General features: G+C 41.8%; 7 protein-coding genes across 19 annotated transcripts in view; 3 read left to right on the top strand and 4 right to left on the bottom strand.

Annotated features, from left to right (window-relative positions):
- Positions 1-3,285: 3,285 nt before the first annotated feature.
- Positions 3,286-5,421, bottom strand: LOC112144206 (tripartite motif-containing protein 16-like). Its single transcript, XM_024268570.2, has one exon. The coding sequence runs from the start codon at positions 5,396-5,398 to the stop codon at positions 3,737-3,739; it is 1,662 nt and encodes a 553-aa protein (XP_024124338.1). The 5' UTR covers positions 5,399-5,421; the 3' UTR covers positions 3,286-3,736.
- A 700-nt stretch (positions 5,422-6,121) lies between these two features.
- lamc2 (laminin, gamma 2) lies at positions 6,122-21,190 on the bottom strand. The gene is made up of 21 exons (XM_024268569.1): positions 21,112-21,190; positions 16,523-16,642; positions 15,637-15,754; positions 14,818-14,933; positions 14,606-14,737; positions 14,343-14,532; positions 14,067-14,179; positions 13,551-13,922; positions 12,437-12,514; positions 11,994-12,130; positions 11,711-11,867; positions 10,582-10,787; positions 10,177-10,256; positions 9,972-10,109; positions 9,758-9,902; positions 9,516-9,665; positions 7,648-7,762; positions 7,342-7,538; positions 7,112-7,270; positions 6,942-7,041; positions 6,122-6,834 (listed from the first exon to the last, which is right to left on the bottom strand). The coding sequence occupies exons 1-21, from the start codon at positions 21,188-21,190 to the stop codon at positions 6,584-6,586; spliced, it is 3,153 nt and encodes a 1,050-aa protein (XP_024124337.1). The 3' UTR covers positions 6,122-6,583.
- A 3,419-nt stretch (positions 21,191-24,609) lies between these two features.
- Positions 24,610-37,003, bottom strand: nmnat2 (nicotinamide nucleotide adenylyltransferase 2). The gene is made up of 11 exons (XM_024268873.2): positions 36,787-37,003; positions 32,855-32,943; positions 32,333-32,400; positions 31,993-32,071; positions 30,705-30,831; positions 29,354-29,434; positions 29,157-29,201; positions 28,919-28,995; positions 28,633-28,734; positions 26,335-26,402; positions 24,610-26,167 (listed from the first exon to the last, which is right to left on the bottom strand). The coding sequence occupies exons 1-11, from the start codon at positions 36,869-36,871 to the stop codon at positions 26,065-26,067; spliced, it is 924 nt and encodes a 307-aa protein (XP_024124641.1). The 5' UTR covers positions 36,872-37,003; the 3' UTR covers positions 24,610-26,064.
- A 1,925-nt stretch (positions 37,004-38,928) lies between these two features.
- Positions 38,929-51,442, bottom strand: LOC112144355 (CYFIP-related Rac1 interactor B). Of its 3 annotated transcripts, none has more exons than XM_024268859.2 (11): positions 51,368-51,442; positions 43,013-43,086; positions 42,025-42,146; positions 41,811-41,916; positions 41,457-41,593; positions 41,299-41,376; positions 41,093-41,209; positions 40,220-40,299; positions 39,996-40,122; positions 39,853-39,923; positions 38,929-39,779 (listed from the first exon to the last, which is right to left on the bottom strand). In XM_024268859.2, the coding sequence occupies exons 1-11, from the start codon at positions 51,409-51,411 to the stop codon at positions 39,716-39,718; spliced, it is 1,020 nt and encodes a 339-aa protein (XP_024124627.1). In that variant the 5' UTR covers positions 51,412-51,442; the 3' UTR covers positions 38,929-39,715. The 3 variants fall into 3 exon arrangements, with proteins under 3 accessions (XP_024124627.1, XP_036072210.1, XP_024124628.1); XM_036216317.1 differs by lacking the exon at positions 51,368-51,442 and adding an exon at positions 47,525-47,827 and having other exon boundaries at positions 38,930-39,779; XM_024268860.2 differs by lacking the exon at positions 51,368-51,442 and adding an exon at positions 47,855-48,046 and having other exon boundaries at positions 38,931-39,779.
- LOC112144368 (prohibitin-2) lies at positions 51,342-64,483 on the top strand. The gene is made up of 10 exons (XM_024268882.1): positions 51,342-51,430; positions 52,962-53,091; positions 59,609-59,693; positions 60,333-60,412; positions 60,708-60,892; positions 61,195-61,324; positions 61,460-61,563; positions 62,331-62,408; positions 63,551-63,627; positions 63,710-64,483. The coding sequence occupies exons 1-10, from the start codon at positions 51,410-51,412 to the stop codon at positions 63,720-63,722; spliced, it is 903 nt and encodes a 300-aa protein (XP_024124650.1). The 5' UTR covers positions 51,342-51,409; the 3' UTR covers positions 63,723-64,483.
- Positions 64,484-87,529: 23,046 nt separating this feature from the next.
- Positions 87,530-90,196, top strand: ptmab (prothymosin alpha b). The gene is made up of 5 exons (XM_024268921.2): positions 87,530-87,687; positions 89,087-89,152; positions 89,231-89,315; positions 89,380-89,465; positions 89,540-90,196. The coding sequence occupies exons 1-5, from the start codon at positions 87,643-87,645 to the stop codon at positions 89,582-89,584; spliced, it is 327 nt and encodes a 108-aa protein (XP_024124689.1). The 5' UTR covers positions 87,530-87,642; the 3' UTR covers positions 89,585-90,196.
- Positions 90,197-104,874: 14,678 nt separating this feature from the next.
- dlg1l (discs, large (Drosophila) homolog 1, like) overlaps positions 104,875-124,423 on the top strand; it is a 58,874-nt gene continuing 39,325 nt past the window's right edge. For 3 of the 11 annotated variants that reach the window (XM_024268671.2, XM_024268666.2, XM_024268665.2), the window contains exons 1-4: positions 104,875-105,562; positions 112,189-112,320; positions 116,539-116,702; positions 120,100-120,168. In XM_024268671.2, coding sequence (XP_024124439.1) covers positions 105,544-105,562; positions 112,189-112,320; positions 116,539-116,702; positions 120,100-120,168 — 384 coding nt within the window. In that variant the 5' untranslated portion in view covers positions 104,875-105,543. The remainder of the gene's footprint in view (positions 105,563-112,188; positions 112,321-116,538; positions 116,703-120,099; positions 120,169-124,423) is intronic. The other 8 variants (XM_024268676.2, XM_024268673.2, XM_024268667.2 and 5 more) reach the window with 4 other exon arrangements.

The raw sequence follows: 124,423 nt of genomic DNA, 5'->3' as shown, positions 1-124,423 counted from the left end.
CCCCCCCCACGTCCGGCTGCCAGACGGACAACGAGGTTTGTCGTTGTGTTCCCGATGGAAACGGGCGATGAGGTCCCAGTCGAGAATGTGACGGTCCGGAACCCATTGACGATCTGCTGGACCATAACCCTCCCAGTCCACGAGGTACTGCACACCCTGGCCCACCCACCTGGAAGCAAGCAGTTCCTTCACAGTGTAGACGGGTCCTCGATCCACGGGACGAGGAGCTGGAGGGACCGAGGGAGCAGGTTGTAAATGAGAGTCCCCGTTAGGTTTCAACTTGCGGACGTGAAACAGAGGGTGGATCCGTAGTGTGCGTGGAAGGTCCAGTTTAACAGCCACAGGGTTGATTATTTGAACAATAGGGTAGGGGCCGATATAGCGGGGCAGCAGCTTCCTAGGTCTGCCCTTAAATTGAACATCAGTCGTTGAGAGCCACACCTTGTTTCCCACCTTGTATTCAGGGGCAGGTGACCTCCGACGATTTGCCACAACACTCAGCCTCTCTTGGTTCTGCAGCAGCTGGAGCCGGTACTTACTCCAGGTGCGCCGACAGCGTCTCACGAAGGCAGCAGGACCAGAGGAAGAGGCTAATCGTTCCTGATGGGGAAACAGAAGAGGTTGATAGCCATAGGTTGATTGGAAAGGAGAGTATTCAGAAGAATTCAGTAGAGTGTTGTGAGAGTACTCAGCCCAGGGTAGCTAAGTCAACCAGGTCTTTGGGTTCTTCAAGCACAGGGCCCACAACGTAGTCTCTAGGTCTTTATTATACCGCTCTACCTGACCGTTTGTCTGGGGATGAAAACCAGAGCTCAGACTGACCTTGATCACTAGGAGTTTACAAAACTCCTTCCAGAATGCAGCCACAAACTTAGGACCACAATCTGAAGTGATGTTTTGGGGAAGTCCATGCAGCCGAAACAGATGCTGGCACACGAGCACAGCCAATTCCTTGGCTGATGGAAGTTTCTGTAGAGGAACTGCATGCACCAGTTTGGAGAATCTGTCAATCATGGTGAGTATGACGGTTTTACCTCTGGATTGAGGGAGCCCAGTAATGAAGTCCATTGCGACATGGGACCAAGGTCTAGACGGAACAGGTAGAGGGTGCAACAACCCAGCAGGAGGAGTCCGAGGTGTCTTGACACTGGCACACACGGAACATGCAGCCACAAAACCCGTATGTCCGAAGACATAGTGGGCCACCAAAAACGTTGAGCTACGAGAAACCCAGTCCTGGTCACTCTGGGATGACAAGCCAGACGGGAGGAGTGACCCCACTTCAGAACCAAGGGTCGGAAGGAGACTGGAACAAACAAACAGCCGGTTGGGCATCCAGTGGGAACAGAAGCTGGATCAGGAACCGCGGCCTTCACTCTGCGTTCCAGCGACCAGCGGGTGGCCCCCAACACCAGGCGAGGAGGGACAATAGTGGTATTAGCAGCCGGGGCCACCAACTCCTCCTCCTGCTGGAACTGGCAAGACAAGGCGGACGGCTTGAGGTTCTTGCTTCCCGGACGGAAGAACAGGGAAAAGTTGAAACTGTCAAAGAAGAAGGCCCACCTCGCTTGGCGAGGGTTGAGACGTTTTGCAGTCCGTATGTATTCGGGATTTTTGTGGTCAGTCCAGACCAGGGACGGCTTCTCAGCCCCCTCCAACCAATGCCACCATTCTTCCAGGGCCAACTTTACCGCCAGGAGTTCTCTGTTTCCTATGTCGTAGTTTCTCTCTGCAGGAGTGAGCTTGCAGAAGAAATACGCGCAGGGATTGATTTTGTTATTAGACGCCCTCTGAGACAAAACAGCCCCAACTCCAGATTCAGACGCATCTACCTCCACAATGAATTGTTTGGAGGTGTCAGGCTGAGCCAGAATAGGGGCTGCAGAGAAACGTCTCTTGAGCTCGGAAAATGCCTTAGCGGCCTCCTCACTCCAGGTAAAACGTACCTTGATAGATCTTAGTCTATGGAGTGGTGCAGCCACACCATTGAAGCCTCTGATAAAGTGCCTGTAAAAATTGGCAAATCCAAGGAAGCATTGCAGTTGCTTATGGTCTGAGGGAACAGGCCACTCCAGGACAGCCTTGACCTTGGTTTTATCCATCTGTACTGGTCCAGGCGAAACCACATGTCCCCAAAACCGTGTCTGTGAGGTGTGGAATTCACATATTTCGGCTTTGCAGTACAGCTGGTTCTCAAGGAGGAGTTGTAGGGCAGCTCTGACGTGCTGCACATGGATTTCTAGGTTTGGGGAAAAGATCAAAATGTCATCCAGGTACACAAAAACAAACCTGTTAATCATGTCCTTGAGAACATCATTGATCAAACACTGGAAGACAGCAGGGGCGTTGGTGAGGCCGAAAGGCATAACCAGGTACTCAAAATGGCAGCTGGGGGTGTTAATCTCCCTCTCTGATTCGAACCACATCGTGTGTTCAGTATGGTTACCAGATACAACTACTCTGATGTTAACAGCTCATGCAGTAACTCTATGTGTGACTGAACCATTCAATGCATGAATAAGTAAGGCAGGAGTCTGGGGTTCTACAGGAATATACAGTTTATCCACCACAGATTGTGAAATTAAATCTCCATCAGAACCAGAGTCAATTAAACAGTCAAACTCCTCCTGGAACCCTGGGTGTGCCACCAAGACTTTGATGGATGGTCGAGAGGGAGGTGTAAAGGAAGTGACACGGCTCACCAGCTCTCTCACTGCTGGGTGGAAAGCACTCGAAACGAGTGGCACAGCTCGGCTCCACGGTCCCACTCCGCCAAGCCCCATCGCTTGGCAAGGCCAGTCAGGAAATCTGTCATCTGTGTGAGTCCATGAGACAAGGCTATGTTCACACATTTAGACCTGTCTTCTGTTTGGGCTATGGTTTCATTCCCAGCTCAGGCGAATTCTCAAACAGCTGCAGCTCCCGAAGAGATCATTGTATTTAGTCTTAACAGTGTGTTTCACAAAGGGAAGGCACAGTAAAACATGGTGTTATAAATTATATCTGTTTTAAGGGCTTTTGTCAAATTTACTATCTCAAGTATTTTTTTTAGCATTTACTTGATTACAAGATGTGTTTTCAGACTGACAGATACAAGTTTCTGCTCTAAACATGTACTCTGTCATTTCTGGAGTTCCAGGAAAACTGCCTCAGTTCTTCCTCAGATTATTCCCACTTTTCTTCATCAGATTTCACACAAACTCTGGAATGAAGACAAAAAATTCAGGATGTTTTTATTGTCAAATGATCAGAAACAACAAAGACATGAAACACAAATCTTCAATCCAAAGTTTTCAAATGAAGCAAAAAGACAGGAAACAAAATTGTAAATGTTCTCCTTTCTACAAACACAGTCTTCCCCTCTCTCTTGTCGTTTCTTTGTAGAACAAACACAGAGAAAGTCTTTGATTGTGACGTCTCTGATTCCATTTGTGTTGCAGATTCCTTCAGTTCACATGACAACACAAAAACATGAACACAACATTTGTGTGATATTTCAACTCAAACAGTCAAATCTCAAAGTTCAAAGAAACGACAAGAAAACAGATTTTACTCCAAAAAGTTTGAGATTCATCTTCAAAAATGTCTCAAATCCACATTCTAGAGATTTTTCATTTCTCTCTTTATTTCTGACTACAAACACGACTCCAGAGAATATTAACAGTTAAAATGTTTAGTTCAAAGTGACATAAATCAGAGAAATCACTAAAAACAAACATTTCACTTCTTTCAGGAACTATTTGAGTTTACAGAACTCTGCTGAGTCTCCAGGATAACCCAACAACAGTCCAGCATGGAGGTTCTGAGTGAATGTGGTCTGGACTCTGTGGAGGAGAGTCATGCTTTCAGAGACGCTGTAGAAGGACAGAACACCTGCTCTGTGATCCAGGTACACTCCTACTCTGGAGGAACCAGGAGCTGAGATGGAAGTTTTTATGCTGTTGTGGTGAAATGAGAATCCGTCTGAATGAAAAACTAATGCCCAAGATTTGTCATTAAAACCAAATCCACTTTCTGTTCCAGATCTACTGATGTTCTTGTATGAGACTGCTACACAAACATATTTTCCTCTCCACTCCACCTCCCAGTAACAACGTCCAGTCAGACTCTCTCTACTCAGAACCTGAACACAATCAGTAAATCTGTCTGGATGATCAGAATCAAACTGAGGTTTTTCCATACGTGTCACCTTTCTGTTCTCCTCTGACAGTAACAGTTGTCTGTGTGCTGTGTTTGGATCTAGTGTGATTTGACATGAATATCTGAAGAAGTCAGCTCTGCTCTTTGGTTCTGGTTCTGGTTCTGACAGTAAAACATCCACATGAGTGAGTGTCAGTGAGATGTTTGTCCATTCCTCTCTCAGAATGTCCTGCAGTTTGTCTCTGAGCTCTGACACAGCTGCTGTCACATCCTCAAAGTATCTGAGAGGACGGACATTGATGCTGGATGAGTGTGTGGACTCACTGAGTGGTGGCAGTGAGACGTAGTTGAGCAGAAACTGGCTGTGATCCTCTGTGAGTGAGAGCTGCTTCAGCTCAGCGTCTCTCCTCTTCAGCTCAGTGATCTCCTGCTCCAGCTCCTGCTGAAGATCTTTGACTCCACTCACTTCAGTTTGCTGCTGGGATCTGATCTGCTGCTTCACATCACAGCTTGTCTTCTGGATGAGATGGATCATCTGAGTGAAGATCTTCTCACTGTCCTTCACTGTTTGATCAGCAGAGTGATTGATGGCCTCCACCTCCTGTTGAAGCAGCTTCACCTCTTTCTCTCTGTCCTGGATTCTCTGCTGGATTTGTTGTTGACTCTCCTCCAGATCTCCCTGCCTCTCAGTCCTTTCTGCTGCAGCTAAGACTGTGTCGTGTCCTCTATGTTCATCCACAGAGCAGAGATAACAGATACACTTCTGATCAGTACGACAGAACATCTTCATCACCTCATCATGAATGGAGCAGATGTTCTCCTGCAGGTTCTTGGAGGGTTCCACCAGCTTGTGTTTCTTGAATGCAGCTTCATCCAAATGAGGCTGAAGGTGTTTCTCACAGTAAGAGGCCAGACAGAACAAACAGGACTTGATGGCTTTCAGTTTTCTTCCAGAGCAGAAATCACAGGACACATCTTCAGGTCCAGCGTAGCAGTGATCAGCAGGAGCAGCTTGGAGTCCAGTTTTCTTCAGCTGATCCACTAAAGCTGCAAACGTAAAGTTTTTCACCAGAACAGGCCTCGTTGTGAAGATCTTCCTGCACTGAGGACAGCTGTGGATTTTCTCCTCTTCATCCCAGAATCCTTGAATACACTTCATGCAGTAGCTGTGTCCACAGGGAATAGTCGCCGGATCCTTCAGCAGATCCAGACAGATGGAACAGCTGAAGGTTTCTTCATCCAGATAATTCGTGGCCATTTTGCTTCAGAATTCCAGTTAAAGAAGCTGCAGTTCTTTCTGCAGCGAAGGTTTCCTCAGTTTGTTTCTGTTCAAGACTTTGAACTTTCAAATCTTTCATCATCAGGAGGAGGGATTTCAGGATCAGATTCCAGGATAATCTGAGAATTTTACTGTAACTTATAAACATTTAATGGTTTTACTGTCAATCACAGATCATGAAAGTGACAAAGTACAAAGTTCTTCATATCAACAAATGTTGTGTTTTGACAACAACAGTCAGAAGTTGTATAAATGTATTTAATGTACGAACTAAACTGATTTTTATAATCAGAGTTCACTTAAGGAGAGAAGGAAATAGCTGCAATGTAATCTGCATCGTACGCTTATTTAACCTTGTAACTTTGAAGAATGACAGATTCAACATAGGATTCAATGCTCCACTGAAAATGTCATGTTTGTTCATTCATTTCTTTTCTCATCTGAAAAGTGTGACTTTCATCCAGTCCTGATCACACCAATAATAAATACAAAATAAATTTGTATGTTTTTGCTGCTCCTTTGTTTGTGGGTGTAGACAAAAAAAAACCTTCTGTTCTCAGGTGAACAGCACCTGTAAAGGCTCAGGCAGGTGGGAGGAGTCATCTTCATGTCTTTAGAAAGCTGCAGGTGTCAGAGCCACTGACACCAGCGAGCTTCTCAGAGAGTCTTTAGTTTCCAGATTCAAACACTGATCCAACCAACTCAACAGAAAAAACATTTATTTGTTTGGCTCGGAAACAACACAAATCAGGAAAATTACAGGAACATTACGACATAGAAAAGAAGCAGAAAAGAAAAATAACTGCTTCAGGTAAAAAATAAAAATTAAAAATCAGAAATCCAGACATTCATTCCCTTCAGAGAAGCATCTTTTCCATCATTCCAACTTCAAGTCTTCCATGAATAAATCTCTTTCTCTAAAATATAATAGTCTTTTCAAAAATCTTCTTTGAAGATTTGAATAAATAACAAAAGCGTCTGGTGTAGTAAAAACAGGTGTCAGTACCAGAGAACAGCAAAGCAGATCCCTTTGAAGCTGATATTTCCATGAGACCATGAAGGCAACTCTGGTTGTAGCAGCTTAATCTTTTTGTCTAAATTATTGAAGACTTTTATCTTCATCTCAAACAGGATCTGGATTGAGGAACCTGAAGGGGGCGCCATTCAGGCCTCCTCGATGGGGTCGGTGTTGTAGCATCCACTGGGAACCGCATTCAGGATGTCCTCCAGGTTAGTCACGTCAACCAGGAGCCGGTCCAAGTCCAGGCTGATCCTCGACAGGTGGCGGCGCTGAGCGCCCTCTTGCTCCCACATGTCCTGCAGCCGGGACGTGAGACGGCCGTGCACCTCCTCCTGAACTCTGGACAGGGAGTCCTCCAGCTGCTTCAGCTGATCTTCATCCACAGCAGAGTGCTCTGAGGAGAGGAGGAGAACATGAGCTCACAGAGGTGCTCCCAGAGGCTGAGGGAGCTCTGTATACCGCCCCCTGCTGGCCAAACATAACACCCTGTTAGTGACTCACCCATGTCAGCCAGCAGCTTGTTGATGTCCTGCAGGGTTCGAGCCACCGCCTCTCTGCCACGCTTGGCTCCGTCTGAAGCTGCAGCCGCTCCCACAGCCGCCTGCAGAGGAAGCATGTCTTTTGATGAAACTCCACCAGGGAGGGGTGGAGGGTGCATGTAGAAACATTACCTCCTCAGCGTCATCCTTTAACGCTCTGGCCTCATTCAGATCCTCCTCCAGGTCTCTAGCTGTCTGCTCTGCCTCCGTCTTCAGGTCTTTTGCCTCAGTGTTGAGTGTGGCGGCTCCCCCCTCCAACCCGGAGTGATCCGGCAGATTTCCAACGCCCTCCTGAAGCATCATCACAAAGCTGTTTGCTTGTCCACATGTTGCTAGCTTCAGGTGACACAAGCTCCTCCTACCTTCAGCCCGCTGAGCTGGTCCTTCAGCGCGTTAATGGCTGCTAGAGCTTCACTGTGGTCTGCAGACACGTTTGCCAGCACAGACTGGGTCCTGGCGTTGTTTCCAGCTGCCCTCTGGATGGTGCCGTTTATTCCTGGGAGACGGCTGATGGCATCATCAGCCAGAGTCTTGCTGCCATCCACCTGCTGCTCAAAGTCTGCACAGAAGTAAGACACACCTGAGTGATTTTCTGACCACTACACGACACAGGAACGTCTCCAAATCAGCTGAAAGACACGTGTCAGTTTCATAGTGAGCACATCTACCTCTCAGGCCACTGAGGGCGTCGTCAAGCTTATTGTTGTTAATGGTGATGCGTTTAAGAGCCTCCTCCGTCACAGCCTTGGCACCATTGACTCTGTCCAGCAGTCTGTTGAACTCCTGCACATCAGGTTTACATCAGGAATGGGAAGAAAGTGATAAAAATGCCTTCTTGAACACACATTTAGACCATGGTGTTTGGACGAGGCTCGATATAAAATATCACAGCTCACAGCTCTATTCCGATATACGAAAGACTCTGTGTCATATAATTCTGGCTGGACACAAACCACAACTATTAGTTTCTCCTCCATGATCAATATGAAAATGTTTGGTACTTCTGTGTATTAATAGGGACGCCCCCCATACATCACTTCCAAATGCAAGTCCTTGATTGATCAAAGTTCAACTGGATTAATTTTCAATGTGCGTTCAATGACCGCACGTTTTTATACATAGACCCTGAAAACAGTCTATTGGTTGGCAGCATGGACAGTCTTTCTCAGTAAAAAGAAGCACAGAGTCAATCTTTTTCTGTTAAAATGCATTTGTAGGTCGTTGTCTGCGTAAAGATAAAGCAATAGGAACAGTTGGGGTGAATCCGAATTCTTCCCCTACAGCTTCCCCCTACCTATTACATTTAGCCATCCAGAGAGATTTGGAAAAAGAGTGTCCTCAAATTTCAATGTTACTACTCTTGATGACGTCATCAGAAGTCAGCGGTGATCTATGTGAGTGGATTGTAGGAGTGGGCAATACTGGAAGTTTGGGCATCAATCCATTACCAAGTAATTACAGGGCCAGTATCTGCAATATTGATTCCAAAATTCTTTTTCTTGAAATGTTGTATTAAAGAATAATTTCAGAAATATGTGATTTTTGGTTAAGTAAGTGTTTAGTAACACCCAAAAACAAAGACTTTCGGTTAACAAAAATGTTTGTTAGCTAATTACAACAATCTGAACTGAACATACATCAAATATCTAACATAAAGAACTGAATATTATTGGTATGAGAGAATAAAAGTAAGAAGAAAACGGTAATTTGCGCCAAACTAAATTAAAAATGTAAAAATATAAGTATAACAATTCCTGAAACATTTTTAAATGAAGGCAGTAATAAAATATCAAAACACACAAACATATATATATATATATATATATACACACTGCAGTCAGATAGATGATGCCCTCGCATGAAATCTGTGGGTAAATTTAAGCTCTTTGCTGTACGTAGAAAAACTGCGTCAAAAGTATTGAATGTATTGATCTCGTGATGCTAGTGTCAATACTTCTCCTTGGTATCGATACTAGTGATACTCAGATTGATATGCCCACCCCCAGCGTGTAGCTTGCAGTGCTCGGAAAATACAACATCGATTTTAGAACTTTAAAAAGGTCAGGGCAAGACAAGGTCATGACTTACATTTATGCAGCACTAAGTAAGTTAGTAACTTTTATTCATCAAGTTCTTCAGCCTTCCTCCTAAACAACTATTTCGGCCCCGTACAGCTTCTCCCCACCCCTCCAGTTGTAGGGACTTTTGGACCTCAGACAAGTCCCTACAACTTTAGGGGTGGGGAGAAGCTGTAGGGGAAGAATTCAGATTCGGAATATCTCACCAACGAGCGCCTCCTGTTGAAATTCTGCTGAGCTTCATGACAATGAAATGTCATGATCCATTCATGATATACACTTCAGTGAAGTATTTATCCAGAATAAACTTTGGGAAAAAAGCTGTTCATAATAAGAATAAATTTAATATCCAGTCATTGATAGGAGCTTAACATCCGATTTCTGTTGGGTCATCAGTCATGTGATCAGATTGGGACATTCCTACTTTCAACCATCCATCAGTGATGGTGGTTTCCTACCTGGAGGCCAGCTCTGCCTTCATCCAGCAGGTCTCTGGCTGCAGCCTGTTCTTGTTGGACCACAGTCTGAAGATCCTCCAGGTCTGAGATGTTCTTATTCACAGCCTCCTTTGTCTCGTCCAGCCTGGCAGCCATGGCGTCGATCTGCTCCTGAGCATCATGAAGGTTTATGGAGTTAAAGACACAACAAAGGATCATCCTCAACACTAAAAAAGAGAGGAATGAGTGAAAGCAGCCGTTACCGTTCCTGATCCCGGGATCTTCCCTTCCATGATGGCGATGTCCTTCAACATGTCGTCGGCCATTTTGCTCTCCTCTGTGGCTTCGTCGCTGAGGCGGCTCGCCTCCTTCTCCAGAATCTTGACCTCAGACAAATTCTGCTCGTTCCTGTAAACAGGTATTTTCTTCAATCTAAAATTTTTCTCTGAAGGGTTTTGCCTCCAGCCAACAACTCACAGTGCTTTCAGATCCCCGATCAGCTCCTTGACTTTGTTCTCTCGGTTAGTCAGAGTCCTCAGCAGAGCCAGACTCTTCTCCGAGTCGCTTAGCGCCTCATTGGCTGTTCGCTCCACAGCGTTTGCCTTTTTCTGGTGTCTATTGGACAATGAGTGATTAGGGTGGCAAAGACATTAAACACTAATCTGTTTTTATCACTACTCACTGGTCAGCCAGGCTGGAGGCTTTCGGCACCAGGGAAGTCAGGTTGTTTGGACTTAGTGGAGCATCGCTAACTGGAACCTCCTACCGGAGAACATTGGACATGACTTTAGTCCTTATGCTCCAGGCAAGACTTCAGGAGTCTGTTCATGAATGTCTTTGGACAGAAACTGAAAATCTTGAACACTCCTTGAACAACATTTAGCACAAATGCAATGCACCATTTCATCCAGAACCCCACTTAATTTAGCATCACATTGAATGGAAAAAATACTGAAGAATATTTTTGTATATATTTGGAAATAAAGTCAGGCATGAAGGGGTTAACACATTTTTTGCATTTTCAGCTTTAAGATGTTTACATCTTCACTTGAGTTTAGCTCTGATGTGCATTAGTGTGAATCCTTACGACTGATCGGATTTTGGCCTTTCCCTCCTCCATCTTCTGTTCCATCACCTCCAGCAGGGCCTGCACCTCCTTCACCTTTGTCTCGTAAGTCTGTCGTTGTTTTACGATGCTGTCGACCTCACGAGCGATGTCCTGGATGTCCTGCCGCTCGGTCAGCTGAGTCCGTCTGACAGACGACAGTCGACCCTGCAGTCCTTTCTCTATTTCTATTGGATTGAAGAATAGAAGAGTTTGAATTGGGACTGAAAGTGCTCAGCTGCAGTTCCTCTAAAGTCCACTAGAGGCGGCAAAAGTTACAACTAGAACATCTGTGGAGGGAACATTTGAAACATCTCAGTATTAGAACTTGTTATTGTTTTACAAAAATATAAAATCAAAAATAGTACAAACCAACAATCTACTAAAGTATCACTAACAAAGAAATAAAAAACAATGAATAATGCTACCTTAGTGGCTAAATATAAACGAAGCACATGTTTGTGCACAACATGTTTAAAATGGAAACACAGAGCATTAATAAATCGTGTGCTGATATAAAATATATAATAATATTATGTTACACGTAAACATGAAAATGATCCAAAATAAAAAACTCACACTTGACATGAAGCAGGTAAACACACAGCAAGGGCAAAGCAGATCATAAAACTGAAGATAAAATGCTAAAGTAGACAAAGACTTTGTGATCTATGATAAAAATTGAAAAATCCCAAACATGGTAAATGGTTGATGCAGAGTTTATCACATTGATGTCATTATTTTAAATGATATCTTTTATATTGTAAACATTAAAAATAACACAACGCTTGTATTCTGTTTGTGTCTTTCTTTATGTATTTGCTTGTCTCTGTGTTGGTCATTTTCTGTTTGTATGTTTTTTGGAGTATTTGTGTGGCCATCCATCCATTCATTCTTCTGTCTTTCCATCCATCCATAAGCTTAGCAACCATTGGGCAAAGATAAGGTATATTTTTGGACTGTATGAAGAAGTAGGACTGCCAGGAGAAAACATATGCGTGCAAAAAGAGAAAAAGAGAAAACTCCTATTTGTTTATGTGTTGTTAGTGTGTGACTGCTTGTGTATCTGTCTGTGTGTCTTTTTGTGCATCTGTTGTGTGTGTATACCAACCTTTCAGCTCCTCTGTGGTCTCCTGCAGATAATTCAGCAGCTCCTCTGTGACCTTTAGTGCGGCCTCCATCTTGGAGGAGTCACCTGGCCTTGGACCAGAGTCCTGGTCTGGTAACAGCCTCTCCAGCTCTTTTACTTTGGCGGCGTTCTCCTCCACCTGAAACACAGTCGAACAGCTTCTGTTTCAACACCCTAGCAATAGGCCACACCCTCTGAGAAACCAAGGCACTCATCAGAAAAAAAAAAATTGTCAAAAATGTTTGTCTTCAGGAGATGGACTCACTTTTCTTTGGACAGGGCTGAAACAGGCGGGACAACTAGCCCTGCGGCATGTTGGACCCTCAAAGCCCGGCTTACAGCGACAGCGGCCAAATGTGTCACACTGTACCGATTCGGATCCTTGAGCGTCACAGTTACAGGCTGGCCAAAAAAAAAATGAATAATACAACACATCAGCACAGGTAAAACTCGTAAGCACAACCTCAATGAAATGATCTGGAATCATCAATGATTTAGAATAACCATTAAAACTTTAAACGAAGGTTTCTAATGTTACTGAGTCAAACTCTGTCTTATCGGCATGTCAAAAAATAAACTTCCAAGTCACAGGTATTTATCTGGACTTAAGAATCCTCCATGCAGCACCACATAAGCTGCAGCCATGCATGTTTTCATTAAGATCTGTGTTCTTTACATTCATGACGGTACAGACAACTGTGTTCTCACGTTTGCAGGGTCGCAGTTGGCCTGTGGAACCGGCCGGGTCACCATAAAATCCTTCCAGACAGGTGTCACATCCAGGACCTGGAGACACAAAACCCCAGCATGAGCACATTGCTCTTACAAGGTAACTTTTGCTAATATTTGGCTACGTCCAGATAAGAAATCCAACAAGTCAATGATGGTGTTTCACAAAGTTCTGCTCCAGTTTGATTCATTTGTTCCCACAGAAACACTCTATTCTATGCGGATGACTCCCCCTTTTACATGTCTAAACATTTTTTTTCCTGCAAATTAGCTAACTTTTTACTTCTGTCTTTAAAGCTGTTGTTTTTCTTACTGGAGTCAGGGAAAAACATCTGACTGTTTTGCTATTGTCATGTTTGGAGACTGTCACACTTCTTCAGTCAGAACAGACTAATCCTCCACTGGAAACAGGCTCGTGGATTAATGGTATCAGAGTGAAGATCTGCATCAGTTAGGCCTCAACCGTCCCTCAGGTCAACTGACTTTATTCTGAACCAGGATACTTGACTTCTGATAGGCCAAACAAACCTGCTCTAAATACCTTACAGGGAACTGGGGAGAGTCAACTGGAAAACAAGCAAGCAAGTAGATTTTGGGGGTTGGGGGAGAGTTGATCAATCTATTTCTACAGAGGAACTGGGGTCTCCCAGAGCTTTTTTTTTTTAGCAGCAAATGACATATACAGCTCAAAGCCCTTCACAGTAAAGCTACAGTGTCAGCTTGCTGAAAATCTAGTATCAGCTACGTGACACTAGATTGACATTGTCCAGGTAACCCCGTCCTGAAAAGATCAAATCAAGAAGGTGCATTCTTGAACACATGTCACCCATACACATACTCACTAACTGATGGTGGTTCTGCTACCTAACAGTGGTGCCAACCTCAACTGTAACAAGCAATGTGGGGTTCAGTGTCTTGCCCAAGGACACATGGGAAGGTTGACCACTCTACCTCTGCACCATGAGAGGTAGCTTTTCCACATTTGTAACAAAAGGCATTTCTGTTTTGATCGTGTCTGTTCTTTCTGTTGTATAAAAACTCTTTAGGTGAAACTTTCAGCTTTGTTCTAGCAGGCCTGGAGGTCTGGACTCACCGCTGGTTCCTGTTGGGCAGCGGTCACAGCGAGGTTCAACAAATCCAGGAGGCAGTGAGCAGGACTCTCCCTCTGCGCAGGGACACCGCACACATGCGCCCCCCTGCCTTGGCTCTTTGTAAAACCCTGACTGGCAGCGCTGAACAGTGGGTGTCTCATCTGCAGAGAAACGGTCTGGGTTCTCTGGGTCTCCAGGCTTGCAGGGACTGAATGCTCCATCCGCAGGGATGCTGCGCCTGAACCCGGCTGAGCAGCGCTCACACGAGTCGCCCTCGTGTCCCGGAGGACAGATACAGGTCTGCACCCACTGGGCCGGGACACCACTTCCACGCCGAGCTGACACTAGATTGACATTGTCCAGGTAACCACGTCCTGAAAAGATCAAATCAAGAATTTTGTAAGTGCACACACATCCTCTCCTTCACGAGTCAGAGAATGAAAGTAGCGGTGTGTGAGCAGGAAAAGAAGCATTTGAACAAAGACAGCCAGACCAGAAGTAGAAATAAAAGAGCTCACCGGCTTCTCCAAACGTGGTCCGGATCCTGATGGCTGTGAGGTTCTGGAGAAGCTTCTGGAACTCAAAGGGGGACAGTGGAGGCCTCCATCCGCTGCCCGGCTGCTGGTCCAGCCTGTTCAGCAGACGTTTAAGAACATTATAAGAGCCAGTGTGGACATGAAATTCTAGTCTAATGATCATCTAATCATCTCCATGAACAGATGTCCATCAGAATTATCATGAAGATGAATTCTCCTCTCTCCGATTCAACTCTTATGGTGGACCTTCAGACTGACCTGAAGCTATAGCCAATCTTCTGACCACAAGGCACAATGGAGCTCAGGTCCCCCAGAGAGGCCGACACCCTCAAACCAGCTCCCTCCAGAATCACGTCAGCAGCTGATGGGCGACGTACTCCACGGTCCAGTCGCAACCCAAAGGAGAAGTTCTGAGTGTAGCTCAGCAGCTGGTTTCCCAGGTAAGAGTCTAGAGAACAAAGGATCCATCAGGATGACACGAGGGAGATGAACAGACACGGAGGAGGCGGAGCTAGTCTCACCAGGCGCGCTCAAGTAAATGGGCAGACTTTCTTTGGATATCACCTCTAAGTCCTGGTATTTGGGTGACCAGCGGAAGAGAACGTCACGGGGGGTGTCACCTTTTGCTGTGGTCACCCTCCAACCCTCAGAACCTGAAACACATCCAACAGTTCTGGTGCTTTTCTAGTGAACGGACATGCAGCCAGGAAAAGCTCAGAAGGTCCAAAGTTACCAGAGGTGAAGGTGGAGCTGATGTTGTGGACGGAGAAGCCAGATTGTGAAAAACACCGACTACTGTGTCCATAGCAGAAACATGGTAAATTCCCAGAATCCTCTCTGGGCTGACGTCTGGAAGACACAAAAAATAAGAGTCGACAACTTCAAAAGCTCCCTGGTTCCCCGTTTCCTTTAAAAATAAACTGGTGGATCAGTTCTCGACTGGTTCCACTCTTTTCTTTCACAGAAGTAGTTCAGTGTTAACAAGTTTGTATGCTGAAGAAAGAAACTCAGGTAGAATCCAGAAATGCAGAGCTGTTCGTGTGTTCCCTTGTTCTTCTAACATGTTCTTCATCACCTGATGGTGTTAAACAGAGAGAATGTCTGGCACTAATATGTTTGGAGTTTCAGAGGATGATCAGAATCACTGAATCTTGGTTGCCTCTTTAGACTAAAAATAGTTTATATGAAGTATTTTCTTCTCTGGATTTAAGGTTCAATATTCTAAGATTCCTCTCCAACTTATTCACCTGACCAACCCAAAGAGGCTCTTCCTTTGCTCTGGTCACTTAGAGTCTGTTTAGGAGCAGGCTAGAGAGCCAGCAATTGAAGCTAAGGCTAAATCAGGGCTTGAACTGGAAGCTCGATTTAAAAAAAAAAAACAAAAAAGACCAGTGTTTTCTGCTGTTATGGTCTTCCCTCAGACTTTCAAAGAAACCAGACCTTGCCCAGAACCAATTTTTCCTTTTTAGTAGAAGGAAATCTGTTCTGACCAGGTTTTAGTATCAGCTGGAGGTCTTGATGGAACTTTGGTGATGAGCTTCTCTTTCCTCACCTTGGTGAACATCCATTTGGACCCATTATTCCATTGGAGCAGCGGTCGCATTTTTCTCCACTGACGCCATCTTTACAGCTGCACCGCCCCCTGCTGTCACAGGTGGCGCTGATGGCCCCTGTAGGAGAAGCATAACAGTTAGGCTGTGACCTAGCCATCATGAAGCAAGGACAGGTATAATCTCACCAATCCCAGATTTGAAGCAAACTAGGAAGTTTTAATGTTGCAGATTCTCAAAGACCACTAGGGACTGGTTTCAGGAGGAAACATTGACCTCTATATTATAAATGTATCCATTTTCTTATCCCAAGGTATCCCTTTGCAGTCACAGGGTGTATTTAAAGCCGTATGTGTAAAACCTTTTGGCTTTATTTTCTATTATTTCATTTTTAATCAACTTTAGCTTAAAGCAAATATCTGAAGTGAAACTCTTGGGTTCTATGACTCAATTTTAGCTCCTCCAGAACCTTTTATGTCCCTTTAATCATTGCTGCACATCAGTAATGTTTCCATCAGCCTGATAAAGAAGTACCAACCTGATATCGCCCAGAATATGGTAGCATCATAGATTGGGTAAACGTTCACAATGTAAATAAGAACCATAGCTTTGCAAATCAGATAAGAGATTCCTACAGATTTAATGAGATTACACTGACAGTCAGTGTCCATTTTCCTGTTTATTTATTTATTTTTGCTAAGCAAAGGAATTTTGACGTTCATTACTGCTTGTATAACTATAGCTTTTTGCTTATAAAGAGGGTGCTTCACTTAGACTTACGTGAAAACCGCCATCATACTCATCCCACTTCAGGCTTCATTTTGTTCAGATTCCTCTGAGTGATGTCAGAGTTTATCATTCCAGTTAAAATGTGTCTGTGTGTCTCACCTGTGGGGTGACAATTGCAGGGAGTGCAGATCAATCCTGGCCTCTGCAGGTAGAAGCCGTCTTTGCATTGTTTGCAGCGCAGCCCCCACCCATCCCACTGACAGTACTGGGAGTGGTGCCCTGTGGAGGCAGACGCAGAAAACGGTTTTATCGTCTTTGAAACTCTTTCAGCGTCTGAACTCGTCTGCTCAGAGTTTGACTTTGAGTGAAAGATTTTCAAATGAGTAAAGATTCATCAAACTTGAAAAATAACCATTTAATCCAGTGTTTGTTGTACGTCTGACCTTTGGGTTCTAAAAAGTGTATCTTTTTCTCCATAGATTGTATCTCTATTTCCACACATTTGAATCTGAAGAAGATCGTTCTTAAACCAGGTGATCATTTTTTTGACAACATATCAACAGAAGCCTACAAAGATAAAGATATCCTCTTATGGACATTGTCCTATAATAGTTCTAACTTTGAGCATGTCAAAGGTATGTGAGGGTGTTTGGTGGTTTAAGGTCTAGACCTAAAGCGAGGAACACACCAGACATGTGACACACACTCAAGAACATGCTGAGCACCCCTTTAGCCAATGGTGTTCACACTGGACAAGCAGGGAGGGGCTTCTTTTGCTTTTAATGCATGTCTACAACCTATAGTTAGAGGGGATTTGGTAAAAAAAATGCCAAAAAGGTGCGAATCTCATGAATGTTACTTCAGGTTTTTCTTTTCCAATGTTTGACAGATTTCCGGTCAGACAAACCCACAATTGTTCATTTCTCTCCCATGATCAATTTACAAATTTTCGGGACTTCCGTGAAATAAAGGAAATGCCATTCATACGTTACTATAAAATCAGAGTTCCTGATTGGTCAAAGTTTGACCTGGTTTAGGTCTATGTAGAGTCCAAAACTAGTCGTAGGACCGTAGCAGCTACACAAGAACGAGTTTTGAACCTCGAAATGCTCATTTACTTATTATTACCTGTCTTATGAGTTTTATCATCTATTTTACATTTCTAATGTTTTTAATGTGCTTCCCTCAATATATTGACCCTTGGCTGTGAGGCCATTGCCCCCCCACTCAAAAAGGGGGAGTTTGTGTCACCCAGTCCAAATCTAAATTTGCTGGATGTCCAATTCAAGAGTTTATTAACATTAAATCATTAGAATTTACAAGCATTTCCTTCCAAATAAAAAAAAGGTTATTTTATTTTAACATTGCCATTTATGCCTTTGATTAATTTGAGAATCTTTGTAATATTTCCTCAGACTTTTACCTTAATTTTGGGAAAGTTTGTTATGTCTTCACATTAGATTTTAGATATTACAATGTCTTTAAGTTTATACCATGTCTTTGTTTGGTGTTTTAGGCCTTTATGTTCAGTTTGAGATCAGAAAGACTAAACATAGTTATGAATCATGATTGACTTGACACGAGCAGTGAACTGTGAGTTTGACATCCTGAAAGACAATAACATGAAGAAATGTAGCAATCCAGGCAGCAAATGTAGTCTCTTCCTCTGTATTTTTGTGGCAAAAATGTAACATTGATCTTGTTCAGCAAGTTGTCATAAAAATAAAATAAATTGAACAGTCTTCCAGATCTTGACTCATTAGACACCTCCTGTCTGTCTGTCTGTCTGTCTGACTGCAGTTCCTCAGCAGGCAGCAGCTTGTTTCTCTGCTGTTTGAACATCTCCTGCCGCATGTCTCAGATCAGCAGCCGGTGAGCAGAGCAGCGGCTATGACTCACCTGTGAGGAATCAAAGCCTTGGAGCTGCAGAAAGTCTGACAGAAGCAAATTCACGTGAGGATTTCAGAAAAATCCTTTATTCTTTGTCATTTTTTCCTCATTCTGATATCAGGAAGCTCCGGTTATGACCTATTTTTTTGTCTCAATGAACAGTATCTTTGCTCTTGGTGTTAATAAAACACCAACGAAGAAGACATCAACTCAGGTTCAAAACTCCGATCCACGGCCCTTTATTAAATGCTAAATTAACATTTACAGTCTCTTACTGGAACTTTTGGAAAAAGTCTGTTTCAATTAATGTCTTTATATTTTGATTTTTTCCTACTTAAAAATGTTTAGATAAAGCTGAGATTAGCATTCAAAGCTCATTGTAGTTCCTTTTTTTTTCTTTTGGTGAATTTTAGCCTTTAGCTAAACTTTTAGCAAATTAACCTTTAAAGTTTGAAATCTTCCATAAGGTTTAATGCTCTGTCACACATTTTTGTCTTCTTTTGAACAAAAATTGGTGTTTAGCAATTTAATGTCATAATTATTGTGTTTATTCTACCTTTAACTTTTAAAAAATCTTTCATTTTACCCAAATAAAAACATTTCCCAATTCTAGCTTTATAAATGTTTTTTCAGTTTCTCTTCAGATGCATTTAATGCTCAGAAACAATTTGTAATTTTTTCTTTTTTTGCTTTCATTATGACTTTTCAGCTTCTTTTAACTTTTTGCTTTTCTTTATGTATTTTTTAGGGCCATAAATGTTGAGGCATTACCTCACACGATTAATAAAACATAATTAATTAGTTACTGAGGTCTCCGCTATGAGAACTCCAAAGAAGAAACCAACCATTATTTTATTTTTGGTTGGGAACAGACATAAATTTTCCACAAAATTGTTTAAAAATTGAGGAAACTCCGCAGTTCTCTGCGAAGGTTTCAGAGAACGGTTCAGAGAAGACAGACACGCCCCCACCTGTGAGCGGCCGACCTGAAATCCAGCTGGATCAAACTTCTCCCAAGCAAGATTTTTTCATTATTTTTAATAAGCATAATGAAGTAAGTGTATGAGGAAAAAATGAAAAATCTGGTAAAATAGAACAACAGAATAATAAGGAAAAATGTAAAATAAACAGCAGTGCTCTTAGGAGAAAAATCACATTTTTCCAGAGAATTTTCTGTTTTTGCATGATTTTATGACTATTGTGTGAATACAACATGAAAAAAATACTAAATAAAGGTAGTGTCACATAGGAGAAGTTCTGCTGATTAAAATGATACCAAATAAACAATCAGGTAGTCTTTCAAATTGAAAATACCGAAGTAAATTCAAAAGTTGACAAAAACTGAGTTTTAGACTCTAGATTCCAAAAGAATAAAAACAAAAGTTCTAAATGTACAAATTTGTTTGTGATTTCATACTATGATTATTTTCATAAAAGTGACAGGCAAATACTGTAACAAAAAAAAAAAATAATAATGTTGTTTAATCACGATTAATTTTGTCCATATCAGCAATTGATTAGCTCATTTTTTCAAATCGATTCCCGGCACTAGTATTTTTCTTTAAACATTGGTGTTTGACAAAAACTTTAGCAGATCTAAACTTTAAATTAGCCAAATATCATCAGTTTTAACATTTCTTTGTTTTTTTTCTTTGGATACAATTCCGTACTTAGGAACAATTGTAGGAAAAAAAAATATTTAAAGTAATCTTCTTCATCTTTTTCAGCCAATTTTAGCCCCACGTCTAATCAATTAATTTATTTATTACCATTTTTAACCTTCAAAACGCTCATTCCCAGCAGTTATCAGCTGTATTGTTTGTGTTTTATTTCCTTTTGTGTCAATTTAGCCTTTTTCCTTAACAAGTAAGCATTGTTTATCATTAGTTTTCTGTTGAATTATACATTTCTAGGTTTGTTTATCTTTAATATTTAGTTACAAGCACTAAATTAAGCATTTTCCATCTAATACGCTCAATATCATTATAGTTTTCAAGTGCACATTATTATTAAGTAACATTATTTATACTTTAGTAATCCCTGTGGGGTGATTCTACATTTTAAGGTACAGACAGTGTCTTAAAAATGTACAAGACAAAGGGAAATTGAGAAAAAGACACATATTTTTTCACTTTTCATTCTAAAAATGTATGTTTATGAACATTTCTAACTTTCTAACATAATTATTTAGCCTTTTTAACATTGTGTAAACTAATTCTGTTTTAATATACATTGCTTTTATTTTCTTTACTTAGATATAATTCATTGTTAAGCATCTATTTCCTTATTTCTAAACAACTGTTTAGTTTTTAGATGTATTACATTTTAAGTGTTTTCTCTTTAGGGATATTTTAATGTTTAGCAAAAACTTAAATGTGTTTACACCTAAAATTCTCAGTATTGTCAGTTTTCAGCTCTCCTGTATAATATTTCACTTCAGAAAAAACAGTTTTAAACAACTTTCAGCATCTTTAATTCAAAATGCTCATTTTATCAACAATTTTTATAGCTGCCTTTCACATTTTCTTTATTGTTCTTTTTACATTAAATATTTCATCTAGTCAAAGAAATCAAAACATTTAAACGTGATTATAATCTATTTTTGGTCGCTCTATAAATTATTATTTTAAATATCTGAATGTTTATCAACAATTTAAGCCTTAATTTCTCATGAACAGAGGTTCAAAAATGTTCCCTTCTGTGCATCTGATCCAGAGAGAGAAGCTGCTCCTGGTTCTGAGTCAGAAAAAGAGTATCAGAGTAATCCTACGTTACTCTGGTACTCAGTCGGACGCAGCAGCGTTGAGAAAACAGAAAAAAACAAACGTTATTTTACTTAGAAAAGTTTAAAGACTTACGGGAGTGTCCGTGCGCGTGCGCCACGCAGAGCGCGGCTGCTAGAGCGCAGAGAAGAACCAGACCGCCGCGCCTCTTCATGCTGGAATCAGCGCGCAGCCGCAGAGCACCGCTTTTATTGCCTCTGCGGCGGCGCGCGCGCACCGACCTGCCTTGAGTTACTCACCTGTGACTCAAGAAACAGAGGGTGTGACGGGCGCTGCATGCGCGTGCATGCGGCCGCTCCTTCACCCCAGCACACTTGGCTGTCAGTCACTGAATGTCCGCGCGCATCTCAGCTGACGGAGCAGAAAGGGAGAATCAGCAGGAGAAAGGAGAAGACGATGGAGAACATGGGAGGTGCCCGGTGGTGGAGTGGTTAGCACTCAGCAGGGTTTAAATCCCAGCTGAGACCTTTTTTGTGGAGTTTTTTCTTTCACTGCCCAGTCTTCTTCCCACCGTTCAAACTCACGCTTCATGGGTTGATTGGCGTCTCCAATTGTCCTGCATAGTTCACGGACTTTAGCTGGCCCTGAGTTGGACCATCTGTTCAGGTTGCACCCTAATTCACTTTCCCCCCTCAATGGGATGGCTGATAGATGGATATACATTTTTTAAACTTGAACTTCCTTTCCCAATCTTGAACTGTCCCAGATTTCATATTAATGCTTTAAGAACTCTGCAAAAACACAAAATGTCACATTTTTTAGGGGTCAAATTTCTAGTTTTCGTATATTTTAATATTATATAAGACAACCTAACTTGTAACTTTTTAATACGATGGAACAACTTGTTTTAAGACAGTAAATCTAGAATATTTTGAGTAGTTTACCCTTAAAACATTTTATTTTAAGTAATATCTATAAAGACGCAACACTCATAATTTGTGACTTTTGTCAATTTCATCTTAAAAATTAGTAATTCTAGTCTGATTTTGTCTAGAAATAAGGACGTCAGGCTGTTGGGGGAAAAGTATAAGTATGTATGTTTAGGGCTGTAGGAAAAAAAGTGATTTGGCGATACTCGTATCAATTTAAAATGCAGACATGTGTATTTAATTACTTATTTATTCGTGTCCTTCAGCATCTTTTTTTTTCTATGCTGAAAAATATTTTATTGTGGAAATCAATCAATGCTGTTCCCTTTAAGAACAAACACATGTTAATTAACCAAAAGAAACACACTGAATTTGTTTGGGTGAAAGCAGTTTGTATATGAGATACAGTTGCAGTTCTTAATGTTGTGATCTTTAAATAAAATTAATTTTACAATTTAATTACAAGAGTTTTTTTCTAAGTCTTACTCTTCAAAAAAATAGTAAAATATTGTAAGATACAGTCTTGGGATATATTACTATATCATGTCATGAGACGGGCATCGCAATACATTTATCACCAAATTCTTAACAAAACACACCCCTAATAAAAATACATTAACTTAAAGATATGAAGTTTTATAAAAAACAATACACATTAATTTTTGACATAGTTTTTCCAATTACCAGAGCACTATACCTAAATATGACTGTTTATCGCTAATTTCAAGATTTAATTGTGTCCTAAAACAACATCAAATCAGGACTTCTTTTACGAAATTTTTCCAGACGAATCATATTTGTTCCATTGGCAGATTTTTTTACTTGTAACAAAAGAAAAAAACATCTTGTATTATGTATTTTTGGTGGGTTTTTTTAGGATATTTTTTCCAGTGAAGGTTTTAAACCAAGAGGACAATGGATCGGACCAGGACCTGTGATGTGGAGTCCCACAGGGCTCAGTTTGAGGACCACTTCAGTTTTTGATGTATTTCAGCATCCAACCCCTTTTTTCACACATGCACACACACTCATGTTCATACACATTTTCTGAGAATTAAAAAGCAATGGAGGGTTTACACTGAGGGGGGGTTCAAATCTGGGTGTGTGCTCACAAACGTGCGCAGACACACCCTGCCCCCCAGATGTGTTTGTCCTCCTTTAGCTCCAGACTTGACTCACAAAGAAAAAAAATAATTCTCCACCTCAGGGAATGTTTTCTTCTCCCTGCTCCTTTTTTGCTAAACCTGACCTGCAGGCACATGACACACCCTCACACACACATTAACAAGACACTCTTACACACACAGAGACGCATGATGATCTATCAGACACGCCCTGACAGTCACTGTAAACATGCAGCGCCACGCTCACTTCGTTCCTGTTGCCGTGCCAACTTCACACCTGAAGACACGTTCCCCTCGTTACTGTGTTTCACAACCTGAGAGTCAGAGGAACTTCTCTTCTGCAGCTGCTTGGTTGGTTCAGACAAAACAGGAAGTAAAGCTAAAGAACTTCAACATTGAAGCCAGACACAGTTCAAAGCTCAGAGGCTGCAGGAATACAGTTTCAGTTTAAAGTTTCATGTTGAAGCTTCTTCACGCTCCCCTCTAATGCTCTGAAACCAAACAGCCTCAAACATTCCAAATGAAGTTCCACATGGATCTGGACTGGGCCTCATTTCTTCTTCTGGTTTTACAAATGACTCCTTTGGAGTTTGAACCAGAAGCAGCTTCTTGGGTTCATGGTTACCAGAGAAGATGCAGCTGCCCTGCTGTAGACGTACACTAGTGGATGGGACATTGGAGTGAGGCAGCACCTTAACTAACATATGCTCCGCCCACCTGAACAACATTCAGAAATAGTCATTGGGAGGGACAAAATAAAGATTGAATGTGCCGAAACCTCTGGAAAAACCAACACATTTGCCCTTGAAGCATCCTTCTTCCTTTCCTTTTGAGCGCTCACCTGAAACCGTTCCTTCAATGTAAAGTTTCACATGAGGGTGTGGCCTCTGGGTCAGGGAACTCCATGTTGACCCTAGTTTTCCTCATTTATGTGCTTAGTGCCAACAGACAAAAAAGAAAAATGGTTTTGTCTTGTTGGTTGTGTGGCCCAAACATGCAATTTCCCAGTAGTGTTTTAAATATGATTAAGTTTGTAACCAAAATCCCACAATCTAAATATCTTGAAAAGCCATTTTTAATGTGAATCTGAAGCCTCTGTTTCCGAAATCTCCTCTGAGGAGTCTACTGAGTCTTTCAGAGATTTTCCAGCATTCTCAGTCCTGCTGCCGTAAGTTTTGTATGAAACTCACACAAAATCCAGTGACGGCCGATTTGACCACAGAAATGCGAATAGCGGCTCATTTGACTGCAGTCAATGATAAGATACCATCTTCTCTTCTCCAGAACGTGAACTAGACACGCTAGGAACAGATGAGGGTTTAGTGCAGCAGAGCTGTAGTGACATAAAGAAGATCATTAATTCAAACAGAGCCTGTCTGTGACAGTTTGATTGAAAGCAATTTTAAAAGGAGAAATACTCAGAAAAACAAAATGATTTCTCCTTTTTCATAAGAAAAATGCCACAAAAACACGTTAAAAACTCAAAAAACATGATTTTCATCAGAGGGGGGCTTCAAAGGGTTAAATCTGGTAAACCTCACAGTTTATTGTGAGGACACTTTCAAGACAAGACCAATCTGTTAGAATTAAAATACTTTATTCTGCCAGCAGAGGGCATCATGTCACAACAATTTGAAAAGCACGTAAACTTATGACACACCTTGAGAACAGCATAATTAAGTTGTTTTCATGCATACGCTGCTAGGTTCTCGGTCGATCAGAATTCGTCACATTTTAGTTTAAACTCACAGCCTCAGAAAGACGGTTGGCTAGAACCCAAATAGTAGTCGGACCGTTAGCCGAAATCGCTGCAACGAAACTCAAAAAGACCTGGAGATGAGGAGCCACCTCGCCCCCTGCCATCCACAGCTGTGTTTTTTTTTCTTTCATTTTTTTTGCAAACACGATCACAACAAACCATAATAGCTAACACGTGATAAACATTCATGCCAGAACGGATCTGTCAGAATGAAGCATGCAGTCTAAGAACCAAGGAAGAAGAAGAGGACTGCTTCATCTTCATCAGGTCACGTTGTGTCACCATGATAACCCTGCAGTTAAAGTCTTTGTGAAACATCTACACGACTATGGTCTTTGATGAACTTGCAGAAAACTCAGGGCTTTATGCAGGAATCCACTCAACTTCTGACCTGAAACTTTCCCAAAAGTGTTTAGATTTAGAGGCTTGTAGCCCAGCAGAGGATGAAAAAGACACCATTCCTGATCTTTGGATGTTTTTCTGTTAAAAAGTACAAAGCTACACTCAAGAAGAATCTGCAAAGAGAGAACAACCAAGATGAAACCCTACGAGTCAGAATGCTAATAGCAGAATAGCTTGGGTTAAGGTGCTCCTTCATGATCTGAAATGGGCTGCAGTTGCAATGAAGAACATATTAGATTTTCGTTTCGATTTAGGTCGTAGTCATGAAGCATCACCAACAGATTCAGCTAAGAACAGCAGCTCAAACTCGTGTAAATGTCACAGCAGATAAGAAATGCTGCTCACTTTGTCAGATCCCAAACTCCCTGGGCGTTCCCAGGTCTGCTTTTGAAATTGAAGGTTAGGTTTTCCATCATTTAGATGGTGAAATAGTGTTAATTTTCTTGAGGAAACAAAAGCAATGCTAAAGGGGACCAGAGGAACCACGCTGAGCTACCTGAGGAACCTCACTGTGGAACCAGAGGAACCACACTCGTGCTTGAAGCCCGTTGACCCTGATTACGGCTCAACGCTACCCTGATACAGAAGAGGTGTCAGCACACTGAGCATGCTCAGTCATGCATCTCTAAACGTTGATCTAAAAAATGGAAAGAGAAAACACATCCTCCCCCCTCCCTCCCTGAAGGTAAAGTCACATGACATAGATGGAGGAACAGGGATGCTCCTGGTGTCAAATTCAACGAGGAAGCTCCAGACGGACGAAACATAAGGAAGTTTTAGGATGGGCAGTTGTTTGGTAGATGACGGTTGGGGAGGCCCCACCCCTCACTTCTGCTTCCCCAGCTTTGGTGTATGACAGGCAGAGGGGGGGCGTCTATCCAGAGGCGTTAATGTAGAGCTGACTCTGCAGGATGTAGTCGATGACGGGCTGGCTCAGGTAGTCCACGACGTGGCCATCTCCGTGCTGTAGGGCCAGTCTATGAGGGGAAAAGGTAACTTCATTGATTGGTTACACAGCAAAAGTCCTGACCCTCCTCCCCCGACTGTGCAAGCCAGATGAGCAGCTGAGTGGCGAGTGCCGAGTCGTCAGCATAAGTGTAGAGCTCAGAGTAACAGCAGCACACTGATAAAGAGCTGCACTCACCTGCTCTTGGTGGAGCTGACAATGGACATAGGGTGGTTCATGTCATCCTTCACAATGACGATGTTGTCCTGAGGGCAAACAGAGCAGAGCTGATATTCAGAATTTAGACACCTGAAAGAATGTTCTAGAGAAACAACATTTCAAAAGTTCTCCAACTCAAGATGAAACGACTCAGCCTGAGTAAAGTAACAAGTCAAATACTTTTACACGTCTTTAAAATCTGATGAAACAGATCTAACCACAGGCAAACATTTAGTCCCGGAAGAGAAAAACTAGCAAGTCTCACAGTGCGAAAATCTGCTGAGTCAGCAGACAGGAATTGGTTGGGGACATCTATTTTAAGGACAGAAAGAAGAACATATGTGCCTCGTCTCCGTCTTTAGGGGTGGCCACAACAAACCGTCCACTTTAGTCTAACTCTTTTCTTTTGCATCCTCTTCACTCACATACTTATGTCCTCTTTAACTACATCCATGAACCTCCTCGAAGCTTTTTCTTTACAGCTCCAACCTCAGAATCCATTCAACAACATAATCTCTGATCCTCCTCTCAATGTGTCCAAATCATCTTATCTGCTTCCTTGCGTTTGTCTCAGAAACATCTAAGATGAGCTGTTCCTTCCTCTTCATCACTCTTAAAGATAACCTCATCATCTTAATCTCTTCTTCCTCCATCTCTCTCTCTTTCTTAGAGTCACTGTCTCTGTACCAACTCTTAAATATTCCATTCCTTCCCAGTAGGTTGTGGGGTTTCTTTGAAGGAAATGCAGGCCATTTCACCCAACTGCCCAGACCCCTCCATATTTTTAGCAGAGATGGGCAACTCCAGGCCTCGAGAGCCACAGTGACTGCATGATTTACAGATATTCAAGCCCTACTCATGACTGATTACCTGGTTCAGGTGTATCCAGACGATTTGAACATCCCAGATGTTTAGTGTTGGAAAAACATGCAGGAATGTGGCCCTCGAGGTCTAGAGTGGCCTATTCCTGATCTATAGACAGCATCTTATTCTGTCCTGGAGAAGGATTTAAGAACCTGTTTATGAAGGTTGGTCTTTAATCCCAAGATCTCCGATCAGTTTGAGGGATGACCTGCATAAAAACATTCTACAGCCAACCTCAATCGGATATACCCTAACCTCCCACCCTATTTGTTCAGAGTATTTCTTTGATTCACAGACTTCCCTGACAGCATCCTAGAGCACGGTCAATTCTTCTATGAACACAGCGTAATGGGAGCCATACCAGATAACCATGTTAGGTCTGAGATTTGTTGCTGTAATCTCAGGGTGGAAAGACAGTCACTGTTGAGTTACACTAGTAACTTCCAGTCTCTGGACGTGATACAGTTTAAGGGTATTGCTTCTCTTTGCCATTATACTTGCAGTGATGAAGGTTATTGTAGGATGGGTGTCTTGGGTGCCAAACAGCTATTATTCAGTCATTCTATTTGTCAGAATAACCATTCTTGTTCAGCTACCTTTGTTTATATGTTCTTGCTAATCCTATTTTTTTTCATGATAGTTTTTCTCGAGTGCAAGTTATTAACTGACCAATCAGATGTTTCAATAAAAACTTGTGTTCTCAGGTTGAACATTCAAAACACTTAAATGATAGATTTTGTCTAGGCTGTTTTCAACTGGAAGTGGTGTGGCCTTTCAAGAAGGTCACTTCTGATTGGCGAGAGTGGTTGTCATAGAAATATTTACTTGGACTGACCACGATTACTGACGTCTGGCTCCAACATGGCGGCATCCGTATCACAAAAAAATGGCTACTGAATTGAATCATTTGGTTGGAGCTGAAAGTAAGTCATTTTCTATAAGTGATGTCACAATCACTTGGTCCAATTCTCATATACAGTCACTCACTTGGTCCAGTTCTCTCGCACTGTCAATCTGTACAACTAGTTCACAGCTAGTACAATTTGTTTAGTCCTCATCAATAGAGGCCGTTCCACAACACAATTTAGTTTGATGTTCAGGAACCAGAAGAGCTCACAGCTACATCCTTCCTTTATGAATCTTCCTCTGATTAAAACAGATTTTAACGTTTTGTGATATACTGTAGTATGTTCTGTGTGTGCGGTTGAAGTTTATTGAATCTAGTAACTTTTAATGGTTTGAAATGTCACAGATGGCACCTACTTACTCTGACAAAAACAAGAGACACTGAACACCTGATACCATCATGACAACCAAGTGGGATGGGAAAGTGAAAACTATGACAAAAGTAAACCAAAAAAAAAAAGATTTCACTGGAGAAACAGCCAATGATTGACTGAGTGAACCCCGCACCTTGAACTTGCGGAGAATGGACGAGTGATTCATGATCTTCTCGGTGTCTGCTCCATCACGAGGTACCACCACGATCCCAAAGTCTCCCACTATCACTTCCATCTACAAGCAGAGAAAACAGAACTCTCAGCTGTCAGGAGCACGTCTGCATTTCTTCCTCACACAATCCGTCACAAAACACAAACCCATCTGTTTTCTCGGATAACCCACACAGGGCTAAGGGGCGGGGCTACATGTAATGCGGGTGGGGTTACATGACCTTGGGGTGGGGTCACATTTTGCTTACATCACTGTCCTTCCACAGACCAGGGATGCAGAAGGACTCCAGGAGGTCACTGCCACACAGAAGCAAGATGCGCAACTCTACGATGACACACGGGCAGGAGGAAAGAGACAAGCACATCCTCAGTAAACATCTGTTTACTCAGTAAACACCACGTTTACAGGGTCAGAACCAGGTCAGACGGGTCAGGAGGGACAACCCGAACAAAGCACGCCAGGAGGCCGCTCAGCTGCAGACTCACCAATCTCTTCGTATCTCATGGTCGTACCCAGGTTGGCGTTTTCATCTGGAACAAAAAAAACTTTTTTATGACAAACCTGTGCTTTCCGACCCCCCCGCCCACCATCACCATCTGTGACCCAATATTAGGGAGTGTAGAGTGACCTGCAGTAGGGACTTTAGTGTTAACTTAGCTCAGAGAAGAAGGAATTCTCTTACCAACAAAGGGAAAGTGGTCCATTTGAGGTCGGACGCAGCACATCCTGCTGAAACTCTCACTGAGCTTCCCCCACACTTTCACTGGACGTGGAGAAATCGGGGAAGTTAGAGTCAGGGCAGCATAAGGACCTTAAATCAGCATGCAACACTGAGATATTGTGCGTAACTCTAATCGTAAGCAATTCGAGTTAGATAATTGGGTTTCATACATTAAAACCTGATTTGCTTTAATCAGGGCTGGCCCTGGGCAGAGGTGACCTAGGCGACTGCCTAGGGTGCCAAATTGAAACAATTAGGCTATTTGTTTGGGGTTTTTTACAGTTTGATACAAAACTCATTTCATTTAAAATATTTAAAAATTGTTATCTGTTACTGCTTCTTTAGAACTTTAAGGATAAAAAAGCAGTAAAACAAGAAAAGGAAACAAGAAGAGGAAAAAACTGACTCAAAGCAGAGATTTGTCTGTTTTTTTTTACATTCAAATGCCCCCATTTCGGTCGCAAAGTACCCTTCTGTTTGGCTGGAAAGAAGAATTTAACTGGTGATCTATTTTTTTTTCTTTTCCTCTTTTTAAAATCTCTAAACCTTTAACACTGGAGATGCCTGTCAAAACATCTACCATGCATAGCAACTTTCACTAAATGGTAGACTAGTTAGTGTTTCTGCCTGCGTTTGTGGAGGTTCATGAATTGCATCCCACCGTTGAAGAAATATTAATATCCTAAACTATTTTCTTAACTGGTTATTTAAGTTTGGAGAATTAAAACAAATCAATACTTATTTCAACATATTCCATGCAGTTACATTGTTTCTTTTGTTTTTGGAAAGTGGTATTGGTATGTGTGTTATTAAAGTTAAAAGTTGCATATCGGTGCAAAGCTGCTTTTCTTGGCTTTAGAATCCATTGGAAATACGTTAATTGCATAAACGGTTGAAGTGTTACAGTCGTCGTAAGACTGTAAACACTGGAGCTAAAGCTCTGGTGTTAAAGGGTTAAGATCATTTAAGTGGTTTGAAACTTTCCACCTCTTTGCTTCAGAGCCAAGCCCATGCACATTCCAGTATCATTGTTAAGTGTGGTTATTATTGTAGAGAGAGTGGAAGGGAAACTAATGAATAAATGGTTTTGCTGCCCGAGTGTTTGCACGTGTGAGTCCGTGTGCCCGTGTATGCAGAAGCACTGTGTTACTGGTCTGAATGCTAACTGAATGGAACCTCAATGGAACTTTATGAGCCTTAACATGAAACTTCAAACTGTCATGTGAAAGTTGTTTCTGAAAACTTTGAGCTGTTCCACAAAACGCTGAGACGTCACATGACACTGGAGCCAACATGTGCTGATGGGACATACCAGCTGTAGGCTTGTGTTTCATGTTGCTGTGGTTCTGGTAGAGGGACTGGTTCTGGTTCTGTGGCTGTCCGATCACGGGGGTTGAGGACGGCGTGTTGACATTGGACAGGATGCAGCCAGTGACTCTCTGGTGAACATGAACAGACTCATGAGAGCATCCTCTCTAGGCGCTAAAGTCTTCAGGTAAACAATGATCCATCATAGTTTTCGGGTTTCTCGATCCTTTGTTCCTCTATTCTTGAACCCTCCATAATCTCTCTACTTCTCCGTCACTACTCATTGAATTTGAGTACATTTAGGTCCATTGTAAATTTGTTTCTGTCTTTGTTCTTTTTTTAGATGACAGAAAGTGTCAAATTTAGGTTCTTCTTAATTTAGTTTCATATATTTATGGTTACTTTCCAATAAAAAGAGGAAGACTGATACATAATGGAAATAGTTCAAGTATTCTTGTTCTTTCTTTCTGAAATGAGAACACTTTCCTCCCTGTAGACCTACATATCAGACAGTGACATCATGGAGGATGGATTTTGTTAGAACTGATCCTGAGTCCCAACAAGACAGTTTGCAGCTCCAACATGAACTAATAGTCATGCAATCATTTCTCAGAGACAAAAAAGATGAGCTTTGTTCCCCTGACCTTTGACATTTAAAAACACAAGACCTTGAGGTTCTCTTTGGGAGTGACCAGGATTATTTTGAAAGATAATGCAGAGAAGCAGATTGAGATGGTTTTAAACACAGAGCAGCATCAGTGATTATGTTGGTTAAGAAGAGGATGCTGAGGTTGGAGCTACAAGGAAAGAGGGATAATTCGAATTATTCAGATCCGAATTATTCCCTAAAACCTTAGAATAAATATTCTAATAAGACTCAAACTAACTCTTTCAGGGCCCAGTATGGAGGTGGGAGTATGATTGTTTGGGGTCCATGAGAACTAATTGATGGTTCTGGTTAAAGTCTGAACTTTTTACCCACCATTGTCTGTATAAAAGAACTGGACAGAGTTAGTGTGACATAACCCTTAGAAAATGACTTACTTCCAGCTCCAACAAGTTTAAATCAATTCACAGGCATTTTTTTGCGAGGCTTTGGTTTCTTGGAACCAGCGGGTACTCCCTGTTTGGATCGTGAGGGGGGAGGAATCGCTCAGTCCATTTCTCATATACATGGTACAGACATGAGGAAAGCTCACTAACCGAAATCAGCGTGATTAAATTTGGCATAATGTGTTATACTAACACAGTAAACAGAGGTGTCTCCTCACAACGCTCACACAAACACTCACCTTCATCAGGTCGCGGTGATGCTCCAACACACTGCAGGTGGTCTGCCAGGTGTCCTGGTAGCATTCCCAGGGGTCCACCCTGCAGAAAACAACAATCCTTCAGGGGGACGTCATCCATAGCTCAACAGATGGTGACTGCTTTTCATTTCTATTAAAGGTTTAGGGACTTTAATCAAGAGCTGAGACCTGACAGGAAATAGCAAAATCTGTCCATCTGTAATGTGACTGAAGAAGTCTTTCACGAACTCTGAATGATTCAAGGCTATTATTATGAAATTCTACTGGAAAAAAGCCAAATGAAAATCAGGAAGTTTTCAGAATAAAAGTGAGATGAACCTACCTGATCCAGTCAGAGGACTGGACGGCCAGCTGACACATGGCGAGGCGGTGTCGGCTGGACACCAGACCCTGAAGACACACGACTATTAATACAAAAGCCCCCCTACTTCCTCTGAAAAAATCATCAGCCAGAATAATCCCAAGATTTTGTGTTTGTTTCTGAACAGAAGCAGATATCTGCAGCATCCATTATTCATGCACAGCTTCCTGCGAGGCAGGAGTTCCAGCAGCAACACACAAAGACACACGCACGCTGACACAAAAATAAAATGAGAGCATGCACACAAACAAATACACACAGCGGCAGCTGAAATGATCCAATCAGAGCAATCATCAGTGCTGTCTGGCCTACAGCTCTGATCACTTGTTTGTTTGGAGCAAACACAATCGAGAACTTCTGACTGACAAATGTTTATGAGTTCTATGAAAAAGTCAGACAACTGTGTCTCCACTAGGAGCCTGTGAACATCAGCCTGACTCCAAAAGTTGGTTAATCACAGCACATTCTGTCGTTTGTACTCACCGGTTTCCCGTATGAGTCGTGCACTGGTGAGACGATCCCTCCAATCACAATGAAGCGTCCAGTTTTGTGCAGATAATCTCTGGCTTTTTCTGCAGACAAAAGGAGCGGCAAAGGAAGAGGAATAACCTCGGTTAGCGAATGTGAGATCCTACTGAATCCAGTTACACGTCAACAGAAATGGATTTAATGGGAGCAGTCAGAAATTTACAAATTGACTATGGAAATGTGTTTGTCAAATAGAATAAAATCAAATCAGACTTTATTCATAAAGGCACTTTTTATATCGTATAACCCAAAGTGCTTTATATATAAATATATAAATTTAATAAACTTAAACTTAAACTTAAACTTTACAAAATAAAAACATCTTTCAAACTTAAAAACAAAAACCTTTACATTTAAAAATATATTTTTTAATCATCCTCACAAACCCAAACCACACTCTTTATAGTGAAACATTAAAAGGTCACGTGGAGTTCAATTTCCTCTCCATTTCATTTGGAGAGCTACGTATTTAGATCGTGATCTAACTTTCAAACTGGGGCTATGTCTGTATTCACTACTCTCAGGTTAGTAAACCAAACAGGGCGTTCTGCTTTTACTTCTACCAAAACCCAAACTATGTCTGAATTCCCCCCTAATCCCCAACTGCTAAAAAAATATATAGTGCGGCACTATCTAGTGCCCTGGATTTTAAAAACAATTTGGACACCATGCTCACTACTTTTTTTTTTCTAAACGCCTGATATGTGTCAATTATAATAATTTAACAAAGTAAAAATCAAATAAATACAAATGTTTCACATCTATTTGTGACTCCACTCTGTTCTAGTTATGAAAATGTGGATGTTTATTTAAAAAATGACATCTAAACATGCTTTTGTTGTACCGCAATGCATTGTGGTCTAAATTTGCTAATGTGGTGAGCATCGATGCACGTTAGTTTTTCGCAAAGACTTATGGGAAATTTCTAGTGCACTCAAGATTAGAATTGTAGACCCAGACAGCACTACATAATGGTGAATGCACTATATAGTGAGTAGAGAAGGAATTGAGACATAGCCCCAGTGCGCATTGATGCTTACTAGTTTGGCGAATATAGACTAGAATGCACTGCAGTTGAATGATTTATAATTTGAAAAAATATATGTAAATTTATTTATTTACAGTAAAAAAAAAACATCCTAGATCCTCATCAAAACACATTGGATTCATAAAAAGTCTTCGTAAAAAAGTTTTTTTACTTAAGTTGCGAGCCTGCTGTCTGAATTGCATTCAATTTCAGATCAAGGGTTGGGGAGTAGTGAGTGAATTTGGACAAAGCTAGTTCCAAAATTTCCATCGAATGATATTCATAAACATTGCAATGCTAATGGTAGCATTTTCAGCTTTGCTAATGTTTGGAAACTTGTACGTCTGTAAAGGAAATAACATATTGCCGCTCCTTGTTTGTACTCCACCAAAAGACACATTGCCTTGGATACCTGAGCTACTCTCTGGTCTAATGAGACTCTCTGACTCTTGTTTACACATGCAGAAATGAACAAAATGTAGTTTAGATTAATGGTGATTAACTGGATATTGAGATATAGATAGATTTCCCCACATCTCCTTTAGGGGACATTTGTGTTTGTATGCCCCCCTTTTGAAATGAATTTACACGTTTTTTCCAGTAACTTATTAGATAACTTTTGCTACTAGATATGTGCTTTTTGATTATCCTGTTTACATGTTACTGAAGAAAAACCTGAGAACTTAAGAAATCAAGTAAAGAGTGGATGTTTGCTGAGTGTGTAAAAGGGCTCAATGAAGAACCATGCCCATAATCCCTCTCTACACCCTAACTACTAAAAGACTATACAGTACGGAGCTATCTTGCGCCCTAGATTTTATAAGCATTTCAGATCCCAAACTCACTTTTTCTTTCTTAAACGGCAAATACGACATAACCGATTTCCTGAAGTAAAAACCTAAAATATAAACATAAACAAAAATATAAGAAATAAATATCATACGAAGACTATTTAAGTGATGATAACTTGGATGGTTTATTAAAAAATACATTTAGATATATTTTTTCCACAATAATTGTTCTAATGTAATGCATTGTGATCTATATTCTCCAATCTAGAGAGCACTGATAATCACTGGTTTGCCAAAGAGACTTCTGGGAAATTTCCAGGGCACTTGATTTTGGAATTGTAAATTTGGACAGCACTACAAAAGGGTGAATGCATTATATAGTGCGTTATGTAGTGAGTAGTGAAGGAATTCAGACACAACCCACTTCAGTAAAGACCAAGACTTTATCTTAAATCAAACCTAAATACACCAGGACTCTACAATAGATCAGACCTACATAGGACTAGGACTTTATCATAGGACAGGAGTTCAGCAAGGACAGGGACTTTGTAATAGATCAGACCTAATTTCAGACCAGGACTTTATCACAGACCAAGACTTTATCAAAGACTAGATCTTTATCATAGATCAGATCTATATTCAGACCAGGACTTTATCATAGACTGGGACTTTAGCAAATATCAAACTTACATAACTAGGGACTTTATCATATCCCTGGAACTTTATCATAGACCGAGACTTTAGCAAAGACTAGAACTTTATCATAGATCAGACCTACATTCAGACCAGGACTTTATCATAGACCGAGACTTCAGCTAAGACTAACTTTATCATAGACCAGACCTACATGGTCAGGGACTAGATCATAGTCAGAAGTTTTAACATAGAATTGGACTTTAACATAGATTAGACCTGCATAGAAATCAGGACTTTATGATAGACCTGGACTTTAGCAAAGACTAGGACTTTATCATGGATTATACCTACATAGAGACCAGGACTTTATCACTTCAGTAAACACAAGGACTCTCCCTTGACCAGGACTACAGCAAAGACTAAGTATTCAGCTGGAACAGAGGTCTGTAACCCGAGGCTCTGGAGCCACCTGGAGCTTTCTTATCCCTTTATTATAGCTCTTTGGATTTGAAGAAAAATGCTTAAAAATTTAAATAAATAATGGGTTTGTAGTTTTGGTTAAATTGTTTTAGTTTATTAATCTTAGTTTTGGTTTAATATTAGAAACAGCTTAAAGCACATTAAAGAATTAATATGTATTAAAATATATATATATATTTCATCAACATGTTTATATTAAAAAGAAAAAAGGAGGAAACCCACCAAAGTCATAATGATATGATGCCACCAAGTTTGACTTTTTCTGCGTTTTAATTCAAGTTAGGATTGTTTTTGATACAGGTCATATTTTATTTTGAAATGAACTTGTATGTGCTGGGTTTATCAGACAGAAACTGGACCACATGGTCTGTTAGCAGGTTGCAGACCTCTGAGCCGGACCAAGACTTTATCTGGACTTTAGGTAAGACTAGAACCTCAGTTGGACCAAGACTGAAGTAAAAACTGGACTTCATCGGTGGTCAAACAAATAAACCAGCAAATAAACAAACAACTCCAGCTCAACAGCAGACCTTTCAAACGTGTCTCTGACAGAACCTTCAGGATGGTTTTGGTCCAGTTTGACATCACTCAGACTCAGCTGTTCTCTGCAGGTAAACAAACAGCATCCCTGTGTTCTGACTCTATTCTGGGGGTGGGTGCGGCTTGGTGAACCGTCGTCATGTCATCGTCAGTTCCAAAACAGAAATGGGTCAGAATCGCAGACCCGCATCCTGCTCTGACTCATTCCTGTCAGATTCTGGGTCGGCCCGCAGAATCTCGCTGGGTCTGGATCTGCGCCACAGGCTTTGAGGCCCGGAGCCCGAATCTCTGACCCAGTTAATATCTGCCGATTCTCGGGTTCGAACCGAGCGTGTCACCCACATCCCTCCATATCATCGGAACCGAACCCGATCCCCCTCCCCTCTCTACCACTCCCACCCCCGCAGCCTCACCAAACATGTGGATGTGTCCTTTGGTGATGGGGTTGAAGCTGCCGCACGAGAGCAGGATCACGTGGGTTTTACTGCTTTCCGTCATGGTTCCCGTTCGGTTCCGAGTTCCGGTCCTGGCGGGTCCGTCTTATTAGCCCGGAGGAGAGCAGAGAGATGCTGCGGCAGGAGGATGGAGGAGGGTGGGGGCGTTAAAGAGACAGGCAGGAGGAAGTGGGCGGGGCCTGTGCAGCACCCCCTCCCTCCACCATACCCCAGCCTCCATTAAGAGGTTTGATGAAAGAAACAGAATCACGTGGTCAAACACTAGTAACACTTTAGTTTAGTCCAGATCTTTCCTAACAAGCCAAATCCAGAGGAGATCACAGACAAAAACAAAGACTATGAATGAAATAGCATGCAAAGATTAACATATTTTGTCTCTTTGTTGTCCTTCCCAAACCCCAACAAGTCAATCTGTAAAACATTTTTCAAACTATTTGATTTGATTGTGGCGTCCTCGTTGCACAAATGCTCCACACACCAAATATAAAGTACCTTTTTTATGCTGATGTGAGCACGCTCAGAGTAAAAACGAGGAAATCTACTGTGGATGTAGATATGAGAGTTATGGTTGGTGTTCACTGGGGTCTGACACAGAAATGATCATCATAGTCATGACCTTGGAGCTGCGTGGTTGGTGGAGTTCATACTTGTAGAGTCACTTTGAATGGGTCTGCTAGAGAGTTTTAAGCTGTTTCCTTTAGGTGCTGCTGGCAGCTACGAGAAAATGCCTCCATGCTATAATATCACTCCGATCGTGCCAGTTTTTAAAGCGTTTCCAGTGGGTTTTTTTTAAGGATTTTTAGGACATAGCAGAAGTAATTCATTAAAAATTCAACTCTGAGTTTTGGGGCTAAGCTGAAAGCCTGCCCCCATTTCCCATCATCCACTTGTTTACACTTTCTCTGCTAGCTCACACCCCGAGTCTAACATTACCAGTGCAACAAAAATCAGTAGTATAAACCTGCAGGCCCAGAGACCCAAAAACGTTCTCAGGACCGCATTTCCAGGACCGCATCCTCAGGCCCCTGGCTTTTTGAACACAGCACCCCTACTGGCTGGAGGACTAACAGCATCCTCAGGACGATTTCAGGACTTGTCTTTTGGAGACACACACACACAAAACAGGTAATACTTGTAACTCCCTAAAAGCTATTTTCTGTACAATAAATCACATCTGTAAATAATTTGAAAACAATGTTAAATGAAACATTATACGGTGGAAAAAAAACTTTCTAGTTGGAGAGTATCTCTTCTTTTTTTCATTTTATACCAATCTTCCTGTAGACATCAATGTTTATGTTTCTGCAAAAACTGAAATTTATTGGTAATTTGGTTTTTATATTTTAAGATTTATCTGATAAATTACCTAGTTGTTTATGTTGTTACAGCGCTTCAATCATGTTTTTACTCTCACTACTCACGTGTGCAATGTGCCTCGTAAAGTCTTCAGAAAGTAACAAAACAAACTCCAACCAGTAGGGGCGCTGTGTTAAAAAAGCCTGGATCTGAGAATGCGGTCCTGAGAATGCCAGTCCTGAGAACGCTGCTGGGTCTCCGGGCCTGCAGGTACACCCTTCTCACAAAAATGGCGAGCAGTATTAAATATTGAAGCTATCCAGGTTAATAGTTTAGCACCAGGTGCCAGCTCAAACAGGGAAAACAAAGACGCTCATGGATCTATTTGTCTACAAGCTGATGCATCAGAATAGAGAAAAGCAGGAAACTAGAGGTCCCCCCTCAGCGCATTTTCTACATCACAAATATGCTCTTTTTCAAACAGCTTTTTTTGTTCCTCTCCTGATTCATGATGATTTGAAAACACCCCAAGGACGTGTTAAAAACACTGAAAACATGATTCTCATCGGAGAAGGTGATTAAAGATCTGGAATAGAATATCTGTCAGGGGATCCTACATTTTTGCTTTAAATTTAAATTTGTCTTTCTTACATGGTCACAAAAAGAAGACATTTAAAAAAGTGCATCAAACTTTAAAACAGGAAGTGTTTCCTAAGGGAAATTCCATTAAATTATGCTTTTATTAGATATGAGTTGGGTTTTTTTAAGTTATGCTTTAGAGACTTTTCCTTTAAAACCAGAAGCTTCAGACTTGTGATGGTGGAAAAACATCTGAATGTTTCAGCTATTAGGACAGGTAAACCTCTACCTTCAGAAAGACTCCGCCCACAGCACAGGCATGACCTCACAAAACTGTGCATCAGACCCGGTCCAGACTCAGCTTATTGTAGTATGGATTCATAACCAGCAAAATGTCTTGTTAATGTATGACTGTGGTTGAATTCAACTGTGTTTTTTTTTTTTTTTATTATTTTTTGATTTTGATAAACAAATACTATTTAAAAAACTTGAACAGTTGAATTACTCTGCTTATTCTGCTCAAGTAATTTCAAGGTAAGATGAAAAGACCTCTGCTTTTTTAAATCAAACAAGATCGGAAAAAAAACACAATTTTCTTAAGAATGTAAAAAAAACACTTTATTTGGTTAAAAAATCATCATTGATAACCATTAATTACACAAATCTCTACAGAATGAACAAAGCAGAATGAAGTTTTTAAACAGCTGAGCTCCTCTCACTCTTTATGTTTGATACCTTTTCAGATGAGAGATTCTAACCAGCAGGTAAAACACCTGAGACTTTTTTTGGTTTGTGTCGTTAGCTGCAGTATTCTATTCGGACTGTTTATCCTAATTCACTGCAGATCTAACATTAAGCAAGAAGGACCCTTGAGAAGTTTTTTTTTCATTTTTTCTACAACAACTAAAACTTTAAAAATCAAAAACAATAATGGCACATAGACGGACAATTGTTCCTTTGAAATCTGGACCAGAGTACTTCAGGTTCCCAGCCTCAGCAGAGCCGCTCAGTTCTACTGCAGCATGTTCCGGATCTGCTTGGAGGTAGTCTCGTCGTTCAGGTGTTTGGTCGTGTACCTGCAGCCAGATCAGAACTTTACTCACTTTACCGTTGGACTCAGGTTTGTGGGGCGTTCAGGCGTGTACAGACCTGAGAGCGTTCAGCAGACCCTCCACGCTGCTGGGGGCCTGCTCCCTCAAGACCCGGATGCAGCCTTTCATCTGAGAAAACACACAAAGAAGGTCAGACAGGAGACACTGGAGGTGGTGCCGGCTCTCTGCCTGTTCACCCACATCAATGTTAGACGTCTTCACGAAGGCGCCGGCTGGGTGAACGTGGTCGTACAGGATGATGACCCCCACCATCACACGCAGGCAGAACAGCACTGTCTCATCGCTAGTGAAGCGGCTGCGGTACTCCCTAAGCTCACACATAAACATAGAAACAACCATGTTAGATTCCCAGTGTCGTGATGCTGTGCACTTAGTGATGGATTCATGATCTGATCAGGACTCACGGAGTTTCCAGCATCACTTTGCACACGCAGGCCATTGTGCTCAAACAATCCGTCGTGTTTTCAACCGGTACGTCTGGATTCTGGACAAGGTTTCATATGAACAAAAAAGACAAGAAATGGTTCATTTTTCAAACAAATTGCGTAGTGAAAACACACACAAGGCTAAAGTTTCTAATTCACAATGAAAATCTAAAGATACTTCTTCTCAGAAGACATCATATATGGTCAATATATCAACACAGCAAATAATATAATAGTGTTTAATAGTGAGTCGGAAAAGCCATCTTCATATTAAAGAATAAAAGTGAGTTAAAAAATTGACTCAAAACATCTGCTTTTCAGCATAAATGTCAGAGAGAGTTCTAAATGTTGCTTAAAATGTGAATTTCCAAAGAACCCCTGCCCCTTTGCAGAAACTATGTCCTTGAAAAGAACACATTTTTTTTTTTTATTTTGTCTAAAAACAATACGATCATAATTCCAAGTGGAGGAAGTGGTCTGGAAGAGGGAAGTCTGGGTATCTTTACTTAGACTGCTGCCCCATGACCTGGTCCCAGACGAGCGGAAGAAGATGGCAGAGAGAGAAAACCACCTGAACCACTAAAATATCTGAGCTTCAAGTTTTATGTGGATTCCAAAATACATTAAGAAAAGAAAGTTATTGGGGATCAAATTTCACATTTTCACTTAATTTAAAACAATCTGCAGGATGTCAGCAAAGTTCCACCCATAATTATTTCTGCAGAGAGAATCTGACTGTAAATATCCTATTTTTATTAAGGTGTTGCTGATTTGAATAAAAGTGTTGTTTTCTTGGTGTTCTGGTGAAACTGTTTTACATGTTTTAGTGATAAGGTGATTAAATGGACTCACATCTGACACAAACTTGGAGGTGGCGTTGCTCAGTGTCTTGAGCATGGGCGTGGCATTGGCGTAGAAGAGGGACATGTGGTTGGCCAGCTCGTTGTTCACTTCGCCGCCTGAGTCGGACTGACATAACAGACACAACTCACCAGGGATGAACATTCCCCACTTCCATTTGTTGCAAACTGTCTCTGAAATGTGTTGCATGTGCTCACGGTCATGTTGTTGATGCGCATGCGGCTGATGGTGCGGCGGTAGTAGCTGAAGTCGTTCTGGATGGCTGGGTTGGTCATCTGTGAGAAGCAGGAGTTCAGAGGATGAGGAAGAGGAAGAGCAGGGCTGATGGAGGAGCGGCTGCAGAGGGGCGACAGACCTTCAGCTCATCGAACCGCAGAGTGAAGTGCAGGATGTGGGCAAACTGGCGGGCCAGCGCCTGCTTCTGCTCCAGCTGCTGTGTGGGCGTGGTTCCGGGGCGGGTGAGGACGTCCAGTAGGGAGCGCAAGCTGGACTCTGTGTGATGAACACAAACCTGTTCACTTCGTGCTTCTATGACAGTCTATCTTCTCATTTATAGTTAACGTGCTGTGGAAGTGTTCAGTTGAAGCTCTTGGAGCTCATCAGTGTGATTTTAGGAAGGACTCTTTAGTTGCAGATAAATGCTTTTATTGTGACAGATCTCTTCAAATAATTCACCACGGTTTGGTTAACTATGACAGCTCAGTCTTACCCAGTTTGTGTGAGAACTCATAGAAGGTTTTGAGTTTGGCCACCAGAGGAACCACAGCAGACCAGGCTTTCTCCTGAACTGTCTCATCGCCCGGACTCTGGATAGCCTGAACATGCACACAAAGGACAGATAGACCAACGTAAACCTGGATAGTTCCCTCCTGAAACACCAGTTCCAGTCAGACGGACAGTTTTTGTCTGCTGCCCCCCATTACCTGTCGTATCTCCTCTCCGGCTCCTCTGTACTCCTGCAGATCATTCAGGATCACCTGGGCCTCCTCCAGAGTCTGTTTCACGTTCTCCCAAATATCGGTTTCTGAGGGCGATGGCTGTGCATCTGTCAAAACCAAAATGAGTTGAGAGATTTTTCAACAGACTTGATCAACATCAACAAAAAAGGGATTTAAAAAAGAAGTTTTCCATTTTCTGCAGGTAAGTTAGCAAGTTTAACTAGCATTGTTAGTGTTTCAATACCCACGGCATAGAATTGCTTCTTTTCACAATTTGCACCAAAGCAGCTGCTTTAGTTCCAAGCTAGATTTGTTTAAATGTGTTCTTTTAGAATAATGTTTCTGTTAATGAAAAAACAGAGATTTTGATTGAATGTATTTCCATGTAAAGACACACAATGTTGCTGTGAGGAATGTTTTTATATCTGTTAGTAGAAGACAAACTGCTTCTGCAGAAGAAGTGATCCATTCACTCCAACTAGAGAACTTCCAGAGTGAACTGGAAAGATTTGGAATCTGTAATTTACCAGGCAGAGGTGGTAAATTGAGAATCTCAGTGACTGCTGGGTGGAGATTTGCATAGCAATGATGGTGTTTGGAGAGTATATGTGGTTTAATGGTGAAGAAATATTTGATTATCTCCATAACTGACATTCGGGTGTGGATAATGGTGAGGAAATCCAAAACTTAAGTGTCTTCTAAAGTATGTTAGAGGTTCTACTCCTCTGTATGAAAGAACACAACTAGGCCCTTATCATTTCTATTAGCTAACTTGAATGACTTTGCATTGACTCATATAAAAAGAAAAGTATTTAACAAGGTTTCAACAGTACTGTTCATTTCTACTGAATGTCTACCATGCATGATTTAAACTGGTTTGAAATAGTTTAAAAATTGTTCAGTTCTGATTTGAACTGGTCAGGATTATGGTTAAAGCAGCCAGATTATCAAAAACAAATTGTGTGAGGCTTACTCTCAAAGTCCAGGAAGACATTTCCGGCGTTGTTGTCAATGTCTCTGGTTAACACTTTGATCAGGTTCCCCATGCTGCAAACACAGAGCACAGTCAGTTTCATTTTCTGCTGAAGGACAAGAGCTGTGAGCCTCTTGTTTGAAGACAAACCAGGAGAGTCTTCTCACCACACTCTGAGGCTTGGTTAACTCGTTGGTCTGAGGTTGTGTTGCATGAGTAACTACACTTCTGCATGAACCAATAAGGTTTCATTGATGCTGTTGTCCTGAAAATGTGGCAAGCAGCTTAAACATCACCTTAAAGTTGTTAGCCACAATCCAGGAAACCCAAACATCTATTTTATAAGTTCAACCCATCAAGTCCATCCTGCATTGAAAATACAGAGCAACTGTTAAATAATTGAGATGTTTGAGAGATACCCCTCCATGAACCGCTATCTTAGAGAAAAGGGGTGAGAGCTTAATAGATTCTAGGGACTATTGCTTTCTGGGTCAAATTACCTTGTTAACACAAGTGCTAGGAGACAAGCCAGGCTAAAAGCAATTTGAATGGTGTCCTTATAAAATTTAAAAGAAGACCCACTACATCACCAATACAATCATCATTGGAGTCCAGGTCCAGGGTTGAGACTTACAGGCAAGTCTGAAAAGACTTTGTTGAGTTGCTTTCCTGTAGGCACTCCACTTTAATGAAGGACCACAAGGTACAGGTGTTATTTGATTTATGTAGCAGTCAACGACAGGTGTAGTGACAGCCCAATCCATGAAAATGGAGTCTAACCATCAGGATATGGATTGTCACCTCACTAAATCTTCGTTCTAGGCTTGTGAGTTGAAGTCTCTAGGGGAGGTAATAGCTGACAGGTATTGACAGTCTAAGTAGCATGATACATAAAAAGCTGCAGAGACAAAAACTCAGTGAGGAATTTGGGAAGGCCATGAGGAAGAACAATTGCTCAACATCAAAAATAATTTGGCAAACCATTTGGTGCGTCAGGAGAGTCATCGGTTCTCTACCAATACTGTCAACAGTCCAAGTGGTGACCTATTGACCTTGGCTAGAGACACTGTCGAGAGGTGGAAGAAAGACTTGGAGGGTTTCCATAAACACGCCGACACATATTATGCTAATAAAATCAGAGACTTCGGAGGTAAAAGTGAAGTCCCACAAGGCAGTCAAAAAGCTTCTTAGAAGCAAAGCACTGAGGGTGAATAAGGTCTGCCCCAAACACCTCAAGTCTCTGGGGCTTTGTGGGGCTATCTTGAATGACATGCCTCAGTGACATTGTGTAGTGCCTCTGAACTGGGACACTGGGATGTGGGCAGGTTAGTGAGAAGACAAGATTTGGTCAAAATTATGCATTTGGAGAAATTGTTTGATTTTGTCTCTAATAGGAGGTATTCTGTGGCAGCTACTCTGGGTATATAATGTCTGGGACCTGTAAATCTAGCTTTCTATGCACAACCGATGCAGGAGTTTGGTTTGAATTGCTGCCAGTAAGTCGAACATGTTCCCACTGTATGTTGGACTCTGGCAGGGATGCTCTTTGTCACAATTTCTGTTTACAATTTTTAGGGAGACAAATTTTAGGACTGGGATAGAAACCATCTGCTCAGAGTTCTGAACCCTTTCCAAAATTCTGTTTTTTTAACATTTGTAAAAAAAAAAAAAATCAATAAAAAGAAAAGTACAAAAACAAGTTGTGTCCATCCAGCTCCAGCATCTGCACCAACAACCTATATTTGAAAATATTTTGGCTGAAACTGGATCTCAGCTGTGGTCAGTATTCCAAATATTTTCTAAATGTTGCAGATGCTAGATCTACATCTTTTTTCACATTCTGATGGCAGTTATCCATCAGGTTGGATTATTATTATACCCAACCTGTGAATAACACTCAACTCCATTTGAAGACTAACCCTCCACCCATATGACAACTGTCTTCGCTGGAGAGAGAAGATAGTTGAAAATAGACCGAATAAAGTCCGGACTTAATGGATTATCACTCTTTCTTCCAACAAAATAAAGAAATATGTCAGGATCCACATTTTGATTGCTACTTTAGCACTTGCTAACTTAAACTTGACATTACATACAATGAAGTGTGGTTTTAAGCTAGCGCCAATCCGAAACCACAAGAATGAAAGTAAGTAATCTTTGTTAACATATGATATGAAGTAATTGCAGCACAAATGGAATTCAACCGCTCGAGGGTCCATCTTTCAGTCTTGTTTTGCTCCTGGCTCTTTAAATGACTTGCCTCTCTGGATCTTTAGGAACGCGATAAAATGACGTACATTGCTACCCTGCTTTTCACGTTTCTAACTCAAGACACTTCCATGAAATTTTTGCGTCTGAAGGAGGTGCTGAGCGGAGCCCCTTCAGGAACATGAAAGGAGGTGCTGAGCTGCTGAGGTGATCTCCACACAGCAGAGTGCAGCTGAATGAGGAAGGAGGGGGCGCTCCTCTCTCCTTTAGCTGACTCAGGAACGGCAGAAGAAAACCCTGATATGTTGAAGAAGATAATCGTAGAGAATAATTATCATCCTCTGATATCATTTGATTTAGGAGGAAGCATGCACTCCTGATTTTAAGTAACAGAGAGACGCTCCTCATCTGTGTCATAAAGTTCACTGTTCTGAATAATAATCATAATAATAAACTCTGTATGTTGAGAATTGTCCAATTTTCTTGAATAATCTTTTTACAAATCATGATCAGAGTGTCTTAGATAAGTATGGATGGATCAGTAGCAGACATCCTTCAGCCGTGGGTGGTATTCGTGGATTCCTTCTGTCCCTTTATTCCCCTAATTTTAATGTAACTTTCTTTTTTCTGCGTCTATTTGTACAATCAGGGGCGCAACAGTTATCAACCATGGTTAACCTCCTTCACCTCGGCAGTCAGCCGATTCAATTCCTCGGGCACGATTGCTGCCAACATGGCGGCGCCTTGAGGGGGACGACCCTGTGTGACTTCATCGCCCAGAGCTCTATTCCAGGAATGGGCAACTCCAGGGGTGGAGGGTCATATTTCTGTGACATACTCTGTTCTGGCATGTTCTAATTAGCTGGACACACCTAAAGCAGGTAATCAGTCATGGGTAGGGCTTGGATATCTGGAAATTATACAGACACATTGGCCTTGGAGGACTGGAGTTGCCCATCCCTAGTGTATTGGCTAATTTGTCAGCCGGTTGGTTGGTTGGTTATTTTTTTTATTTTGTGATGCCTTGGCGGCTCAAAACCTTCATGCTACTCAGACCAGGCTAAGGATCTTCAGTCAAGACAAAGGTTTTTCTCTGACTGTCTTTACCTACAATGGCTTCTATGCTACAGTGAAACCAGAAGGTCGGTGAATCTCTGGGCTGGAGCTCGAGCATGAAGGGGTTGAAAGCATGAAAGAAGAAGAAACACTCCAGAATGAGTGAAAGAAAGATCTGCATGTTTGTTTCAAAGTGAGAAGCCTGCGGCTGCAAACGGATCTGAGCAGTGCCACTTTGACATAACTGAGAAAAGAGGAAGTGAGAAGTCACTGAAAGTTTGGCCTAAATGTAAAACACAGGAAGTGCAGCAGACTGTCGCAGACCTGATGAGGTGCGCAGGGCTGCGCCACAGGTTTGCTGCTGAAATCCAGCTGCAGGTTTTCAAGAAGTTCCAGCATCTGCAGCTCAGAAGAGCAGAGCCAGAACAAAAGAAAATCACAAACTTCATGTCAGGTTTCCTCAAATGTACCAGAGAGCAGCGTTTCCTGCTTCAGCTTCAACCTAACTTGGGGGAGGGGAGGGGGGGTGTCACTCTGAGCTCATCTTCTCTGTCAGGAACTGCCACAGAGGAGGAACTTCAGCAATAACTAACTAAAAACCTCCTGCCTTGAAGAGCTGTGTTAAAGCGGGCTGGGTCCCTGTCTGCTCTGAAAACTGAACCTACTTGAAAACTCTCCAGTGGCTTGAGTCATAACCAAGAATCTCCATCATCACAAACAAGAGCTCCACCCTGATGAAAGCTCTCTCAGCTCGAGCTCCCTGTGTCCTACCTAGTGAGCAAAGACACTGCCTCCAACACACTGTCACCATGGCAACCACGAAAAAGCCACAGAAGTGCAGGTGTTCCTCCTGGCAGGTACCAGAGGGCGTGGCTTGCATCAGACAGGTGTATCCTAGCCCCCCTATTCACTCAAAACTGGACACGTCAAACTGCTGCTCAGACCTGCCAGTTCCAGAATATTGATGCTCAAACAATTCTGGATTAAAATGACAGATTAGATGATTCTGGAATAATCCAACTCCTTTTCTTAAATATCCTGCAGCCCCTCTGAGACAACGTCTGCTGCTTTCCTGGACTCAGTCCATCTCAAACCCTTTAGGTGAGGATCTGGACTCAGTATTTGGACCTTCAGTGTGTTCTGTTCTGTCTCACAGACCTGACTTTATGGTGATTCTGACAGAACTCCTTCCTAAATCTGGCTGGATTAGGAGTTTCAGGCCTAAAATCCTGGATTAAATCTTCAGACCTCAGAGGATGAGGACGGTGATGATGAAGTTCTCCAGGACTTATTGGGCCGGATGTGTGATGAAGACAGATGTGGCACAGATCCTGCCAAACCCGTCCAGATCAGATGTTCTGGTCAGCAGCAGATGGAGCTTCTGGCAGAACCGAGCAGTTTTGGTCGGACAGTTCTGCTGGGACCTTCATCAGGATCAGGAAGGACTCTTGACGTAACTCCTGGGTCTCTCTAGACCCGGCACTTTATTCATGGACAGATCCCCTCCGCGCGCGCGCACACACACCGACGCCCCCACCCCCTTCAACCCGGAACTTCCCCCCTCCCCTTTGCTCTCACCTTCGCTGATCGGTGACCGGTTGGTGCGGATCGATGCGTGTGCGCGCTCCGGTGTCCGCTGTGCTCCAGGTGTCTCGCGGCGGCCCGCCTCCTCTACGCGCAGCGCGAGCACCAACCCGGAAAACGGCGGCGCGAGGCTCGTTTGCTATAAAAGGAGTGATTTCCTCACGAGGAACTGAGCTGTCAGCCAATCAGCGCGGCCGCTGCACCCTCACTCTCTGAGAGGCCGACCAGATCTCCATCCGCTCTCTGATCCAAAACCTGGCTTCATCTGAGATGTTCTGAACATCCAAACTTTCAAACAAAACTTTCATCTGGCAGTGAGGAAAACTTCAACATCAGGAGACAGAAAGCTGCTCTAGAACCTCATCAACCAGAATCTTATGGGCCAAGGAAATTTCTGGAACAATGAAGATCCACTGAGGAGCATGGAGGGGCATGTTTGATAGTTTGGGCCTTAATCCAGTAGAAAAAAAATGCAAAAAAAAAAGAAAAAAAACACCTTAAAGAAACGAATTTATATTAACTATATTTTTTGACTGAATAAATATCTTATTTTTAATCATAAAACTATCAATCCGTTCCGATGCATCCACTTGAAGCTAAATAGATCCACATATGTCAAGTTTTCCTCATCCAAGTTGACATAAAGTTCTACGGCTGAATAGCTCCAATGTTTCTGGCCTTTTTTGTCGCTCAGTTAGGTTGGGGTTGTAATAGATTGTAAGCTACCAGAAGAGAGTCTAAACAGATGGATGATGATGGAAAGTGGGGTCGGGCTTACTCAGTCCCAACAGTCCTGCCTGTAATTCAGAGGTGAATTTTTAATTAACTACTGCCGCCCTGCAGAAACTATGTGTCCTGGAAAACTACTGTTTTCTGATTTGGGATAAAAAAAAAAAATCTTTTTTTTTTTTTTTTAAAACTGCATAATCATAATTAAAAGACCACTGGAAACACTTTTCCAACAGATCAAAAGATGATCGGAGTGAGACTTTAACAACATTTGTAAAAATAGTTGGGAACGACAAAATCACATCAGTCCATAATCCACTTGCTAATTAGGGATGCATGCTTCTAAAAATGCAGATATTAGAGCATTCTAAACTGAAAACAGCTGATCCCTAAAAAGAAAAGAAAGCATGGATCAAAATCTTTTGGACACATTGTTGTAAATCTATTTCTGGGGTCAAACTTTCATGTTAGAATAAATGGGAGAATTCTTCCATTTGGTTCATATCTCCAGTGGAACATTTGGAAATTCTTGCTGTGGGCTTGGGCTAAATCAATTAATCAATCGATCGGTCCGTCGGTCTGTCCGTTCATCCCTCTCTCTCTCTCTCTCTCTCTCTCTCTCTAACAGGGGGAAATTAATTCTCTAATATCTGAAACTTCATCTTACATTCAGTTACATCATCTAACTACTGCTGGGTCAAGACACCCAGAACAGCTCATCACTCGGTGGCAGAGCCACACAACCACATCACAACTAGGGAATTTAACCAGTTACAAATTTTCTCACTTGCTCTGGTGCATTTCTCACAACAGTATTGAAGTTTGTACAACTGCTGAGGTGTTTCTAAAAATAATTAGTGCAAAGTGCAAAACATGGTAGACAACTTGCAAAGTGCAAGTCACTTTCTCAAAATGAAAAATCAGCTGCACAAAAGCAAGAAATGCGTAGTTTATGCTTCAAAAGGAAGCCCCTTACTCAATATGGATCTTACCTTCTTATCTTCAAAAGCAAATATTTACGTCAATGAAAGTGTCAATGTTTTAAATTAATGTACAAAATGTTTGAGATGTCGAAGATTATTAGTTTGAACAATGATCATTCAGCCTGTAGAAGTACTATTACTTTGGACAGACATGATAAAAGCAAGAAAATAATGATCAAAAGTGATCATTTTGCAGAGAATTGAAGATAATCCATTGCTTCACGTCCTGAATCATATAGTTGCTGTTCACCTGTAAGCTTATCCCATTAGGGGGATGACTGCTTTGGTCATCTCCATTCGTGAGGCACAGGAGAATCCAGTTTGGCAGCAGCGTCAAAGGTCTTGCCTACAGACCCACACTAGAATAAGCTCAATGCAGGCTTGGGGATTGAACCCAGGTTTCCAACATGGCAGTCCTGCACCCAGCCCACTGAACCACATGTGGCACTTTTACCTCTTAGATCTTTGACCAACATAAAATAAGTCAGGGAGACTGCTGACCCAGCCATGTCAACCGTTGGAGTCAGCAGCTCCCTGCTAATGGCTGCCCAACCAAAAGTACCTAAAGAAAACAAATAAACAAAGCCTGCAAACTAAGACTACCAAGGTCCAATCCCAAACCAAGATAACAAAACCCAACAGTGTAAGACTGCTGAGGTCAAAGAGGGGAAAAAGAACAATAAATAAATAAAAGAAAAATAAAATATATTTTTTAATGTAAGGATTACTTAATTAGAATTTATTTAATTTAGAATGAGTTTATAAACCGATGGCTGAGGTGCAGATAATAAAGTACGTATAGGTTTTTACATCCCTGTTGACCTGAAGACATCTTGTTTGCTAAAAATCACTCTTTTACTGTTAGAGTTTGCCAACCCCTGGTCTTTGCACCCAGAAAAGCATTGAGTATTGGATGAAATTAATATGAAACTGCCACTAGGTTGTGCCCAAACGACTAAACGTTGTAGGGTTGCACTCACTGTTGTGCAAAGCTCAGTTCTGCTGTGAGAAATGCACCAAGGCAACTGAGAAAAAGTGTAACCTATGAAGCATGTTTTTGGAATGTGGGAGGAAGCCAGAGTTCCCAGAACAAACCCACACATGCACACAGAGAACATGCCAACTCCACACAGAAAGGACCCAGACAAGGGACCTTTGACATTAGTTCTCACTTTGAGGCAAGAGCGTTAACCACTACACCACTGTGCAGCCTGCATATAGAGAACAATTGAGACCATCTTTAATTAGATCATAACAATCATCTGAAAAATATCTGAGGTGTTATTCATTTGTTGTGTTTCAGTTTGCTTCAGTCTTGGATTTAAATTGGCGCTTTTAACATTAGCAAAAAGTAGTACACTTGAAGTTATTTTAGTAAGTGTATATAAGTGTAAGTGTAGCAAGTATACAAAAGATTATGTACATGTAGGAAGTGTACTAACTGAATATTTTTCAGACTTAATTTAAACATTTTAAATTTATAGTGTTTAGATAGTTGGCCTAAAACGTAAACTTCAAGTATACTGCCTCACTTTTAGCATTGACTACTTGTATTTAAATAAACGTTTTGCTACGGATAAACGTAATTGAAAATGTTTACTAGGTATAAACTTCAGAATTTGTGTGCAGGTTTTGTATTCTAACAAATTACCCTACACTGTATTTTTTTTGTTTAGTGAGTGCACTAAGGTAATTTCCTAAACGCCCGCTTTAGCTAAATAATAATAATATTTTTAATTAAACTCAATTTCCCATAATGCCCTTGGCCAACGGAATTGCGTCATAACAATTTGACCTTGTTTTCTTCTTCTCTTGTTCTGACAGCGGAGAGATCAGCATGGCGAACAAGGATCCCGGCGTGAGTCCTTCTTTTTAAACTACCAAACTTCGCAGTTTTTCTCTTTCTTCACCGGTTCGACAGAACCGCCGCGTGCCTCACAGGCGCATGACGTCGCAGTTTTAAAGCCATAGGGGCGTCGCGTGCGCCTGAAGAGAGCTCGTGCATGGTCACCGGCGCAGGCAATATTACCTAATCTGATATTTTAATCTTATCATGTGTTTTTAATCTACTGTATCCTAAACAAGGGCTCGATGTAAGCATATATATGGCTGTCAATGTTATTTCTAAATTAATTAATTAATCTAAATCTGCATTTCCCCTAATGTTATTCTCAAATTTTAACCCTGATCTAACGCTTCTCCTGAAGAATATGTCCATTCATCCTTGCATCACACTTGCGTGCACTCATGTCAGGGGGTGGGGACGTAAGACTCCTCCTAAATGTGTTCTAAGGTCATCTGAGACCCTCCAGTTTGTCCTGGGTCTTCTACAGGTGGGACATGCCTAGAATACCTCCCCAAGTCACTAGAGATGCCCAACCCACCTCAAATGACCCCTCTCAATGGGATTAGAGGAAACTCATTTTCCAAGATCTTCTCCTTTCGAAAACACTGACTCCACCATTCAATCCCACAGTCCATCCTTCCGTCATTTGCAAGTAATTCCCCAAATAAAAAATAAAAAACCAAAACTGTCAATTTAAATGATATAGTTTCTGTAGAGCAGCAGGAGTGAATCAAAAATTTGCCTCTTGAGTTGTGGGTGTGACTCTTGGCTTAGAGTAAGCCTGCCCCACTTCCCATCATCCACAGCCCCTCACACCCCTAACCTAACATTAACGGTGCAATAAAAATGGCGAGCCAGATACCAGGAGCAGATGTCGTAAAAGCTTCTACTTCACATCTACAAGCTTTTTCAAATGGCATTTTTTCATCTGCTCCTTATTCACAGCAATTAAAAAAAAAAAAAACAACTCAGAAATGGGATATTAAGATGAATTTTTTATACATGTCTTCCATCATGAGTAAAATTCCAAAAGATCATTTTTAAAACAGCAAAAATACAGTTTTTATCGGAGTGGGACTTTTAGAGAAGAAACTTGGAGAACTAGCAGAACATCTACAAAAAGCACTTTCTGTTTCCAGAAATTCTGAGTGAATATTTTAAGAACTGAAGTGATAAAGGACGAATCCTCCTGGAGTCCAACAGTTTCTGGACTCTCCAGTGTAAAGCTCTCCTGTATGTAAGACATTGAAATCCAAAAGACTGTTGATTCATCCACATTCTAAAAGCACATTTGGACCGCCCCTTATCTTAGATGTGTCATAATTCTCCTTGAAAACCCATAAATGTTGAACACATTTCCAAAAAAAGCCTTAAAATCTATCAGAAATGTTATTTCTTTTCCCTGAAGGGTTGAAGTTTTGAGGCATTCAAAGCTTTTCCCCATTCATTTTTATGAAGCATGAAACGGAAGAACAGAATGAGAATTTCTCTCCAGAGACGTTTGACACCAACACGTTTCAGTGAAGCCCGTGTGCTCTTGCAGGGTTTCCTGCAGCAGCTGCGGCAGATCGCAGGCAGGATGTCGTCCGGACCGCGGGGCGCAGGAGTCGGCCTTAAGCTGCTGATCGGAGCCGGAGCTCTGGCTTACGGAGTCAAGGAGGCCATGTACACAGGTATGACCCTGCAGCACACATGCACAGACGCTGCATGGGGAGCAAAGGTTCTCCTGAGGAGGTGTGTGTTGCATTTTAGGCCCTGCAGCAGCCAAACAGGCAGGGCTCAGTTCTTCACTTATAATAGACTTATTGCAGACAGACAGGATTGTAGTTGAACATCATGTGTAGATTCCTACTCCGTCCTTGTTTTACTGAAGCTGCTTAGAAACATTCAGTTTTGAGTTTGGTGTGCTAAAATCAAAACAAGGACAATGAAAGATTTTTGTTGCTCAAAGTTTTCTTAGTTTCTTAATTTTCATCATCAATTTGACAAAGACATCAGGAGGTGCTTCAAGGAGGCTCTAGAGCAGGAGTGTCAAACGAGGACTGGCCTCCTGCTGGTTTTCCTGAAATCCTGTCTCATCTGCTGCTGATCACCTGGATCAGGTGTGCTTAGCCAATAAGGAGCTTCAATGGCAGGTTGGTTGGAAAACATGTAGGACAGTGGCCCTCAAGGCCTGGATTTGGAAACCCCTGCTCTAGGGAGATGAGATACAAGGGTGCACTGCAGGGAGCTGTTATAAAAAGGCACAGAGGGGCGTCGCACACAAGTGGAGGTGTTGTAGGGAGATATGGAGCCATGCATAGAGGTGTAGCAAAGATGGCCTGGTAAGAGGCGTTAGAAGTAGAGGTGGGACAAAATATCAGTATGGCGAACTATCATGATATTTCAACTCTTTCCTAAAATAATACCAAAAAACTACACCAGGGGGCACTTCACCTGAGCACGACGGTGAAATGTAAGGATGCTGTCAAGTCAAGTCAAGTCAGCTTTATTGTCAAATATGCTGAAAATCCAAGATAAACAGCACAGATGAAATTCCTTTCCTCTCATAACAAACAGCAATAATTACAACAATAAGCGCAAAAAAAGGACGTAAAAAAAAAAAGTTACCAGCTGATTACTAGCTGATTATATATAAAAGTAGTCATATATATATAAGTAGTCATAGCAGCAGAACAAATACAAATAAACAAACGCACACACATAGCAGCAGAATAAATATAAATATAAACAAATGTACACACATAGCAGCAGAACAAATATAAATATAAACAAATGTACACACATAGCAGCAGAAAAGGACCACATATACACATGCACAAAGATGGACAAAGAGCCTAAGAAAAAGCACCAAGGTGTTTTCCCCCCACCCTCCACACATGAAGGAGTTACAAAGCCCAATGGCAGATGACAGGAATGACTTCCTGTACCGCTCCTTAGAGCAGCGGGGCTGCAGGAGTCTACAGCTGAAGCTGCTTCTCAGTGTGTCCACAGTTTCAAAGAGAGGGTTGGAGGGATTGTCCAAGATGGTCAGCAGAAATTATGAGCCCTACTCCTCTCTTCATACCCCACGCGGTGGTGTCTCGGTCCGCTCGCACAGTGAGGAAGCCGGCGATAGAAATGTTAGAGTCCGGTAACAGTCTGTTGAGCCATGTTTCAGTGAAACAGATGATACTGGCCTCCCGGTACACCCGCGAAACCGTCATCAATTTTTACTGGACCAATAGGTTTTTTGCTAAAATTCCAAAAACAGAGTTGAGCGGGTACTGCGCGAACACGGAGGGAACTTTGCTGCTTTTCCGCGTGCAGTGGAGAGGGGCGGGGCTTCTCACGCGCTCCCACCAGCTGCTCCGCATACAACAGCCATGAGTGAAAAGGTCTGAGCTGTGTCTGTATTTTTCTATAGTAGATGCAGACAGCGCAGTGTTTTTAATGTAATATGACATGTTTTGTAAGGGTGTTAACAGCAGTAGCCTGTCCAAACAACGCAATAAAATACATTAGGTTCTAGCGAAGAGGTGTGCAGCGTCTGACCGTCCAAATGACACGTCTGGTGGTGTTATAGATTCAACAGGTGTGACTAAAGTGTTGTTTATCAAAGATAAGTGGAGCAAATCTGAATAAAAGGTGGGGAAAGTGTATATTGATAACAGCACTGTAAAAAACAATGATCATATAATATTAACAAGCTGAACATTAATATTGTGTCTAAATAATAATAAATTATCTGACATAAAATTAATTAAAATGCAGCATTATGAATTTGTATTTCCACATTTATTGCTGTTTGAAGTGAGAAGGTTATTTGATATACTCTGCAGTTTGGTTCTAAACAGAAGCTTTGTTTATTAGTTACCTTAAAATGTATGTAATTATTGTAAAGACACATTAGTATTTATTGATAATTTTATTTTAATGTTGAAAAGGGTGTTAAATCAACATATTGTGTTTTAAATTGTTCTAAAAGAAAGTTTTGAGGAAAATAAAAAGATATATTTGTTTTAAAAATTGTTATATCATAGATTATAATTAGGGCTGTCAGATTTGTCGCTTTAATTACGCGTTAATTTGACATGTGCTTGACGCCGACAATTTTTTTGAGGCATTAATCGCGGATTTTCTCATACCTGCCTTTCCATACCGCGCGCGGGCGTCCCCCCTCTAACTCACCGGCTGCTCTCACTAGATCACCGGCGGGTCTCCAACCACCGAGCTGCGAGCTAAATCCGGCCGGCGCCAGGACGCAGAGAGCTCCTGCACCCTAACCTGGCTCCGGTTCGCGTCCAGTACCACGTCTGGTGGTACCGGCTTGCGTCCGGCGCCGTGTCCTGAGAGCTGCGGACCCCCGACGTTCCGAACAGCAAGCACACCGGGGGACGTTTTAAATGTTCTGGAGGTTTAAGCGTGATCCAGCCCCAGCATAGCGGTCTGTCTGCCGGCATATTCATGGCGTGAGCTCCGCTGGACACGTCGCTGCATCGAGCTGCAGCCAGAGAACGCGGCGGCAGTAACAGACTGTCAAACTATCCACAGTGTATCCCGCTTTTCTCAGTCTTTAATGTTTTAAAAAAACAAAAGTTCTTTGGAAATGATAAATCTCTATTTCATTTATTACTGTAGTTCAGCAGAGGAGGAAAAGATTTGGTCCAGACAAAAAATGAACATGAAAGTGTTATGGAAATTTTATTTTGATGTTTTTTATTTTATTTTACTGAACGTTGATTGAAGTTTTGAATTTAAAATGCCCTTCACTTGCACTTGGGCTTTTGTTAGGGATTTGATGTTACAGCCTTTTATTGTTAAGAAAGTTTATCTCAATACAATGTTACAAAATAAAGTATTTCTGATGAAAACTATTAATTTTGCCATTCTTGTTTTCATAATTTATGTAGAACTGCTAAATTCCACAAAGCACACATTTTTTTCCTTAAAAAAGGGCACATATTAATTTGTGATTAATCGCAAGTTAACTGTGGACAATGCGATTAACCGCGATTAAAAATTTTAATCGCCTGAGAGAAGGGCTGCCACGATTATTTGACTAATCGACGACTATTCGACTATTAAATTAGTTGACGAATAATTTGGTCGTCGAAGCGTCGTTTGTTTGTTTTTTTCCTTGTTTTGATCTTAAAACTACCGTTCGCGCGTTCTAATACCGGGTCTGCCTTTGTCTTTGTCACACATCCGCAGTGGTGCTAATCCGGTCAGCAGTGATGTAACAGGAAGTTCTCCGTAGGCTCATAACAACACGCTAGCTCGAAAATGTGGGAAACACAAGGAAAATAAAAGAGGAAAAACTGTCAAATGTAATTTCTGCAAGACAGAACTTGTGTTCCATGAGAGCACGATGGCTATAAATGATCACCTGAAGATGAAGCATGTTGAGACGGAGTTTGATCACGCTTAACAGAGAGCTTCGTCTAGCTAAGCTAACATCGGCTAGCTCCGCCGCGGCTGTCATTATTGCACTGTTTGGATATGAACCAGAAGATCTGCAGCAGATCCGTGTCCATGGCGCTTCTGTCTGCATAGTGAACGTTTTAGAATGTGCGCTCTTCTTCTAAACGCTGCAAGGACGGCGCGGGTTATGAATTTATACTGGGTGTGAACCGCTCCTCCAAGGCTTTATTCATATTCCGCGCCAGGATCACGTCGTCCGGTTCGAAGAGCGAATTATGAAACATTCACCGCGCAGACAGAGAGGCTGTGTGTCGGTACGGATCTGCTGCAGAGTTATGGAACGATTTAAAACTATGAGACCCAGAAATGAAGGAGCTCACCTAAAAGTCCAGAGCTAAGTTTACAAGTGTAGCATTACATTATCTGCATTAAGCTACAATTAAATGTAACTTAAAGTCACAAAAATGACAACAAACAGCAAAACAACCACAACATTAAAGAAGTAACACAGATTTATGGGTTCCCCCCCAAAATGAATATGAAGTATCAGTCTGTGCATGTGCAGTGGATGTAATGAAAGAATGAAAGTAATGATGTACATTCTAACATCTCCTGCTTTTCTCCCTTTTTAAAAATATAAATTTCCCCCTTTTTATTTATTTTCTTTGTTTATATGGACATCCTCAGGTTTTTTATGTATATATTGAGTTCAAACATGTTATTAGAGTTTTGCTTTAATAAATGGGCCTCAGTGAGCAAGCTAATCTTTTGAGTGTGTTTATATCTGCAAATAGCTTTTGAAATACTTTGTACATGTTTTATTAAATATGTTTTAAAGTTTTTAAAAAAAGAATTGCAGGCTTTTAATAAGTTTTCTGTAGTTGATTCATATTACCTCATTTGATTTAAGTCTTGTTTTAATGCCAGAAACAAATGAAGGAGAAAAGCTTCAGATTCATTAAAAGATTAATAAACTATTGTCTTTATTTTAGTTAGAATATAGCTTAAAGACCTCAAGTTTAAAGATAATGATGGTTAAGATGAGTGTTTTACATCCAGTCGCCGCACGAACCGATTAGTCGACTATTGAAATAATCATTTCTGGCATCCCTACCTGACAGCTCTAATTATAATATATTAATTATTGCAATGCTTACCAAATCGAGATACTATCGGTATCGTGAGTCATGTATCGCATCGTATCGTGAGTTACCCTGAGATTCCCAGCCCTAGTTAGAAGGTAGCATTCAAGAAAGGGAGGAAGGCACTTCTGATGCATTCCTATCAAATGCTGCAGTTACAGTTTCAGTAAAGCCCAGCAGAGGGCGTTACAACAAGACTTCGGAGAGAGATGCCATAATGGGGTCACTGCAGTGAACCAGGAGTTTCACTGAGGTGTTGCAGGGAGTTCCTGCAGGGAGATGTTATAAGAAAAGCTGTAGGGAGGTGGATCTAAAGGTCCTGCGAGAAGCAGTAATGAGGACAAATGCAGAGAGGATTACAGAGAGGTGCTGCACAGACACACCCCCATAGATCAGCAGCTCCTTCACCGCCAGGAAGAGGGAAAATAAATCAGTTTGACATTAGAAAATATAATAAAACCTTAGAAAAATGCATCTGGACAGGATAACTTTCTGAGCGATCCAAGAAAATGAAGGTTTTATTGAAATTATTTAATTAACAAATAAAAAATATTTCAATTTATCTGGTAAACTCTGAGTTCAGCAGTTAAAGACCCACTCTGATAAAAAAAAAATGTGTTTTTAACAGGTTCTTGTGGAAGTTTTGATGATGGAGGACATTTCTTAAAGGAAGTTAAGCCCAAAACTGCATTTCTGAGTATTTCTCCTCCAAGCACAAAAATGTCTTTTTGATAAATGCAGGTTTTTTTCTAAATTCTTGTGTTTCCATTAGGTAAAATTATTATTGTAAATCCAATTTGTGTAGTCATTAGAAACACAGCTGCTGTTTTTGGAAAACTGGATTTAAATACAATAAGACATTTGAATAAATAAAAATTTGTCGCCTCTTGGCCAGGACTCCCTTGTAATAGAGATTCCTTAATCTCAATGTGACTTCCTGGTTAAATAAAGGTTAATAAAATAATAAATAATCACCATTAAATATAAACAACAAAAATCTGGTTAAACTATGCAGAATTTCTTTCTTGCTAATTTGGAAAAGGAAACTTTAATTAACAAGAAAGCATTTGGCAAAAGACAAACAATATTCATAATTATAAATGATTGAGAAACCCTATCATTATTATTAGCTATAACATTGTTTTCAAAAAGAAGATTTTATTCTGACAGTTTAAAGATGATATAGAATCTAAAGTGTAGATTCTAGTCTGGTAGGGAATGCTGCAAACAAGAAAAAACAAGAAATTAGATTTAGGTATTGAATTAACAAAAATGATTGTTACAAGGACTGTTAAGCTCTCTTCATTTTCACTTCCTCCTTTTCAAGCGGCTTTATAAATTAAAATGTTGCCTATCAAATAATGTTTGAATTTATTGTTAAATTTACTGCTGTCAACACTACAATAATTAATAGATTTCCGAGTGGATATGGTGACGTGAGCTTCAATGTGCTCTGAAAAAAGAGTTTTCCTCTTTCTATCCAGAGAAAATCAGATGTAAATGAGAAGAGGAGGCTTCTAGATCTAGTAAATAAGAGTTTTATAGTACATTTTTCCACACATCACGTCTTTTCTACATCCCAACGTCTCATTTCGGTGTCTTGTTTTTTTGTCCTCGGCGTCATGTTCCTGTTTCTGTCGTGCAGTTGAAGGAGGACACAGGGCCATCATCTTCAGCAGGATTGGCGGCGTTCAGATGGACACGGTGCTCGCTGAGGGACTCCACTTCAGGTCAGTCTGTCTCCATGACAACCGCCTCTTGGAGCCCCAGTGTTGAGAGCTTGTGTGTGGAAGGGAAGTGTGTTCGTGTTTACACGCTGGCATCTACAACACTTGAAAACTTCCTGGACCCATAAACTTTATAGCTCAGATTTTACAGTCTGTAAAGTTTGATAAAGATGGATGGAGTTAAATGTAAACAGATTAATTCATAGTTTATTTATAAACCGTCAGCTGCAGGTCATAAAAGCGTCAGAAAATACCCACAGTTCTCTGCTGCCTCTTAAGGCGCACAAGCAGAATGAAGCTGATACAGATGAGACGACCTGTTGGTCTGGGGGGAAAGTTTTCCTTCGTGACCATGAAAGTGGGATTATTACTGCTGGGGGGTCAGCACGGATGAAGTCAAAGGTCAAAGTTGAGTCTTTATTGGCTGCATGTAAGCAGCTTGAATCGGAATTCAACGTGAGACGTGGGCCTCGCTTTGTCAAGTTTCCCATTAAAGCTTCTGCACTCTCTTCAGTTGAGCCAGTCCAGAATTCAGAACCGGATAAGGACTGCAGTAATCGGAACAAACCTTCTTTTGAGAGATTATAAGGTGCTGGATCCAGACACCTCCTCAGACTAACGCTGAGATGTTGTCGTCCTCAGGATCCCCTGGTTCCAGTACCCCGTCATCTACGACATCCGGGCCCGACCCAGAAAGATTTCCTCTCTCACTGGAAGCAAAGGTGGGCCCCCTGACCCATCCACCCACCCACACTGAAAGATTATGATCCTCTGAATTCTTCAAGGTCGCTTTTTAAGTGATCAAAACTGGAGAGAAGATTTCACACACAAGTTCAGTCATTTGAGTGTTTGGTGTAATCTGATTACAGTTAAAATACTCAGATACAGCTTTCATCACCTACATATTGAAGCTGAATACAATTTATCTGATTACAGTTTATTACTTTATGTTATCACAGTGACTTCGGAGCATGTGCACTCAATCTTTGATATTAACCTGTGTCTTGTGTGTGTCAGACCTGCAGATGGTGAACCTGACACTCCGGGTTCTGTCCCGTCCGCTGGCGTCCAACCTGCCCATCCTGTACCAGCAGCTGGGTCAGGACTACGACGAACGCGTGCTGCCCTCCATCGTCAACGAGGTCCTTAAGAGCGTGGTGGCCAAGTTCAACGCCTCGCAGCTCATCACGCAGAGAGCACAGGTACCAGCGCGGGCCGGTTCTGGTTCTGTTGACCAACCAGCTACTTTACGTTGAAGGAGAAGCTGATCGTGATGAGGGAGCTGAAGCAGTTTCAGTTTCATCGGGCCTTAACAGAAACAGCTAATGAGTCCCTCTCATAGGAGGAGTTTAAATATTTGAGCATTCTGTTCATAAATATAGACCTCTCAGCTTATTGGTCCATTGATCCACAGGTTCTGGGGTCTTCTTTCAGATGAGGTGAACCTCAGACATTCATGGTTCCTCAGTTTGACCACCCGCCCTGACTGACTCTGTGCCCGCAGGTCTCGTTGCTGATCCGCAGAGAACTGTTTGAGCGAGCTAAAGACTTCAACATCATCCTGGACGACGTGGCCATCACCGAGCTCAGCTTCAGCCGGGAGTACACGGCTGCCGTGGAGGCCAAGCAAGTGGGTGAGTCTGAGCTGGAGAGGTGTGGGGGGGTCAAGTTTTAGCACCACGCTCAGGACGTCCAAACGCAGATCTGTGTGTAAACCAGACAGAAAAAGATGGAAAGTTGTAGAGATGGTGTGTGCTGTTCCTCCACAGCCCAGCAGGAGGCGCAGCGCGCTCAGTTCTATGTGGAGAAGGCCAAGCAGGAGCAGAGGCAGAAGATCATCCAGGCTGAAGGAGAGGCTGAGGCTGCCAAGATGGTGAGATCCCCTCAGTCCTGATCCTCTCTGAAACTGTCCGTTTAAAGCAAGATGAGCAGGAAAATATTCCAGTTCATAACTCGTCTTCTCTGCATGAATAAGCCGTGAGTGCTGGTGTGTTCACCTAATTCATCCATGATGGTCCAGAATCAGGGGGTACATTTAGAAAAGATATTGCAGAAGAACTCACTCAGAAGTTCAGGACAAACCTGCAGAAAGGATGGAGAGATCAGTCGTCAAAGCAGAGGCTCCGCCCACTTCTGACCACCTCACCTTTATAATTTAGGTTCTTAAATCTATTTTTGGACTCTTGTTTTTGCCTCACTCACTCAAGAAAGAGAAATAACATCAAAGTTTTAAAATAGTCACCATTGACAGAAATTTAAATTATTATTTTTTCACAATTGTTTGGATTTTGTATTTAAACTTCATTTGTTCAGAACAGAAACCCTGAACAAAAACAGTCACACTTGTCCCTGTACACCCCCCCCCCCACCCCCACCAAGAATGTGACTCTGGGGGAGGACAGTGGGAACAATGAGGTAGTTTACAGATGATCTCATCTGTGATGTCATCTCTGTGCGACCGTGTTATCTGCACGATTCTTTGTGGACAGACCCGTTCTGATCAAGTTTTTAACATTCGTTTCCATGGAAACCTAGTTCTTTAGGAACATTTTTGTAAAAATTCTTGTTTGTTTTTGACTTTAGCTTTCCAGATGAGCTCATGTGGTAAAAATACTGACTATGCGTGTCTGTGTGTTGCAGCTGGGTCAGGCCGTCACCAAGAACCCGGGTTACCTGAAGCTGAGGAAGATCCGCGCGGCGCAGAACATCGCGAAAACGGTGGGAATGTTCGGATGTTTTGAGTGTGAGCTTTGGGACGGTTTGCTGTTCACAGGTTTTCGGTGAACCAGGATGAAAAAGTGGTCGCTTCTGCAGTTCTAACCCGATGTCCTGACATATTTATGGCTCACCTGGTCAGCGAGCGGGCTCTGATCGGCTAAAGCCATCTTGGTTTTTCTGATTACGTCTGCTTCCTGACTCCTCTTGATTTAGTTTACTCTACAGAGAAACAGATCGCACCCGCTGCCTCTTTTAAGAGTCCATCATTTTTAGGATCTGGTCTCTCACAGTTGACAGGAGCTTATTTGGTCCATCAGAGCCGAACGGTGTCTTTCCTATCACCATGGCAACCAGATGTGGCATCAGCTGTTTTCCTTTTGTCAGAAACACATCAGAGAGGAGGGAGGACTTCAGCTGAGAGTGGCCAGACATGTGTTCTGGCTTAAAGTGTTAGCATCAACACATCTGGTTCTGTTTGCTCCTGCTAAAAGGCTGCCCCCCCACCCCCACACACCCATCAGGTTTAAGTGCAGTGCTTACTTCAACAGAAAAATCACGTTGGATCAGCGTTACAATGCAGTCATCAGTGATAATCAATAACCCAGATCTCTGCAAGAACACACTACAGGACAGTTAAGACCGTCTCTGTTCTCACCAGGTTCTGGAAACGGCTCACCTCATTCGGGTATTTAACCAAAATCTGTCCAAACTCCAGTTTTTACTCCTGGATCCTTCCAGGCCGATTTCTAATCTTATTTTGAAGTTATGCAGCTTTGTTAGGGACTGAAGTATTATGGAGGGTTCCCTCTGTGACTGCAGCTTCTGCATGATCCATATCATCCACAAGAGGGCGCCAAAGAGCCTGAGCTGAGCTGATCTGGAAGCCTGAAGCAGAAACTGTTTTCTCTAACCTTTGACCTGCACCGGTCACGTGACAGCAGGTCATTTGGCAGTCTGCTGTGTGACCTCTGAGCCCTCTTCATCTGAACTGGAGCAGCTTCACTGTCTTCTGCTCTGAAGGGAACTGCTGTGTTTGTTTTGTGTGTGCAGAAACAAATGTTTTAAAGCTTCTGTTCTGGATCAGAACCGGCACTCCTGCAGTTTTAAACCTATCCTCTCTGCTGTGTGCGTTTGGCCTACAGGTGGCGCAGTCCCAAAACAAAGTGTACCTGAATGCTGACAGCCTGGTGTTGAACCTGCAGGACAAGGAAGGCTTCACGTGAGTGTGCAGTCTGGAACATCAGTCTGTGGTGTCAGCCAAAAGATCACTAAGAATGTCCTGTTTTTGTGTTTTCTTTCAGTTTGATGCTTTAAAAGTGAGCCCCCACTCCTTCATGTAAAGTCATTCCTGCAGTTTTCCTCCTTCACTCATGTCCCGGTCTTCAGGTCCACCCCCCACCATCACTGGGTTCCTCCACCATCTCTGAAGAGCTGACTCCTGCTCTAGCCGTCCACTCTAACCCCACAGGAGGACTGACTCTGATCCCCAAACAGCAGCTCTGATCCATGCCCTTCAAAATAAAGTTCACGTCTGTTCATAAACTGGATTTATCATCACCCTGAAGATGCTCGGAGACCATGTAACATAAACCTCAGAGACCATCCAGGGGGTTACTCCCAACTGACTCCTCACAGCAGCAGCTTTCAAGGGGCGGAGCCACGTGGGAGCGTGGCGGTCCCCATGGAAGCAGCCATACTCATCCAAACAGGCTTAGTTTTCTCATATCCATCACAAGTATTCGCCCTCCGTCGTATATTTTCTGCGGCTGGATCTCAGTAAGGAGAGTTCTGCAACTGAGAGCGGACATTTTTCTGTTTGGAGTTCAAATACGTTTAGCTCAAAGTAAACAGGGTTAGTTTAGGAGCATTGATGTTAATAAAGTACTTCAAATAACATTTTAAAATATGTCGTTTCTGTTCAAGAAAATATAAATCTGAAATCATTCATTGTGGTGTCTTCATCATAGTTACACCTCTGAGCTCGTTGAAGGAATTGAACTGTAACAGTTTATTTACTGATTGAAAATGTCTGTACTCATCTCATTTTATTGGATCAATAATAAGTGGAGACAACAGTTCGTGTGTCTGAGTCATGTATGGAACAATGTGTAAATGTTTTATGTGTAATTCTGATCTGCACACCTGGACTCACATCCTCCTTGGCTCTGATGTTTGGAGGAGAAGCAGCAGGAGGACGACACGTCCTCTGATTGTGTCACTTCATACTACTTGTTAGTGGATTAATCAGGAGCTCAAGCATGTGGGTGACAACTCTGCTGCTGTCGAGTATGTACAGTAATGAGGTGTGTATTTGGAAGGGGGGGTCACACGCCGTGAACAGGTAGAAGAACAAGGTCGTTACTGTGCTAAAGTACCATCAGTCTGACACCGCTTCATCCTCTCTGTCACAAGAAATATGACTCATAGATGACCTCCAATGGCTGAACTATGAAGGCTGTGCGCACCGCCACACAGTGGAGTACTGTAATTTTATAAGCCCCGCCCCCCTTCCTACTCTCTCTGTAGTGGTCGTCACCTCTTGTTTTCGAGAAATACAACGAAGGTCTAACCATCAGCTGCTCGGTCCCCATGGAAACGCTGACCTCACACCGTGACCCGTGGTCAGGTCTGGTCATTGTGGAGGAGTGTGAGGGGTTGCGTTACTGACAGGAAAAGGTCCAATGTTCCTGCAGTGGCCGTCGCTTATGCTTGTGGCAAAGCTCTGAAAGCACTCAGTGAATGTTTGGACTTTGCAGCTTTAGAAATATTTTAAACACTTCTTGAGATTGACATTTTTGGAGATCAGTGGTTCCACAGTGGAATGCTGATGTTCTTATTTTGAAAAACTGAAACTGTTCAGTATCAGCTCTGATATTTTTTGGAGAAATGTTTGGGGAAAAAAATTGATTCAAACTTTATGCAAAAACTTCCTATCTAACAGTTTTATATCTAAATCTTTTCACTGTAAAAAGTGAAATATTGGATCAGTTTAAAAAGCTTTGTAATTTGTTACATTTAAAAATATTAGTTATTTTTTCTTCAAATTACATTTTTAGGTTGAGTTAACCATCAACTCAAAATTTTTATTTGACGAAAATTAATAATTTTACATGTAACAAATTACAGAACTTTTGTTTCACTTTTTCAGTGTGGAGTACCTCAGGGCAAATACCTTGGACACCAATAAATTACGCAATGTACACTTTAAAATAAGGAAACGCTGTAAAAATAATCTTTAAAGACTAAAGGCTTCCGAACAGTGAAAATGAAATCTGAAGTGTAACAACAAGATGACATGAATTTACTCCGCCCACTTCAACAAACCTTTGAAAACAGCTATTAGGTGAGACAATGTGTAATTTAAGCTTTGTTGGGTCCGCCCATCTGCCAATCAAAGACACACCCTAACAATGGCAAAAATCTGACCTAATTAGAAAGATGACAAATACAATTTTTTAAACAGCTCTTTCCCCAAGTCTGCTAATTATTTTGCGTTTTTTTTTACATATATTTTATATCAGCTGCCTAATTCTGGTCTATTCTATATGTGACTGTGATGCTCTTTCTAACAGCCTGTTGAGGACAATAAAGTCATTTAATTTGAATTCCATATTTCTACACCAAAGCCGTATGTTTTTTTAGCAGGTTGGTGGACCTAACAAAGCTTCCAACTTTACTTTGTACCACCCAATTGTTGTTGGAATGTTGCTAAAGCGGGTGGGGTCAGTTGCGGTCAGAGTTCCCACTTCAGGCATTTGTCTGTTTTGCCTTAGAGCTGATCCTGGAAACAAAGAGCTTCTGCGTGTTGAAGATACCTGTCTATCAAAGTAAGCTCTGATAGTTACACCTGTTATTGAAATGCATATTTGAGGTCAGGCTAAAATATAGTTAGTCATATTTAATTAAAAAATTTATTTTTAAAAATGTATTTTGATGTGAATCATTTCATGGAAAGGTCATTGATGCTGATCATACACTTGTGCTTTTGACTCAAATTTGCGGTAGTGCAGGGTTTTCTGCTGCAGCAGAACTGGATCAGGTTACGGTGACTTCAATAAACGGTGATTTTAATGTTCCTGATGTGTGGTTTCTAAATCTGAACTGGACCGCAGCAAGAACAGGAAACACCAACATTAAAGCAGAAACCCCGAAAGCTCACTGTGGTTCAGTTTGACGTGACACGCCTAAGTAATGACACAAATATGAAGAAACCTGTCTGTAGCTGTGGAGGACACGTCCCAGATGTCCCTGTCCTACTGACCGAGGATCCACCTGGGGACTGGTAAGACAGGCGAGAGGTTCAGCATCAAATCAGAAAAGTTGGACCCAACCATTGTTTCCCCCCTGTGACTGCAGCTCATGCACGCATGCTGCATGTGCACAGCTGTGTCTCTTCTCTTCAGAGACCCCACCCCTCCACCCCCTCGCAGTCCTCCAGGACGGTGCATGGATCCGAGTCTGCAGAGGAAGCGAGGCTGACAGAAAAACAAACATGTGCTGAGAAGCTGGCCTTCCTCGCCCTCCTCTTCCTGCTGCAGTTAGGACGCCATGTATGGTCTGACAGGAAACTTTCAAACCTCTAGCAGGGAGGGCCTCTGCCTGGGAGCCTCAGGGGTGAGCCCTGTATTTTTAGAGAAGCAGACTTACTGGCTCTGCTGATGAGGGCTGGGAAGTGTTTGTGTGTCTGTGAATGAGTGTGTTTGTAGGCTCAGTTTGTGAGTGTGTTAGGGACCGAACTAAAAAGGCAGGAAGGCGCAGGGGTGTTTAATAAAAGGTGTGATTCATTTTAACCAAAAAAAAAAAACAAAAAAAAACTCAACAGGAAGCACAGGAAGTCTGTAAAATAGGTCAGCTCAACATAACTGTACTCAAAATAGCAACAATAATTCAGACTGTTAACCAAAAATTAACTGACGTAACACACAAAAGAATTAATTTATGGTTTGATCAAACCACATAAAACACAAAGAGGAAAACAAAAATGACTTCATAAAAATGGAGCACTAAAAAAACCAAACCAGGATAACCCCCCCACTTTAGACTTTCACGTGGTACGGTCTAATGAGCTACTTCCAGCTGCACCTTTGAACACACCTTTGGTTTTTTGAAGCAGTTAACAAACAAAACAAGATCCTCCTTCACTATATATCTATGTATTATTAATGCTGTCATTTAATAGTTAAATTTATAAACTAGATACTATAATAAACCAGCTCAACCAATTTGCTAATTGTTCATTTTGTCATGTGGAGGTAAAAGATATATCGATGTGTGCTAAAGCGTGTGTTTCAATACATTTATGAGCATGTTGGCATGGATTTGTGTGAGTGTGTTACAATGTTTTCTATTTTAAGAGTGTGTGTTGGCTTCATTGTTATGCTGCTTGTGTGTGTGCACACTAGTAGGAGTGGGTTTGTGAATGTCTTCTCCAGCGTGTTTGTTTTTGTGTTTGTTGGCTTGTCAGGTATCGGTGTGTTTGTGAGCTGTGTGTGAGCATGTTTGTGTGCTTGTGTGTGAGAATGTGTGTGTTTGAGAGCTATTTTGTATATGAGTATGTTTCTCAGTGTGTATGCTGCTATATGTTGCATTTTTGTGTTGCTTTTGTGTGTTTTTTGGGGGCTGTTTGCATTTGTTTGGACTGTTCGTGTTTGTGCGTGTGTGAGCTTGTTTGTAAGCGCATGTGTCTTTTTGTCAGTGTGTGTGTGAGTTTTGGAAGTTGTGTGAATTCATGCTGTTTGTGTGCCTGTAAACCTGTGTTCTATAGTGCTCATGTGGGTGAACATGTACTGGAGTGTTTGCTCACACATTCTCACTCCCAAGTCGTCACTTAGTGACGTTTGGTTAAGGACCCCTCCGTGTGAAAAATTGGCATTTTTGGTGTTTCCCAACTCGTTTTTAGAAGTTCTGGCTGTTCCTGTCAAATCATGGATTGTCAACCTCTGGGCCGTGAACAGGATCCGGTCCAGTACCGGGACGTGGAGTGCACCGGTACCCTAAACCAGTACTGGTATCCTAACCTGGAACAGGCTGGGTTTGGAGACTGATACTGGGTTTGGGTACCAGTGCATTTAACGTCCCAGTATTGGACTGGTACCGGGTTTGGGCCGGTCCTGGACGTGTCCTGAGGACCAGTTCGCATCCGGACCGTGTCCCGAGGAATGCGGACGTCAAAAAGTGATGCGGAAGGGTCCTCAACCAAATGTCAATATGTGACAACTTGGAGATTGTGTTGGTGTATTTGTAGCCTGTTTGTGAGATTCTTTTTGATCGTGTATGTGTTTGTCTCGTGAGTGGGCTTTTTCTTAACCTGCAGGTAAGCATGTTGTGGGCTTTTTTGTTTCCGAGTGTTATTTTGCTTGAAAGTTTGTGAGTGTGCTCATGAAGATGTGTGTTAGCATCTTAGCTTGTTTTGTGAGCGTGTGAGATCATATTTTTTAATGCTAATGTGAATTTAAGAGAATGTTTTATTTTTCTGTGAGTGGCTTTGTGTGTTTGGAGTGTGTGTGTGTGCATGATAGTGCTTTTCTTGTAAATGTTTGGGAGAATGTTTGAATTGGTATCAGCATGAGGAATGTTAGTATCAACGTTAGCATCAATGCTAGCTTGTTTTTTTTTTTTTTTTAATTTATTAATTTTTTTAGCCATGTTTGTGTTAAAGCGTTTTTATGCTGATGTATTCTTTAACATTTTATCAAGCTTAAACACAGGTACACTTTTGTTCCTGAACTGGTTTTTTTATTTATTTATTTTTATTGTCATGGTCAAACTAGTGCAGTCATGAATAAATAAAATACATTTTAATAAGATATCCTCGAGAAGTCTTTTTAGTTGTTTAACAACTAAAAAGTTGTTTAGTTGTTTAAATTACATGTAATTAAAGTCCTAGATTAAACGGTAGGTTGCAAATGAGCAAATTAAGTGTTAAACATGTTTCTAGTGCTAACCACAAATCAGATGATGCATTTTATTGGACTTTCCTGTCTTACCACTGTAATGTCTTACAGTGATAAACCTTGTCACCATTCCGCTCATATGAACACATTTTCAAACTGTCATTGTGCTTGTGTGTGAGTAGATGAGTGTCTGTTTGACAAAGTCTGCATTATCTCTCAAAGGGCCGCCCACAGTTAACTTGTTTTTCAGGCTTTAAATTTTCCTCTATCACGAAAATGCTTAAAATATGTCCGTAATTTTTACATAAACACAGATGACAGGTTTTCCTGCCAGCAGCAGTCATTTCTGAAGAGCTCTCAGACTTGAAGCGGTTTGGTCCAATGGTGTGTACATAAAATATTAGTATCCATGCATCGTTTAAACCCTATTATTCTTGTTCAGTGGGGTTGATAGTCAAAGCAATTGGAGGGTCAACCACACTCTCACATTCACACCTGTGGGACAATTTAAAGTCTCCAATCAACCTATGAACAATCTTCTTGGACTGTGGGAGGAAGTCAAAGTCCCAGGACAAAACCTACATATGCATGAGGGGATCATGCCAACCAGATTTGAACCAGTCTTCTCACTGTGAGGCGAGGGTGCTAACCACCATGTTGGCAAACCATACAAATGATAAATATTATAACTCTGAGCCAGATCATGCAGATAATATTTCATTCCATAGTTATGCAGCTGAAACTGTACTTTATGTTCATCTGGCTCCTAGATCCTAGACTCTCCTCATGTCATCAATGACCGAGCTGTCTTTGCTTTTGGAAATGAGAAGAACATAGCAAAGGTGAAGAAGACAAACTGAAAGTTGTAAATTCTTGAGTCATAACAGACTCAGACTTGAGTTCCAATCTCATTAAATCAACTTATTTTCCCTTTCAGTCAGAGACTCTGAAATGTCGTGCCCAGACAAGATTCAGAGAAGCGGATTCATACCTTTATCTCCTGCAGGTTGAGCTACTGTAACAGTCTTCAAAAAGATACATTCATTCAGAACCAGAACCTGTATGTACTATGATCCAATGTACTCAAGTCCTTACATTAGATACCTCTTCATTTTAACAATGTATTTTATATTGCGCCACTATTGCACCCAAATACCTGTCAGATTTATTAGTGATCCACAAATCCAGGAGAAAATTAATCGGCTATTAGAACCGAGTCAGGACCAAACAAACCGCTTTCAGCTGATCAGTCAAATCGACTTCATCCAGGTTTAAAGCCAAACTTTACTTCTGATTTTTCCTGCTGCCTTTGTTTAAAGCACTGCCACAGTTTGTAGAGCTCCTTCAACTGCTCCGTCGCTGAAAGCAAATGTCCAAAATTAGCTGTAAGTCAGTGGGGGGCAACGATCAACTCTGTTATTTCATTATAGAGTCGTCCCACCACCCTGACAGAAAACTCTGCTCTGATTTCTTGCTGGTTGAGTCTATCAACACCTAAACACCCACGGGGTTAGCTGTGCTAAACCGGACCAGACGGTGTTGATCGATCTGAGGTCTGGAGTTTTGTTGAGCGTGCAGAAACCAAACAGCACCACACACATCTTTACCAAAACTTTGGCTCTAAGCTAACGCAGTCTAATGTTGATGTGATTTCTGATAAAGATTTTGTGGCGAAGATTCTGATGCTTGGAGAATTTGAGTAGAATCTACAGCTAACAAATGTGATCATAAAATACTTTCAATACATTTTCCCTACAGAACACAGGCCAAACTCTCTACATTTTATGAGGCAGGCTCAGCTGTGCCCCCCATCCCCCCAACGTGGCCCTTCTTGGATCCCCCCAGTAAGAACCAGGCTGGATGAGGAGCGATCCGAAAAGCACCTTTCACACGTTTCCGTACGACAGAGATGGTTTTCACTTTCAAACCTGATCCATAACCAGACCAGCCAGTTTAAGGCCGCTGCAGGGGGAGGGGCTACGTTCAAACAGCCAAAGAAACGGTCATGCAAACGAAGGTGGTGGGGGGGCAGGTTCTGGGCTCTGCATGTCAGAAAATTTCACAGCTACACAACCCGAAGAGAGGAAGTGAAAACTGGGCTCAGTTCCTCCTCAGGAGGCGGTTCTTGTTTTCACTTTGCAAACGACCACAGTCGGGCTTGCAGTGCATTTTGCTTTCAGCTGGATTGTGGTGAAGATCACAAGAGGAAGTGATGTTTGAACTTCCTGCTGCCTGCAGACGCTAACGAATATGATTGATCTGAGATGCTGGAGGATGTGGGGGTGGGGTTGATTCCTGCAACGATCTTTGGATAAAGAGGCTTAGAACCAAACTCTGCAGTTGACCCACAATGCTGCTGTACGTCTTATTTTAAACCGTGTCATCCCACTGTTCACATCCCTGCACCACCCTCCCACCACAGCAGCAGCCTGTCAAGTCTACATCCCTGATGACTGTGGAGGCTGTTTCAGATCCCGAGTAGATTTCTAACAAGCATCCCTAGAAAGAGAAAGACAACTGTGACAGTTTTTCATCAAACCAGCAGCTTTTCAATGTTCAACTCGAAAAAAAGAAGCTTCCTTCTATTCTAGAAGATGAACAGTTTACTGTCTGAATCCAGATCCCGAGCTGCTCCGCTCCACGCTTTACCTCCACCCTCAGCCGGCCGCCATTTCAGGAGCTGCAGAATCTCGTCTGTCATGGCAGAACAAAGCTGCTCTGTCTTTGTCTGCAGCTGCACGTCCTGCTGCGTGTGCACGCCCTGCTGCTGCGTGTGCATGTCCTGCTGCTGCATGTTCACATCTTGCTGCTGCATGTGCGCGCCCGGCTGCTGCGTGTGAGCGCGCACCCGACAGGCAGAAGGCCCAGGCCGGCCTGCATGAGGCATGACCCTGAAGGTGTGCAAAGGTCACGGGCGTCTGTGTGACTGCAGCAGGCAGGGAGACCTTTATTTTGAAAGATCAAAGAGAAAAAAACATAAATCCTTTAAAAAAAGGGACTTAATATAAATAATATGAATAATCAATCATGTATAGGCAACAGGAGAAACACACACAAACACCTATCCACATACAGATAGAACACACACACGCGCATGGATCAACACACTCAAGTAAATGAATGCACACGCAGACACACATGCATCTACAGTCACACACAAGTGCTCTCAAACAGACACCCACACACACACACACACAGACAGACACTGACTCACACAGACACACGGAGCTTCTGCATGTCCCAGTGACCTCTGCTGGCTGCAGTGAGAACTGCAGCAGCAAGCTTTTTGTGTGTTTGTGCGTGTGCATGTATGTGTGTGTGTGCAAAGCAACCACAAAACAGATGTAAAAACTGACCCCTCCAAGAAATGATCACTAAAGTTAGACCACAAACACAACAGATCATAAAAAGAGTGCGAGCAGCTGTTAGAACTGCCTGATTTGTTTATTTATTTATTTATTTATTGGCGAACAATTTGGTTCATTTCAGTCCTGAGAGCGCTAAGCGAATGCAAACCAAGCCAGATGGGGTGGGGTGGAGGGATGATGGGGGGAGGGGGGGTGTCAGCATTTCCGCCCATTCCAGCCAGAACGGGACTGTCCCAGAGAGGGAGGGGCTGGGAAGTGACCTGCCATACTGAGCTGGAAACACTAAGTTAGGTGTAAGCCTCTCTGCTGGGACAGACCTTGTGACTGGATTTGACCCTCCATTCTGAAATAAGGAGGTCGGGAATCGTGGTGGAAGTTCTTGACATCCTTCCCTTTTCTTTTTCCGAGCAGGTTTTGGACACATCTCTCAGAAGAACATCGCAGTCGGAGCGCACTGTTTCCTGTAGATTTCCCCTCTAACTGCTGAAATGTAAAACCCAGACTGACCTGAACGCAGAGTTCAAACGTGTCGGGAATGACGTCAGCTGTCGTTCATCAAACGTGCTTAAAGGGTTTAGGAATCCATTTTTAGCTTTCTGAAGGACCCAGCTGGTGTGGGGAAAAATGCAGAACACTTAGAAAGTGAAGGTCCTGAAGGATCGAGCCCAGCTGTGGAAAAATACTGTTTACTTCAGGAAGATGATCCAAACAAGGAGGATCCAACCATGTCTGGCGCAATATTTAAAATAACGTTTCTGTACCACAGTTTAGAGACCAGTCTTCACCTGGTCTGCCATGAAAACACTAAGAACTAAACCATCAAAGTGCTCCTTAAATTTGGCTCTTCAGTCTAGCATTTGAACAGAGCGCTATTATAGCAATGCACTTATATAACACCTAATTACCATCTTAGAAGGCCCAAAGCGCTTTACAGGTAATAGGTTCCTACTGATCGTTGCAGGAAATGGACAGTATTTGTGTTTTAAATGTGTTGTGGTGCAGTGGTTAGCACTCATATCTCATAGTAAGAAGGCTGTGGTTCAAATCCCAGTTTGCATATTCTTCTTATTGCATGTGTGAGTTTTCTCCGGGCGCTCCAGCTTTCTCCCAAAGTCTAAAAACAAGCTTCATGGTTTGTGATGCAACAGACTAGCAACATGCCCAGGGTGTACCCCACCTTCACTTAGGAGTAGCTGGGACAGGCTCCAGCAACACCATGACCCCAAACAGGATTTAGCAGGTTAAGGAAATGGATGTTTTGTTTGTGCATGTAGGTCTGTGTTTGTGTGGTGGTGTACATGTGCATATGTGTGTGTGTGCCCGCAGGTGTGTTTGTTTCTTCAACGTGTGCGTGTTTGTTTAAAAGGGGACAGGTGACATTAGAGATAAAAGCAGGAGTCCTTCCCTTTAGAGTTGCAGAAGTCATGAAGGATTCAAAATGAACAGAAAAATGGGAGTGATTTCCAACAAACACAAGTCATGAGAGAACACTCGGGGTTCAGAATGACTCTGGTGTTCAGTTAAACACTGTCTTCTTGTAATCTTTTGGAAATAAATCATGATATCAAAATGAAATGTGGGCATAAGGTGGAGAATAGCCAGGAGTCAACAGAAAAGCTGAACTTTTAAGAAGGTGTGATGATTGTCCACCGAGAACCAACAATCATCTGTCTTTAAAATATAGTAGCATTTCTCTTTGTAGGTAGCAGACTGCAGTGACACCTCGAGGCAAAGACAGGAAACTGCATTACAAGATGGTAATTACAGTTTAACACCAGCAGGGGGACTCTTGTTCTTCTCTTGAAAGACCTTGTTTCTGGTTCTTATCATGCCTGTATCTCCACACCTGTGCTAACCTGCATTAAAACTCATGCTCAGTTTTTCAAAAGAGGCCCCCTGGTGATGAAGGCGCAACACCAGCTCACTATTCATCATTTGGTCACGTGCTCCTCAAGAATGAAGCTTCAGATAGCGTCACTCTGCAGGAGTCTCACACAGGTGGAGGTGAAAAAGCAACATGATGGTCACCTCTCTGCTCCTCTGCATCCATGAAAGACTCAGATTCCCTCAACAGCTGCTCCTCTCACACTCCACCCACATCTGGGCATAGGGGGAGCACTTTTCAGGGCCCCACTAAAGGAGAAGATTTAAAAGGGATTCTCATTGAGTGATTGTTGCTCCAACGCTTTGAAATACGTATTTGAAAGATTCTTAAGGCTAAAAAAGTAATAAAAATTACACGTTTAGGAGAATTAGGAGTGCATAATGGACTATAAGTGAAGCACTGGCACGTGACACATATTCAAGAGCGCACTAAACACAGGTTCTTTAGCCACAAAGTTCATAATGGACAAGGACGGATTCTTCTGCTTTCACCTTTTCAGCAGTTTACTAGCATATGTCCGCCACCTACAGCTGGAGGAGGCTTTGTGTGAAAGGTCAAAGTGCTAGAAATCTTGCAAATTTTGCTCCAAACTTTTTCTTTCACAGCTCTATGTCAATGTATGAAAGACTTGACACAAGCCACAATTATTAATTTCTCCTCCATGATCGATTTACAAATGTTATTGCTTCCATAAATTAAAAGGGATACCATGTGTTACTAAATAAGCTGATTGGTCAAAGTTTAACCAGGTTTAATTTTCAACATGTTTTTCAAAACAGTCATAGAAACTTTCTAGCTACGCATGAACAGTTTTAAAAAAAAAAAAAACACGCACATTTACAAAGACTTTTCAGTAAAAGCGGTCGCTTGAATGAACATTCCAGAGGTCGGTGTGAATGTAGCTTCACAGTTTGCTTGATTCTGAAATTTTATCCTTACTTTATTTAGTGAGGTTTATAAAGTTTTGCACCTTGGGACAACTTTTCATAGCATCAAAATATCAACTATTGTCAACTGTTACACTGTTATTACATGCTTCTTTTTTGCTTTCTTTAGTATGATGCACCACCTGATGACTTTACTTTTTTCAAATGTTTTGTCATAATGTCCAGTTAGCTTTCTGTGAATCTCATTGAAGAGCCTTCAAAGCCTCACCAAAACACATGTTTAACCCGTAAGTCTTTGTCAGTTATACAAATTAACACAGAAGTTAGCTTTAAACAATTCAACAGAAGCAATTATGGGAGTCATTTCATTACTTTCTATACTTGTTTGTGGGTTTGCTAGAGGCTGTTTCAGATATTGTTTAGTGTCATCAGAGGAAAACCTGAACTCCCCTCAGCACCAAGTATGTTTACATGACAGGATGAGTCTAATAATGTGGAGTTATTAAATAACTGCATAAAATCAGTGTTTAGATGCACTTCAAAACTCTGCTCCAAATGTCAGATGTTTTTCAAAATTTGAGTGCATACACAGACTAAAACTCTGTTTCAAATCCAGTGCAGTTTCACATTGTTAACATACCCAGTCTCATAGAAACAGAGCTGAGCCTATAGAAAAAACAATATAGTTTTTAATGCCCCACTCTGGTGTTTTTAACATGTTTTCTGGGTAGTTTTCTCATGATGGAGGATATATATAAAGAAAAATAAAGTTTAAAACTAAGTTTCTGAGCATTTCTTTATTCAAATTGTTGTGAATCAGGAGCAGACAACGAAATACAATTAGAAAAAGCTTGTAGATAAAAAAATAATAGATTAAAATATGATCAGAGTGGTTATTTAATATGGGTGAAGTACTTTTTAAGCTGCATTTTATCCTTCATTCACACCAAGAACATTTACCAAGACTTTATCATCTAGTCAAAGACCAAACTAAATAAGATAAAGTTGTGTACATGCAGGAAGAAATCAGACTTTTTGGGAGAAATCTAGGTGTGGTGATTGGATTTCTTAAAATCAGATAACTCCCATCAGATTACTGTACAACCTACTGGGAGGAGGAAACCCTGGAGCAGGGAAGAACACAACAAACGCCAGGAAGTAATGAGTTTAAAACAAAAAACTGCCACACAGCAAAGGGAAACAAAACTATGAAAGCAAAATTAAAAAAATGCATAAATCCCTAGAGAATAATGTAAACTGGAAACAGCCTGAGACACCTATGCAAAATACAATGAAGATATGAAAACAGCTCCTTAAAAATAGACAGAAATGACCAATTACAGGCAGCTGTGACTGAGCCACAATGAACCACAGAGGACAGGGGTCCATCTGGGAGGAGTCCAGCAATCCTCTACAGACGTTAAAATAAGCACTGCAGGAGATTCCCTCTCACTGATTTCAGCTGTGGGAGATGAATGGATTATTAAGTTGACGGGGAAAGTCCAGTTTAACTGGGACAAGGTTGAAAATGTTGGTGATAGAGTGAGGTTCATCATAGTTTGATTGAAGCTAGATCCCAATTTAGGGGCAAATATGCTGAGGATGATAGGTGGTTGACAACCATAAATGGGCTGGAAATGGTGTGGGGGAAACCCATGTAATTGACCAGATGGGAATGGTGGACAAAAGGAGCTGGGAAGATCAAGTGCTAAGGTTCTTTGACTACATAGATTGTAATCTCTAAACCCTGGTTGAAGTGCTCCAACTGACCATTGGTTTTACTATGAAACCCAGTGCTCACACTGACCCTAACCCCAAGAAGCTTACAGATCTTTCTCCAGAGTGGGGCCACAAGCTGAAACTCAGGCTCATAAACTACCTCGGCAGAAGGGAGTTTCTGGAGTGGCACAGCATGGACTAACTTTGAAAATCTATCCAGTACAGTCAGAATTACAGTTTTACCTTTTGAACAAGGTAGTAAACTCCATCTCGATATGGGGCTAAGAAAGGTATAGATAGAAACTGAAGCAGTACTGTAGGATGGGATCATAGGACCCTGACCCTGGTACACACTAGACCAGGGGTGTCCAAATCCAGGTCTCAAGGGCCAGTGTCCTGCATATTTTCCAACTAACCTGCCATTGAAGCTCCTTATTGGGCAAACACACCTGATCCAGGTAATCAGCTGCAGATAAGGTAGGGTTTCTGGAAAACCACCAGGAGGCCGGCCCTCGAGGCCTGGATTTGGACACTCCTGCGCCAAACATAAGGAGAAGATAGGTCGTATTTCCAAAGACAAAAGCAGGTCACCAAGAAAGCTGTCTGTGTCACTCTAGATTGACAAACCAACTGAGAGAAGTGTCACCATTTCTGTGTTAAGGGACAGAAATTCAAAGAAACAATCGAGCAGTCAGCAAAACACCCCACAAAATGGAAGAGGCACCCAAAACTGAAAGCGTAACACTGTGCTCAAAAGACCAGCAAATGGTTCCCATGATCATACTAGGTAAGACTATGGTTTTGGCTTCCCTTTATATCATAACCTCCTCAAAACTACCAGCTTGGTCCTGATTAGCTTATTCAAGTGATTCCACAACCTGATTGACTGAACACATCTGATTTAAGTAGCCAACATCAATCAGTACAGGGAGAGCTGGAGAACAGGCAGGGTTGTGGCTTTTGAAGACCAGAGTTGACCAGCCCTGGTCTAGTGGGACTGAGCGTCAGGTTTGAAGTTCTTGCTGCTGAGTCAGCAAGAAAGAACGAAATGGAACCTCTCAAAAAGTTGAGGTTAGCTTGAGTTATTTTAGTAATCTGTCCACACAAGAATCAGCTGTTCATCATCCTCCAACCAATGGTGCCAGTCTTCAGGGGTGAGTTTAATAATAGCCAGGAGATCCCTGTTCCCAATGTTGTAATTCTTTCTGTATGAGTGAACTTTCAAGAGAAGTACGCGCAGGGATAGGTGCAGTTATGAGAAAGGCAGAAGAAATGAATAAACAGATTGAGATCTGTATGCACCAACCATTACATGATCACCTCCTACATTTTATTCCATTTTATTTTATTTACCTTTATTTAACCAGGGAAGTCCTCTTGAGATTAAAAAATTCTTTTTCAAAGGAGCCCTGGGGGGTCACATACACACATACACCAAATTACAATCAGCAAATAATTCATAAAACTATTTAAAACATTCACAAACCGTGTTTCTTACTTCCAACAGGCTTGTTTCCTTCAGTTTTCTTTTATCTATTTAATATCAGGTTGTTCACAGTTTCCATTTAAATTGTGTTTCATTGTTGAGTTATGAACTTTATCATGTGATGGAAATCATGAAAACTTCATATGAAATGGTGAACCTCACACACAGCCTCCTTTGCAATGGGTTTTCACCATGTGATCTATTGTACTGAACCGTTTACACTTTGGAGAGGAGAGAAATACCCTGTATTGATCTTTGCTGCCCCTCTAAACGGCTCTATGACCTGACTGCCTTCCAACAGCAGTGCCATGTTATCTAGAGCAATTTCACTGACTGGAATGAGTCCTGTTTACAGCAGAAGAAACTACACTCCTGAGTGCGCAGAACACTTAAACCAAAATTTAATGTCCGGGGCAGGGGTCCTTAAAATGTCCTATGTGCCTGGATATAATATAATCGCTTGTGTGGTTAAAAGCAGCTTTGACTGCTCACCTGAACTATCTACAAAGATGTAACTCTGAATTTTCTTCTTCACAAACAGATATGTGGAAGACCGGGAAGACCTTCAAATCTGGAAAAGTGTCAATCAGAAACTTTAGTTCAGTCCCTGTTGGAGACTCTTCCAGAGTATCCCCCTCCTCTGTGCTGCAGTCTTCTTTGAAGCTGGATTCAGAGCTGGACTCTGAACCAGAATCTGAACTGGACCCTAGATGCCCCTTTACTTGGACCCTGAACTAGACTCTAAATTGAATTCTGAATTGGACTCTGAACAGGACACTAAGCTGGAATCTGAAATAGACCATTAAACCCTAGAATCTGACTCTGAACTAGACTCTGAAGTGGACCCTGTACTTGACCCTTAGCAGGAGTTGAACTGAACTCTGAACTGCAACTTTAACCAGAATATAAACTGGACTCTGAACTGGAGCCCAAACTTAAATTTGAACTAGAATTTAGACCCCAGAACTGAACTCTAAGCTAGACTCTTAACTGGACCCACAACTGGACTTATAACTGGACTGTGAAATAGACCTTGAACTGGATTCTAAATTGGATCCTAAACCAGAATTTGAACTAGACCGATGGACTCTGAAACTGGACTCTGAAATAGACCCTGAACTAGATCATAAACTCATCTCTGAACTGGACTGAACTAGACACCGAACTGGACTCATAACTGATCCCTAAGCTGAAGCCTTTAATTGGACCTGTGTCTGGATCCCAAGTTGGACCCTAAAACTGGACCCTGAATAAGACTCTAAATTGGACTCGAAACTGGACTATGAAGTAGACCCTGAACTGGTACCCAAACTGGATTCTGAGCTTAATAATGAACTGGATCTTTAGTTTGAAACACAGCTGCACCCTGACCTGGACATTTGAACTGGACTCTGAACAGGACTCTGAATTGGAATGGACTCTGAACTGGACTTTGATCTGGACTCAGAGTGGGACTCTTCGTCTTGGTCACTAACATGAGAACTTGCTGGCTGAAGTCTGCAGAGGCTGAGATGACACTCCCAGGTTCTCAGCCCTTTGATCATTGCAGTCAGACGATCCTCCCGACTAAAGATGTACTTGAGATTATTTGAGCATTTTTTAAGTGTTGGAACATGCCAGTAACTGACTGTTGTGCCTTGCACAGAGGCACATTGGCAGATTCTTCACTGCAGTGTTTTCCAGGAAAAATGTGGCGGAGCAGGTTAGAGGAGCGGCAGAGTAGAGGAGGTGGGGGGGCAGAGCCGTGGAGCCCTAACTGTCCCAGCTTGTTCCTTCAAACAAAATTCCTGCAGTAAATGTGCACCCTGAGGCAACCAGATCGTAAAGCATCTGAAGGCAGGAATGAGGGAGCCTGATCCCTGAGCATGTGCAGATGTTCCTCAGAGCTCTGTTCGCGGCTGCAGGTCCATCAGAGTTCAGCCGCTTGAAGGATGTTAGGGAGGTGGGACCAGATCAGCAGAGATCAATAGACCCAAATAGGCACGAACCAAACTACTTTGGAGCTCCACTCACAGAGGGTGCTAGTACTTCACCCTGTCCATCATGTACTGTCTCCATCACAGCAGTACAAAAATCTATACGCATTTTTAACAACTAGTCAGATGAAAAAGTCTGCTGTGGCCTCTGACCTTCATACAGGTTCTTGTTTTTACCTGGTGACACAGTTGTCTTTTCTTATTTTGTATCTTCAGCCTTTTTGTGATTATTTTCCTGCAGTCTTCCTCTATGAAGGACAGAAGCAGGAAGACTGCAGGGCACTGGTCAACATGTGTCCTAGCAAATTCTAGATTTAAGGTCTTTTTTGGAGAATAGAATCGAAGCTTTTTCTGCCATGACTCCAGGCTGCCCTCTGCAGACTCTCCTGTTTACTTTAAACAAAAATGTTACTTGACCAGCAGAGCAGATTTCAACCTTGTTTGATCGGATTCAAATTCTTAATTGATCTTCCCTGCGACTGGTAAATGTCCTGGTTGTTTTTACAAAAACAATGTAATTATTTTTTTTATTAATTAAAATTAGTTTTAAGACAAGAACGAAAGACAAAGTTGGTGTTAACAATTTAAAGTACAAAATAAAAAGCTAATATTCAACACCATTATTTTCACTGTTGAAAGGCTGTTAAAAAGCAAAAAAATCCTAACAGAAAAAAATCTAATAAATTGTGTGCAATATGGAAGTAAAAGAAAATAAAAATGCATAATTGAGCCTTTTGAATATTATGTACTTTGAATTGATTCCACTGATTAAATTTAATTTAATGAAATCAGTAGATATTCATTCAAATGTTGCAACTTTTTTGGACTTTTTTTCAAAAGTCTATTTAGAATCTGAAAATGTCTAAAAAAATATCTCATTTACCATTAAAAGTACTTTGAACATTTTGGTATTTTTGAAGACAAATACTTCTGTACTTTACCTTACATAATGCTGAGGAGTTACCACTTCAGCTGCTGCTCTTTGCTACAACACTACAGCAACTGCTGGTTCCCAGAAGCCCCCTCTGCGAGGCTCCCCGGGTTCACAGTAAAGTCAAACTGTTAAACCTTATCAAACACTTGACTCGTGCCCCACCATCAACGAAAGCAAACACTCCACGTTATGCTGCCAGCTCCTGCAGTCCGCGGTTTATTTAGTGTTTGCATGTGTTTTGCCAGGAAGAAATGCTGTAAAAACATCTCTGTAGGTCCACAGAGACTGCAGGCTGTTCTGAGCATGCTCCTAGGTGCCCACTGAATATAAAATGACCTGTTTGTCTCCACGTGCATCTTTATTCTCAAAAACAAATCCCTCCAGAAAGCGAAGCTCCACCTGTCCTGCAGCTCTGCAGACACCAGATCTGACCTTATTGGGCGTGAAGTGGACTTGTTGCACAGGTGCATCAGCCTTTCTGGGATTCACAGAGAGTCGCTGTTTTCTACTGACATTTTCAGATGCAGTCTGCATGATTTCAGTCACCTGTGGATGAGGAGGAGACTGAAACACCTGACAGAGTTCAGGTGGATGCATCAGCTCGTGCTGCTGCTAATTGCACTTGCCCATGTTTCTCCTCTCAGTTTGGTCTGTTTGTACTGCTGGTTCACCAGGAAGTCTGTGTCTGGGGGGCAAACAAACATGACCCGGTGCTGCAGGACCCCTGGATCGCGCACACACGCCACAGCCACGCCTCCTGCACTTTGTCACGTGTGTTCAGCTTGCTCAGCGCGGCTGCAGGTAGTATTTTTCTGTGCCACATGTCCTCAACCTCACTGCTGTTATTCAGCAGAGGAACCAGGCCTGCAGCTGGAAGAGCTGGATGGGACCACACAGACTCTCTGCAGGTGAGCATGTCACGGATGCACCGACTAGCCTTTTTGCTTGACTGATTCCATTTTTCCTTTACTTTAATACATTGGATTTTAAAGGATTTTTAAGGCTCAGATCTGCTCCCCTTAACCTTTAATGCTGAACTCTGGTCCTGCTTGATGGTCTTCACTCATACCTTAAAAAGTCATCCACCTGAGGATCCTGAACATTCAAAAGAACTTAAATAGACTGATTTAAATCCACTGTTTTCTGTTTTAAAAAAGTGCCTCTTTTTTTCTACATTACAGCGTCTGTCGCTCTGGTCTTTACTTCAACTGTGATCAGAGGTGGAGAAGTCCAGAATATGTCCACCCCATGTTGAAACTCCTCTTCCAGATAAATCTGTCATTCTCAGCTCATTTGTTCAGCACAAGTCATAATCTTCCTCCTGTTTCCCAACAGCACATTGCAGTTCCCCTAACAACCACTGGGTGTCGATAGCAGAAGTGGGCCAGTTCCAATTCCCTCTCATGGCAAAAAGTCATATATTTTGTCAAAATATTCATATTTAAACCCTTAATTTGCATTTTTTTTTTGTTTATGTGAAAACTACAAAAAATATGTTTATTTTAAATATATATAGTAGATTTTCATAACAATATATAAGAAATTATTCATAAAATTGTATTTTAATTGACAAGTATTTAGCAGTAAAGTATGGCACCACTAAAATTAATATATTTTAAATTTTATACTTTAAACTAGCTAAATACCAAGGGTTGCAATAAGAAAAGATCCACTTCCAACACAAACTTAAAGCTCTTTTTGTTTACTCCCAAAATCAGAGTAATTTAAAGACTCCTACAGTCAACCATCCCAACAGAAATGTTCTATCTTTGTTTGCTTTCCTGTAAATGAGCAGCCTAACTAGTTAGTATGGGAAGTTGCTTTTTTGTTTTCACTTTATTTTAATATAAACACATTTACCGAACATGTAGACAAGTGGATCAAAAACAAAGACTATAATAATATTTTAACACAAAATAATTAAAGCAGGGGGAGTACAGTGATGTATGATCTACATCAAGCTGTAACCACCTCAGTGGCCTTGTGGTAGAGTGTCCGCCCTGAGACTGGAAGGTCATGAATTCAAATCCAGGCTGAGTCATACCAAAGACTAAAAATGCATCCCTGCTTGACACTTAGTATTAAGGGGTTAAACCACAAAAAGATTCCTGGGTGCAGCTGTGTCTGCAGCTCACCACTCTCCCAGGGGATGGGTCAAATGTGGAGAACAAATGTCATACACACGGATGCAACAAAAGTAAAATACTTATAAGTCCTCTGGAAATGTAAAATGCTGTAGTGTTGCAAACAATGAAAAAAAATACCACTATACAAATACTTTCCTTTGCCTTTCAGATAGGGATCCGCTTCCATCTATCTCTGTCCTTAATCTGTATCTCTTTCTTTGACCAATAGTAGTCCAATTTCTAATGGTGGTTGTTGTTAACTTGGACTACAATAAAGTTCTGTATGTGATTGTCATGATTGAGTTGGTTTTACGTAGAATAGTCTTTATGACCTAATACTCTCCTGTTACTCGGACTTGGGACTAGTACATGAAAACACTGCATTGTCCCCCCCCTCGTGGTTACACTGAAACTATCCGTCCATCCATTTATTTTCAGAACTCCCTTATTCCTGTGCAGGGTCACAGGGGTTGCTGGAGCCTATCCCAACTACTGAAAAGTGAAGGTAGTAGACACCCTGGAAAGTTCACCAGTCCATTGCAGGGCTAAATATAAACATATATTTCTTTTTTTCTTTATTTGTAATGTTCTACGTGTTTTTGATGTCATGTTTTGTCTTCCATAAACATTGAGAGAAAAATACAGATTTGATTATTTAACACAAACTTATATTTTGGCCACATCAGTTTTTTTCCTCATCCCAACACAAACTGCTGAAGTTAAAATCAGATGAACCCGTTAAGTGCAAACATGGGCTGATGCCAGCTGCCTGAGGTCAGTGACAGAGTTCTTATCCTCGGCTTCATGTGTGCACATGGGTCACCGCTTCAGTTCACCACAGGGAAGTTTGTGATCAAACTTAACAAGGAAGCAGTTGTTAGTTTGCAGCCTGGAAATATACTTTTAAAGAAACAGCAGTAATGCTACACTCGTGTGTCATGATAGCAAAGGGGACTGGTGTGAGTGAACCAGCACTTATTCTGGTGCTATCAGTCCACTCCACCACCACACGCTACAACATGTCGGCTGCATGCGGGATGATGGATCAGTCTGGGCTTCTCTTTGTCTGTCAGAGCTCTTCCTTTCCACCCAGTGAAGGACAGAGCAGGAAAAACCTGAAACAAAAAAGTAGGAAAGCCTTCACAGAGGACAGGCGTAATTCAAACAGCTGCAAATTAGTTTCCTGTTCTTGATCATGGCTACTTCTTTAGAGTCAACGGTTAGAAGAACCTTCAGTTTCAGATCACGTGTCTGTGAAAACGCTTTCATTTTCAGAACTATTGCTGATATACCTTGTTTTGTTAGTTTTCCTCTCTTTGATTCTTTTATTTCCCCACTTTGGTCTTGTGAGCTGATCTACCTGCCGATGGAGCGTCTGACAAAGGTTTCTAAATCTCGCTTCTTTCACTCCAGCTGTCAAAGCCGAGCGTCCTCCGATAGAACTTTAGCCACAACAGACCGGTCTACCTTAGTCAGGTTCTCCTCAGTCTGGTCCACATAAGACTGCTCCTTACTGGACTGGTCCATGTCACTGCGCGATGCACTCTACCTACCACCTGATAAGTAACATTGTCTAAAAGATAAACTAGAAGTTGCTAATTGATCAATCAATGAATCTATTTCTATTCCTACGTTCCAACCAGATAGATCTGTTTGGGGCAAGTTGTTAGTTGAATTGACCTAAAGCATTAAAAAAAATGTTGATTGAGGTACGGTGGGTTTATTACTATAACGTAAAAATGACCAGATGTATATCACAGCAGACAACACACGTGGTGTCAGCAAAAAACGATCAACCATCATTACAGTCCAATGTGTGGAAACACTAATAATGTTCCCTTTGTATTATTTTGATGTGAAAAAAACAACAGTGGCTTTAACCAATTCTTGTTTACTTGTTGGTACAGTAGAAGTAGTACAGTAGTAGTAGGAATCTGGAAAACTTCCCCTGCACTGTTCTGTACAAGGTATTTATTTTTAAGTCACACTGGTGGAATTTTTAGCTAAATTTGTCCTAGGTGGATTTTAGGTCAATGAATCGGATCGTTCAATATGAACCAATCTTGACTATGAATCAAATCAGTAACCAGAAATTATGTTATGAATCAAATTGTTGCTAAAATGAATCATTACCCCTAAAAAACAGTCATCAAGTTAGATCAATCTTTATTTGTTCTTATACTATTTGTTCTGCAGGTTTCTATCGCATAAAGTGAATAGAAAATGGTTCCTTTTTGCTTTTTGTAAGATACCCATAACTAGACTTTTTTGTGGCCCAAAGTGTCTTTAAAATATGGGTTTCTGTTTATGAAAGAAAGTAAAACTAAAGAATCAATGTGAGCAATCAATGTGTTTTAAGTTCTTTATTGCCTATTTTTGTTCTCATTTTAGACACATTTTAACTCACCTCCAAAGTTTGGAATCTGCTTTCATTTACGGTGTGAACGCAAAAGCTGATGTGATGTGAACGCGCTTGTCATGTCTGCATGTGTGGGCGCCCCACAACCCTCCGGTATGAAGGCACCACAAACTCAAAACACGGTTACAGGGTGAAGCTGGGACAGAAGGACAACTCTAACACCCCATAAAAAATTCATAATTACAGGAGCAGATGAAAGGCGAAGAGCTGGCGTCTGTGAGCCTCGCACTGATGGATGGACGAGGCTCTGGCGGATCACGACGCCGGCGGTTCGCGTCCCCGATCCGGAGCCGTGTTTTCCGCGCGCCCAGCAGTCCCAGTTTGAATTGACAGACGTTGCTCTGAACCAATCAGCTGCTTCCGTGTGCCAAAGCCGTGTTTATTCCACGCAAACGGCCAATTGTGGGGCCGTTCGCGGCGGAGTGCGTCATCGGAGCAGAATGAACGTAGGCTGCTGTTCTCGGAGCTTCCCCTCCCCCCTCTTCTAACGAGCCGCCATGGCGGCTTTGTCCCGCTCGGTCAGACCTGGTAAGAAGCAGAATGCTTTACACGCGTGTGTTAATCAGGGTATGAACACCACGTCACGAGCACACGAGTGTTTCCCGCACTTGTCTCCCGCGCTGCACTGTCTCCCTCTCCCCCCACGCGGGGCTTCAACAATAGAAGAAATGAGGCCACGTGCGTGCATGGCACAAAGGCGCGCTTCATGACTTTTCTGTTTACACTTTTTATTTAATTTTTTTTTGTTTGTGTATTTATTTGTTTGTGTTTGACCTTCGCGCGCGGCTTCATGCGCAGTTATGTAAAAAAAAAGTGCGAATGGCGCACATTCGGAGATTTCAAACATGGACGCCTGGAGGGGGCGGGGCCAGCGCTGCGGTCTGAAATATCGACGCTGCTTGGCGCTCTCCGCAGCCCCCGGCGGCGCGAGGCGGCTCTGCCGGAGCGCCCGCACATCCAAACACTCGCATCCACCGAAACAAACCGTTTGCGAGACATTTTCAGCGTCTCCAGCCTCAAAAAGCAGCAATATTCCCCTGTCGCGTCGGGAGGCGGGATTAGCGGTCCCATCTGGCTCTCTGGTTGGACCACACAAGAATCAATCAATCAAATTGACAGTCCGTCAAACAGCCCCGTCTGTTCGCTGGATTTAATGCGCACTTCGGTGAAAACTCGTTTTTTTTCGCCGCAACAACGACACTAGTCCCTCACAGGTCCGGTTCCAGTCCGAACTGAGGTATTTAACCGGGTCGAATTATTGTTTGAGCCCCAAAAAAACGGTCGCAGTGGCAAGACTCGAGGGGGCGTGGCCTCATGGTTAAGAAATACTATTTATTGTTTCAGTTTGACGCGCAAAGAAAACACCTCTATGTTACCTTTAGCCAATCAGCGAGAGCCGACCTCCGGCACGCCCCGCCCACTAGAGTATATGAAAGGCTCGGCGCTCAGCAGCAGCGGCCACTGGCACAATAAAGATTCAGGAAGCGCGCGGAGGATTAATTTCTTCTTTGATTTCAGTCTTTATTTTCTCCGCGGCAACAATGGCAGACACACAGGTTGGCTCCGGCTCGGATATCTCTGCCAAGGTAAGCCGTCCGCCCCACTCCTGGAGGAGCTCCGAGTCTAACCTACATTTTCACGAACCTGTCCGCGCTCTTGCGCGCGCGCTCGGATTTCAGGGGATCGGGGGAGTCGCCGCGCGCGTCTTTTTTATTTATATATAAAAAAAACGGTTCGGTCACGGTTTTTGCGTGAACTCTTCGCGGGGCTCCTGCGCGCATCGCGGAGCGGCTTCCCCCGCAGCGCCGCGTGCCATTGTCCGGAGGAGAGCCGCGCGGAGAGGCTCCGTGCGCGCGGCTCCTTTGTTTATGAGCGGCTTGCCTCTCCGCGCAGCAGCCGCTCCAGCACGCGCTCTTTGAGCGCCTTAACTGCGAATTCGCGCGTCGTTGGCACTTTCACGCCGCAGATTTGTCTCTTTCAAATGAACCCGCGGACGAACCGGAGCCCCCCCACCCCCCTCCGCGGGTCACTGTCAGCGGACAGCGGTTGCGCGCGGCGCTGAGGCTGGAGTCCGTTTGAATGAAGGTCGGAGCCTCCATCCTCCCGCGCGGGCTCCCCGTCCTGCTCCGGGAGGTGTTGTGTGTGTGTTTACGGTCCCCGGCGCAGCGGCTGCGGTCACTGCGCGGAAAGCCGCCCCCCCACCCCCTGGAGCGTTTCCGCTTCTTTTCGGCTGTAGGAGCGCGCGTGCGGGGCGACTGTATCTCGAGGGAAAAGTTTTTCCTTTATTTTGTGATTCATTCGGTCGGTGCGCGCGCGTGGAGGAGTGACGGTTTTCCGCCCCGCGTGCCTACCTCCCCCCCGCGCCTCATCTGCACCTGAACACGCCAGATCCCGTCCTCAGATTCGGTAAAAGTTTAATCGGCTCGCGGGGGGGAGTCAGATTATGACGGGCTTTTTATTAATCCTGCGCACCCGTCCACTAAATATATCTGGAGCGTTTCTGCGCGCGGCGGCATCATCCAATCAGATTGATCAGATCGGATACTTTTGTATGTGTGTGTGAGGGTGGGGGGGTGGACACGTCGATAGAAGCCTTAAAAGGCTCGCGGGTCTGCGCGCGGAGCTCCTCGCGCTCGTCTTCTATTGTCCTTCCCTCCGTTACGCCGCGCGGCAGCATCGCCTCCTCCCCCTAGCCTGACCCCCCTCCTTCTGCTCAGTTCTGTGTTATTTTAAACGACGCGGTGCATTCTGGGTAGTGCAGTGCCTTTCCCGGGCGTGTCTTGTGACATGGTGCAGCGATTACAGCCGGGGAATGACTACAACACCCAGAGTGCCACGGGCCACATGCAAGTATTAGATTACAGCACATTAGAGGGGGCGGGGAGGGGGAGGATCGGTGTTTAAAAGGAGGTTGAACAATGAGGCTGTAAGCAGGGGGGGGCAGGTGCATCTGTGCATGCCTCATGGCCTTGTGATGTTCTGCAGGACCTGAAGGAGAAGAAGCTGGCAGAGGAGAAGGAGAACGGCAAAGATGCTGCCACCAATGGAAAGGTGAGCTGATGGTGATGATGATGAGTCTGCTTCCACTCTGTTCAACCAGGAAGCTCAAGATTTTTTGGATGTTTTCAGGAGAACGAGGAGAATGGCGACCCAGAGGTGGATGAGGAAGACGATGAAGACGTGGACGATGATGAAGATGAGGATGACGTAGAAGGTAAGGATTCCCCTGGATTTCTCCATTTGTTTGAAACTATAGAAACTCACCGGTAACTCTTTAGGGGAGGAGGACGATGAGGAGGAAGACGAGGATGAAATCGAGGGGCGCCCCAAACGGCCGGCCGAGGACGACGATGAGGACGATGAGGTAAAACGGCGCCCAGGTTGAGCCCCTCCCCGCGGCCGTCTAACGCCACCATCTAACGCCTGCTTGTCTTCCAGGACGACGTCGATCCCAAGAAGCAGAAAACTGACGATGACGATTGATGCGCTTCCTGCTGAACCACTTCCTGTCCCCACCTCTGAGCAGCGGCCTGTGGGGGGGGCTGGAGGACTGATCTAAAGGAAAATAATAATAAAAATCAACATGGTCATTAGCAAGTAGAGCTCATCCACATCGATCTACCCTCTAAGCTGCAAATTTTCTAGAAGAAGCAGACCCAGAAATCCAGCTTCTCTTCAACAACTCAAAAGGAGAATTTGTTTGTATTTTTATTTACATTTTATATTTTTGTACATATTGTTAGGAGGGGCCGCTCCCTCCAGCAGCGATCTGTCAGACCAAATCGGTGCTTCTTTGACAAAAGATTTTACTTGGTTGACCATGTTACAATATCAACAGATGCTAGAAAAATGTGTAAAAACAAAATAAAAAATGCAAAACGCCGTTGAACTCAGAGCATTCCAGTAAATTTAATGTATGTACTTTAGCTGTACCATAACTAGTTTGTTTGTATGGGGGGGTGAGGCCAAAGAGGACAGCCTCTGTTTCTTTTGTTTTTGTCAGCGACTTTTGTTTTATGACGGCCTGTTTTGATGTATGTGCGAAGTTTGTTGTTTGACAATAAACCGGACTTTTATTTTGTGAGTTGTACTTTACACCTTTGTTGCTTCTTGGTGGGCCAGAACAGCATCTTCCAGATGGGAACAGGGCAGCATAGTAAGTATAGATTAATGGATATGGGAAAGTAGATTGCTTTCAATAAAGTCGGTTGTGACATTTGGCGGGGGTGAAGAGAATTGGTTTGGGGCCTTTTAAATGGTAACAGTTGGTGCAGATGGCTGACTTCAAGTCAAGCATTGTTGATTTTACGCGTTGTGTCCAGCAGGGGTCACTGTTGAGTCATTTAATCATGAGTGCTCAACTGATTCAGATGATCAGCAATAGGGAGCGTTTGAAAACAGGAAATAATAGATGTTTTTGACAACAATTGAAACCCACTGTTGGAAATTTCCTGTACTAATAGCTTCTGTTACCACATTCAACTTCCTACACTACATCCACTGGGTGGTGTTCTAGAGAATACAGTACATGATGTGGGAAATTACCCCAACAAGTCCTTCTGAAGCACTTCTTTCAGTAAAAAATAAACTGCATCCACTGCCGGAGAAGGAAAATCCTCTTATCCTTTACACCAACAACACTGTTCCAGTGCTGAGATAATCAGCCCTGCTGCTGAACTACCCCCCTGTGGTTGATTGTATTATTGCAGTCTTGTTATTATGAAGAGGGTGGGGAGGAAGAACCTGTTGGTGGCAGTATTGTTGTTCGTCTGAAGTGCTGCCATCTTGTGTTGTCCTCTGAAGGGGAAGGGAACACACATGCTGGTAAAAGGTTGGAGCTTCAGGAAAGTAGCTTAGAGGATAAGCAGAGAAGATGCATGATTTACAGAAGAAGGATAGATGGACGCTCCAAACAGTAAAGATGTACTATACATTGGTTCACGTGTACACACTGTTGTTTGAAATCATACATACATATTTAGGCTAAATTAGTTTCATTTAATTGGCAAATTCCAATTATACACGAGGCATCATAGTGGAAAAACAATGCTATTTATCTTTAAAGAAGATTCCAATACACTCCAAAAACACATCCTATACTTGAACAAATGAGATATTCTTTTTAAATACTTTATTATTTACATAGTTGTATGTCCTGACAACTCAACTACACACAAAAAATGTTTATGGAAATTAAATGTATTTACTTATGGAGGTGGAATCACACTCAAAATCAATGTGGAAAAACACTGATCCAACTTGGATGTAATGTCTTTGAAACAAGTCAATAGGACTCCGTAGTGGGTGTGGCCTCCACATGCCGGTATAACTTCCCTGCAATGCCTGGTTATGCTTCTGGTGAGTCGTCAGATGGTCTGCGGAGGAATCTCTTCCCACACCTGGACTAAAGCATCCGCCAACTCCTGGACCGTTTATGGTGCAACCTGGCGTTGGTGGATGGACCGAGACATGGTGTCCTAGATGTGCTCAATTAGATTTAGGTCTGGGAATGGAAAGGCCAGTCCATTACATCAAGACCTTCATCTAGCAGAAACTGCTGACACACTCCAGCCTGATGAGGTCTAGCTTCAGGAGAAACCCAGACCCAATCCCACCAGTATATGGTCTTACAAGAGGTCTGAAAATCTCATCTCTGTACCTAACGGCAGTCAGGCTACTTTTGGTGAACACATGGATAACTGTGCAGCCCTCCAAAATTAATGCTACCATTAACCATTACTGACCCACTCCCAAGTGGGTCATGTTGAACGATGTTGCAGGTAGCAGAACATTCTCCACAGCATCTCCAAACTCTGTCACATGTGTTCAGTGTGAACCTGCTTTCAGTGAAAAGCACAGGGTGCCAGAGATTAATTTGCCAGTGTTGGTGTTTTGTAGCAAATGCCGATTGTCTTGCGCAGCGTTGGCTTGTAAGTATGACTTCTTGTAGACGCGGGGCTCTCATACCACCCTCATGGAGTCTGTTTCTAACAGTTTGAGCAGACACTTGCACATTTGTGTTCATTTTACAGTGCTCCTCCTGTTTCTCTTTGCACAAGGAGGAGGTAGTGGTCCTGATGCAGAGTTGTTGCCCTCCTACGGCCTCTTCCTTATCTCCTGATGCACTGGCCTGTCTCTGGGCACTACGCTGACGGACACAGAAACCTTCTTGTCAGAGCTCCCATTGATGTGCTGCACTACCTGGGCCACTTGTACGGGTTATGGACAGCATCCCATGGTACCGCTGGAGTGACAACTCTGTTGGGATTCAAAAAGTCACCAAAACAGTCAGAAATCACAAGGACAAGGACAGAGAAGTTGTCTGTGGTCAGCACTTGCAGAACCATTCCTTTATCGGAGGTGTCTTGCTGATCGTCTCTAATTTCCTCTTGTGAAATTGATTGTCATTCAGTACTGCTTCCTAATTGGACAGTTTAGGTACGCCCTTTATTTTGTTTGTAAATTGTCAGTGAGAAAATCCAAATTTCTGAACTATTCCAAATTGTCAAAGCTGTTCTAAATGATTCCACCAAGAGATATTGAAATAGTCTTTATACAAAATACTAAAACATGTAGTTTCTGAATAAATTCACTTTTTTTAGACAAAATCTACAAAAACTAAGAGCTAAGTGTGACAAAAAGGCTGAGACATTATAATCCATGTGTAAAAGGTTTAATGTAGCAAAGCAAGGGCATAGACGGCGTCAGAAAGGCAGGCAATGGTCAAAAACACAAAGGCGAGGCAGAGGAACACATAAACAGGCGTGGGGTCAAAAACACAGAATAAACTAGGGAAACCTGCTCAGACTGACGGAGAAACACAATCAAGACTTCCTAATGATATCTTTGATAGTTTATTACCCATTATTAGTAAATATGTAGTAGAAAATCAGAACAATTAAGGTTTATTTTTCATGAATTTTGAAAATACAGCAGATTTCTGTGTTTCATCTGTTGATAGTCAGTCAAATCTACATCCTAATCGGTTTACGTTTCTGTGACTTCAATGCAAAGATCTTCTTTCTTTGCCTTTCAGCTGCTCTCCTCAGGGATCAATGTGACCCTCTGTTTTGTATCCTCCTCCATCTACGCCCACAACAACCTGTGGTCTTTCTCCGTGTTCTTCCATTGTCACTCCAACCTCAGCATCCATTTTCTATTAACTTGTCCAACCGTCTTCATCTCCTTCCATGCATTTATCTCCAAAACATCGAACATGAGTTGTTCCTCTGATGGATTCATTCCTGATTCTGTCCATCCTCGTCACTCACACAGATCATCTTCATCTGCCTCCTGACTCTTTTTCAGAACCACTAGGGCGCCAAACCAACAACATGGCTGCTCCTCTACACCCTTCCTTCATTCTTGCTGACACTCTTGTTCCTGAAACCTTCCTCCTCCTCCTTCCTACCTGCTTGTACATGCTTCTTCCCAAAAAATGATGATGACTTGAACAAACATATGGAGGGTGTCCATATATTGTCATCTAAAATTTGTTTTGATATGTTGGATATCTCTTCCAGAATTGCCTTTTACATGCCAAAAATATTGTTTTTGATGATATATTTTTTATTTTTTATTTTTTATTGGTGAAGTCAAATGTTTACTTCAAGAAATATTCTCCAGAAAGGTAATATTAGATCAGTGGATGACTGGATTTGTCTTTTCCAGCTGCCAGCAAAGGGGCTGCATGAGATCCATCTTCAAAGGCTTACGAGACAAAGCGAAATGGAGATGGATCTTCTATGGCTGCAGATTTCCTGTCAACACAGTCTCCTCCATTGATTGAAAAAGCCTCGATAGGAATCTGGAAGCCATGAATGCACCCAATCACATCGGAAACCCTGACCTTCACATTAAAAAAACATACATAAATTTGTTCGCAGTTTTGTTTCTTAAAAAGCTGTTGTGGTAGTTAGTTGTGTCTTGCAACATTAAGACTGAAAGAAATGACAGGGTACACTGTTTTCGTGGGCGTGGTCTTTTGATTGACATCGGACTGTCAAAACCCACTTTAAAGAATGTTGTGAGCTCAGTGATGCCACATCCTCCCAGAACAAACAGTGGGTCTCATGCCTAAAGGTTCTGTCCATTCACATTAACCGTCTGTGGTTGGGACGGGTGTAGTGATTTCGTCAGTGGCTTCGAAGCAAAACTTTTTAAGAAAGTCAGAGAATATCAAATAAGCAAAAATGTTTGTTTACACATTCACATCTAATTAATTTACAGTTTTTTTAATTGTTGCGTAATCACTATTATTCAAGGACATTTGATCATTTTAATATCCTTTTTTTTTTTAAATTTCAGACTCATGCAGTACACTGTAGTGGCCACACGGTGGCAGCAGTACTGCAGACTAGCTCAGGTGACCTGCATTCAGTACTCTGCCTCCTTCCTGCATAGAGAAGAGCTGATTATTATGGTATAGCAGAGGTTTTTGAAGCTTTGGAACTAGATTATCTGTAGTATTGTTTTATTGATTGATTATTTAAATAATTTCTTTATTTTGTTGATACTTCAGAAAAGAAGGAGGGAGAAGATGAAAATGAATACTTTTTATTTATGATAGTCTTTTTTCTTTTTTTTTTTTTTTTTTTTAAGTAGCAATACTACCCCCACCCCTCTTTTCCTTTGCAAACTACTCTCGTCAGGTGACTCCCACTGGTGCACATGCTCAATAAAGACGTGGGCAAACTTCTGAGGTAATTATGACAAAAATTGAGTAATTTTTTGTCCAAAAACATATACTTCCCCAACATACCTGTATGTACTTACCATGAGCTGCACCTTACTGAATTGGCAGGTGCAGCTCATGGCTGAGTGCACAGATCAACGCACACATGAACTACTAAAGCAGAGAGTAGTACTTGTCCAACATTTATTGTGGACTTGTAATTCCTGAAATAACAGTCTGTAACCGTCTGTGTGCCGCCATCTTGAAGACCCACTCTGGTCATCTTTAGTTCTGTTCTAAGAGTTTCAAGTGGTCTTTCAGTTATGAGTAGATCTTTACGGTTGAACCATCGACTGTATAGGAGAACTGGAGCGAGTGAGTGTGACATCACTCACAGAAAATGACTTGCTTTTGGTTCCAATGAAATAGTCAATAAAGTTGACATTATTTTGCCGCCATTTTGAAACCAGAAATCCTCAGTAAGCAGTGAATGGTTCAGGTGGGGCTGAATCATCATTTCTCTGGCACTCATTCTCGCTATACAGTTTGTCCAGACACTGCCACTTTAAATTGGGCTCGGGAGAATCCGTTAAATGTTTCAAACTTTTGATGAGAGGCCACCTATTTTTATTGAGGCATCTTAGATTGGCCACTTTATTTTTATTTAACTTTCACTACAGAAATATTTTAATAAAAAATAAATACTATAATGGCGATGCATCCACTTGCAGACAAATAGATCCATTAACGTCTTAGTTTTCCTCGTCTGAGCTGATATCTGGCTCAAAACTTTAAAGCTGGATAGCTCTGCTATGGATTGCCAGTTTTTTCTATGCTAATGTTATTAGCTATAACTAACCTATATGCTATAAGCTAGAGGGAAAGAGTGTGAAAAAATGGTTGATGGAGAATCAACTAAGGGGAAGCTGTGGTGCAGCGGAAAGGCAGTTGACTCCTGATCGGAAGATTGTAGGTTCGATTCCCACTGTTGAAGTGTCCTTGGGCTAGACACTGAACCCCACCTTGCCTCTAGTGGAAGGTTGGTGGTAGTGTTCAGCAGTGGAGTTACCATCATTGTGTGAATGGGTGAATGTCTGTGACTGTAAAGCGCCTTGGGTCTTCAAGGAAGGTAGAAAAGCGCTATACAAGTATACACACACAATTTAAGGCACTCTTCCACGCCAACATTTCTGAGACAAATTTCTAATGAGCTCCTACTGCTCTGCAAGAAAAAATTGTCAAATAATGAAATGGGCTTTTTGAGATTTTTCATTGATTGCATAAAGAGAACTGGACTGAGTAACCCCTCAGGTTCCTAACATGAAGTACCAGATGCTCCCAAAAAGGTGAACTCCCATAGACCTTTAATTGAGATATAAACAGCTTAATTGTATGTGTCAGTATAACCATTCTTGGTATATTACATCTTTTAAGAGGTTCTTGCTAATCCTATTATTTTTCGTCACATTTTTGCTTTTGCCCTAGTATTCAAGTTATAAACTGACCAATCAGATGCCTCAATAAAAGTAGGTAATCTCTCGTCAAATGTTTGAAGCTCTTGATGGTCAGATTCTCCGGGCCCGCTTTCAGTGGAAGAGGTGTGGCCTTCTAACATGCTCTCTACTGATTGGTGAGAGTAGTTAAAATAGAAACTTATACTGACACGCACTAATCGCTGAGGACATCTGGTTCCAACATGGCAATGGCCATATTGCGGAAAAATGGCAACCAAATTGACTTCATTCAATTGGAACCAGAAGTAAGTCATTTTCTATAGGTGATGTCTCATGTGCTTTGTCCAGTTCTCTATATACAGTCAATGATTTTGGGTTAAAACAGCATAGTCACAACCACTGGAAAAGATTTTACAATAGCAGAAAATATAGTTGGACTTTTAAATTAACCAAGATCTTCGTGGTTAGCTTAGTGTGGTTGGCATGATCCACTGGTAGCCAATTGGTAATTGATCAGTTTATCAACTGAATCTCTGGGTGTATTAACATCCATTAACATCACTGTGAGTTTAACGTTTGTTTTTAATTCACCACAGAAGCAGTTGCATCTGAGAGGAAGTCAAACTAATATCAGCAGGGCCATGAAATTCCTCTCCACAATATTTATTGTAAGACAGATGACTCTAACACGCATATATAAAGTGCTTTTGAATTCTGAACATTTTAGGTTAATCATTGATTATATCACCACACAATCAATTTTTTGTCTATCACCATGAGTGAGTCTAATATCCAAGATCCCATGATGATCCTGAATAATTTAATCCAGGATCTGCAAAGGGTTCATGTGCTTCAGCCCCTTCAAGACGTTACTGGTGATGTCCAGCCACAACAAGCTCCATTACCTGCAAAGGCAACAAAGTGAGATGGATAAAAAGAGACAAAGATGGAAATGTGGTCTATGCAAGGCCAAGATCCACCACAAAACCTTCACACAAAAGTTAGTATTTTTTCATATAGGATAATTGACAGAACATGCATTAGTACTAGTTAATCAGGTAATGTGAATTACTATTTCCATACATTGATATTCATATCCAACAGCTATCCAACATTCTGTATTTTGTGAAAAGAGTTTATAACTGACCCCAAAACACAATTGTTTAATAGTAATATACTATTGTATTTCTTTTAAAATTTATGTAACAATGCATTTGAGTCTAATAGGCCAGTTACAGATTTAGAGTAGGAATTTGGCAAAAGTTTTAAATGTTAATTTGATTGGTATATTTTTGTATTCCACATGTATCTTAACAGCTGACCAAAGAAGGAAAACCACCCGTCCCTCTACCAGTCACTGTGAGGTGGCCTTCTCTTCAGAGACTGTTGGTATGTGTCTCATGGAGTTTTAGTGTAGCTGATGCGTCTTCATCTGCAGAGGGGCAGAGCACCATTAGTATCAGAATAATTTATTATCATTGCCATTTACATTGTAGCGAGATTCAATCAGTTCAGAGAAAACCAAACAGAAACATAGGACAATTATTGTGCAAAATGAGAGGAAGGCAGAAATACATGACGTAGAACATAGTGTGCAAATGTGCAAAGATGCAACAGTGCAAAGTACAGTTTAGTGGTAAAGTAATTTATAGGAATAACAAAATAAAATGAGAGTAAATTAAGAGGTAACAAGTACAGAAAAAAGTTAAAAAAAAAAACACCACTGACTGTATAAGAGAACTGGACCAAGAAAGTGTGATGTCATCCATAGAAAATGACTTGCTTCTGGTTCCACTTAAATGAAGTCAATTCAGTTGCTATTTTTTTATTTTTATTTTTATTTTTTTTTTTTGCGATATGGACATTCCCATGTTGGAACCAGAAATACCCAGTAGGCAATGATTGCTCCAAGTTAATCTGAGTCAACATTTCTGTGAGAAACATTCTCACCAATCAGGAGTGAGCTTTTTGAAAGACCACACCCCTAGCACTTAAAAGAAGGCTCAGGAGAATCTGTCAATCAAATGTTTGACATTAGACCACATACTTTCATTGAGACATCTGATTGGCCAGTTTATGACTTGGATGACTTGCACTAAATAAAAAATAATTAAAAAAATGTATGATTAGTAAGGAAATGTTAAAAACAGAAGCAGATCATGAATGGTTATTTTGACAAATAGAATGACTGAGAAATTGCAGTTTATTTCTCAATAAAAGTCTATTGGATTTTGGCTTCTTAGAGCCAGCGGATACTTCCTGTTTGGAACGCAAGGGGGGAGGGGCACTCTATCCAGTTCTCATATACAGTCAATGGCCAACACCAGGGCTCTCCGACAGGTATGCAACAACAGATGTTGTTGAGTTCATTTTTTTACCTGTCAAACCCAAAAGAGAGTGCACGTCTGTGATTGGTCAGCCCAACATCAGCCCCAGATCATTTCAACAGAATGGTGCTGTGGTCGATGTAATTAGTAGTCAATGCAGCTTTTGGGCACTAGATGGTTTATATTGCAAAGCTATTTTAGAAAATGTTGCCTTCAATATGTGTGTTTAAACTTTTTGCTAGAGAAGTATAAACCAGGCTTTTGTAGGACATGTTTTTAGCAATTAGCTTTCGCTGCTACTAAATGCCAAGCTTTCCTAAACTATAAAACAATCTTTTTCTTTTATTAAAAGAGTCTCGTCTACTAGAACTCCAGAGCTGGCTGAATGATGCTTCAAAACAGATTAAGAAACACTCAACACCAATAGCTCCCCGCACTTCGTCGAGCTGGAGCACAAGAAAAAGTCTCCCTACAGTGAAGTGGAGGGCATAAAGACTTCGCCTGGTGAGCACCAACAGTGTAGAAAGAATTCAGCGACACTTTGGTGTGGGGATTGTTTACCACACCCCTTCTTTTGTGACAAATGTGATGAGATGATGCACACCAAACACGTCCTCTGCAATAGAGATGACAGCTGGATTCTTCCAGCCATTGCCTCCAACAACATACCTGTTAAACAAGACTCTCTGCCATGATGATAAGTTAAAGGTTTGGACCATTGATAGTGGACTTCTCGAGCCATGAGGTCCCCCATTGGAAATGCATTACCTCCACTCCTCGTGAAAGTAGGCCACCGCTTTCACCGTCACTTCCTGAAAGGATTATCGCCATATTGCAAACGTCTGCAACCCATCGCCAGCGATTGGTCTTGGATCAAATTTTGAGTAAGGATCCCTTCATGTGTCAAGCTTGTCCCACAGATATGCTAGCAGTTCCAGGAGATGGAAACCACAAGAACCCAGTTAGGTATGACAAAATCTATCCAATATAATTTGTATTAGTGCCAAAGTTTGATGATTACTAGCTTTTGACTGTTTGTGTTTATTGTTCTTCTCTTCAGATCTGAGCTACCACAAGCTGTGCGGTCAGATTTATGTTCCTAGACGGCAGTTTGTTTTTTTACAGATGGACTTTTTGAAAAATTGTATCTCTATGAAAGGCACAATTACTGTATGGTCTGCACTCTAGGGTACAGCAGATTATGAGGTGCACCAGCAATAAATTGTCTTTTTTTTTACTTAAGGCACACCAACTATAAAACTTCCCTAATAAAAACTGTTTGCAATTATTCTAGATTTTGGTCTCAAAGCTGTGGTGATTTTTTTTCAATTATTTTTTGTTAATGATCTTTGGATTCACTTTTCCACTTGGCTCCTGGGCCTCCATGTATTTGGGTTTCCATTAACTTTCTGCTATATACTATTTTTTTGCATGTTTCGCCCACTTGCATCTCTCCAGAAGATCAAACTAGATTCCCTGTCCTACCAGGGCCTGAGGGAGGAAGGAGTAGAGGACTCTACAGAAGTTACCACCAGTGCTTTGGAGCCCTCACTGGTCCTCGGAGTCCAAGTCTAGAGCTGTGGTTCCTGATGGTCTAGAGCAGTGGTTCTTGATGGTCTAGAGCAGTGGTTCTTGGTGGTCTAGAGCAGTGGTTCCTGCTGGTCCTGCAGGGTGCCCTGCTGGTTGCCTGTCCATTCCCTCATGTCTCTGTCCTTCTGGGCTGTAATCACACGTGTATTGTTTGCCTTGCCATCCTGAACAGCTTTTCTGGTGGCCAAACAGTTTTGGTGCTGACTATGTCTTTCAACACGTGGGTGTTTATTACTCTTTGGCCAGGATGTATCATTGTCAAAGTGCTTCGCACTTCACTTGCGAGAACGCTAAAGCTTGTGCCTATCCCCTCCAGACTTTGTCCCAAATAACCATGGAAGTAAAACTGGCATTCTAACTACTGTAAACAGATTTTCTGAGTTGCTTCCTGCTGTGCCTCCACAGAGACGTCCTTCTGCCAAGGAGCTGGCTGTAGTAGTGACTCAGCATGAGCTTCGCCTACATGTGTGCACATGGTCAATCTCTAAATCCTGAATGAGCAGAAATCATGGATCTGTGTTGGGGAAATCAATTTCTCAATCATAGATCTGTGTCGAAATCCTGGATTTGTATGAGAATCAATAATCCTAGAATGTGGGAATCGATAAAATCTGCAGATACTCCAGATCTGTGCCGGTGAATACACTGCAGGATTCGGGGATCTATGTTGTTGTTCACCTTGCTGCACATTCTGTCAGAAGTCACCACAGCGAATCAGCTTTCACTGATTCACACAGGTGGTTGGGCAGAGAGTTTTACACCAGATTCTCTTCCTGACAACCCTGTATTTTATCTGGGCTGGGGACCAGCACAGGGAGTTCCAGACATTGAGTCCCTTTGTGGTTACATAGTTTAAACAGTAGCCTTAAGGGTTTTGTATGAACTATCCTAGGCATGTTTAAATTAAAAGTGGGGTCATCTGGACCCTACAAGACAGCGCGCTGAAGTTTTTTTTTGAAAGATTTTTTTTATCTTCACTGGTATCTGTGGCAGACATAAGATCCTGTCCACCTTTGTTATGGGAGGGATCACACATCAAAACATGGGTGGGGTCATCTGGACCCATAAGAGAGCACAAGGGTTGGACCCACCCTGCATTAAGCTCATTGAACGGTCTGGGAAGTGAATCCAGGTTACCGCGTGCCGGTCCTACACCCAGAATCCTGGATCTGTGTAAAGACTTTCTCTGCTGAATCCTGGATCTAAACTGAAACCTGGATCTGTTTAGGATCATTAATCTCTCCAGGCTTCCTCAATTTGAGTAGGAATTTTATTTCTGCAGGAATCTTGGATCTGTGCAGAAAAAAAAGCTTTTAAACATACATCCCTGAATCCCAAATCTTTGCCATAAATCCTGGATTTATACATTAATCGGAGATCTGCGTTGGAATCATTATTCACTGCATGGATCACGGATCTCTAAATTCTAAAATCCAAGTAGGATTATTACATTTGTGTACAAACCAATAATCTCTGTGGAACTCATAGATTCTCGTAGTACTTAACATTTTCTGCAGGGATCATAGATCAGTGTGGAAATCTTTATTTTTGCAGATCTGTGTGAGACTGATTTGTTATGGCAGGGATCATAAATCTCCCTAAGAATAGTCTGTGCAGGAATCCTTTGTTTGATTGGAAATCAATAATCCTTTGCCGTAATCCTGGATCTGTGTGGGAATATTGAAAACTAAAGATGTGTAGGAGTCAATAATTTCTGAAGGAATTCTGGATCTGTGGGGAATCATAACAAATCTGGATCTTTGGAGAATTTTGAATAGAAAGATCTCATTTGTGTTGGATCTTGTGCTCAGATCCGGAAGACCGACATCACAATGAGGAGTGGTCAAGCTGTTGTCATCGCTGATCTGCATGGTACAGAATGACAGAGGAAGGGTTAATCCTTATCATCCTGTTTTGGATCTCAGCCCCTCATCTTCCAGCGTCCATTACAAAGACTCACTCAACCCATCCATTCCTGAGTGGAGAAGGCACGGGGAGGTACCGCAGCTCACCACCGCTGACAGAAGCTTCTCTGTTGGAGCTGAAAAACTCATCTCCTGACAGGGAATGAGTTTTTGTGCTAACTCACACACAGCATCAGCATTGTGAACATTATTGACTGCTTCAGCCTCCAATCATAGTCAGTCACGGCCCTCGTTATGAGGCTACCCCTGCCATGCCTCAGCAGGGAGGGGACGTACCTTGCAGTTCAGCATTAATTTTTGAAGTTTTCTTCTATTACTTGATAAATCAAGATTCCACGAAAATACAAATGACCACCATACACATGAACTGTGGACAGGAAGCAGGAAGTCAGAAAGAGGAAGTGAAATCAGGACATCATGATGTAGGTCTGTGGCATGACCACAACCCTTTAACACAGAGGTTTTTTCCAGCTGTCTGTACAATGTTTTAATGACACAAAAATCTCCTCCTGTGGTTTCAAATTGTTGATTTATGACAATTTTCTGCAGTGACACTCCTCCAAATAAGTGCAGACGGGCTGCAAAGCTTGTGTGTGTTTGTGTGTCCTCATGTTTATCTGAGAGTATGCAACTCGCTCAGTCTGCCAAAATACAGATTTATGCCAAGATTAATTATAAGCATGTCGTCCAGATCGGATAAAAACCCGACATGACATGTGCAGTAATCACATTACAGCGTCAGGCAGCAGCGCTCCGGCCGAGTGTGGAGCTCATGACAGCAGTCTGAGTCTGCAGGCTGAGCCTGGTGCTGGTAGGTCCAGGCTCAGTGCTGTCACCCTGCAGCTTTTTTCATATCTTCCTTTTAGCTGACTGGTTCCTCCGGAGCTGCAGCTTCCATCAAGTTCATGTTCTAGAACAGAACTTTCTTCTCACAAATGTAAATCGGGAAGTGTTGTAGTTCCTCCAAAGTACACTAGAGGCAGATTTCAAAGGGAGCAATTTACCATTGACTCAAATGTTAAAAAGTCAGATTCAGTGCCAAAAACCAAGTCTTGATTCCGCCTGCAAGAGGAGCCAGAGCCATGAGCAGCGAGAAGCAGTCGAGCCACAGCTGTGTGGCTGCTGAGGGTCAGCTGCTGCCAGAACCGGGCCGCTCCTGTCAGCAAACTGCAGAAAGAAGACAAATAAAAACAGGAGAATCTCAGCAGCGTTGATCATGAGGGGTCTGTGATCAGCAGTGGATGGCGTGAGAAGAACGGTGCCCCCGCAGAGCTGGAAAATGGCCAGACCCACACTCAGGACATACATTAAACATGAGCTTCTAAAAATAAAAGCCAAGCCGTTCGCTTTCATCTGGGCCAGGGCTGCAGCGGGACAGAGATGGGTAGGAGGGGCGTTTTGTATTTACAGACCTTTTCTCCAACTTTGCCCCCTCGCTGTATGGTCCATAGACAAAAGCTGGGGTTGTGACTGAATCTCATACTTTTTTCATTCCAGAGCTGCTGATCTGGAGCTTCTCTTTCAAGAAAGAGATCTAAAAGCTGGTGTAGACAAAAACCTCCACCCTATGTTGCAGATCCTTTAAAAAACACCAGAGGCAGGTTTCAGCAGAATAAAACGTCTAGTTGTTTTGTTCTTACTTTACTTTGTCCAGCTCAAATCTTGTTTGAGGAACTTTATCAAGATGGGTGGGGCACCAGTAGGTCAATATGGCCAACTCACTTCAGGCTTCATTTTGGCCCACCCTAACCCTACAAGAGATAATTTTGTGAATGTTTATGTCTGTGTGTTGCTTCTCTCTGAGATAATTTGCAATATCAAAGCATTGAATCTTAGCCTTTTCAATAACATGGGTAAGTCTTTCAAGGTAGAATACGCCCAGATGGGGATAGTCAAAACATGCTTCGATTTCAGTACTAACAGGAATATCAGGGGTGTTCATTCAGTAATGATTCATTTTTAACTATTTTATACATATAGTTTGTGGTTGCAGATATGATTCATAGACAATATTGGTTTATTATGAACACTTTGATCAAATTCACTGACATAAAATCGATCTAGGAAATCTTTAGCCAAAAATTCCATCAACTCATTGAAAAACACCTGGTATTGAACAGAGCAGTTTTCCAGATTTCTTGTAGTTCTTGCAAGATAATCAAGTGTAAAATAAATATGTGGACAAACAAACGAGTAAGCAAGAATTAATGTCAAATCCATTCACATTTTAGTTTCATAAACTTCAGCCCAATGCTGTTTGTCCACATGAAAATAATATAAGTTAGTTGTTGCCATTACAAGTGTTGTCCGCTGTAATGACACTTAGTCTTTTTAAACCGTACCTTAATTAAAAATGATGAATAAAAAAATCAATAAAATCTTTTTCATTTTCAAATTATTCTTTTAACAATTTACCTCAAACAGATTGATGTGGTTGGATTGAATAGAAATTGATTAATCAATTTATTGTTACTAAAACAATAAACCCCCAATAAAGACGTGAAAGCAGATCCTGGATCAGGTCATCACCCTCCATGAATGATAGAACAGCTCCATGGTGAACTTCTACCAACTTTTTAATAGATTTTTCTTCATAATTTTCACGCGTTCTATCATATTTTTAACCTTTAATCCACCCCTCCACTCCCTTGAGAGCTTCCTTCCTCTATCCACCCCTCCCCTCCCGCTCTCTCTACTTCCTGACACTTTCCTCTGTTCCTTGTTATCCTTAAGTCCCCCCCTCCTCCTCCCCCTCCAGTGTTGTAGGTGTGTTTTTGTGTAAGCGTGTGTGTAGTAGTAGTGGTGTGTGTGTGTGTATGTGTGTTGGGGGGTGCATCACATGGTTCGCGTTCCCAGCTCCGCCATTTTGGAGGAAAGTTTGGGATTTGTGGACCTGGGAGGAGGAGGAGGAGGAGGAGGGGGAGGGATCTCCTGTCGGACAAGTTTGACACGAAAGCAGCGGGCAGGGAGGGGGCAGCGGAGCGGCTGGCACGGCGGCGGGGCAGCAGCGGGCTGGACTCTGAAGTTTTTTCCTGATATTTGGAGCGGCGGTTCGACTCCGGACCTCCGGCTCCAGCACGCCCCTCCTGCGCGGCCCCGGGACGGCGCTGTAGGGTGAGGTCCCGCAGCGGGAAGCCGGACCGTCACTTCCCCGCAGCCGCGGCCAGCCTGCGCGGGGCTCGCCGGCGCAGGAGCCTCCCTTCACGGGAACTCCAGAGCCAGGAGTGCCGCTCAGCCCGTCGCGAAATTCCGTAGTTCTGGTCCGGGACGACTGTTGGAGCCCCTGGGAGCGAAGGCTGCAGTCCGGTTCGGCTCAGCCTCACCTGCCTCAGAGTTTGCAGGTTCGGACGGGAACTTGGTGCTGACGGGTTCGGAAGAGATTTTCCCGGGGCGCAAGACAGCGGGCTGAATGTGGGACTAACCGAGCCCGGTGTGAGGACTGTATGCGGCGAACACAGAGCCGAACCGAGCCATGCCTGTGAGAAAGAAAGGTAAGCCTTCACTTCGTCAGTTCGTGCAGCAAAAGCGCGAGCTAGCTCAGCTAACGGCTGAAAGTCTTAAGTGCTGGCTCGTGCGGAGAAACACGAGACTCGTAAGGACGGACACACAGCCACGGACACACAAATACGCGGCCCACTTTGGCCTCCTTAAGCGGAGCCGAGCCGTGCCGGGCAGGTGAAGTAAGTCAAAGTGAAGCTAGCTCGTTAGCTTATGTTGCTAACCAAGTTATAAATTTGGCACCTTGTTTGGAGAGCGACTAAAAATAAACTTAATTCGAGCAAAACATTCTTGGAGCTTTATCACCTATGGAGAGTATGAAATAAATCAATAAAAATAGAAAAAGAAAGTGTTCTAGAGGTCAGAAACGAACTGGAACCGGTTTGGTGCAAAGCCAACATAAATAATCAAAATAAAGCCAAAAGTGTTGGAAAACAATCCTGTCATAACTGAATTAAAACGAAAGTGTTTTTCATTTCAGATATGAGCTATAGTTGCACACATCAGGTTCGAGTTCACAGCTGTGAATCCGTTGGCTGAAGGCTTACTGTATAAAAAACAAAAACAGATGCCAGATTTGGTTTACCTCTAGTCCAATGCAGCTACGGAAGCCTGAAAAGTTCCTGTAAAACTCTATTCTGATGCAGTTATTGTCATGAAGCTCTGCTTTTATAATGTTTGTGTTTTATTAAAAAATTACCCCCCAAAAAACAGATTTTCAGTTGATTAAAAAAAGTTTGATAAACCCATGAGTCAATGGATTAACCTTGACAAATGCAGATAAATCTTTACATTTTAACTAAACTTTGGCTTTGGTAACATTAGAAATGGTCTAACTTTAATGTAAACTTGAAAGTTAAACAAATTTAATGCATGAAATGTATCTTTTTAAATTTTTATTTCTAAACTTTTATCATGGATTAGCATTGATGTAAACCTGGATGAAAGCTAAAAAGTGAGCAATATATATATATATATATATATATATATATATATTTACTTGTTATTTTAACAATCCCCCATTAGTTTTTACCAATATAAATGTTCTAAAAATGCATACATTGTTATATAAGTTTCAAATAAAGATTTTAGTTATTCAAAATTTTAGACGTTTCAAACAAACAGCTGAGGCAAAAAAGTAAAATGTATGAAATTCTAAATTAAAAGAAATAAATCTGGTTTCATTATGAAATATTAACTCCTTAAAGGGACCCTACTATGTAAATTATACTTTTTGAGGTTTCAAATGCATTTTACTGTTCATTCCTCCCTATAAAAAACCTCAAAACAGCATTTTGATCCGTTCATGCATGTAAGAGTAATCCTCTAAAAACCTGCACTGTCTGCAGCAGCCCCTCCCATAGTCACGAAAACGAGCGGTTGGAAATGTGCTGACATAAGATTGATGCCAACAGTTCCTTCCAGGAAGAGTCTGTTCTGCAAGCTCCGCCCCCAGACTACAACGAAAACACACCCATCCTCTCCGCGACGCTGTGGCAGGAGATAACTACCTTCCTGTAACAGGAACCGCTCCGGGACCCATTTTTCAATGTAGCCTTTCTTCGTTTCCAATCGGACTGAACTTCAGTTTGCTCTGAGTCCTCAGTCTGAATATGAAACAAACCAAGAGCGGAACAACTGAACCAAAACGGCCAACGTACCTGACAGTCACGTGATGTAAACACAGTAGAAATGGGGTGATTGGTGAGCCACGGACAAATGTAGAGCATTGATTGTCATGTTATCCAAAAGGAAATAATTGGTCCAACTGTTTACTTGTTAGAACGTTTATTTTAACACCACCGAAAAACGTATAAGTCTTGTTTCTATGTCTCCTGTGTGCTTGGGCTGCTGCCGTGAAAGCTGTATTGTAGTTTCAACAAAATTCTCTTAAAAACAATGCCATAAAACTAGGGCTAGGTATTGACTGTAATTTCCAAAAACAATTCGATTCACAAGACTCGATTCGATTACAATTTTTTTATTTTTTTTTTATTATTCTTTCGATTCTTCAATGTAATTCAATTCAATTTTGATGGGTGCAGAGGTAAGCCTCCGTTGATATCCCATCATTCCTTTCTTGACACTATCTCCTGGTAGTTTACAGCTCCTCACAACTCCAAGCTAACATTGCAGGTGCAACAAAAACGTCCATCAATACTGAAGCTATCCAGCCGTACAGTTTTGGGCCAAATGGCAGCTCAGACGAGGAAAATGAAGACCTTTATGGATCTATTTATTTGCATGCGAATGCATCAGAAAGTAGTTGCATCACAACTGATGGCTTTTGCAAACAGTGTTTTTTCATCTGCTCCTGACTCAACACAATTTGAATAAAAAAATACTCAGACATGCAATTTTAGGTTTAAATTCTAAATTCCAAAGTAACATGTTAAAAACAGCAATAACACAATATCAATTTGTAATGAGTCTGCTTATTTCCACAATTTCTAGAGGCAGCATATTCCAGGAAGAAATCGCTCTATAAATTTATTTTTTTTGAGTGCTCTAGTTCGTGATAAAGGAACAATCATGGAAACATTAGAGGCTCTAATGCTCTGTCTATTACAAGTGGGCAGCATCAGGGAATAGAGGGGTCTTTGCGATGTCAAAAGAGTTTATGAACAGGTCACACACAAGTCTGACTTGCATCTGTGACAGACTTAATTGCATCCAGTTGATATAAATCTTAAAAGGACAACCTATATAAAATTTGCAGCTTTATTCTGCACCATCTGAAGTTTAAGGTCTCTTTGGCTTCACTTGACCAAACAACAGGGCAATGATCCAATTAACCCAAAACTATAGACTGTAGAACTAATTGTTATCATAGTTTATGTGCTTAAACTTTGGTGTTCAGTTAGTAAAGCAAAATTGATCTATGCGTTTTTGCTCCATGCTATTGCTTTATCCTGATTTATGGCATTAAACAGGAGGAGACCAAAGACCTATATCATAAGCTAAAAAACAAAAAACCGGACTGATTGGTAAAAAACATGAAGATGTTTGTAGAGTTCTGGGCTGTTTTACTACAACACCTCACCCCGCCCATTTAGAGGCTGGATTCTAAGGTAATCGAAATTTGACTCAAACTAAGGCGTGTCGCAGCGTGTAAGTCATGACCATAAAATGGAAATACAGTAAAAGTGCTTAGCAATGCAGGTGATGACCACATCAAACAAGATAAAACTTAAAAAAATAAAAATTTAAACAACAAAACACAAGATTTATTATATAAATTAACTTTTACTTTTACAAGTTTGAAGCAGATGATGCATTTTTTTAAAAAAGTACTCGATCAATTTAGATGCAGATGAACTTTGGCCTTAACAAATGTCGCACATGACCTCTGACAGAGATAAACATTGACCTACATAAGCTTGAACATAAACTTGAACCAAACAAAGTCTGATCTAAAACATAAATGTATGTAGAAAAACAATGATGTGGATAAGAATTTGGGTGTAAACAAACTAATATAAAAAAACCGGGACGTAAACTGAGATCTAAAAAAAGGAACATACAAAATATTTGGATGTAAACAAACTTTTCTCTCAATAAATCTCGACACTCAGGCGTGGATAACCTTTGCCTTAAGCGATGGCGTCAGACAATGACACTGGAGTTTTCTCATCGTTCTGTGTTGACATTCCACCCGGCGGTGACACACAGGCTGCCTGTGAGTCCGTCCAACCCCAGCACCCAGAGGCATTATTGTCGTCTCTGGAGACTTGAATCATGTAACCCAGGGCTAGACACTAGCAGCTTTCCACCAATTTGTCGTCTGTCCAACAAGAAGGAACGGTACAATGGCTCCTGTGTATGCTAAGGCCAAGGAGGCGTACTCGGACACCCTTTTACCCTTTTTGGCAAATCTGATCACAGCTTGCTACTTCTTCAGTTCCTATTAGAGGTAAACTGAAACTACTCAGTGGTTTAGGCTGCAGGAGCAGAGGATGTCGTCACTCAAAGGTTGTGTTGTTAGCTTAGAATGGAAGTGTTATGTGGAATCACGTGAGGGGTATTTAGGGGACGATGGGGTGTTTGACTAACTATTTGAACTACTGTGTAGACGTTGTGGTTCCTGTCATGACTGTCAAGTGTTTTTCCAACAAAACCTTGCATTGCCAGTGAAGTCAAGGTTCTTCTGAACAAAAAACCCCAGAAAGCATTCAGAGGCAGAGGCTTTGTTGGAATGAGAGAGGTGCAAACCATTGACTGTATTGAGAACCGGTCTGAGTGACTCCTCTCCATTCACGGGAAGTACCCCCTCACTAAAAAAAAAAGCAAAAATTCATTGAGAAATAAACGGCTATTACTCAGTCATTAATTTTTTTAGAATAACCATGTTTACTTTGCTACTTCTTTTTAACATGTTCTCGCTAATCATTATTTTTTCACAATATATTTTTTCTGTATTAAAAGTTATTCAAGATGCCTCAGTAAAAGTATGTGGTCTCATGACGAACATTTGAAACGATCGACTGATTCTTTTTCATGTGGTATGGGTGTGAACTTCCAACAAACTCACTCCTGATTGGTGAAAGTGGTTGCCATAGAAACATTGACTCAGACCAACTAGGACCAATCACTGCTTATTTTCATCATCTGTGTCCAACATGGTGGCGTTCGTAACGACAAAAAATGTCGACTGAAGGGACTTCATTTGATTGGAGCCAAAAGTAAGCCATTTTTTACGTGGGTGCAAAATTATGCTTAAAACATTAGGCTAGAGGGGAAACTCGGAGAGAATAATGTACAAGAGGTTTGGAGTGGTATGAAACCATAACTGGCTGTACCCAATCGGGTCATTAGTGTGGGGGGTGGTTATAAAGTCAAAGCTGATAATCTAAATGCATTTTTTCATACAGTAGGTTCAGTTCTGCTCCTACCACCTGATTCTCCTTCCTGTAACCCACCCCCCATTTCTCTAGTCCATCATCTATTCTTATGTTCTCATCCGTCTCTCCCCTCTTCACCTGTGCCTTCTACTTCCACCGCTCTGCTCCTTTCCATCATGGTGAGGTCTGAACTGCAATTACCCCATGAAGGCAGCTGGTCCAGATCAAATGTCCCCTCAGTAATCTTCTGCACCAGGTTTATAACTTCCTCTCTGCCCTGGGGGAGGTCCCTTCACAATAGAAAACATCTTGCATTGTCCATGTACCTAAGAACGGTTGTATCAGTCAGCTGGATAGTTTCTGGCCGGTCGCCCTCACATCCTGTATGATGAAAACCTTGATGCAACTTGTCCTCTGGCTGACACAGTCTGAGGTGGAGAAAGTGAGAGACCCTCTCCAGTTTGGATATCAGACAAAGATGCTGAAAGTCTCCTCTCCTATTTTTGTTAAGATGAAACTTTATGACTTTACTGGTGCTTTTAAACATGATTCAGTCCACCCTCTCCAGAAGAAACTGACCTCAATGATGATGAATAATCTGATTAAAGCAAACTCAACCACACAAGGGGCCAAAATCCAAGACCTTAGGTCGTGGGTCGAGCAGGATAAACATTTATTAAACACTCTAAAACTAAAGTTTTAAAACTTTAAAACCGTAACTTAAGAAAAAGAAGTAGATAAATAGCATTACTTGCAGTAGTCTTAGTGTGAATGCTGTAAGCTGAATTTGGCAGCTGAAGTTGCTAGTGCTGAAAGCTAAAATGATTTGATAGCTAAAATGCTGAAACTGATAGCTAAAAATACTGCAGCTGATAGCCAGCTAAAAAAATAGCCAAATGCCAAATTAGCCTAAAAAAAAAACAGCTAACATGTAGCTGGAAAAAAAATTGCTAAAATATCCTAAAAAACTGAAAAAATACTTAAATTATCCAAAACAGCTAACGTGTAAATATTAGCCTAAGTCCAAAATAGCCTAAAAATCTTAAAAAGAAAATCCACAATTAGCCAAAACAGCTAACATGTAGCTGAAATATTAGCCAAACTTTAAAATAGCCTAACAAAATCTTAGTAAAATCTTAGTCAAAATATTCCCAAACGCTAGAAGAATGCCAAGTTTTAAAACTTTAGAACTGTAACTTTTTACTTTAATTATGAATAATAAAAAAACAGGAATATAATTTCAGAGTAAATCAACTTAAACCTTATATGACTTTCAATATTTTACTCTCCATAAAAATATATTTTGTCAAAATAATACAAGTCAGAAATGGGCGCAAGATAACATAAAATAAAAGGGTCTGGAGGGCTGAATATTATAACCTGACAGACCAGATCCGGCCCCTGGGCTTTGACTTTGACACATGATGTAAACACACTGTTAAAAAGTGAATTGGAAGAGTTCCATGGACATTTGTAGAAAGCATGTATTTATTTATTTTTTTTTTTTTTTATTCCGTTGCGGTCTTTTAGACAGTCAGTGAGCCAGACGTTGGAATCCTCCGGATTAGAGTTAATGTCTTTAGGAAAGTTTGGTAGTCTTTAAAACCTGCAGCTGATCTTCATGAGAACAACCATAAACCTGCAGGGAAAAACCTGAAGTTATTTTAGTTCTGCTTTAAAAAGAAAATAAAAATCACCTTTTAGGTTGACCTGGACTTAAGTACTTGTATCTGTTCCATGGAGCTCCAACCCCTGACCTGCCTCTTTCTGTCCTGCAGATGCGCAACGGGCCCTGTTGCTGCTGGAGGAGTACCGAGCCAGACTGAACCACTCCGAGGACCGGCACCTCAGCTTTTCCATCCAGAGGGTTATTGACATCTTCCAGAGCAACCTCTTCCAGGCTCTCATTGGTAAGACCCCTCTGACATAGAAAAGGTCCAGCTCTGACTCGGTATTGGTTCTGGAGCAGAATTCAGACTTGGCTTTTGATCAGTTCCAGAGCAGTTTTATTTATTTATGCTCAGAGCAGAACAACTGGACTAAAATGGCCACCATAGCTGGGCATCACGTGATGTAAACAGAGTAGAGAAGCAACAAAATGAGACCCAGCGATTCATTGAAATGTGGCCAGATAAATTCAGACTAATTAAACCAACTTTTAACAGGATACACTTTGCTTCTCACAGTTTTCCCAACCAGCTATATGTCATTAACACTTATCAGCTTACCTTCTTGGTTGCTGTCTCTTTAGTAACCGCCTTGCAGCATTCTTCCACTGTATCAAAGTAGCAGTAAAAAGTGTTGAACCTGATGTTGATACAGACATTCAAAACTGGTCAGCAAAATGTAACGTTTGAATATGAGAACTTCAGGACTTGATCCAGATCAAATTAAGCAGACTCCGTCCGGACCAACAGGCTTTTTCGATCTGACTACACCCTAAGACAAATCAGAACCAATTGTAGATGTTGATCGATGTTTTTCTGATGGACACTAGACACAGGCAAGTAGAAGCTGCCAAAAACCCCATTAAGTTTGGTCAGACTCTGAATCATTGTCAGTGAAGAACATCTACCTTCCAAAAAGCAGAAAAGTTAAAGGCATAGTAGCACTAGTACTGCAGAAAACAGACAGAGGCCTCATTAAAGTCTGAACTCCTTTGAAATGAAGCTTAGTTTGTCAGGTGAAGAGTCTGTTCTGAGTCAGTACCCACCAAGACAAGAATATGGTTTCTGTTTGGTCTCCTAAGCCATCACCAACTACCACCTGAGAATGGGCCTTTCAGAAAACTCCATGCCTCTTCAGCTATTGTATATTGTCTCAATGTCAGGTCTGGATCTAGAACTGTACTGTGCTTCTGAGGGGTTCTACAGAGATTCAACAGAGCTCTCTTCCTGAAGGTCAATAGTCTTTCTCCATGAAGACTTGCTATCAGACCCCGCCCAGGTGATCCTCTGCAGGATCCACTTCAGTGGGCTGAGAACAGTGCCTTATTCCAGAAATGGAGGAGGCGCTGAGCAATCTTCCGAAATGTCCACGTATCTATTTGGGATGTGAACCTGCTGATGCTTTCCTAAACTTATCTGTATCTTCTCATTGTCTGAGTCTCTGTGCACACGGTCTGTAGCTTCATGTTCCGTGCACAGTCATCTTCACGCGAGAAGAATTCTCATTTTATTCAATAACTGTTTCCATTTCGACGCCAGCTGACGGAGCATTATTTGTTTAGATCTTTGAATGTTGCTGATGAAAAATAGATTTGTTTCTCTCAGTTTCCAATCTGCTGGCCCCCCCAAAAGGAGGTGTGCGGTGGGCCAGGCTCCATGTAATCCCTCTGTGGACACGATGATTACCCCCGCTTGTAATCCCCCCATCACAGCTGACAGATCTACAGGCTTCGGTTTGGGGGCAGATGGTCTCAGTCTTTTCATTTTTGAGCATTTTTTTCCCTCTGAAATTAAAACAGTATTTTCTTCTTCAGCCTCTTCTCATCTGTGCCCTCCCCCAGCTTCCTCCGGCTCCTCCTGGGGCAGCCTGAGCAGATGTAATCTTTAAACCACGCCCGGATGCTGTTAGAAACCTCCAACGGGAGGGGCGTTGCACTTCAGCACTACACGAATAATTTCTTCCTGCATGGGGAGGGTCCATGTTTGAGGAGATAACTTTCTGCAGTGCTGAAAGGTTGCAGGAGCGAGCGCATTACTTCTGACTCTTCCCTCCTTAAGATTAGGTTAACATTGATTTGCTGAAGAATGACGTTTCACCCAGAAAACACCTCTGAGCAGCTCTATCTAAGTGTGCCTGTGACCTCATTCTGCACATGATCCCAATGTGCATGTAACCTGAGCGTGCACGTGACTCTGGAGTGCATGTGACCGCAATGTGCATTGCAGGACCGGCTGGTGGAGCAGCTGGAGAACAAGCTAGAGAAACGGCTGAAGAGCAGCGAGGGAACAGCTGCCAAAAAGGAAAACATCTGAAGGAAAACTTGGGTGGAAACAACTGGGGAACAGCTGCAGGAATCCCCAGAGAATTGTGCCCTGCTGGAACAGCTGCTGACACAGCTGGAAGTACATCTTTAGAAACAGCTGGGGGAACAGCTGAAGAAACAGCTTTTAAACAGCTGGAGAGAAATCAGGGTAAACAAATGGGGAACAGCTGCATGAATAGCTGGGAGAACAGCTGTCGGAATTGCCAGAGAATTTTGCCTTGCTGGAACTGTGAAGGAACAGCTGGAAGAACATCTTTAGAAACAGCTGAAAGAAGTTCTGGAGCAGCTGCAGAAAGAATTGGAAGTGCAGCTGCAGGAACCACGAAAGAAGAGCCACAAACGCAGCTGAAAAAACATCTGTGGGAACAGTGGAAAAAAATAGCTCCTGGATCAGTTGCAGGAACAGCTGGAAAAACAGCTTTGACTTTGGCTGACAGAATAGCTGTGGGAACCGTTGAAAAACAACTGGAGTAACAACTATGGGAGCATCTGATGAAACGGCTGTGGGAGCAGCAGGATAAACGACTGAAGCAATAGCCAAAGGATTGTCTGAGGAAACTGGTTTTAAAACAGCTGTGCGGGAGCTGAGGGATCAGCTCTGGGAACTGCTGGAAATGTGGGAACCATGAAGGAACAGCTGCTTGACACATTTTAAAGGAAGATCTTGAAGCAGCTTCGGGAACAGTAAAACAAACAGCTGTGTAGACAATCCTGAAAGAACATCTTGAGAAACTGCTGGAAGAATATCCAAGAAAGTCACAGACAGAACAGCAGCGAGAACTGGTGGGAAAAACAGCTGAAGGATCAGCTGTAAAAACGACTGGGGAAAATAGCTGTTCCTGTGTCTGTTGCTGCTGCTCTTCAGAGCTGAGATCAATGGATTGCAAGAACTTTTCAACTCAGTCTATTTATAATACATCAGTTGTTTTTAAAAGTAAAAGAGAAAGAAGTCAGACTTCAAAATGGAGGGAAAAAACTATATCTTTCCACATAGCATGGCTGTTTGTGGCAGTGTTCCTTTAATTACTCGTGTAAGATTTGCTAGTTTGGGGGAAATCCCTTCTCTGGAATTACTTCAGAAATTATGGGTGAGACAGTTTCTGTTGAGTCAAATTACACATTTGTTCAGTCGGTTTACCCACAACCCTGATTTTTGTGGTCACATTCACTAGCTGTGATACACAAGTCTGATTTTGGAAGTGGAATACTTTGTATTGCTTGACTAAAATTAAAAACACAATGCTTTAAAGACCCACTCCAATGAAAATTACGTTTCTGACGTTTTTACATGTTATTGTTGCATTTTCTGATGACCGAGGACATATGCAAAGAAAATAGAAATTAAAGTAGCATTTCTGAGTATTTATTTATTCAAATCATTGGGTGCGTATTTGTAACTTAGAAAATACAATGGGCAGGCCACAAGTTCTCTGCTTCACAAAAGGAAGGTGGCCGACGTTTCCCCACATCAATGGTTTCATCTTCAACTCGGAGGCAAATTTTAAATGAACTTGTCTTGATTTTGACTAAAAATGACATGATCATAATTAAGACTACTGAGAACACTTAGCATGGCTCAAAAGGGAATCAGTGTTTTTTTTTTTTTACACACTTGTCCTGTCCAACGGCTTAGCAAACAGATCAGGGCTGAAGGTCTCTTGTGTTGAACAGATTTTGCTGTTACACCAGATTTATGAATCTTCTGACACGCAAGATGTATATTTGTATTTAAGGCTAAACGTTATTTATATTTATTATGTTTGTATCCTTTTTTTTCTTTTTTGTTGAACTGGACTGAAAAGTAGAAGAGAGAAGAAGAGAGACTTTTAAAGAGTAATTTATGTTAATGAAATCTGGTGGTGTTTTAATCGGCAAAATTTGATAAAACATAATTGTAAAATTATTCCCGAACTTCTCATGTTCTTGAACCGAACAACTAGTTACTCAAGAAGTGAGAGTAAAACCTAGAAAAAAAGATTACTCTATCGTCACAATGACTGCTAGTGATAATAACAGGGTGGGTCTGTCTACCTGCAGCCAATCATTAAGAAAAGTGGAGGATCCGGTGCTTTTGTTCTGAACTGTTCTCTTTAGACTTCCAACCCCCTCCATCCATCTCCTCTTTCTGTCTTTTCAGATATCCAGGAGTTTTACGAAGTGACCTTATTGGACAGCCACAGATGGGTGGGGGCTTCCAAGGGGGTGGACCCTGTAGCGCCCATCCACCTGTGGGACTTTCCCAGCCTTCAAAGCTCAACGGTGACGTCGGAGACGCTGCCCAGCCTCAGCACCAGCATAGAGGTGAGAACAGAACCCGAGGTCCGGCTGAAGTCACAGTTATCATTTCAGACGCCCCCCGAGACCAACGACCTGCTCTCAAGGGAGGGTGTTGAGACACCTGAAGCTGTTGGTGATGCTTGACCTCCAGATCACTGACAAAATCTTGGATCATCATTTTGTGGGGTGGCAGTACTGCTGGAGGATGTGTTAAAAAGGGAACTCTAACCCTGGGGTTCTGAACGGAGTAAACTAAAACCAGTAAATGCAGGTTTCTTAGAAAATAATAGCCAACAAAGGCAGCTTTTATTAAAAATATCAGCTCGTAGAAGTAGTTTTAAGGAAAGCATACTGTACAGCCACATTTCTTTCCTTAAAAAGTCTGCAACTGTGCTTTTTTCCCTCCTACAAAACAACTTTTTTTACAAGTAGCCGGTAAAGGCAGTTATTACATTTGTTTGGTAAAAGTTTCCTCTAAACAAGTAAGGGATAATGCCCTACAAAGTGTGCGTTATCATAGATTAATGCTCTCTGCTTCGGTTTCCTCACCGTGCAGTAATTTCTGATAATCCACTCTTCAAAGGGCATTATTATGTTTATACCATGGTCACTTAGAAAAAAAAAACGGAGATTCAATATATTTTTAGTACTTTATTCTTTTTATTTTTCATATTATTTTGGTTTAGATCACTTTTTCACAAAAAAAGTGCACTATTTGAGATGATGCATTTCATGTTGCCGTGACAAAACGCCGGTGAGGCAGCAAAGCCAACACTGATCCCAACTGCAGCGGCAAAGGAAAGTAATATATATCTGGATTGTCACAATAGGTTAAATAAAGCATCAGTTAAGAAAGTTCATGTCTTACCGCTTGTTTTTGTATAGCTGATAAAGCAAATGCTTATTCTACAGAATCTGTGCAGTGATCTAAAACATTTGGACTATGTGACCATAACCTCTTTTTTAGGTGTGCATTAAAACTATGAATAATCAATTTTTAATCTATACCCAGCCAATAAAAAAATGGGTATTCAACCGGACCATGGTATAACAGCTGGTGATTACCAAGGTAACATTAAAACCAGGGATTAATGTCACTTACTCTTAAAAGAGACGGTAAGGGTAGCTTGGCTTAAAAACAATTATTAAATGCAGTTTAACGTAAAAAAAAAAAAAAAAAAACAGTAATGACAGCTTAACGTAAAAAAACAAACACTAAAGACCACTTACTGACAATAGAGACTGCTTTACATAAAAACAGACGGTAGAGGTAGCTTAACGTAAAAACAGACGGTAGAAATCGCTCAACATAAAAACAGACTGTAGAGGTAGCTTATCGTAAAAACAGACGGTAGAAGCAGGTTAATGTAAAAACAGACGGTAGAGGTAGCTTAACATAAAAACAGACTGTAGAAGCAGCTTAATGTAAAAACAGACGGTAGAGGTAGCTTAACATAAAAACAGACTGTAGAGGTAGCTTAGCGTAAAAACGGACAGTAGAAGCAGCTTAACGTAAAAACAGACGGTAGAAACAGCTCAACGTAAAAACAGGCAGTAGAGGTAGCTTAACGTAAAAACAGACGGTAGAAGCAGCTTAATGTAAAAACAGACTGTAGAGGTAGCTTAGCGTAAAAACGGACGGTAGAAGCAGCTTAATGTAAAAACGGACGGTAGAAGCAGCTTAATGTAAAAACGGACGGTAGAAGCAGCTTAATGTAAAAACAGACTGTAGAGGTAGCTTAACATAAAAACAGACTGTAGAAGCAGCTTAACGTAAAAACAGACGGTAGAAACAGCTCAACGTAAAAACAGGCTGTAGAGGTAACTTAACGTAAAAACAGACGGTAGAAGCAGCTTAATGTAAAAACAGACGGTAGAAGCAGCTTAACGTAAAAACAGACGGTAGAAGCAGCTTAATGTAAAAACAGACTGTAGAGGTAGCTTAGCGTAAAAACAGACTGTAGAAGCAGCTTAATGTAAAAACAGACTGTAGAGGTAGCTTATCAAAAAAACAGACTGTAGAGGTAGCTTAACGTAAAAACAGACAGTAGAAGCAGCTTAACGTAAAAACAGACGGTAGAAACAGCTCAACGTAAAAACAGGCTGTAGAGGTAACTTAACGTAAAAACAGACGGTAGAAGCAGCTTAATGTAAAAACAGACTGTAGAAGCAGCTTAATGTAAAAACAGGCTGTAGAGGTAGCTTAACGTAAAAACAGACGGTAGAAGCATCTTAACATAAAAACAGACTGTAGAGGTAGCTTAATGTAAAAACAGACAGTAGAGGTAGCTTAGCGTAAAAACAGACGGTAGAAGAAGCTTAATGTAAAAACAGGCAGTAGAGGTAGCTTAGCGTAAAAACAGACGGTAGAAGCAGCTTAATATAAAAACAGACTGTAGAGGTAGCTTAACGTAAAAACAGACTGTAGAGGTAGCTTAACGTAAAAACAGACGGTAGAAACAGCTTAATGTAAAAACAGACTGTAGAGGTAGCTTAGCGTAAAAACAGACTGTAGAAGCAGCTTAACGTAAAAACAGGCAGTAGAGGTAGCTAAGCGTAAAAACAGACGGTAGAAGCAGCTTAATGTAAAAACAGACTGTAGAGGTAGCTTAACGTAAAAACAGACGGTAGAGGTAGCTTAACGTAAAAACAGACGGTAGAAACAGCTCAACGTAAAAACAGGCAGTAGAGGTAGCTTAGCGTAAAAACAGACGGTAGAAGCAGCTTAATGTAAAAACAGACTGTAGAGGTACCTTAGCGGGAAACGGATTGTAAAGGCAGTTTAATGTTAAAACCGATTGTAAAGGCAGCTTAACGTAAAAATGGACTGTAGAGGCAGCTTAATGGAAAAATGGACGGTAGAGGTAGCTTAACATAGAAACGGACAATAGAGGAAGCTTAACGTAAAAACAATTGAGAGTAGCAGCTCAACGTCAAAACAGGCAGTAGAGGCAGGTTAATGGAAAGACAGACAGAAGAGTTAGCTCAACATAAAAATAGAAGGTAATGGTGGCTTAACATAAAAACAGACTGTAGAGAAAGCTTTATCTGAAAACAGACGGTAATGGCGGCTAAACATAAAAATACACGATAGAGGTAGTTTAATGTAAAAGCAACTGTAATGGCAGCACAGTGTATAAACTTTACGCTGCGCTCACGCCAGGTTAATATATAAACGTTATACGTTACGCTGTGTTTATGTCTGTTTTTAAATTAACCTGTCTTTGCTGTCTGTGTTTAAATTGATCTCCTTTTATAAACAGATGCCAAAGGTAGCTTAACTTAAGCCCAGGCAGTGAATGCAACTCTCCGTGGTAGCAGACAGTTAAAGCAACTTTTAGGGTTTCCTTGTTATTTCATGGTAGTGCTCTTTCTCTCTTTCTCTTTTTTGCTGTAAATGCCTTTCGCCCCCCCCTCGCAGGACTCCCCTCTTCTTAATGAAATTCTGCACACGCTGGCGCAGGCCAAACACTCTCCCTGCTCTGACAAAGTAAGTACACGTGCTGTTGGTGGGAGGGTCTGTCGGTGTTCACCTGTGCCGCATGACCATCCAGTCTTCGTGTGCTTTGTTCCATCAGAGAGGAAGGGTCTTCTGGGTCCTGGGTGGGGCTAGCCTCAAGGTGTGGCTGTGATTTGGGGAACCAGCTCTGTGAAAGGGTTTGGTTCTGCTGGACTTGGAACAATCTGGTTCAGAGGAGAAAAGCACAGCCACACGCTGAGGCAGCCATTAAGGCATTTAGGGCCCATGGTTCATCATGCTTTCATCATGCTGTTGGGTTTGGATCGTACAACTTCTTTCCTCTCATCAGGACTTTTGCTTTATACTAAAATTGTGACGGTTCTGTCTGTTCTTCTGTTGAACTTGGACTCTCCATGGCTGCCTCTTCAGTAAAAATGTGCTTCGATTCCGGATATGTGTTATGCAAAACATCAGAATATTATTCCTCTTATGGATATTCTGTATTGATGGCACAAATGAAGAAATGTACACGGTTTGTGAAGCCATAAACTAAAACACAAGATCTAACAAGTGTGTTTATTGAAATGTATTTGTTTGAAGCAGATTCACAGAAAGCCTCTGATGCTGATTTGGTCCAGATCAGAAGTATCAGTTACATTCACTGGACTAAATCCATAATTATTCAGGTTACTTGCAGGTTTAGAATAATTTTCATTTATTAGTTGAAGGCTTTGGTGTTGAAGATGGAGTTGTGTTGCAGTTTAAACTTTTATTTTTAAATTGGGGTGTGGGTGTGAGTCTGCACTGTATGTCAGACTGCAGTTGTTCTTCGTGGTGGTGGTTTGTGTGTCCTCTTGTGTTTCTTTGGGAGTCTGAGCTGACAGCTCAATATAGAGCTGGTGTTGCAGCCGTCTGGACATTTCTAACATTTGTGACCTATGCGTGCGGACAGCTCCTGCTTCAAACATCATCCAGCAGACTTGTGTCTGCTCCAGAGACCGATCAACACAAAACATCCCCAGCGAGGATTAACTGAACCCCCCTGCACAGGAGCAACGGGTTCAGCTCAGATAGGATGTTCTTCTTGTGTTGGAAAAGACTGAGTAATCAAAGACATCATCTGGATGGATTTAAGATGCTAGAAATGACACATCTTGATTTAAAAACATTGGTTCATATCAAATAAAGTTTAAAGATTTTCAACCTGATGTTTTTGGATTGAAACTATTACCTTTTCAGATTCAAGATATTATTGATTCCTGGTTAGAGGAGCTTTTTGTTTTTTTTGTTTAAAAAATGAAGCTGCTGTGATCTTCAACTCCATATTTACTGTGAATTTTAATTATGTCAAGACTGCTGGTGTTCGAGCAGTGATAACACTTAAATGCAGTACGTAACTATTGTATGTTGAGTTCAGATGATGCTTTCAGGAACTCTCTTGCCGTGATTTGAGCTACACTGAATGATCAGTGAAGGTGTGAATGAGCTGGGGATTGCAGTTTAGAAGCTCCAGAAAAATAATGGCACATGCACCTATGTGTATTCGTGTGTTATGATTATATTCACATTGGCATAAAGCAGCTCTGCTTCCTCCTCAAGTCTTTTACTGCTTTCAGTATGGTAGAAGTGAGGGCTACCAGACGTTCTTGAATGCAGCCCTTGGCTAAGATCCATCTTCTCCTGAAACAAATCGTGTGAAAGCTGCTTTTCACACAGTCACTAGATTAAAGATATTAGATGATCCGTAAACTTTATTTAAACAGGGTAGAAGGGCAGACAAATCAGTGGCAGCACTTTGGACTGGAATGGAGTCCTTTGGATATGAATCAGTACTTCAAGATTTTGCATTTGGGAACAAATGCTAATTAGAGCAACCAGCCTTTAGTTTAAGTGTATTTTTCAGCTCAGCATATTAATACTCTCCCTTTGTGCAGAGCAGGTCTGAGGGTTGTATTCTAGCCATCGGTGGTGTTCATTCTCGTAGATTAATCTGAGCTTCTGTTCCTTTGTTGTGTCTGTGTGAAAAACCTGCAGTAATATGGAGAACCTGATCCCTGTTTCCTAAAAGGCTGAATCATCAAACACTCTTACTGAGGGTCCACGGTCCAAACTGTTTCCAGCCCCCCTACAGTTGGCTGGCAGGAAAAGCGTGAGGGCCACTGATGGTGTACTTTTCATGCTCCACAGCATCTAGACTTCCATATCTGTTAGTATTTACCCATTTTTGAGATTTTTGCTGTTAAACCCTCAGCAGCAACTGTACTATTTACAAACAATAGTGCAAAAGTACCAGAATACAACCCGACTATGTTCAACACCCCATGTTTAGGGCCATGACCTGCAGATCTGCTTTAATGCAGGTGTCAAACCTTTGTTTTCAAAGACTCTTACGATAAATAGAAAAATCTTTCCAGGATGCCCCATGCTACAATTTAAATTATTTCTTGGATTTGGGATTTTTCTTTTTGTCAGTGGTGTTGGTTTTGCTCCAACAAATGAGAGGAAGATGATGTCTTCTAAGTCAGAAATTGCTGTGTATTTGCTTGCGTGTGTACATTGGGAATGATTCCCCTACCCTACGATACGGTTCAAACCTCTTTTTTTAACCTTTTACCTAGTCATGTTTTTTAATTTGTTTGTTCTCTATGTGAGTTGTGTACATGTATTCGAAAATGGCACCAAAAAAACTAAAGATTCCTAAAAATATTTTTCCAATTTGCCAAGAAAGTAACAATGAAAAAAAATCAGTTTGCTTCTATAGTATTAAATATATTTAATGCATTAAATATATTTAAAACACAACATATTTGTTTCACACTTTCAACATGAACATTTAACATGCATTTAGTGTGTAACAGTTCATTTCCCCTGCAGTTCTGTTTAAATGGTGCAACATACGGTTTGGTTTTAAACCAATAATTGTCATCCTAATGCCCACATGTTGGGACTTGGATGCTCCTCCATGAAAACAGATCTCAGGAGAACATCTGAGCAGAAGTCTTCCCGAACAGTTGTTTTGTAAACTGCTGATTCAGCCGCCTTCAAAAAACTCATAAGATTCACGTTGGAGCTGTCAGGTGTTACAGCCTCTATAACTTCTCCATCCTGCTGCTGTGGTGCAAATCACTTCCTCTTGTGACTGAAGTGGTTCTAATCCTTGAGGGATTCTGAGTGAAAACCAGATAAAAGAAGCTTGGATCTGGAAGTGTTAGTGTTTTTAGCAGATGCTCAGAAGAGTCCAGCAGAGGGAGCCACTACTCTGAGGAGTTGGACTTGATTCTCTCCTCTTCTGATCACTGCGATTCACCTGGACCAAACCACCAATCAGTTTCTGCTTTTGTGCTTTCCTGTTAAATCTGCCAGAGCTTCAAAACAGCAGAAGAAAGGATTTCTGTTCTTCTCCAGCTATAAATAAAGCTCTTTCAAGAATCCCGAACAAACATTTCTAAAATTGGCAGCATATTATTTTTCTAAAAGATGCCTGCCTTTTTTTTAGCATCAAAGCTTTGCTGCTTGTCATCATTGATGACATTGAACAAAAACAGCAGACTAAAAGCCTACCACTATTAGAGGTTGCACTTCAGAGCTTCAGAGGCTGCTAGGACATCATTTGGCCACCAGATGTCTCTTCTTTTGACTGTTAGTCGGAAGACTACAAGCTTCAGATGTTGTTTTTACATTTACAAATGTCAGTAAAATGTTATCAGATTACATCTTTGTAGTCTCTCTTTCAAAGTAATAATTGAATTCTTGTTTATTTTTTGTGTGTTTGCTGTGCCATCTACATCAAACTCCCGGTCTGGATGTACAATGTCCCGGTTTTTTTGGACACATTGTGCCCTACCTGCAGTTGATTATCTGGATCAAGTGTGTTTTGCTACTTAGAAACTATATGATCACTTAGCTTTATTTATCAAACCCAATTTAATCTGTCCCAACGTCTAGATTGAAACAAAGTGTAAAAAAACAACAAATTCAGTGAAGGGTAAAGGTATTTGCTAGTCACTGATTCTACAAAATGTTATGCTCAAAAAATTATATCGGTCTGTAATGTTGCTCATAGATGCACTTCAACCGTGACAGACAGAATAAAAAAAAAATCATATTGTATTAAAAAAATGTGTATTAGGTTGCGGCAAATAAGTATTTGGTCATTAACAAAAGTTTACCCCACAATCTTTTTGCTGGGGCGATCTGTTTGGGATCATTGTAATGCTACAAGATCCAGCCGTGTTTCATTCTTGATGCGCTTACTGATTGTTGGATGTTTTTTTTCTCAAGAACT

Source organism: Oryzias melastigma, linkage group LG17 (genome assembly GCF_002922805.2).
Source record: "Oryzias melastigma strain HK-1 linkage group LG17, ASM292280v2, whole genome shotgun sequence".
NCBI classification, from domain to species: domain Eukaryota; kingdom Metazoa; phylum Chordata; class Actinopteri; order Beloniformes; family Adrianichthyidae; genus Oryzias; species Oryzias melastigma.
This window is presented reverse-complemented; position numbering and strand designations above follow the sequence as displayed.

What these genes read in the sequence shown, in the direction of transcription:
- LOC112144206 (XM_024268570.2), bottom strand. Translation starts at nt 5,398, where the DNA reads ATGGCCACGAATTATCTGGATGAAGAAACCTTCAGCTGTTCCATCTGT.
- lamc2 (XM_024268569.1), bottom strand. Translation starts at nt 21,190, where the DNA reads ATGAAGAGGCGCGGCGGTCTGGTTCTTCTCTGCGCTCTAGCAGCCGCG. An exon ending in CATTTACTTGAGCGCGCCTG is followed by an intron (nt 14,533 to 14,605) that starts GTGAGACTAGCT and finishes TTTGTTCTCTAG; the next exon opens with ACTCTTACCTGGGAAACCAG. An exon ending in AGATCCCGGGATCAGGAACG is followed by an intron (nt 9,666 to 9,757) that starts GTAACGGCTGCT and finishes CATGATGCTCAG; the next exon opens with GAGCAGATCGACGCCATGGC.
- nmnat2 (XM_024268873.2), bottom strand. Translation starts at nt 36,871, where the DNA reads ATGACGGAAAGCAGTAAAACCCACGTGATCCTGCTCTCGTGCGGCAGC. An exon ending in ATCACCGCGACCTGATGAAG is followed by an intron (nt 30,832 to 31,992) that starts GTGAGTGTTTGT and finishes CATGTTCACCAG; the next exon opens with AGAGTCACTGGCTGCATCCT. An exon ending in GAAACACAAGCCTACAGCTG is followed by an intron (nt 29,435 to 30,704) that starts GTATGTCCCATC and finishes CTCCACGTCCAG; the next exon opens with TGAAAGTGTGGGGGAAGCTC.
- LOC112144368 (XM_024268882.1), top strand. Translation starts at nt 51,410, where the DNA reads ATGGCGAACAAGGATCCCGGC. An exon ending in CTCTCTCACTGGAAGCAAAG is followed by an intron (nt 60,413 to 60,707) that starts GTGGGCCCCCTG and finishes TGTGTGTGTCAG; the next exon opens with ACCTGCAGATGGTGAACCTG. An exon ending in TCATCACGCAGAGAGCACAG is followed by an intron (nt 60,893 to 61,194) that starts GTACCAGCGCGG and finishes CTGTGCCCGCAG; the next exon opens with GTCTCGTTGCTGATCCGCAG.
- LOC112144355 (XM_024268859.2), bottom strand. Translation starts at nt 51,411, where the DNA reads ATGCTGATCTCTCCGCTGTCAGAACAAGAGAAGAAGAAAACAAG. An exon ending in TGTCTTCCTGGACTTTGAGA is followed by an intron (nt 42,147 to 43,012) that starts GTAAGCCTCACA and finishes TGGTTTTGACAG; the next exon opens with ATGCACAGCCATCGCCCTCA. An exon ending in AAAGTGATGCTGGAAACTCC is followed by an intron (nt 40,123 to 40,219) that starts GTGAGTCCTGAT and finishes GTGTGAGCTTAG; the next exon opens with GGAGTACCGCAGCCGCTTCA.
- ptmab (XM_024268921.2), top strand. Translation starts at nt 87,643, where the DNA reads ATGGCAGACACACAGGTTGGCTCCGGCTCGGATATCTCTGCCAAG. An exon ending in ATGCTGCCACCAATGGAAAG is followed by an intron (nt 89,153 to 89,230) that starts GTGAGCTGATGG and finishes GGATGTTTTCAG; the next exon opens with GAGAACGAGGAGAATGGCGA. An exon ending in AGATGAGGATGACGTAGAAG is followed by an intron (nt 89,316 to 89,379) that starts GTAAGGATTCCC and finishes GTAACTCTTTAG; the next exon opens with GGGAGGAGGACGATGAGGAG.